The sequence below is a fragment of the Ranitomeya imitator genome, chromosome 4, assembly GCF_032444005.1.
Source record: "Ranitomeya imitator isolate aRanImi1 chromosome 4, aRanImi1.pri, whole genome shotgun sequence".
NCBI classification, from domain to species: domain Eukaryota; kingdom Metazoa; phylum Chordata; class Amphibia; order Anura; family Dendrobatidae; genus Ranitomeya; species Ranitomeya imitator.
In genome coordinates, this window is record NC_091285.1 from 643372045 (window position 1) to 643516223 (window position 144179).

General features: G+C 44.9%; 2 protein-coding genes across 2 annotated transcripts; one reads left to right on the top strand and one right to left on the bottom strand.

The window, feature by feature from the left end:
* The first annotated feature begins 17381 nt into the window (after positions 1-17381).
* PLAT (plasminogen activator, tissue type) lies at positions 17382-64963 on the top strand. Its single transcript, XM_069766910.1, has 15 exons — positions 17382-17531; positions 36904-36984; positions 39733-39816; positions 41278-41320; positions 43276-43407; positions 44637-44747; positions 45072-45246; positions 50754-50845; positions 51965-52136; positions 54777-54862; positions 54944-55139; positions 56344-56480; positions 61763-61903; positions 62461-62609; positions 63661-64963. Exons 2-15 carry the CDS (start codon positions 36976-36978, stop codon positions 63826-63828), a joined length of 1695 nt encoding a protein of 564 aa, XP_069623011.1. The 5' UTR covers positions 17382-17531; positions 36904-36975; the 3' UTR covers positions 63829-64963.
* A 15735-nt stretch (positions 64964-80698) lies between these two features.
* AP3M2 (adaptor related protein complex 3 subunit mu 2) lies at positions 80699-104945 on the bottom strand. Its single transcript, XM_069766911.1, has 9 exons — positions 104687-104945; positions 98839-99159; positions 90849-91020; positions 89884-90021; positions 88686-88771; positions 84173-84306; positions 83224-83431; positions 83000-83144; positions 80699-81568 (listed from the first exon to the last, which is right to left on the bottom strand). The coding sequence occupies exons 2-9, from the start codon at positions 99109-99111 to the stop codon at positions 81468-81470; spliced, it is 1257 nt and encodes a 418-aa protein (XP_069623012.1). The 5' UTR covers positions 99112-99159; positions 104687-104945; the 3' UTR covers positions 80699-81467.
* Between the last annotated feature and the right edge of the window lie 39234 nt (positions 104946-144179).

The following is a 144179-nucleotide window of genomic DNA, read 5'->3' on the forward strand; positions in this document are numbered from 1 at the left end:
ACCAATGTCCTTAATTCCCCAATGGAGCTCAGGATGAACTGATAACTTGTGCCTGAAAGCTTCATCGTAATTCAGCCAGGCGCCAGGCGAACCCGCCAAAGTTACGATAAGCTTCCAGTATTATATCTAAGTGCTGAAATAACTTACTGCAGAGATGGGGAGATTTTTCACCCAAAACTGCAGCAAAAATGGAAAACGCTTGTACCCAATTGTTGAAGGATTTAGCATTGGTGCGTTTAAAATCGTCCGAATCAGCTTTATCATCTTTCTTCTCTGATTTTGAAAGCTGATCCTTTCTAGGTAGTAGTGAAAAAATATCAACGTAGTGATTATTCCAAATAAGCTCTTTAACAGAAGGGCTTAAGTAGAATTCCAAGGGAGACAGCTCGCATGTCAGAGCTTCTTTAAATGTGTTAATAGGAATAGTGTTAGCTAGCGGAGTGTCAGCAATTGCAGCATTGTGCGCAGCTGATGAGAACGCAGGGGGAGGAATAACCTCCATCAGTGTTTCAGCTAACACTTTCCTGATTATGTCAGTTAAGTGTGAGTGTGGGACAGACATAGGCACATTGACAGTCTCACCCCTTGATGAATGCTGGTCGATCCTCTGGTCTCTACAGTGGCTGGAGCTCAAGCCCTCCGTGTTGGGCAAGCTCGTATTGGAAGCTGCTGCGAGCGGCGATTCCTCCTCCTCCTCTGACAGCGACGTCACAGGGTCCTCCCGGACCGAAGCGCTGGCTTGGACCACAGATGAGGAAGCCGCTGCTGCTGCAGGAGCCACTGACACCGCAGCGCTTTTACGGCCGCGGTGTGCTGTGGGCCTCCCGTCCGGAACAGCTGAGGCGGACGGCGCTCTGTTCTGACGTTGGCGGCGGAAGTCTCGCGAGACTTCTGAGGAGGGCGACGCCGCGACCTCCCTCTCACTTCCTGGACACCGCGGCTGGAGGCAGGCGGCGACGCTGAAGGGGAGTATGGGGTCCGCTGTCTCCTGCGCCTCACTGCCGCAGGGGATGTCGGCAGGACCGGGGGAGCTTGACACGGCGGCTGGAGGGAAACTTCTGGAGGAGGAGGGACCGCATCAGCTGCTACCGAAGGAGGTTCTATAGCGAGGCAGCGCTGAAGCCAGTCCACTCCGTCCTCGGCGCCGGCTCTAGTCAGGAGCTGTTGAAGGAGATTCTCCATCCTCAGGTGCCTATTCTTCTTTTCTTCTTTCTCCGGCAGAATGACCAAAACCCCAGAAACAAGGGTTTATATATTCAAAAATTGGGCGCCAAACCTCCTAACAGCCAATGAAAAACCGTTATAATAGGCGCCAAACATACCAGAACAAACTGGTTAAAACCACTTTCAAAGATTCACAGCTGACTGACTTGACCTTTAGTTGACCTTTCTTTCACAGAAAGCCATATAAATAATACAGGGTCTATGAGGCCATGAGACCCCCGCTATATTATTTCATATATTTACACGGGGGAGGGGGGGGGGCTAACATTATACTTCCTACATAATTGTGTCTTACATTAGTCCATAAATACCATCACACTGTGACACAAAAATGCAGCAAACATAGGCCCCAAATCATCAAAACACTTTTTTGGAAACCAATTTTGATGAAAAGTGTGTAAGGAGGAGAGCCAGCCTCGGCGTGCCTTAACGGGACGATTCTGAAACCATTGGTGCTGTCAACCAAGTTGCAGGAGGGAGAGTTTAGTGCCCCGGACAGACCTTTGAACTTGAGATCCGGGGGCGTGAAGGGCTTAAGAGTGGGACAGTGTATGGGAACAGGGACTCTTTTGGTGGGAATCTGCAGTGTGCGGAGGCAGAGAGGGAGCCTTCCCACGCTGCACAGTCGGGACAAAGTAGGCTTAAGTCAGAGAGGCCTACGGAGAGTTACCAGAGACCGTGAGGAGAGACGTCTCTTGAGCTCCCTGACATCCACTCCCGCAGTGTCACTGAGCGTGAGTGAGCCCTCCCCATGACCCGCCCATAGGGGGCGCAGTACGAGACTTGACATCCCGGCCGTGAACCAAGTGAGGCCGTTCAATGTACACTCTCCCGCCTGCATTAGCATTGTGCCGACGCTTAAAAAGAAAGGACTGTCCTCTCCGCAGCGTGACCCATCATGGAACCAGGACCCGCAACAGGACATTCCAGGAACCCAACGACACCGGAACCCAGGACCCATCTCACATCAGGATGACACCGGATTCTTTAAGCGTTCACGCAGAAAGCGTTCACTTACAGAAAAGACCAAACTATGAATGAGCAGTGTCTTCATCGCCAGTGAAAAGCTTCAAATTCATTAGGAGGTCAAGCTTTTGATGAATTTGGTGCATCTTCCAGCTGTCGTGCGCTACCGCAATACATGTACATCAGTCAGGTACTGATGTAAGTGATATAAATTATGATAAATTTGTTGGCCGCCTTTGGCCATGTACCCTTCCTGCAAAGCCCCACCCTGCTGTACATAAAGTTTCCAGGACTGATGTAAAAAATTTAAAAAAGTCACTTTTTTTTGTTTCGCAACTGCAAGTTGTGCAAAAGTTTTGTGACATTTCAATCAGTTTTACAGCAGAATTCTGCAGAAAACTGATGAACGAACCCCATAGTGTCCAGATAATATGTCAGCATGATAGCTCTGTACAGATGTGCTCAAACATTTCCTGAAGAACGTGAATGACCCCCTGTAACTGGCTAAAATAAAGAAGGATCATCGTTAACAACTAATGCTTATCAATATTGTATCACACAATTATTAGGTTCTGTAGAAGGACGTAGATCTGGGGATTTATTATAATGGAATATAGGCTGAACTGGATGGACAAATGTCTTTTTTCGGCCTTACTAACTATGTTACTATTTTACTATGTAATTACTCAGCAGGAAATTTGTAGTGAATCCATCATATCTTATGATGAAAAGAAAACAATGCAGATCCCATCAATCGTGACTGGTATTTGTTTGTCTGTACAGTCAAGCTGTGATAATAATGTGAGAAAATGCATAGAACAGCACAACCTTTTAAAACTGTAGCATCCAGCATCTTGAAGTGTAGTTGCTGCCAAAAGTGGATTGCCACCATGTAATACTATATTTCCCCCTGTAGTGGCCGCCGCAGGGAAAATGCACAGCTAACTAGAGCAACAACAGTCGATCAGTTGATCGCTGGCGGTTTGTGAAACTGGAACTGATCACTGGGCTAGCTCAACTATTTTAAGGGTTTAAAAAGGTAAGTTCATAACATTGATAAAATATACCCTCCATATGTTATAAAATACATGAACCAAGGACTAAAGTATCACAAATTCTGAAAACACGTTGATTGAGCTATGTAGCAAGGCAAACCTTTGTCTAAATGGCATAGGGAAATAAATTTTAAAGGAGTGTTACAATTTCAGACATTTAAAGGAGCACTCCCATCAAAGTTTTTATCCTGTTAATATATTGCACTTAGCATTTTATAAAGCACTGTGTACTTACAATTGCTCATTTTGGCTTTCTACTCAGTTTATTTTTCTTTTCTCTGCTTGTCTGTATGTAGCAACAGGAAGTATTTTGTCCCTGCATTTATCATTCCCCTCTTCAACTCCTGACTCAGCTGCTCCACTCCCCCCACCTCCCTGCCAGGAATTTTGCAGTGACTCATGACTCATACAGGGAAAATTGACCTCCTGTTCCTACATAGAGCTTAGAAGAATTCAGCTAGTCAGTTATCAATCACGTGATGCCATAGACCTAATGGAAAATAGAAGAATTTACTGGATAGAAAGGCAAAATGAGCAATTGTAAGTACACAGTGCTATATAATATGATGACTGCAATATATTAAGAGGATAAAAACTTTGTTGGGAGTGTTAGGGGTCGAGTTCCTGCCTCTGCACAGGGGGAATCTCGGGCCATCTCCGCTGCGGTCTCCCATTCTTCTCCTGCCGCAGTGGAGCTTGCTCAGCGGAGACGTCGATCCCAGCGTCTCGCTCAGTCTGACTCTGTGCTTAGAGTTACTGCTGTGTTTCCTGCTTCTCCCATTGAAGTCAGTGCTGGGCAGCGGCGAGCGGACGCTTCTGGGGCTAAGTCCTGCTTTTCACATTCTGAGCATGCCCAGAGTAAGATCTCTCAGTGGAGATCGAGGGTCACATGATCAGATACTGCAGCTAAGGTCCTTGTAGCTGCTAGGACTAAATCCTGCTTTGCACTCTGAGCATGCCCAGTGCGAGATCTCTCAGTGGAGATCCAGGGTCACATGCTCAGGTGCTGCAGCACTCCATTAGTCCTTCTTTGGAAGGTCCTAAACATGCTACAGCTATTTAAGCCGTGCGGCCATGCGCTAGTATTGTCTTTTGTAAATGTGTGTTGTGAGTGAAAGTTGTTCTTTAAAATCCCCTCCCTATTGTATGACTGCTCGTGGAAGGTGGGTGATTGCTACCTAGCGCCCGACTTAGCCATCAGCACGGTACACACATTACAGCGTCTTATTGCTGTGACCGCCAGTGCGGTGCCATGCGCTTTCTCTGCGCTTTCCTAACCCAAGCCTGGGTGGTTAGTGGCGTCCGCCAGTGCGGCACCACACGCACTCTCGTGCCTCTAAAATATATTCTCTTGGTGCGGTATCGCGGCCCTGTGACTCAACAGGGTTCGCTTCCTTCACACTGGGTGAAGTTAACCCAAGTGTGTATTCATATTGTACCGCCATCTCGTCCGTCTCTACTAGCAGCAGGGTTTTCACCTGCACGGTGGACCTCGGACGGCGAACGCACCTAATACCATTACACCTTATACTTGGTGCGTTCCGCCAGTCCTAACATAATACTAGCACCAAGGTCTGGCTAGTAATGACGGACGATCAGCGTTCACAGCGGTACATCCAGCAGCTGGAGGGAAGGTTGGCAGCTCTTGAGCGTTCAACCTCAGCTGTGGATGTTACTGCTGTCGCTGTTCAGGCTGCAAGTATGGCTGCAGCTACCTTGTCCACTGCCGCCCCTGTACCGACGCTATCTCGCCTCCCGCTACCAGAGAAATTTTCTGGTGACAGTAAGTCCTGTAGGGGTTTTGTGAGTCAGTGCTCAATACATCTCGAGCTTCTGGCCTCTCGTTTCCCTACAGAGCGGGCTAAGGTGGGCTTTATCGTATCTTTATTGTCGGACAGGGCGTTGCAGTGGGCTACGCTGCTGTGGGAGCGTGGCGATCATGTGGTGCAGAGTGCTCTGTTATTCCTGAGCACTCTGAAACAGGTCTTTTTAGGACCTCGTGTCACCCATGATACGGCGCTCCAACTGTTGGCATTGACTCAGGGCTCGTCCTTGGTCAGCCATTTTGCCGTCCACTTCCGCACCCTAGCATCTGAGCTGGAGTGGTCGGATAAGGCCCTTATTCCTATATTTTGGAGGGGGCTGGCTGAGCATGTTAAGGACGCCCTGGCCACTAGGGAGATTCCCGCCACACTGGAAGAGTTAATAACAGTGTCTACTCGTATTGACCTCCGTTTTCACGAGCGGAGGTTAGAGCGAGCCCAGTGTAGGCAGAGGTTTCGGCTGGCTCCCACCTTCGCCAAACCTTTAGTCTCCAGTCCAGGCTCCTGAGTCCCATGAGCCTATGGTAGTGTCACGAGCGGGATCTAAGTCCCGGACCGCTCGTGCACTCCAGGTTTGTCATGTTTGCCAACAGTCAGGACATCTTGCCACCAGATGTCTCCAGCGGTCGAGGAAACGTCAGCGTCTAGTGGTAGTAGGTGGAGGTGCACTAGACACGGCGACGTTTGCCTCCAAATTGTCCTTTAAGGCGACAATAACATTAGGCTCATCCTCCCACTCGGTAGAGCTCTGCGTGGATTCTGGGGCGGAGGGCAATTTCATGTCTTCTGCCTTCGCCCAACATCATGCAATACCCCTGGTTATGCTACCTCAACCAGTAACGGTACGAGTGGTGAATGGGTCGACACTGCCCGCACAGATAACACATCAGACCATCCCTTTTACTCTGTCCATGTCACCATCCCATCAGGAGATTATATCTCTGCTCATCATTCCTGAGGGGATTGATGAGGTCCTGTTGGGGATACCTTGGTTACGGTACCACTCTCCTCACATCGAGTGGTCCTCAGGCAGAATTCTGGGATGGGGTGAATCATGTGGGGGTAGGTGTCACCGAGAGTGCGTTCAGGTTGCTACTACGGAGGTATCCGCAGATCTAACCTCTCTCCCCAAGCAATATTGGTCGTATGCAGATGTGTTCTCCAAAAAGGCGGCGGAGACCCTTCCTCCCCATCGCCCCTATGACTGTCTGATTGATCTCTTGCCTGGTGCTGAGCCTCCCCGGAGTCGAGTCTATCCATTATCTCTCCAGGAGACGGAGGCAATGTCTCAGTACATTCAAGAGAATCTGGCAAGAGGGTTCATCAGGAAGTCAGTGTCACCTGCTGGGGCAGGGTTCTTTTTCGTGCAGAAGAAGAATGGGGAACTACGTCCATGCATAGACTACAGGGGTCTTAACGCTATCACCGTTAAGAACAAGTATCCTTTGCCCTTGATATCTGAGCTTTTCGATAGGCTTCGGGGAGCTAGAGTGTTTACTAAATTAGATCTGCGGGGTGCTTACAACCTGATTCGCATCCGTGAGGGGGACGAATGGAAAACGGTGTTTAACACCAGAGATGGGCACTATGAGTATCTGGTGATGCCCTTCGGGCTCTGTAATGCCCCAGCCGTTTTCCAAGACTTTGTCAACGACATCTTCCGGGATATGCTTTCCACCTCGGTTGTAGTCTATCTGGATGATATTCTCATCTTTTCTCCAGATATTGACTCCCACCGGAGAGATGTTGGCAGAGTCTTCAACCTCCTACGGGCAAACTCTCTTTATGCTAAGTTGGAGAAGTGTATGTTTGAACCGGAGTCTTTACCGTTCCTGGGCTATATCATCTCCGCCCAGGGATTGGCTATAGATCCTGCCAAACTACAGGCTGTGATGGACTGGCAAGAGCCCCATTCTCTTAAGGCGGTGCAGCGCTTTATGGGGTTCATTAATTATTACCGCCAGTTCATTCCACACTTCTCAACTCTGGTAGCTCCCTTGGTAACCCTCACCAAGAAGGGAGCAAATCCCAAAGTGTGGTCTGAAGAGGTCTCCAGGGCCTTTTCTTCTACTAAGTCTCATTTTGCTAGCGCTCCCATCCTACATCGTCCCGATGTCGATAAGCCGTTTATAATGGAGGTGGATGCCTCTTCCATTGGTGCTGGAGCAGTCCTCTTCCAAAAGGATGCTCAAGGTCAGAAGCATCCGTGCTTCTTCTTCTCCAAGACCTTTACACCAGCGGAGAGGAATTATTCCATCGGGGACAGGGAGTTGCTAGCAATGAAATTGGCTTTCTCAGAGTGGAGACATCTCTTGGAGGGGGCTCGTTTTCCCTTTCAAGTTTTCACAGACCACAAAAATTTGCTATATTTGCAAACAGCCCAGCGGCTAAATTCTCACCAGGCCAGATGGTCCTTATTCTTCTCCCGATTCCACTTCACCCTCCATTATCTCGCTGGGGAGAAGAACATTCGAGCTGATGCCCTTTCTCGCTCTGTTGTGTCATCTGAGGAGGAGGAAGGAGAGCCTCGGCTTATTGTTCCTTCTGAGAGCTTGAGAACCGTGGCTCCGGTGTCGCTTGAGTCTGTGCCTCCGGGCAAGACTTTTGTGCCCATAAATTTGCGACTGGAGGTTCTCTCTTGGGCTCATTCCTCCAGGGTGGGTGGACACTTTGGGACAAAAAGGACATCTGAGCTGCTGGCGAGGACGTACTGGTGGCCGCATATGCTCCGAGATGTCAGAGATTACGTTCTGGCGTGTGTCTCATGCGCCAAAAATAAGTCTCCTCGACAACGGCCGTCTGGGTTACTCTATCCCTTGCCGGTGGCAGACAGGCCCTGGGAGATGGTCGGGATGGACTTTGTAGTGGGTTTGCCCAAGTCTCGCGGCTGTACCGTCATTTGGGTTATTACCGATCATTTCTCAAAAATGGTGCATTTGGTGCCGCTCCCACGGTTACCTTCTGCACGGGCCTTGGCAGCGTTGTTCATAAGACACATCTTCCGCCTACACGGCATGCCAGACAAAATTGTCAGTGACCGGGGTCCCCAGTTTGCGTCTCGGTTCTGGAGAGAGCTTTGTCGTCTTCTCAGCATTGAGTTAAATCTCTCTTCCGCATATCATCCCGAGACGAATGGGTTGGTAGAGAGGGCCAATCAGACTCTGGTCACATATCTACGACATTTTGTTTCTGCCAGGCAGGATGACTGGGCATCTTTATTACCATGGGCAGAGTTCACCCTTAATAACGCTGTAGCCGACTCCACTGGTCAGACTCCTTTCCTCCTTAATTACGGCCAGCATCCGCGGGTTCCTGTGCCTATGCCCATGTCCTCTGCTGACTCCAGGGTGGCAGACTGGGCAGTGGAAGCACGGGACATTTGGGACCGCACTCAGGATGCCATTCGGGCCTCAAAGGAGAGAATGAGGTCCTCCGCCGATGCACATCGGCGCCCTGCCCCGACCTTTGCTCCTGGCGATTTAGTGTGGCTCTCCGCCCGTAACATCAGGCTGCGTGTAGAGTCCACTAAGTTTGCACCTCGCTACTTGGGTCCCTTCAAGGTCCTCGAACAGGTTAATCCTGTGGTCTACCGTCTGGCCCTTCCTCCACGCCTTGGTATCACCGACACCTTTCATGTGTCCCTCCTTAAGCCCGTATACATGTCCCAGTTTTCTGAGTCATGTGCCGGGACATCGGGTTCATCTACGGATGATTACGAGGTGAACGCTATTTTGGGGTACAAGGTGGTACGTGGTAAAAAATTCTATTTGGTGGATTGGAAGGGTTATGGCCCTGAGGACAGGTCCTGGGAGCCTGCTGAGCACATTCAGGCTCCGCAGCTCATTGCTGCCTTCGAACGTAGCGAGGCACAAGGAGGGGGGGAAATGTTAGTGGTCGAGTTCCTGCCTCTGCACAGGGGGAATCTCGGGCCATCTCCGCTGCGGTCTCCCATTCTTCTCCTGCCACAGTGGAGCTTGCTCAGCGGAGACGTCGATCCCAGCGTCTCGCTCAGTCTGACTCTGTGCTTAGAGTTACTGCTGCGTTTCCTGCTTCTCCCATTGAAGTCAGTGCTGGGCAGCGGCAAGCGGACGCTTCTGGGGCTAAGTCCTGCTTTTCACATTCTGAGCATGCCCAGAGTAAGATCTCTCAGTGGAGATCGAGGGTCACATGATCAGATACTGCAGCTAAGGTCCTTGTAGCTGCTAGGACTAAATCCTGCTTTGCACTCTGAGCATGCCCAGTGCGAGATCTCTCAGTGGAGATCCAGGGTCACATGCTCAGGTGCTGCAGCACTCCATTGGTCCTTCTTTGGAAGGTCCTAAACATGCTGCAGCTATTTAAGCCTCGCATGGCCGCACGGCCATGCGCTAGTATTGTCTTTTGTAAATGTGTGTGTGTTGTGAGTGAAAGTCGTTCTTTAAAATCCCCTCCCTATTGTATGACTGCTCGCGGAAGGTGGGTGATTGCTACCTAGCGCCCGACTTAGCCATCAGCACGGTACACACATTACAGCGTCTTATTGCTGTGACCGCCAGTGCGGCGCCGTGCGCTTTCTCTGCGCTTTCCTAACCCAAGCCTGGGTGGTTAGTGGCGTCCGCCAGTGCGGCACCGCACACACTCTCGTGCCTCTAAAATATATTCTCTTGGTGCGGTACCGCGGCCCTGTGACTCAACAGGGTTCGCTTCCTTCACACTGGGTGAAGTTAACCCAAGTGTGTATTCATATTGTACCGCCATCTCGTCCGTCTCTACTAGCAGCAGGGTTTTCACCTGCACGGTGGACCTCGGACGGCGAACGCATCTAATACCATTACACCTTATACTTGGTGCGTTCCGCCAGTCCTAACAGGGAGTGCTTCTTTAACCCCTTAAAGTCCAATGACGGACACAGTCCGTCACTCGATGCCTCCCCTTGATCTGATCAGCTGAAATGTGTCTGGAACAGCGAAGGTGGAATCACGATAAACCCTCGGCTGTTAACATGTTAAATGCCGCTGTCAAACTCTGACAGCAGCATTTGACATGGATGCGCAGGAAGCACGTCTTTACCTCCTCCCATCAGTGCCCGATGTCAGCAGGAGACCCCTGTGGTCGGCGCTCATAGCAAGTGAGCATTTTTGCTACATAGAGCAGGGCTATGTAGCTGAGTCGATCGGACAAGTGCAGCTTCTAGTCTGCCATGAGGACTATTGAAGCAAGTAAAAAGTAAAAAAAAATGTTTTTAATCAATATACACATATTTGGTATTGCCACATTCAGAATCACCTGGTCTATCAACATGTAAAAAGAATTAATCTAATCGGTAAACGGCGTAGCAAGAAAAAAAATTGAAACACCAGAATTACGTTTTTTTGGTCGCTGCAACATTGCAATAAAATGCAATAATGGGCGATCAAAAAATCATATTTGCAGCAAAATGGTATCAATAAAAATGTGAGTTTGGCGCGCAAAAAATAAGCCCTCACCCAGTCCCTGATCCCGAAAATTGAAGATACTATGGGTCTCGGAAAATGGCAATTTTTTTTGTACAAACTTTGGATCTTTTTTTTCACCACTTAGATAAAAAAAAACCTAGACATGTTTAGTGTCTATGAACTCGTAATGACCTGGAGAATCATAACAGCAGGTCAGTTTTGGCATTTAGTGAACCTAGCAAAAAAGCCAAACAAAAAGCAAGTGTGGGATTGCACTTTTTTTGCAATTTCACCGCACTTGGAATTTTTTTCCCGTTTTCGATTACATGACATGGTAAAACCAATGGTGTCGTTAAAAAGTACAACTCATCCTGCAAAAAAACAAGCTCTCACACGGCCATTTTGACCAAAAAAATAAAAAAGGAAAGGCTCTGGGAAGAAGGGGAGCAAAAAATGAAAATGCAAAACCGAAAATATCCCTGGTCGTTAAGAGGTTAAGGTATATCCATAGGATATGACATCAATGTTTACTATATATGGTTCCCACTGATTGGCTGCAGTGTTCACATGCCATACAAACCAAAAGAAACAATCTCCTTGCGCTCTCGCTTCGTTTTTGAATAGCCAATCAGGGGTCACATGATGTGTCCCACCCTAAGAGTCAGCGAGAAGACCAGTTGGAGACCCAGAATTGAAGAACAGAAGAATTTCAGTAGATGAGTATATGTTTTTGTTTTTAATTTTCAGACCTCTTTGCTCTAATTAAAAAAAAAATGGTAGACAACCCATTTAAGGTACATAAATAAAACTCACCCTGCCTAATAGAGTGTTAGCCACTGTAAGGGTGCACAAAGTCAGCCTCACCTTTTACCCTTAGCCATTAATAACACAATGTAACAACCTCAAACTGAATGAATATGCACCTTTAAATTCTCTTATCCTCTAAGTCCACCCCCGAGGAACCAGGTCCTTCATACTATAGCTATTCTTCACTTATTTTTAGTCCGCAACATAACTGACATGACTACAACTCCCCTTGATATCCCAAATCCTAATTTTGAGGGCAGGTGGGCAGGATAACATTATTACTGATAGGACGTTAGACTAACCTACACTCTGCCCTATTAACCAGGTCACTAAAGGGGCAAGCTTTCATTTTTGAGTTTTTGTTTTTCCTTTACTTCTTCCAAAAGCCATAACTTTTTATATTTCCAACAACACAGATCTTTTTATGGGAAGAGTTTGAGAATGGCAAAATCTAGGTGGCTTTTTGTACATGCTCTTTCTGCCAAATTCAGCTTTATCGATGACTTGTAATCTCTTATGTTTCTCCTTTTAGATCCAATATGTATTTCAAATCCTCTACCAGACTTTGAACATTGACCATAATTCTACTTTAACTCTCTTCTTGTGGTCTCTTTGGCAATTTCCCAAAAATTCATGAGAAACGGTATTTCCAAATCCAATCTTGTAATATTACAGTGTTGTAAAAAATGTTTCCTCTTCCAAGTATCTTCTGTTCTTATAGATTTGTCACACTTGCATGTTTCCAATCATCAAATTACTTTTATTTTATTTTATTTTGAACAGTTGCCAAAGGCGTCTCGAAGACCTATAGATGACGTTGGCTTAGGACAGACTCTTCAACTTTGAAAGGAAAAGTCGAGGAATTATTTAAATCGCGCACCCTACATGGCAGATGCTGACTGTTCTGAATTTTTTTAACCATTAAAATAATCATGAAAAAAATATATACAAGGTACTGACCTGAAGAACCATATTGACTAGTTATTTTTTTTTATGTTCAATAAAACATTGTAAAAAAAAATGGTGAAATTGCATTTTTGTCACTATTTCATCTCGCTTAGAATTTTTTTCCCCATCTTTCAGTGCATTATTTGGTAAAATAAACAGTAACATTCAAAACTACAACTCGTCCCCCCAAAAAAATCAAGCCCTCGTATGGCGATGTGTGGAAAAAAATCTGAAAAAAATTAGAACGTTATTGGTCTTTGAAGAGGGGGAAGAAAAAATTAAAGCGCAAACTTGCCTTGTTCTCCAAGAGTTTAAAACCCACATTTTCTTTTGTTGTCTTTATCGTATGTAATGGATGATCTAAAACTTTAAGGTACGTGGATGTAAATATTTATTGTGATACTGTTTACTGTAGGTTTCTTCAGTTCTGTGGTTTCTGTATGGTTCGCAGTTTGATGATGACTGGCAACAACAACTCCCAGTGTCTATTTACCATTTTTAAAAACATACTGGGAGATGTAACTTCATGCAATACAGTTGTATATGGTTCTGACGTGACATTGCAATTGACCGCTGTATTAAGCTTGGTGATGTATTCATGTACTCAAGGTTCTGGAGGTGATGTAATTCTGTAATGTTAATGGTTCTGGTGATGTATTCCTGTACTAATGGCTGTTCAGTTGATGTAATTCTGTACTATTGGCGGTTCTGGTGTTGTTTTTATGTACTTGCTGTGGTTGTCATGCTATATTTCTGAACTGTTAGTGATTCTAGTGATTATTTCTATACTGTTGGTGGTTCTGGTGATGTATTTATATACTGATGGTGGTTCTGGCATACCTCCCAACTTTTGAAGATAGGAAGGAGGGACAAAGTTTGCGATGCGCAACGCGCATCGCGGCAAATTTTAGGCCACGCCTCTGACCACACCCATTCATGACCAGTGACACCCATATCCACATCCCAACCACACCCATTTAGCACTGCTGATCACACTGTTTCATAAAGAATAATTATAAACAAAAAAATATGGCCACACAGTGCTCCATACTGTATAATGGCCACACATGATGCTCAATACTGTATAATGGCCACACATGATGCTCCATACTGTATAATGACTGCACATGATGCTCCATATTGTATAATGGCCACACATGATGCTCAATACTATATAATGGCCACACATGATGCTCCATACTGAATAATAACCGCACATGATGCTCCATACTGAATAATAACCGCACATGATGCTCCATAATGTATAATGACCACACATGATGCTCCATACTGTATAATGGCCGCACATGATGCTCCATACTGTATAGTGGCCGCACATGATGCTCCATACTGTATAATGGCCGCACATGATGCTCCATACTGTATAATGACCGCACATGATTTTCCATACTGTATAATGGCCACACATGATGCTCCATACTGTATAATGGCCCCACATGATGCTCCACACTGTATAATGACCGCACATGATGCTCCATACTGTATAATGACCGCACATGATGCTCCATACTGTATCATGGCTGCACATGATGCTCCATACTGTATAATGGCCGCACATGATGCTCCATACTGTATAATGGCCGCACATGATGCTCCATACTGTATAATGACTGCACATGATTTTCCATACTGAATAATGGCCACACATGATGCTCCATACTGTATAATGACTGCACATGATGCTCCATATTGTATAATGGCCACACATGATGCTCAATACTATATAATGGCCACACATGATGCTCCATACTGAATAATAACCGCACATGATGCTCCATAATGTATAATGACCACACATGATGCTCCATACTGTATAATGGCCGCACATGATGCTCCATAACATAGTAACATAGTAACATAGTTAGTAAGGCCGAAAAAAGACATTTGTCCATCCAGTTCAGCCTATATTCCATCATAATAAATACCCAGATCTACGTCCATACTGTATAATGGCCACACATGATGCTCCATACTGTATAATGGCCGCACATGATGCTCCATACTGTATAATGACCGCACATGATTTTCCATACTGTATAATGGCCACACATGATGCTCCATACTGTATAATGGCCCCACATGATGCTCCACACTGTATAATGACCGCACATGATGCTCCATACTGTATAATGACCGCACATGATGCTCCATACTGTATCATGGCCGCACATGATGCTCCATACTGTATAATGGCCGCACATGATGCTCCATACTGTATAATGGCCGCACATGATGCTCAATACTGTATAATGACCGCACATGATGCTCCACATTGTATAATGACTGCACATGATGCTCCATACTGTATAATGGCCGCACATGATGCTCCATACTGTATAATGACCGCACATGATGCTCCATACTGTATAATGACTGCACATGATGCTCCATACTGTATAATGACCGCACATGATGCTCCATACTGTATAATGGCCACATATGATACTTCGTACCGTATAATGGCCACACATAGCTACTCCTACACACGCGGCTGCGCTCCGTACACTTTGCACACACAGCTCCGCTCTGTACACACGCGCTCTGCTCCATACACCTTGTACACACACGGCTCCGCTCCGTACACCTCGTACACATTCAGCTCCGCTCCATACACCTCATACACATTCAGCTCCGCTCCATACACCTCGTACACATTTAGCTCCGCTCCATACACCTCGTACACATTCAGCTCCGCTCCATACACCTCGTACACATTCAGCTCCGCTCCATACACCTCGTACACATTCAGCTCCGCTCCATACACCTCGTACACATTCAGCTCCGCTCCATACACCTCGTACACATTCAGCTCCACTCCATACACCTCGTACACATTCAGCTCCGCTCCATACACCTCGTACACATTCAGCTCCGCTCCATACACCTCGTACACATTCAGCTCCGCTCCATACACCTCGTACACATTCAGCTCCACTCCATACACCTCGTACACATTCAGCTCCGCTCCATACACCTCGTACACATTCAGCTCCGCTCCATACACCTCATACACACACGGCTCCGCTCCATACACCTCATACACACATGGCTCCGCTCCATGCACCTCATACACACACGGCTTCGCTCCATACACCTCATACACACATCGCTCCGCTCCATACACCTCGTACACATTCAGCTCCGCTCCATGCACCCCATACACACACCGCTCCGCTCCATACACCTGACCTCGTACACACATAACTCTGCTACATCCTGTAAACACCTCCTGACCCAACACAAGGCAGCTTATTTACCTCATCCAGGAGCACCATGGCAAGTTGGCAACCAGCACAGCCGAGTCCTGCAATCCACGAGGGTCCCGATCATGTGACCCCTGACTCATCCCCACTGTGACCTCATCACAGGTCCTGTGCGCACGGAGCAGCCAATATGTGGTGTGCTGTGCTCAGGCTGCTCTGCGGGTGCAGGGATGAGGCTGACCGCCTGATATTGCAGCACACCTCCCAACCACTGCGGGACAACTAATGTCCTGCCCGGGATCGCGGGGCTGACTGTCAAAATCTGGACAGTCCCGCTGGATCCGGGACGGTTGGGAGGTATGGTTCTGGTGATGTAGTTTTGTATTGTTTGTAATGTAATTTAATTTTGGGGTTTCGGTAATGTATTCAAGTACAGATAGGGGTTCTGGTAATGTATTTATGTGCCCTTGGTGGTTCTGGTGATGTATTCATGTAAAGATAAGAGTCTTGGCAATGTATTTCTGCACAGTTGGTGGTTCTTGTGCTGTATTCTTATACATTTTTTGTTTCTGATCATGTATACATGTTGAAATCATTAACTCGTCAGATAAAGTCATGCATCTGGTCCCTCATAGCATCTGTTTACACACCCTGTGTGAACTTAATAGCCCTTTGTATGTGTATTTATACAGTTGCTGGCTGGTGACCGATTCATGCAGCGTTATTTGAATACCCTATTTAATATATTGATGGCTGGACTGTACACGAAAAGCACTTTTTACCATTATCCTTTCCTGTCTCCCCTATTTCCTCATAATCGTAAGCTCTTGCGAGCAGGGCCTTCACTCTTCTTGGTAGCTGTTGAATTATGTGTATCTTTTGCAATGTAAAGTGCTTTGGTATATGTTAGTCCTATAGAATTAAAATTATTATTATTATACATGGCTATGATAATAAGTTATTCTGACTTGGAATGAGATTTCGCTCTGTAGCACCACCACAGGAGAAAAGAAGCATTACACAGTCCTGTCAAATCAATAAGTGTCTGTGTCCTCCAAAGTGAGACTCTCTCTGTAGTCACTATTCGCTCTGGCCAAGAGATGTGGGTCCTGAAAAGTCGATTCCCTTCTGCAAAAAAATTCACAATTGCCTATTGAGGTATATGAAAGTTGTTTTTTGTAATATCTTGCTTGACACTATATGGTCTTATCTAATATATAATTGCCTAGAATACTACTTCCTGCAATTTGTGCCAACTTCCATGGCTTCGTCCGGAGCTAATGTCTGGAGCTAATGTCCGGAGCTAATGTCCGGAGCTAATGTCCGGAGATAAGTGACGTCAACAGTGTCCAGTGTCTGATTGGTTGCCGCCTGCTGCGAGCGACCAATCAGAAACGTGCCGTACTGTGACACACTCCGCCCGCCATTTTGGTGTGATTTTTGAATTTTTACCTCACAGCAAGTTTCTACTGCGTGGAGGCGGGCCCAGTGACGTTGCTCTTCAAGCTCCTGCCGAATTTCGTCAAAAAAATGATAATACCATTTACCAAAACTATATATATTTAGTTGTGAAGTGGTTCAGTGACATTTTCACACCAATTTTGAACTTTTGTTTGGTGTTTTCTCCATATACTGCATGTTATTTTTGTTCTTTCTTACTATTATTTATTAATTGTATTATTCTTACATTTGAATAAATAAAGTATATATGGATTCTAGACTCCCGATTCTTTAGAATCGGGCTGCCATCTAGTTACATAATAACAGAAAAAGCTGCCAGCCTGCATTCTTCCTTCTCTACAGGTCGCATTGTCTTATCTCCCTCATGACTGTAATGCCAGGTTTCCGGTTATTCTGCTGAAAAGGGAAAGCAGCAAACAGGGGGGAATCACACTAATAATTCCTACACAAAATATACCAGAGCCCAGTCCTGGTCTGGTGAAGTCAGACCAAGCTGAAGGCGGAGAATAGTGACGTGACTGCAAGTTCTCCCACCACAAAGCCCCCAGCAGTAGCTTATAAAGAAGGGACATCAAAGTGTGCTCATACTGAAGCAGAAGACCCACAGAGGTAAGTGTCAGCTCGCTGCTCAGACCGCTACTGCTGACTGCGGAACGCGAGCGCGGAATTATTATACTGCAACTATGAGTATGGGGAGGACGGCAAATTCCTCAATGAGAGATGAAAGAAAGCAGAAGAAGAATGTCATGATAGGAAGTGTATTGTATATCGGTGGATAGGACAGGATGCAGTCTCTTCATATGTATGTATATATATATATATATATATATATATATATATATATACAGTATATACCATTTATAACAGACCGTATAAAATAATATATAATAGGACTGTTCCCAGGTCTGTATATCAGTGTATAGGATATAGTCTCTGGTGTGTATATACAGTGGGTACGGAAAGTATTCAGACCCCTTTAAATTTTTTACTCTTTGTTTCATTGCAGCCATTTGGTAAATTAAAAAAAGTTCATTTTTTTCCTCATTAATGTGCACTCTGCATCCCATCTTGGCTGAAAAAAAAACAGAAATGTAGAAATTTTTGCAAATTTATTAAAAAAGAAAAGCTGAAATATCACATGGTCATAAGTATTCAGACCCTTTGCTCAGTATTGAGTAGAAGCACCTTTTGAGCTAGTACAGCCCTGAGTCTTCTTGGGAATGATGCAACAAGTTTTTCACACCTGGATTTGGGGATCCTCGGCCATTCTTCCTTGCAGATCCTCTCCAGTTCCATCAGGTTGGATGGTGAACATGGTGGACAGCCATATTCAGGTCTCCAGAGATGCTCAATTGTGTTTAGGTCAGGGCTCTGGCTGGGCCAGTCAAGGATGGTCACAGAGTTGTTCTGAAGCCACTCCTTTGTATTTATACATATAGTGGGATATTATTGATATATTTATATAATTTACATAATGGACTGTTCTCTGTATTAGCGATGTATATCAATGTATAAGGCGCAGTCTCCGGTATACATGGTATAATTTCTATCATTTGCATAATAGGACTGTTACGTATCAATGTATACAATGCAGCCTCCAGGGTATATACAGTATGTGTATATATATATATATATATATATATATATATATATATACAGTGGGGCAAAAAAGCATTTAGTCAGTCAGCAATAGTGCAAGTTCCACCACTTAAAAAGATGAGAGGCGTCTGTAATTTACATCATAGGTAGACCTCAACTATGGGAGACAAACTGAGAAAAAAAAAATCCAGAAAATCACATTGTCTGTTTTTTTAACATTTTATTTGCATATTATGGTGGAAAATAAGTATCTGGTCAGAAACAAACAATCAAGATTTCAGGCTCTCACAGACCTGTAACTTCTTCTTTAAGAGTCTCCTCTTTCCTCCACTCATTACCTGTAGTAATGGCACCTGTTTAAACTTGTTATCAGTATAAAAAGACACCTGTGCACACCCTCAAACAGTCTGACTCCAAACTCCACTATGGTGAAGACCAAAGAGCTGTCAAAGGACACCAGAAACAAAATTGTAGCCCTGCACCAGGCTGGGAAAACTGAATCTGCAATAGCCAACCAGCTTGGAGTGAAGAAATCAACAGTGGGAGCAATAATTAGAAAATGGAAGACATACAAGACCACTGATAATCTCCCTCGATCTGGGGCTCCACGCAAAATCCCACCCCGTGGGGTCAGAATGATCACAAGAACGGTGAGCAAAAATCCCAGAACCACGTGGGGGGACCTAGTGAATGAACTGCAGAGAGCTGGGACCAATGTAACAAGGCCTACCATAAGTAACACACTGCGCCACCATGGACTCAGATCCTGCAGTGCCAGACGTGTCCCACTGCTTAAGCCAGTACATGTCTGGGCCCGTCTGAAGTTTGCTAGAGAGCATTTGGATGATCCAGAGGAGTTTTGGGAGAATGTCCTATGGTCTGATGAAACCAAACTGGAACTGTTTGGTAGAAACACAACTTGTCGTGTTTGGAGGAAAAAGAATACTGAGTTGCATCCATCAAACACCATACCTACTGTAAAGCATGGTGGTGGAAACATCATGCTTTGGGGCTGTTTCTCTGCAAAGGGGCCAGGACGACTGATCCGGGTACATGAAAGAATAAATGGGGCCATGTATGAGATTTTGAGTGCAAACCTCCTTCCATCAGCAAGGGCATTGAAGATGAAACGTGGCTGGGTCTTTCAACATGACAATGATCCAAAGCACACCGCCAGGGCAACGAAGGAGTGGCTTTGTAAGAAGCATTTCAAGGTCCTGGAGTGGCCTAGCCAGTCTCCAGATCTCAACCCTATAGAAAACCTTTGGAGGGAGTTGAAAGTCCGTGTTGCCAAGCAAAAAGCCAAAAACATCACTGCTCTAGAGGAGATCTGCATGGAGGAATGGGCCAACATACCAACAACAGTGTGTGGCAATCTTGTGAAGACTTACAGAAAACGTTTGACCTCTGTCATTGCCAACAAAGGATATATTACAAAGTATTGAGATGAAATTTTGTTTCTGACCAAATACTTATTTTCCACCATAATATGCAAATAAAATGTTAAAAAAAACAGACAATGTGATTTTCTGGATTTTTTTTCTCAGTTTGTCTCCCATAGTGGAGGTCTACCTATGATGTAAATTACAGACGCCTCTCATCTTTTTAAGTGGTGGAACTTGCACTATTGCTGACTGACTAAATACTTTTTTGCCCCACTGTATATATACTGGGGTATCCTGGGTTCAAATAACACCGAGGATAAAATCAGTAGTAGTAGTTTGTATGTTCTCCCCGTGTTTGTGTGGGTTTCCTCCGGGTTCTCTGATTTTCTCCCACACTCCAAAGACTGATAGGGAATGCAGATTGTGAGCCCAATCGGGACAGTGATGATGTCTGTAAACTGCTGTGGAATTAATGGGGTTGTAAGGGAATAAAATAAATCAGTATATAATTTAGTCTCCATTAGGGTTGAGCGAAACGGGTCGTTCATTTTCAAAAGTCGCCGACTTTTGGCAAAGTCGGGTTTCATGAAACCCGATCCGACCCCTGTGCGGGGTCGGCCATGCGTTACGCGACTTTCGCGCCAAAGTCGCGTTTCAATGACGCGAAAAGCGCCATTTCTCAGCCAATGAAGGTAAACGCAGAGTGTGGGCAGCGTGATGACATAGGTCCTGGTCCCCACCATCTTAGAGAAGGGCATTGCAGTGATTGGCTTGCTGTCTGCGGCGTCACAGGGGCTATAAAGGGGCGTTCCCGCCGACCGCCATGTTACTGCTGCTGATCTGAGCTTAGGGAGAGGTTGCTGCCGCTTCGTCAGAAGCAGGGATAGCGTTAGGCAGGGTCCATTAACCACCAAACCGCTTGTGCTGTAGCGATTTCCACTGCCCAACACCACCTTCGGTGTGCAGGGACAGTGGAAGCTACATTTTTTTTTTTTTTCCCCCTCAGCGCTGTAGCTCATTGGGCTGCCCTAGAAGGCTCCCTGATAGCTGCATTGCTGTGTGTACGCCGCTGTGCAAACCAACTGCTTTTTTCAAAGCACAAATCCTCTTGTTCCTTCCTTTCTGCACAGCTATCTTTTTGGTTTGTACACACTTTTTATTTAATTTGTGCATCAGTCCACTCCTTATTGCTGCCTGCCATACCTGGCTGAGATTACTGCAGGGAGATAGTAATTGAAGGACACTCCCTGTTTTTTTTTTTTTTCTTTTGTGGGAGATTAAGATTGACATTTCTGCTAGAGTGCCATCCCTGTCTGTGTCATCTCGCACTCAGTGGGCCATAGAAAGCCTATTTATTTTTTTGCTTGATTTGGGTTATAAAATCTACCTGAAAAAATCACTACATCAATCAGTGGGAGATAAATATTGGCCTCTGGGCTTGTGTGCCACTCCTGACTCCTGTGTGCGTCATCTCTCACTCAGTGGGCCATAGAAAGCCTTTTTTTGTTTTATTTGTTTTCTAAATTCTCCCTGAAAAAATCATTTTATTTTATTTGGTTTCTAAATTCTTCCTGAAAAAATCATTTTATTCTATTATTTTTTTTTCCTAAAGTCTCCCTTAAAAAAAAAAAAAAATCAAATCAGTGGGAGATTAATATTTACATTTGTGCTTCAGTGACAGTCCTTGGTGTGTGGCATCTCTCTCATTTGTTGCCACCAACAACAGAGTGTGTAACATTGTGCCTGATTTTCGTTGTGGTCTCACTCACCTGTAAAGGGGTAGCTAAATCATACTGAAGTTATAGCTCACCGTGTAATTTGTGTGACAGCAACAAATACCGTTAGTTTGTTTACGTTTTTAAAACAATGAGGAAGTATGGTGGAAGAGGTCGTGGCCGGGGGCGTTCATTGTCAGCTGGTAATGAGGGTAGTGGTAGTGGTGGAGCATCAGCTGGTCGTGGGAAAAAAAATATTGCACCTAAGTCTGGAGCTGTGGAGCCGGGTTCGTCGTCTGGCTACACAAGGCCTCGAACGCTCCCTTTTCTGGGAGTAGGAAAACCGGTTTTAAAGCCGGAGCAGCAAGAGCAAGTTTTGGCTTATCTTGCTGACTCAGCCTCTAGCTCTTTTGCCTCCTCTCGTGAAACTGGTAAATGTCAAAGCAGCGCGTCGTTAGTGGATGTTCACGGTCAGGGACAAGTCGCTTCCTTGTCCTCTTCAGCAAAAACAACAACAGAGAAGAATGCAGCAGGCGACACAACGGGTTACTCCATGGAGCTCTTTACACATACCGTCCCAGGCTTAGAAAGTGAAACAGTTAACAGTCCATGCCCATTACAAGTTGAATCTGACATGGAGTGCACTGATGCACAGCCACAGCCAGACTACTATGCTGGTCCTTTGACTCAGACCACAACATTGCCCTCGCAGGGTGCTGATCAAGAATCAGACCCTGATGAGACTATGTTGCCCCATCACGAACGCTATACCACCGACCGACACGGTGACACAGACGAAGTTGCACACGAGCTACAAGAAGAGGTAATAGATGACCCAGTTCTTGACCCCGATTGGCAGCCATTGGGGGAACAGGGTGCAGGCGGCAGCAGTTCTGAAGCGGAGGAGGAGGGGCCGCAGCAGGCATCAACATCGCAACAGGTTCCATCTGCCGGGCCCGTATCTTGCCCAAAACGCGTGGCAAAGCCAAAACCTGTTGGAGGACAGCGTGGCCATCCGGTTAAAGCTCAGTCTGCAATGCCTGAAAAGGTATCCGATGCTAGAAAGAGTGCAGTCTGGCATTTTTTTAAACAACATCCAATTGATCAGCGCAAAGTCATCTGTCAAAAATGTTCAACTACCTTAAGCAGAGGACAGAATCTGAAAAGTCTCAATACAAGTTGCATGCATAGACATTTAACCACCATGCATTTGCAAGCCTGGACTAACTACCAAACGTCCCTTAAGGTTGTAGCACCCTCGGCCAATGAAGCTAGTCAGCAACGCAACATCCCTTCCGGCAGTGTAGGGCCACCATTTTCCGCACCACCTGCAGTATCTGTGCAGGTTTCTTTGCCAGGCCAAAGCAGTCAGGGTCAGGGAATCACCAGTTTCGTAGTAGGAAACACTGCATCTAGGGCACCGGTGGCAACAATACCATCTCCCACCGTCTCTCAGTCTGCCATGTCCACCGGCACCCCCCCTCGATCCACGATCTCCAGCTCTCCAGTCCAGCTCACCCTACATGAGACTATGGTTAGAAAAAGGAAGTACTTAGCCTCGCATCCGCGTACACAGGGTTTTAACGCACACATAGCTAGACTAATCTCGTTAGAGATGATGCCCTACCGGTTAGTTGAAAGCGAAGCTTTCAAAGCCCTGATGGACTACGCTGTACCACGCTACGAGCTACCCAGTCGACACTTTTTTTCCAGAAAAGCCATCCCAGCCCTCCACCAGCATGTTAAAGAGCGCATCGTCCATGCACTCAGGCAATCTGTGAGCACAAAGGTGCACCTGACAACAGATGCATGGACCAGTAGGCATGGCCAGGGACGTTACGTGTCCATCACGGCACACTGGGTGAATGTTGTGGATGCAGGGTCCACAGGGGACAGCAAGTTTGGGACAGTTCTGCCTAGCCCACGGTCTAGGAAACAGTTGGCTGTAGCCGTTCGCTCCCCCTCCTCCTCCTCTTCGTCCTCCTGCAGAAGCGAGAGCTCGTCCACAGACCGCAGTTGCACAACCACTCCATCCGCAGCTGCCACTGTTGCACACCAGGTCTCCCATTATGGGGTAGCTACTGGCAAACGTCAGCAGGCTGTATTGGCTATGAAGTGTTTGGGCGACAACAGACACACCGCGGAAGTTCTGTCCGAGTTCTTGCAGAAAGAAACGCAGTCGTGGCTGGGCACTGTAGATCTTGAGGCAGGCAAGGTAGTGAGTGATAACGGAAGGAATTTCATGGCTGCCATCTCCCTTTCCCAACTGAAACACATTCCTTGCCTGGCTCACACCTTAAACCTGGTGGTGCAGTGCTTCCTGAAAAGTTATCCGGGGTTATCCGACCTGCTCCTCAAAGTGCGTGGACTTTGCTCACATATCCGCCGTTCGCCCGTACACTCCAGCCGTATGCAGACCTATCAGCGTTCTTTGAACCTTCCCCAGCATCGCCTAATCATAGACGTTGCAACAAGGTGGAACTCAACACTGCACATGCTTCAGAGACTGTGTGAACAGAGGCGGGCTGTTATGTTTTTGTGGGAGGATACACATACACGGGCAGGCAGTAGGATGGCAGACATGGAGTTGTCAGGTGTGCAGTGGTCGAAGATTCAAGACATGTGTCAAGTCCTTCAGTGTTTTGAGGAATGCACACGGCTGGTTAGTGCAGACAACGCCATAATAAGCATGAGCATCCCCCTAATGCGTCTGCTGATGCAAAGTTTGACGCACATAAAGGATCAGGCGTCTGCAGCTGAGGAAGAGGAAAGCCTTGATGACAGTCAGCCATTGTCTGGCCAGGGCAGTGTACAGGATGAGGTAGCGGGCGAAGAGGAGGAGGAGGACGAGGAGGATGATGGGGATGATTATATTTTTAATGAGGAAGCTTTTCCGGGGCCACTGGAAATTGGTGGCGCGGCAAGGCCGGGTTCTGGTTTTTTGAGGGACACAAGTGACGTGGATTTGCCTGAAACTGCCCCTCAACCAAGCACAACCGCAGATTTGAGAACTGGAACTTTGGCCCACATGGCGGATTATGCCTTACGTATCCTCAAAAGGGACACACGCATAACTAAAATGATGAATGATGACGATTACTGGTTGGCCTGCCTCCTTGATCCTCGCTATAAAGGCAAATTGCAAAATATAATGCCACATGAGAACTTGGAACTAATATTAGCAATCAAACAATCAACTCTTGTTGACCGTTTGCTTCTGGCATTCCCTGCACACAGCGCCCGTGATCGTTCTCACACGAGCTGCAGGGGCCAGCAGACCAGAGGAGTTAGAGGGGCACACATCAGAAGTGGCGTTGGCCAGAGGGGTTTTCTGACCAGGTTGTGGAGTGATTTTGCTATGACCGCAGACAGGACAGGTACTGCAGCATCAATTCAAAGTGACAGGCGACAACATTTGTCCAGTATGGTTACAAACTATTTTTCATCCCTTATCGATGTTCTCCCTCAACCGTCATTCCCATTTGATTACTGGGCATCAAAATTAGACACCTGGCCAGAATTGGCAGAATATGCATTGCAGGAGCTTGCTTGCCCTGCAGCTAGTGTCCTATCAGAAAGAGTATTCAGTGCTGCAGGTTCAATACTAACAGAAAAAAGGACTCGTCTGGCTACCCAAAATGTAGATGATCTAACCTTCATTAAAATGAACCACAACTGGATTTCGAAATCTTTTGCCCCACCTTGCCCGGCTGACACCTAGCTTTCCTATGAAAAGGTCTTGCCTGTGGACTATTCTGAATGCCTTTTCCAATCTCGTAATTTTCTGCACCTGATTGTCCAGCAAACGACATGTTTACACCTCACTAAATGGCCAAACTCCCCACACGGGGCCGTGGTATCGACACTTGGCGACAGCACCCGTGAGAGTGCAGTTTGTCTGAAGAGGTGGGTGAGCCCGCTTTTGGTCGACGGCACTGCCACTGGGTCCCTCCTAGTACAATAAAGTGTCTCTGGCGGTGGTGGTGCGCACCCAACGTCAGACACACCGTTGTAATATGAGGGGCCCTGGGCCTGTACCGCCGGCCACAAGACAGTTTCCCCCCACCCCAGCTCAAACAGTGCTCTACCACTTGCAAAATTATCTCACAGCTCCACCAATGTTTAGTCTATGCGCTGACATCCTTCAATGCCTGCCACTGACAATACCATTGTATTGACATTTTTGTTATGTTAGGCCTTCGATGCCTGTCTGTGGTCACTCCTTCCACTAGGCCTCCACTGACCACACCACTGCTGCCCGTGTACCCCTGTAACCAATTTAAAATTGCCTACAGCCATGTGTTATTATTTTAGGCCTTCGATGCCTGTCTGCGGTCACTCCTTCCACTAGGCCTCCACTGACCACACCACTGCTGCCCGTGTACCCCTGTAACCAATTTAAAATTGCCTACAGCCATGTGTTATTATTTTAGGCCTTCGATGCCTGTCTGCGGTGACTCCTTCCAGTAGGCCTCCACTGACCACACCACTGCTGCCCGTGTACCCCTGGAACCAATTTAAAATTGCCTACAGCCATGTGTTATTATTTTAGACCTTTGATGCCTGTCTGCGGTCACTCCTTCCACTAGGCCTCCACTGACCACACCACTGCTGCCCGTGTACCCCTGGAACCAATTTAAAATTGCCTACAGCCATGTGTTATTATTTTAGGCCTTCGATGCCTGTCTGCGGTGACTCCTTCCACTAGGCCTCCACTGACCACACCACTGCTGCCCGTGTACCCCTGGAACCAATTTAAAATTGCCTACAGCCATGTGTTATTATTTTAGGCCTTCGATGCCTGTCTGCGGTCACTCCTTACAATATGCCTCCACTGACCACACCACTGCTGCCCGTGTACCCCTGGAACCAATTTACAATTGCCTACAGCCAGCCCAATTTTTTTACTTTAGGCCTTCGATGCCTGTCTGCGGTCATTCCTTCCACTAGCCCTCCACTGACCACACCACTGCTGCCCGTGTACCCCTGGAACCAATTTAAAATTGCCTACAGCCATGTGTTATTATTTTAGGCCTTCGATGCCTGTCTGCGGTCACTCCTTCCACTAGGCCTCCACTGACCACACCACTGCTGCCCGTGTACCCCTGGAACCAATTTAAAATTGCCTACAGCCATGTGTTATTATTTTAGGCCTTCGATGCCTGTCTGCGGTCACTCCTTCCACTAGGCCTCCACTGACCACACCACTGCTGCCCGTGTACCCCTGGAACCAATTTAAAATTGCCTACAGCCATGTGTTATTATTTTAGGCCTTCGATGCCTGTCTGCGGTGACTCCTTCCACTAGGCCTCCACTGACCACACCACTGCTGCCCGTGTACCCCTGGAACCAATTTAAAATTGCCTACAGCCATGTGTTATTATTTTAGGCCTTCGATGCCTGTCTGCGGTCACTCCTTCCACTAGGCCTCCACTGACCACACCACTGCTGCCCGTGTACCCCTGGAACCAATTTAAAATTGCCTACAGCCATGTGTTATTATTTTAGGCCTTCGATGCCTGTCTGCGGTCACTCCTTCCACTAGGCCTCCACTGACCACACCACTGCTGCCCGTGTACCCCTGGAACCAATTTAAAATTGCCTACAGCCATGTGTTATTATTTTAGGCCTTCGATGCCTGTCTGCGGTCACTCCTTCCACTAGGCCTCCACTGACCACACCACTGCTGCCCGTGTACCCCTGGAACCAACATCAGAAAATATAAAAATAAGTATTTTGCTTATAAAAAAGAAAATACTGGAGAGATATCAAATGCAGACATTTTAACATTAAAAACAAACACATACAACAAAAATCTGGTACAGTACTAAAAATGGCCACCAGCTACAATAACTTTCTCCTGCAAGTAGTTAACTGAAAGTTTTTTTCAATTTAAAACACAGATATGGCATCCACCGAGTGTTGTCCTGTCGCGTCTTCTTTATATTATTGCCAAGAAGATGCAAAACAATGAACATAATAAAATCATTATTTACCAAAAAAATAGAGTAAGTCAAAACCACATTGCAAATAAACATTCATTACAAATAAAGAAGCAGGGCGCGTCCGAGGGTGAGTATATACCTAATAAGAATATAATCACCCTCGGACGCGCCCTGCTTCTTTCCGACAGCCTTCCTTCCTAAGAATCAGCCCTTACGTGGTGTAGAGAGAGGGTTTGTTACACTCCAAGGTGTTCCCCAGGTTGCCTTTCCTGAGCTTCGATCTTCATGCTCTCGTTTAGTAGTTGTCGGAAAGTAGGCTGCATTAGGCCTACAAATTGGGTATGGGGTGGAGAGAGATGGTGTGTTACACTCCAGGGTGTTCCCCAGGTTTCCTTGCCATTGCTTCGGTCTTCCGACTCTCGTTTAGTAGTTGTAGAAAACTACACTGCATTAGGCCTACAAAATGGGTATCGGGTGGAGAGAGATGGTGTGTTACACTCCAAGGTGTTCTCCAGGTTGCCTTTCCTGAGCTTCGATCTTCCGGCTCTCGTTTAGTAGTTGTTGGAAACTACACTGCATTAGGCCTACAAATTGGGTATGGGGTGTAGAGAGATGGTGTGTTCCACTCCAAGGTGTTCCCCAGGTTTCCTTGCCATTGCTTCGGTCTTCCAACTCTCGTTTAGTAGTTGTAGAAAACTACACTGCATTAGGCCTACAAATTGGCTATGGGGTGTAGAGAGATGGTGTGTTACACTCCAAGGTGTTCTCCAGGTTGCCTTTCCTGAGCTTCGATCTTCCGGCTCTCGTTTAGTAGTTGTTGGAAACTACACTGCATTAGGCCTACAAATTCGGTATGGGGTGTAGAGAGATGGTGTGTTCCACTCCAAGGTGTTCCCCAGGTTTCCTTGCCATTGCTTCGGTCTTCCGACTCTCGTTTAGTAGTTGTAGAAAACTACACTGCATTAGGCCTACAAATTGGGTATGGGGTGTAGAGAGATGGTGTGTTCCACTCCAAGGTGTTCTCCAGGTTGCCTTTCCTGAACTTCTATCTTCAGGCTCTCATTAAATTGTGGTTAAACGGAACAACTGCATTTGGCGTACTAGTTGGTTTGGGGCCTACTATCGGTGTCTGCCACTCCTTGCTGTTCTCCTGGTTTCCTGTCCTGAAATTCCGTTTTCAGACGCTCGTTGAGTAGTTGTTAATGTTAGACTGCATTTGGCCTACTAGTTGGGTTGGGGCCTACTATCGGTGTGTGCCACTCCTTGCTGTTCTCCTCCACTGAACAAAGCTGTGCCGCCTGTTTACTACGGTTGCCAATTTTGAACTGCATTTCGACTACTTACTGATTTGGGCCTACTCTCTGTGTCAGCCTCTCATTCCAGTTGTCCTCCACTGCAATGCCCCCTGGTTATTCCTGTGTTACCAATTTTGAACTGCATTTAGCCAACTTTATTCTTTGGGCCTATATCTGTGTTTCCTCCTCATCCTGCCCATTGCCCAGCCAGTGATAGATGAGTCTGCTGGTACATTGACCCATAACGCAACATTCCCCGTGCACGCTACACAACAACATTGTGACCCTGCTGAAAGTCAGGTTGCTCTTCCCACATACCATACCACCTTACACGGGGACAAAGAGGAAGGTGCAGATGAAAGTGCAGGTTCCTTCATCAGGTGGGGGGAGGAATACTAGTTGGCGACGTCACTGGCACAGGGCCTCTCATAGTACGCAAAAGTGTTGCTGCCGGTGGCAGGCGCCCCCGCCGTGCAAACACACCGCTGTACTTTGAGGGGCCCTGTGCCAGTGCCAATGCCAACGAGTGGGCCCCCCCTGCTTGCTCAGGTTCACAGCACTTGCAAAGTTGAAATACTTACCTCTCCCTGCTCCACTGCCGTGACGTGGTCCAGATTTCCTGGGCCCACTAATTACTTGAACCAGCCCTACCCACCACAACTTTAGCCAAATGACCCCCAATTTCAAATGCCTTCCAATTATTATAAGGTAAATTACGCTTGACAAGCTTCATTAAGAAGAATGGATGGTTTTGACATTAAAATGGGCACTCTAGGTGTTTTCCTGGCCCCCAATCACTGCCGACTATGCTGCCCCATTGACTTGCATTGGGTTTCGTGTTTCGGTCGATCCCGACTTTACGTCATAATCGGCCGATTTCACTCGACCCGACTTTTGAGATAGTCGGGTTTCGCGAAACCTGGCTCGACTCTAAAAAGGTCAAGGTCGCTCAACTCTAGTCTCCATATATCAGTGCACAGAACGTAGTCTCCAATATCTGTTCTCTATATCATGTATAGGATGTAGTCTCCAATATATAATTTATATAATAGGACTGTTCTCTTTATCAGTTCTGTATATCAGGATATAGGCGCAGTCTTCACTAGACAAATGATAAATTATTTCTATCATAGGACTGTTCTTTGGCCTGTATATCAGTGCATAGGACACAGTCTCTGGTATATACCATAATAGGACTGTTCTTTATATATATATATATATATATTAGCATTGTATATCAGTATATAAGATGCAGTCTTGGTTTATACTGTATATATTATTTATATAATAGGACTGTTCTCTGTATATCAGTGTATAAGACCCAGTCTTTGATATCTATACATACAATATATATAAATTATATTATAGGACGGTTCTGTGATCTGCATATCAGTGTATGAGAGGCAATATCCTGGGCATATACAGTGTGTACATATATCTATGATCCATAGACTGCATCCTATACACCAATTTAAAAAATTAATATTGAGAACAGTCCTATCTCTCTCTCTCTCTATATATATATAATCTGTGTAATAGGACTGTTCTCAGTATAAATTTTTATATCAGTGTATAGGATGCAGTCTACAGTACATACAGTTCTTATAATTTGTATAATAGGACTGTTCTGTGGTCTGTATATTAGTGTATAGGATGCAATCTCCTGGTCATATACAATTTATGTGTATATATATATATATATATATATATATATATATATATATATATATATAATTTAAATAATAGGATTGTTTTCTATATCAGCTCTGTATATCAGTGTATAGGATGCAGCATCCTTTATACACAGTACCTGTCATTTACATAATAGGACTGTTCTTTGGTCTTTATATTAGTATATGGGACATAGCGTCTGGTATATATATATATATTTATTTTTTTAATATAAAAGGACATTTCCATCAGATGTGCACATCTCCGTGGTATAACACTCTACTGTACATGTGGGTTGTGCCCGGTGCCCCTCTTGGGGTCAGATATCGGTACAGCGAGGAGCTGGATGTGATTGCTGTGCAGGTCAGATAAGCGTTATCAGCCGCAGGAGGACATCACTGTAAACAAGCCAGAACGGCCATAAGTAGAGTATGATCCTCGGTATTCTACCTAGGTGTTATGCGTATACATAGAAATGATGATTATGTAATCACGGGGGACCCTACTACTGGGAGGCCATGAAGCCTGTTGCTATGGGCTTGTCACGTCGTCACCACAAAGTATGTGCTCTTTTGTCTGGTGCAGCACAATATTACAAGTCACCCGATGAGATCACTGGGCACCTGTATCCCCCAGAGCTGAAAGCTGTTTTTACTGCAGATCTCGACTATTACTAATGGACCAGAGCCGCCTACATGTTCTAGACACCATAATATAGCACAAGGCTGGTAAACCATGAGTGGTCCCGTCATGTGGGCATCTCAGGGCCTCTTCCTTCCTGTAAACCATGAGTGGTCCCATCATGTGGGCATCTCTGGGCCTCTTCCTTCCTGTAAACCATGAGTGGTCCCGTCATGTGGGCATCTCTGGGCCTCTTCCTTCCTGTATGGAGCAGGCCATGACTGTCAACACCTGCCTGGGTGATGTCATGTTCATCAAAAGGAAGGAAATTCTCACTCATGATCCAACGATCCGTCCTCCTTTTGACCATTTTAGTCCCATGCTTAGGCTCAGATCAGGTAGACTGCCTCCCTGTCCCGTCAGGTGCAGGGTTAATAGACTTTCGCTGAAGATGATAGTAACATAGTAACATAGTAACATAGTTAGTAAGGCCGAAAAAAGACATTTGTCCATCCAGTTAAGCCTATATTCCATCATAATAAATCCCCAGATCTACGTCCTTCTACAGAACCTAATAATTGTATGATACAATATTGTTCTGCTCCAGGAAGACATCCAGGCCTCTCTTGAACCCCTCGACTGAGTTCGCCATCACCACCTCCTCAGGCAAGCAATTCCAGATTCTCACTGCCCTAACAGTAAAGAATCCTCTTCTATGTTGGTGGAAAAACCTTCTCTCCTCCAGACGCAAAGAATGCCCCCTTGTGCCCGTCACCTTCCTTGGTATAAACAGATCCTCAGCGAGATATTTGTATTGTCCCCTTATATACTTATACATGGTTATTAGATCGCCCCTCAGTCGTCTTTTTTCTAGACTAAATAATCCTAATTTCGCTAATCTATCTGGGTATTGTAGTTCTCCCATCCCCTTTATTAATTTTGTTGCCCTCCTTTGTACTCTCTCTAGTTCCATTATATCCTTCCTGAGCACCGGTGCCCAAAACTGGACACAGTACTCCATGTGCGGTCTAACTAGGGATTTGTACAGAGGCAGTATAATGCTCTCATCATGTGTATCGAGACCTCTTTTAATGCACCCCATGATCCTGTTTGCCTTGTCAGCTGCTGCCTGGCACTGGCTGCTCCAGGTAAGTTTATCATTAACTAGGATCCCCAAGTCCTTCTCCCTGTCAGATTTACCCAGTGGTTTCCCGTTCAGTGTGTAATGGTGATATTGATTCCTTCTTCCCATGTGTATAACCTTACATTTATCATTGTTAAACCTCATCTGCCACCTTTCAGCCCAAGTTTCCAACTTATCCAGATCCATCTGTAGCAGAATACTATCTTCTCTTGTATTAACTGCTTTACATAGTTTTGTATCATCTGCAAATATCGATATTTTACTGTGTAAACCTTCTACCAGATCATGCATGATGCATCAGTCCATCAGCGGTAATCTGAGGCATGCCTCGCTTCTTGAGGTGGATGATCCAGGTGTAATTTACCTTCTCTGACACTTACACATTCTCTTATTGAACACTTTCCCCGTGAGTCACATCACATGATGATCTCACCAACCACCAATGCCAGCGACACCACCTGTGCCGGAGACAAGGGGATATTGTATCTGAGGACCTGTCCTTTGTATTCTCACCATGTTCTCTGCATTATTTCTGCCTAACATACAGCTCTGATCTATACAGACGCACGCCATAGCAAACACGTCGCCCGTAGGCTACAATGTAATATATATACATATATATATATATATATATATATATATACATATATATATATATATATATATATGATTTCTTGCAGGATGCTTCTGAATTAAAAAGAAAACTTTGCATTTCAATACAGCTAATGAAATATATAGCAGTGCCCATCGGTAAAAATGGCAGAACTTGGGTCTGTTACAGTCTATGCATGCTGTTGAACATATGCACTGGCACCCACAATCTGAGACTGATTTGTACAATGCCTTCTGATAACTCAGTAATATCAACGTTTGGTCCATTGTCAGATCTAGGTCTGGGTTCTGAATATACGTAATTCAGGAAAAATTCTAACCCTGGTCAGATTGGTGGTGACACACGTTGCCCAGCCAAAGATGGCTGTATGCAGCTGCTAACTATTAATATTATTTATTATTATAGCGCCATTTATTCCATGGCGCTTTACATGTGAAAAGGGGTATACGTAATAAAAAAATCAAGTAGAATAATCTTATTTTATTTATATAACGCCAACATATTCCGCAGCACTTTACAATTCACTGATTGTTGCAAATGAATGGGGTTGAATTGCATCCTGCCGGGTCCTGCTACCGTCACATGTAATTTCCAAAAACTCCAAATTTTTGTGACTTGTTTGTTGCCGTCATGGTACCTTGCGGGTCACACTGTGACCCCATTCACTTGCAATATGCTGCAATATAGCAGCGGCATACAGTGATTTTTGGCCTCGCGACCTGTGTTGCAGCCAAAGCTGCCCTGTAGTCCTAGACTTGCTTAGGTCAGACCATGACTTAGTATTGCCATGCACACACTGAGATTAGTCTTAAAAAAGGTCCCCAGAGACCAGAGCCCCCACAGATCATAAAGTCTTAGAATATCCTAATGCCGTTATTTTTTAAGATGAAAATTAATTATCTGGTTCAGAAAATGCTATTAAATGGCATCAGATAATGGCCTATTATTTCAAATGGCTTTTTTTCACATCACTATCTATATTTAAAGTCCTTTATTTGCGATTTATGTCAATTAACCACCTGAGCTGAGAGAGCTACAAAAAGCTTCTCTATCTCTGGAGGAATGGGTATATCCACGCATTACTGGGACTTCCAATTGATTTCTGTTGGAAATGTGTAATGCTTCATTTCTCCTGTGGGGGAGCTGTGGGGAAATTGAACACTACACCATTAGGTACAACAGCTAATGAGTGAGTGAGATAGCAATGAGGGAATACTACGATCATATTATTTTTTAGGGAATCACAAAAAAGGATTGCCTACCATGGATAACCTTGTAATAATTCAGTGTAATTGCTGCAGAGATGAAAACTATTTTCAATTTAAAAGATGTTGCATAATTTTTTTGGTTTGCATGAAAAAAATAACCCTACAGAGCAGAATATATGTGATTTCCATAACCAAGTCTTGAAGTAATTATCTTGACTTCACTGACTTGACTGTGCCATGATTCATAGTAACCAGACTCCTACTTCATCCCTCGCTCTAATCTGTCCACTAGCCCCAGTGATGAAGAAACTACGTGGAGTCTTTCATTCTAAGGAAAGTGGTACACACAAAATGAACATTGATTTATCGGCCATTTTTGGAGCACTTTGTGGATTAATTTAAGCCAGGTCAGAAATCTAATTTGGCTGGGGGTGAGAGGCCTCTGACAGAGAGTTTAAGGGTTAACATGTCTCCTTGTGAAGAGTACCAAATCGGCATAAGGAGACGGAAAGGCCATGCAATGCTCCTCTGGTAATTTAAATATGCAAATTGCCTCTTCAGAAAGAAAGAGTGCTGGAACTCTATTGCCACCTATTGGACTTAGACCCACTGTCAGAGGTCTCTCACCCAATCTACTTAGTTTCCTTGATTTGCACTGATGAGGGGCAAATACCCTGAAACAGTGGAGTTTCTGGTTTGGCTTTTCATCCTAAATCATGTGGCATGTTTCGTTAAAGGGTTGTTATTGACTTTTAGCATTGCTATATCCGGTAGATGGCTCTAGATTTACAGTCCTCTTCCTCTCTGAAGAGGTGATTTCTTCTGTGTCTTGCTTGGCAAATGATTAAGCGTAAACGTAGGCACTACTAACGGGGTGGTGCTCAAGTAGGGGCCCTATAGATATTTGCTTGGCAAATGGGCAGGCTAAACAGCCAACATATCTTATAATATATGGAGAATGTTTTACCCTACCCTACATCAAGCTCTTATTTTTTTTTCTGAGGTTTCCTAATAGTAATAATGGTTTCCTATTGCAGAGGATGCTGTTTACCGTAATAGGGTACTGTCATACACCCGTTGGGTATCAGTTCTGAGGCTAAAAGATAAGACTAGCTAAAATTTGCAAAACATTAGATTAGTGCCAGAGTTCATTTAACCATTCATGCCCTAGATGTGTAGTTTCAGCCCTTAACAGATGAAAAATTTCAACCTGGCAGATCAAAATTTTGTCAGGCAACAGTTTACAGTCGGCCATTGTGAAAATTCATTTCTTCGCAACGATCTCTAACTGGAGATTACTTCATTGATTTGTAGGATACTGGTCAATATTTTGTGGCTACTGGATGGGAGCCCTACAAACTGATTCTTACCTGCTGGCATCGCCGGCGTGTCTTCCGACAAATCAGAAGACACGCTGGAGAAGAGAGTCCCCCACCTCAAATTTATGGTCTCAAATACTTTGCCCCCACTACAAGGAGCTAGATATAAGTGTCCTGCCAAGTCACATGTTTCCAGCTCACGTCAAATTCATCTTTATATAGGCGGAACCTATTTAGAAGTCTATTTTAGGTGTTCTATTTTTTGTTGTGGTTTTATGTTTTTAGTTCACCATTGTGGACGAGGTTTAGATCTTCCATATGTTTTCGCCCAATTCACCATTTGTGAATTTTTAAAAAGTTGCCAAATCTGTTGAAAATCTACTTCAGTCCTACCCTGGGGTGATGTCTACATATGGAGTCTATGTACGGAAGAAATGTTTGCAAAACACGTGACTTTTTGCGCTGGAAAGTCACACAAACTGTTAGAAAAAGAGACCATTTTTTTTCACTTTGTGATGCGAAACAAAAACACTAGTGAATGCCAGAAGATAAAATTAGAAAAGTGATAAAGAATCCTAAAGTGATGAATTGGGGACAAAATCACTCCAGGAGGGGAACTGGAGCATATTTGCTAAAGAATTTGGGTACTTTCCGAAAAGTTGATGAATCAGCTGAAAATATCTGGAAAGCCTAAACACCAATCACAATTGTGAAAAAAACAAAACATATAGACAAATGCATAAAAAAGTGGCTTTTTCGAAAGGCTCAAACTAAAAAATGAAGTTGGCGCAAACAAAAAACAAGCTCTAAACTAGATTAAAACAGGTGAACTAGCAATAATGGATCGAATTCAAAGAGTATTGTTCAATTTATTTTCTATTGAATGGGAACAGAAATTATAATTTTCACATCTTATTCGCCATCAATGTGATCTTTCTACATGATGGACCAAAAGATGGGCAGATGTTTTGTGTTGATTGATATTTTAGAGGTTATATTCCTGGTGATGACAACCTATTAAGAGACCTGGAGGGGGGCAATTTTCCAGCCAATCAATGTAGTCAGCATGAGTAAATACATAGTGATAGATGTAAAACCGATGGATTAGATTTAGCAAGAGCCATAAACAGATCTTAGGCTGGCGTCCACTCATTCTCTGCTCATGTAAAGTACTTAAAATTCCACTTAATACCCAGTTAACTCCTTAAGTTTCCACAGATCTCGTTTATATATGTTGACTACGTGACGTATTACTTGTCTAACATTTGAAGTCCGCACACTCATCCTCTGGTCTTTATGTCTCTATAACTTCCTTTATATGATCCCTCTTCCTCTCTGTGACTTGTTGTGGTCCTCTATTAGGACTCTCCTCCTCCTCCTACACATGTCCCTCCGCCTGCCTATCTCCTTTCTTTCTCCCCGATGACTAACCCTAAAGTAATGCTGTCCTCTGTCTTTTCTCTTAGCAGCTGCTCACAGACTTCTAGGAGGACACATAGCTTACAGACTACAGAAGGTCTAGCAAGGAGTCTCCAACCATGGAGAAGGTAAGTGGACAAGCAATGGCTGTGAATTTTAAGGGATCGAAATGGGATACTTCTAGCATCTGATGACCTGTGCTTGCCAATTTTCTGATTTAAAATGGTGAAAAAATGTATATTTGTGAGAGGCAGTAGAAAAACCAGGTTGCATGTGAAGGAGACCAAGTTCTGAAGAAGCAAAACCCTCAACAAGGGTTGAAACCTCTTCCTTCCTTATGTCCTAAGAGCAGAGGCTAATGTGAAGTTCCTTGGCCCCAATACATAATTTGTAGCACCCACCATCCCCACACCTACCATGTACCATTTATAATGTTGATGTCTTGATATACCACCAAGACCCTATTAGCCATCTGGACCCATGTATATCTAACAGAGAAAATGGATGTAATCTGGATTCTTCCTACTAGGAAAGGTCAGTTCTTTCTCTGAAGGACCACTTACGTTTTTTCTCTGAAGGACCACTTACGTTTTTTCTCTGAAGGACCACTTACGTTTATGCATTACATAGGTGCCCCATGATTGCAATGGGCTATTTACTAAGTGGCAATAACTTTTGGTTCAGTTATGAGTTAAAATAAAAAAAACATTGATAGAGTGCTTGTGTTTGGGGAGTAGGGTAAGTATGATCCATCAGAAATGCAGAGAATACCGCCAAGAACCCAGCCAAGAGTAGGCCAAAGAAAACATAGGAATCTCTAAAAATACTTGCTGCTCGGATTCATCATTGTGTATTCCCAGAAAACCCATTCGATTGATTACAAGAACCCGCCTCCTCCCCCCAACCATCCCCACTGCTAAATTTTATTTTTCTAGATATGGGGCATCGCCTTTGACCCTACAGAAACAAACTGTTAAAAAGAGAAGAAAAAAAACCCACAAAACTATTTCCCGTAAAGCCAAAATGTGTCTGATGACAATCTTGCTCCATTGAGGTCATCTGGATGTATTCCAATAAGGAGACAACTACATGAATTAATAATACTGTATTTAACATTTTTAATGACTAATCGCTGCCTCCGTTATACAGAAACTGAAGTTTAATCAAATATGCTAATTAGGGTGTTTGGTGCTCCCTGGGTGTGGCCAAGAGGCTCAGTGCACCTTTCCACACACTGGTTTTATTTGACACGCCTCCATAACTGGTGATTGACAGGCTTTCCCGAGCTTCCTCTGCTGACAAAGCTCACTCCAGGCAAAACTATGCTGTCAATCACCAGGGAATGAGGCAGAGACATGCAAAAGCAGTGGGTGGAACGAGGCACTGTGCCTCTTGGTCACACCCTGGGTGCACCAAGCATATGTGATTAAACTTCACTTTCTTCAGACTGGAGACAGCGATTAGAAGTGCAGTTTTTATAGGGGCTGTATCCCTTTTAAGGTTTTCTGCTTACTTTATACTGTCAGTTCAGGCTGACAGACTCTGTTTAAAACCTGAAGAAGAAAATACACAACACTTCATTTTCATTCCAAGTAGTTCAGGCTCTGAGCCAATTGGGAGATGCTCTACTAATTTGGAAGGTCAGACTAGGCCTGGAGCAATGTTTTCCTTCACTTTAAGATATAAACTCATGAGTCATGTGGTGACCCATAAAAATTCATGGTTTCAGACATATGTAGAGTTGCTTTTGGATGCAGCCCAACCACACTACTCAGATCTAACACAATAGGCCTAATTAAACAAGCTTCATGTGGAAAGTACAAAGATTTTCCCTTTTTTTCTGTGGTAAAAACACTGAGAAATTAAAGTTACATTTTATGATTGAATATTATTTTATTTATTGTTTTTCAGTAATGAGCTAAAAAAGTCATTAGTAAATATAAGCTCCAAAGTTTTTTCACTTCTGTGCTCTTAAGTTATTAGTATGACTTACTGCTAAGTGGACTAAGAGTATTTAGGATTAAATTACACCTGAATAAATTTAGTATTAGCAGTAGTAGTCTTATCCTGATATTATAGTTAATTTGCCAAATAATACCAGAACAGATATTTGTAGGGGAAGATATCGGTATGATGATAATGTAATTTAGCACACAGCTTTTTGTATCATTGACATGTATTTTAAATTAATTTTGAGACTAGCATGAGCCTGTGTTAGCTTTTTTAGCTTTGATCTCTCAAGATATTTTGGTAAATATATGACCAATCATGTAATCATAGAACATTAACACATGGCAATGTTCATGACTAGACAATCTGTATTTACTTTTGGGTGCAGATAGTCTTAAAACCGCATCCGGCATTTCCATAAATCCAAACACTTGTTGTCACATCCAGTAATGAAAACTTCAATGTAATAGTATGTGGTGGGCAAACAGAAGGTCTTTGTTACGGGAACTGTAGGCTTCACAGAACTGATATCGGGAATTCTTTTTTGCGTCATCTGATAAAATCACTAATGGCTATTTCCAGACCACACATAGTGATGACCATAAATTACACTGCAGTCATTCCTGGCCAGGAATCAAGGGATGAGATAGGAATGATATAGCGAACGTTGATAGGATACGATCAAAGCTGATAGGTTTGTAAGTACAGAGGCTTACGGACAGTCCTGGTTTATATCTTTCTAGAAAAACCTGTCTTGACGTTGTAAAGAAAAGAATGCTGTAGATATTTCTGCTCAATGTTATTTTTTAATAGTATCTCCAAATGCAGCTCCCGCATCCAAAAATATAGACTCTTTACATTACTTATTTGTCTTCTTTAATTATGGGTTAGACTTTCTTCACTATGCTTGTGTGTCCTTATTGCAGGTTCAAATAGGTCTTCTTGGACACCAAGCAATGACAATCTTATTGATCTTTCTCCTTGGTCAGATTGTATCATCCACTAAAGATGTAAGTAAATTCTTTAATTAATATTACATGACAATCCTACACTAGACAATATTTGATAACCTAGATAAGAAGAGCAACTATTTATAGTCCAAGAATCAGATTTTGTATTTCTATATAACTAAGATAGCATACCAGAGAGGCAGACCATGGTATTGCTGTAAAGTCCTTAAAGGAGTTCTCTAAGAATGTGATAAAGTGCTTTGTGTCATGTAATTTAAACACCAGCCCGTTCTAGTCACTTGTTGGAATAGACTTCAGTCTGAAAAAACCCTGCTCCTGAGACCTGTGTCTCAACTGACAGAGGAGCTGTATCATAAGCACACATAACGGCGCTGTGGGAGAAGGGCTGTGACAGAAGAAAAAATAAGTCTTTTTCTCAAGCCTCAGTCACCATGCTCAATCAGCTGAGAAGACTAATTCTTATATCATGGCCCTTCTCCGAGCTCACAGAGATATATGTGCTTACAATACAGCTCCTCTGTCATTGAGACACAGGTATCAGGAGCTGTGTTTTTTCAGACTGCAACACAATCTGACAGGTGTTACAAATCTGACATGCGTCACTTTTTGTGGTGATAGATCAGCAATGTTTCAACATATTGCCAAGATTCTGAGAGTGTTTATGGTGACACATTGTATTTTGTAGACAAAATATAAAAACAAAATGAGCAAATAATCCGCAGTAAATAAATAGCAATAGTGCATGAAAATATCATAGGATACTTAGTTAACATCATTTTGATATATAAAAAAAACATAAAAGCCATCCCACCACATCAAGGTGACCCTATTTGGAACGGTTCTAACGTCTAGAATGAAAACTTTATTATATATCAAATGACGTAAATATGAACAAGGGCTGAGCAGGATCGAGACCATGACTTATAGTCACCCAGCCATGGGGAGCTATATAAACGTAATGTCCAGTTATGTCATTATTTGCACAGAGTACAAAAACCTGAAACACAAACCTAAAGAGATGAACTGGAATATGCATGCAAATAAACAGACAAAACGTAAGATAAATACAGAATGAGCAACTATCCTGTAGTAAATAAATAGCAATAGTGCATGAAAATAACTTGGGGTACTTGGTGAACATAATTTTGAACAACAGCAATCCCACCACGACACAGTAACCCTAATAGGGTTGTTTTATAAAGACAACCACTGTCCATATACTCTATTGGGGCTTATGGATATCAGAGAAGAGGTTTGGTCCCACGGATGGGCTCATCCCTCTAGGAGCCAAATTAATGCATCACTATGTAGCGGTTGCTCGTACTTGGGACCCCAGTGTATTCACATATCTAGAAGACCACCAACAAATAGGTAGTTGTATATGATGATTAAAGTTTAAAGTTTTATCCAAAAATGACTTTTACCCCTTTGGGTACATCAGAATATTTTTACACCTTTATATCATCGTGCCTTTTAACACCTCTATTATTTATTTTCCAGGCCCTTCATCATCGAGAGAAGAGAGGAACCAGGGGATATAAATGTGATTATTTTGATTTTTTGTCTTGGGTGGGGTTTTATTGGTGAGGAACTAGATAAATGGAAACATTTGGTGGCCTATTAGCATGTTATAATATATAGGGGAGTTAAAGGTTAGCTTCAAGTCTAACTCTGACCAACCTCATTAATAGCTATAAATTTAGGGGTCATTGATGCAATTCGCAAAATCCAATGGGATACTCATGCAAGGGTCTAGGAAGCTCAAATATGAGACGATAGTTGGTGAAGACCTCTCATTTCACGGTAGTGTTTATCCCTGGCTAAGACATAAGTAACTCATCAGCCGCAGAGTCCAAAATAGTTTTATTTTGAGCCTTCAGAACTTTGACAAGGACGAAGAAAAATGTCCACAAGGACAACTAAAGCAGATCTACAGAGTGAGAGCTTCATCAAACATCTCCCAATATCTCAGTTTTTTTGCATTCCTGAAAGGGAAAGTCTCAATTGAACTATGAGTTCTAGAGGTGAGACCTGTCATGCAGCTGCAGTGCAGTACAGCGCAACCTCCACCAGGGGGAGCCTGGTAGGGAAGCCAGACTGCACACACAGAGCAACTGAACAGACGCCCCCTAGTGGCTAGAGCGAGGTCAGGAAAACCAAGCTCAACAGTACAAAAGGATTTAGACAGAATGGATAGTCAGGACATAGCAAGGGATCAGTAAACCAGGACGGGCAAAATACGGTACAATAGGGACAAACTGAAACGGAGTCAAAAAGCCAAGCCAAGAGATCAGAACCAGGGAGTCAAGCAGATATACACACAAACAAAGAGACACTGGGAAAGGGCAGGTAGGGGGAGATAACAGACACAGGACAAGTCAGGGTTCACAGTAGGACAAATCAAGGGCTTCCAGAGTCAGGTTCACACGCCAAAGACAGAGCCATAGCTGACACCACCCTCTGGATACCTGGAAGCTAAATAGCAAACCCGAGCCCAGAATGAAGCAGATCAAAGTTAACCCTTGACACGATCCACCCAGAGAAAGAGCAGACAAGACTAAACTCCGGAATGGATCATGACAAGACCTGATTCTATCAGGCTTGTATGACATACCCTACAGAGATGCCCCTTTGTTTTAGTGATTGGTAGAGTTTTTAACACTAGGACCACCATCAATCCGACACGTCAAAAGTTTTTTACATTTCTTCTTTTAAAAGAGGATTAACCGTTCAGACTTGTTGTGTAGCCCGAATGGCTGTCAAGATCTCAAAGAACCATGGGATTGAACTAAAGACCTAGAAACATAACAAATTAGTAAATAGTGTAAAAAATGGGTGTCATAAATGAAGAAGTATAAAAGAGGGTTTCACAGATGAAAAGCGGAAAAAAAATTGATGTAGTAAAAACTTAAAAAAATTAACATAATTCTACTACTAAGTAGTGCAAAAAAATGAATGTCTCAAATGAAGTAAAATAGTTGTCACAGATAAAAAAAAATGGTTGCACTAAAGACTTAAAATGATTATATTAGTAAATAATGGAAAAAATATGGGTGCTATAAATAAAAAAGTAAAAAAAAAGGAGTGTCGCAAATTAAAAAGTAGAAAAAATTGGTGTCACAGATGAAAAAAAGTAGAAAAAATGGGTAAACGAAAGACTCCCAAAAATAAACACAATTAGTAAATAGTGGCAAAAAATGGTGTCACAAATGAAAAAGTAGAAATAATGTGTGTCAAAGATGAAAAAGTATTACTGGCTAGTTAGCACAGTGGACGTTATATGTTCCAGCACCTATAAGCCTTGTTAAAGTTCTTTTGGTGGAACTACCACTGACAGAAAAAAAAACAACTTCTATTATTGGAATCCCTCTAAAATCATTAATGAACTGCTAATAGAACAAAACAGTGGTAAGGAAATCTTAAAGGGACCACATGGATTAATCCTTCAAGAGTGGCAGCAAGGTAATGGTTAATTAGTTAACTTTTCTTTCTCTACAGCTCTGTGCATGGAGAGACCCTCAGGAAGACTGTACACTGCTGGAGACACCTGGCTACGTCCTGCCGGTCGGAGGGTTGAGATCTGTCGCTGTGAGGAGGGAAGGAGCAGGTGTCACAGTGTGCCATTCAAGGGTAAGATGCTACCTGGGTCGTGGGTTCAAACATCTACATGGTGTTTCTATGTTGGATAAACCTTTCTGATACCTTGACATTTAAAAAATGAGTGCCACACAGTAAAAAGTTGATAGATGGGTGTCACAGATAAAGAAAGTATAAAAAATGGGTGTCACAGATGAAAAAGTTAAAAAAAAAAAGTACACTAATGAGCTAAAAAGATTAAGTGTATGCCCTCAACATCTCCCACCTTGACTACTTCAACCTCCTGCTTTGTGTCCCCCTAATAACACTCTCGCACCCCTCCAATCTATCCTAAACTCTTCTGTCCAACTAAACCACCTCTCCCCCCGCTATTCCCCGGCCTCTCCCCTCTGTCAATCCCTCCACTGGCTCCCCGTTGCTCAGACTCCACTACAAAACCCTAACCATGACGTACAAAGCCATCCACAACCTGTCTCCTCCATACATCAGTGACCTCATCTCCCGGTACTTACCTACACGCAACCTCCTCTTCCCACAATCGCATACAAGATTTTTTTCCGTTCATTGCCCTACTCTGGAACTATCTATCCCAACACATCAGACTCTCGCCTACCATGGAAACCTTCAAAAGGAACCTGAAAACCCACCTCTTCCGTCAAGCCTACAACCTGCCATGACCACCAACCCACCTTACTGCTGCACGACCAGCTCTGCCCTCACCTTCTGTATCCTCACCCATCCCTTGTAGATTGTGAGCCCTCGTGGGTATTGTCCTTTCACCTCCTGTACCAGTCGGTGATTCGTTTGTTCCCGATTATTGTACTTGTTTTTTTATTACCCATAGCCCTTTTCACATGTAAAGCACCATGGAATAAATGGCGCTATAATAATAAGTAATATTTTTTTTTACAAAAGGGGTGCTGCAAATGAAAAAGTTGACAAAATGGATGTCACAGATGAAAAAGTACAAAAAATAGGTGTACTAAAAAAACATCCAATTGAGGTTGTCTCCATTGCACAAGGGCAATGTCATGGCCCGAAAAGCGTGTGATTAATGCAAACTCCTCCCAAAAGTAACAAGTTTTTAGTTTTTTCTTTGGTGGACATTCTCTATGAATCTAGTGGGTGCGGCTTAAATGCCGATCTTGGTTGGTATGAACACCGTCAAAGAGATGAGTGGGGAGGTTTTGTCCATGATTGCGTCTGGGGATGGCTCGGGACAGACCAGAAAAGTTTATTCTCTCTCATGCTGTTTTCAACAGATTGTACAGAGACCAGGTGTTACAACGGAGGACGATGTCTGCAGGCGCTGTACTCCCCAAATTACCTGTGTAACTGCCTTGGCGGATTCACCGGAGAGCACTGTGAGATAGGTATGTGGGGGGCGCCAGGTTGTACTGTATATAGTGAGGCTATAATATGGACAGGGTGCACTGTATATGGGCCCTTAGAGAGAAGGGGACAACTTAGTGGCTACTTAGTAGGGAAATTGGTTCAGGACCCCCCAACTATAGGGAAACCGCTAACAAGGGTGTGGACACTTGTTCCAATGGTGCGAAAAAACACTGGGGAGGTCAAACCTGGCAGTTATGGGGGGTATATTGGCCCTCAACCCTTTGACATATATAATTGAGGCAGAGTACCTCTTTATATTATTTATGTCCGGTCATATTTAGTATCTGATTATCACTGTGCAGATAATTTGGCTTCCTGCTACGAGGGTTCAGGACAGTCCTACCGAGGAAACCACAGCCGGACATACAGCGGACAGGTCTGCGTGAACTGGAACTCGCAGGGGCTTAATCAGAAGCCATACAACGCCCAACACCGTGACGCGCAACAGCTCGGCCTAGGAAACCACAACCATTGCAGGTACCAGCAGCACTGCGGCATGAGCTATGTGTATACTGCCCCCTACTGGTATAGAAACACTGGTTCAGAAACTTTGAACTTTAACCTTAAAGAAGACCTGTCATTTGCCCCCCCCCCCCAAAAAAAAAACACAAACAAACAAAACAAAAACAAAACCTCCGCCCTCTGATTTCCTTCAAAGACTCCAGTTTTCTCCTGCATGCTAGTAGGTCCCTGGCTCGTGGGTGCATTTGCAGAAGCATTAGATTGCAAGCTCTTCCGTTCCAGGTAGCAGAGTGAATTAATTTTTTTGCTGTTCAGATCTTCACGAGATGTCTGCACGACAGGAACATGTCTGACGGCATTGCCATTCTATGACAGCAAGCAGAGTTCTTGTTAAATTGTGGGGAACGGAAAGTGCCAGAAATGTTTAATAATTACAGTGATAATGTGTTTTTAACATTAACTGGAAAATTGCTGTAGGGAACTCAAAGTGGCAGTTACTTCTCCTGCCCCTGCCAAGATAATATGGCGACAAGTCATAAAACTTGTGAGTGTCCTATTACAAGGTTCTCAGTTATGAGGCCATTATTATGTTATAAGCCCTGTGTGTATGGGGATCCATAAACAGCACAGGGTAGAATAAATTAGCTGCTTCTGATCAAGCCACAGCGCCACTTTTGTCCATAGGTTGTTTCTGGTACGGCAACTTCTTAGAAAAAGATTGCAGAAGTAACAATCCCTCTTCCTTTCTCCCTTCCTCTTTTATTCCCTCCTATTTCTTTTTTCCCTTTCTCTTTTCTTCCTTCTTCTTGCTTATTATTTTATTCCTTTCTCTCCTTCCTTTTCTTCCTTCCTCTTCCATTCTCTCTTTTCTTCTTTCCTCCTCCTTCCTCTTTTCTTCTTTCCTTTTCCTTCCTCTTTTCTTCTTCCCTCTTCCTTCCTCTCCTTCCTATCTTTTATTTCTTCTACTCTCTTCCTTCCTTTCCCTTCCTTCTTCTTCTTGTTCCTTCTCCATTCCTTCATCTTCTTCCCCTTTTATATCTTCCTCTCCCTTACTTCTTTACCATCCTTAATTCATCTCCTACCCCTTTTATTTCTTCTTTTCCTTCGTTCCTTCATCTTATTCCCCTCTTTTACTCAATCCTCTCCCTTCCTTTTTCTCTCTTCCTGCCTCTTCTCTTCCTCCCTCTTCCATTCTCTTTTCTTCTTTCTTCTTCCTTCTTCTCCTTCCTTCCTCTCCTACCCCTCTTTGATTTCTTCTTCTCCCTTCTTCTCCTTCATTCCTTCATCCACTCTTTTATTCCATCCTCTCCCTTACTTCTTTAACATCCTTCCTTCTCTCTTTGTTCCTCTGCTTCCCCTTGTTTCTTCCTTTCTTCTTTTGTGTCCTTTCCCACCTTTCTTCCGTTTTCCTCTTTCTTATTTCTACAATAATTCTCTGCAGCATCATGATTTGCTGTCAATCAATAGGAATTTTTTTATCTATTTCAAATGGATGATAACCTATGTTGGCCATGAGATGACGCATCGGTGTATGGCTCGCTCTTGGCCGTGAGATGGACACTCCGGTGTATGGCTCGCTCTTGGCCATGAGATGGACACACCGGTGTATGGCTCACTCTTGGCCATGAGATGGACACTCCAATGTATGGCTCGCTCTTGGCCATGAGATGGACACTCCGGTGTATGGCTCGCTCTTGGCCATGAGATGGACACTCCGATGTATGGCTCACTCTTGGCCGTGAGATGGACACTCCGGTGTATGGCTCGCTCTTGGCCATGAGATGGACACACTGGTGTATGGCTCGCTCTTGGCCATGAGATGGACACTCCAATGTATGGCTCGCTCTTGGCCATGAGATGGACACTCCGGTGTATGGCTCGCTCTTGGCCATGAGATGAACACTCCGATGTATGGCTCACTCTTGGCCGTGAGATGTACACTCCGGTGTATGGCTCGCTCTTGGCCGTGAGATGGACACTCCGGTGTATGGCTCGCTCTTGGCCATGAGATGGATACACCGGTGTATGGCTCGCTCTTGGCCATGAGATGGACACTCCAATGTATGGCTCGCTCTTGGCCATGAGATGGACACTCCGGTGTATGCCTCGCTCTTGGCCATAAGATGGACACTCCGGTGTATGGCTCGCTCTTGGCCATGAGATGGACACTCCCGTATATGGCTCGCTCTTGGCCATGAGATGGACACTCCGATGTATGGCTCGCTCTTGGCCGTGAGATGGACACTCCGGTGTATGGCTCGCTCTTGGCCATGAGATGGACACTCTGATGTATGGTTCGCTCTTGGCCATGAGATGTACACACCGGTCTATGGCTCGCTCTTGGCCGTGAGATGGACACTCCGGTGTATGGCTCGCTCTTGGCCTTGAGATGGACACACCGGTGTATGGCTCGCTCTTCGCTGTGAGATGGACACACAGATGTATGGCTCGCTCTTGGCCATGAGATGGACACACCCACACCGGTGTATGGCTCGCTCTTGGCCATGAGATGGACACATCGATGTATGGCTTGCTCTTGGCCATGAGATGAACACTCCGGTGTATGGTTCGCTCTTGCCCATGAGATGTACACTCCGGTGTATGGCTCGCTCTTGGCCATGAGATGGACACTCCGGTGTATGGCTCGCTCTTGGCCATGAGATGGATACACCGGTGTATGGCTCGCTCTTGGCCATGAGATGGACACTCCAATGTATGGCTCGCTCTTGGCCATGAGATGGACACTCCGGTGTATGGCTCGCTCTTGGCCATGAGATGGACACTCCGGTGTATGACTCGCTCTTGGCCATGAGATGGACACTCCGATGTATAGCTCACTCTTGGCCGTGAGATGTACACTCCGGTGTATGGCTCGCTCTTGGCCGTGAGATGGACACTCCGGTGTATGGCTCGCTCTTGGCCATGAGATGGATACACTGGTGTATGGCTCGCTCTTGGCCATGAGATGGACACTCCAATGTATGGATCGCTCTTGGCCATGAGATGGACACTCCGGTGTATGGCTCGCTCTTGGCCATGAGATGGACACTCCGGTGTATGGCTCGCTCTTGGCCATGAGATGGACACTCCTGTATATGGCTCGCTCTTGGCCATGAGATGGACACTCCGATGTATGGCTTGCTCTTGGCCGTGAGATGGACACTCCGGTGTATGGCTCGCTCTTGGCCATGAGATGGACACTCCGGTGTATGGCTCGCTCTTGGCCATGAGATGGACACTCCCGTATATGGCTCGCTCTTGGCCATGAGATGGACACTCCGGTGTATGGCTCGCTCTTGGCCATGAGATGGACACTCCCGTATATGGGTCGCTCTTGGCCATGAGATGGACACTCCGGTGTATGGCTCGCTCTTGGCCATGAGATGGACACTCCCGTATATGGCTTGCTCTTGGCCGTGAGATGGACACTCCGGTGTATGGCTCGCTCTTGGCCATGAGATGGACACTCTGGTGTATGGTTCGCTCTTGGCCATGAGATGTACACACCGGTCTATGGCTCGCTCTTGGCCGTGAGATGGACACTCCGGTGTATGGCTCGCTCTTGGCCTTGAGATGGACACACAGGTGTATGGCTCGCTCTTCGCTGTGAGATGGACACACAGATGTATGGCTCACTCTTGGCCATGAGATGGACACACCGGTGTATGGCTCGCTCTTGGCCATGAGATGGACACACTGGTGTAAGGCTCGCTCTTGGCCATGAGATGGACACTCCGGTGTATGGCTCGCTCTAGGCCATGAGATGGACACTCCGGTGTATGGCTCACTCTTGGCCGTGAGATGTACACACTGGTGTGTGGCTTGCTCTTGGCCATGATATGGACACTCCAATGTATGGCTCGCTCTTGGCCATGAGATGGACACACTGGTGTATGGCTCGCTCTAGGCCATGAGATGGACACTGGTCTATGGCTCGCTCTTGGCCATGAGATGGACACTCCGGTGTATGGCTCACTCTTGGCCATGAGATGGACACTCCCTTGTATGGCTCACTCTTTGGCCATGAGATGGACACTCCGGTGTGTGGCTCGTTCTTGGCCATGAGATGGACACTCCGGTGTATGACTCACTCTTGGCCATGAGATGGACACTCCCGTATATGGCTCGCTCTTGGCCATGAGATGGACTCTCCGATGTATGGCTCGCTCTTGGCCGTGAGATGGACACTCCGGTGTATGGCTCGCTCTTGGCCATGAGATGGACACTCTGGTGTATGGTTCGCTCTTGGCCATGAGATGTACACACCGGTCTATGGCTCGCTCTTCGCTGTGAGATGGACACACAGATGTATGGCTCGCTCTTGGCCATGAGATGGACACACCGGTGTATGGCTCGCTCTTGGCCATGAGATGGACACATCGATGTATGGCTTGCTCTTGGCCATGAGATGAACACTCCGGTGTATGGTTCGCTCCTGCCCATGAGATGTACACTCCGGTGTATGGCTCGCTCTTGGCCGTGAGATGGACACTCCGGTGTATGGCTCGCTCTTGGCCATGAGATGGATACACCGGTGTATGGCTCGCTCTTGGCCATGAGATGGACACTCCAATGTATGGCTTGCTCTTGGCCATGAGATGGACACTCCGGTGTATGGCTCGCTCTTGGCCATGAGATGGACACTCCGGTGTATGGCTCGCTCTTGGCCATGAGATGGACACTCCGATGTATAGCTCACTCTTGGCCGTGAGATGTACACTCCGGTGTATGGCTCGCTCTTGGCCATGAGATGGATACACCGGTGTATAGCTCGCTCTTGGCCATGAGATGGACACTCCAATGTATGGATCGCTCTTGGCCATGAGATGGACACTCCGGTGTATGGCTCGCTCTTGGCCATGAGATGGACACTCCGGTGTATGGCTCGCTCTTGGCCATGAGATGGACACTCCCGTATATGGCTCGCTCTTGGCCATGAGATGGACACACCGGTGTATGGCTCGCTCTTGGCCATGAGATGGACACTCCCGTGTATGGCTTGCTCTTGGCCATGAGATGGACACTCCGGTGTATGGCTCGCTCTTGGCCATGAGATGGACACTCCCGTGTATGGCTCGCTCTTGGCCATGAGATGGACACACCGGTGTATGGCTCGCTCTTGGCCATGAGATGGACATTCCCGTGTATGGCTCACTGCTTTCTATAGCAATCTCTTACCATACTGTATACAAGATCTCTGCTTGCTGTCATTTCATAAGAACTTTTATATGTGAAGTGGATAATAATCTGTATTAGACCAGTGATGGACATCCAGGACATCTAGGCCGGGTTCAGACGCTCGTACTTCATGGTCCGTATTTGGACCTCAGTAACTGTACTGACCGTCAGTCTCCTGACCTGAGCTGACAACCTAAAATATGTTTATGAGGCTGTAAATTCGGGTTGTCAGTTCCGAGGCAGGAAACCATTTTGGTGGAGGTCCAGCAATGAGATATTTCTATGATCTGTAGAGTGAATGAACTCCTGCGTGAGGGAGATTACAGCCATATATTATCTTACAGGAATCCGGATGGTGATAAAAATCCCTGGTGTTATATATTTAAGAATGGGAAGTACATCTGGGATTACTGCAGCGTGCCCGCCTGCCGAAAAAGTGAGTGCCAGCAGCACACCCTGGAGAACGGCCATTGTCAGACCGCAGGAAGCCGCTCACAGGAGAACAATGACATCCTCCAGCCATTATGGGCATAAGTCACACGTAGTGATGGAATTATTACCGCCATCTAATTACTGCATACACCGTTATTACATACAGGAATACACACAGGCGTCGCTTAAAGGGGTCGTCCAGCTTTGTGGACATTTTTTTTTTACTTAAGAAATAGCTAAAAAATATATTTTTTGCAATTGGATTGCATTACAAATCTTGCCCCATTTGATTATTACACTCATTGTTTCCCTTCACATTCTGTTTTGATGTGATAAATCAGCTGAGAACAGAAACAAGAGAGTTACAAACTCCCCATCAGAATAAGCTCACTGATGGATCCTTAGTTATCTCATTCTGCAGCCAGCAATAAAGGGCTATAGAATACAAATGGTGCAACGATTTAAATACAAGCCAGTTGCAAAACATTTTGGCCCCAAATACCTGCAATGAAGTAAAAAAAAAAAATTCACAAAAGGTGGACGAGTCCTCATGGGGCCCAATGCAAAATTTTAACAGTGCCCCTGCCAACTGTGTGCCCTTTATACTATCCCCATCAGGCCATCATAGTGAGCTAACAGTCAGAAAAAATGCAATACAAACTCCCCACCAGACAGTCAAAATAAGCTCACTGATGGATTCTCAGTTAACTCATTCTGCAGTAACACTGAGGCTATAGAAGGCAAATGGTGCAACAATTTTTATTTTAACTCAACTGCAAAAATGATTTTTAGCCCCTATTACTGACATTTAAATAAAAAAAATTGTCCCCAAAGTCGAAAGCCAAGAAGTGTTGGGAATTGTTCTTGCCATGTATGCTGCACCTATAATGATCGTTCTTGAAGAGTCTTACATGGAAGTCATCTGAAGGTCACAAAATTCTTTTATTTTGTCTCCACCTAGTGGTCATAAGTGGTACTTTTTAAAAAAAGATAAAATATATATATTTTCCATCTGGTCTTTCTGCGCCATGATGTGACGACTGCGCAGACAGATAAATGACTAATGACTGATTGAGTATCGGTGAAACGTCTGATGTCTAATAATGACATTCCTCCTGACCAGACGCGACAGACTGTTACTCTGAGCGAGGGACCACCTATGGGGGATCGTGGAGTACCACCCTATCTGGTGCCAGCTGCCTACGATGGGACTCACCTGAACTGAAGAATAAGCAGTTTAGTGCCTGGAAAGGCAGCGCCCGCAGACTGCGGCTGGGGAGCCACAACTACTGCAGGTGAGATTTATTGCTTGAAAATCTGGTATTTTATGGCCAGGGGGTACTACCTTATGTCACACTGAGGGTCCCTATTGACTGCGTTTTCCCCATAAAACAGATTCTAGAATGTTGTTTCTACAAACACTGCGTTGTGTCGTTCCTCAGTTATTCCGCCCGGAAATGTAGAGCTAAATTGACAATGGCGTTCCCGTTCTTCATTTATGTCTGTAGCTGTAGCGCTCACATACTCGGCAGCGCTGTAGACATACTGGCATCGTTCACACTGGTCAATAGCACGTTTACCAACTTTCACAGTGGGTGGTATTTGTCGCCCAAACTACTCTCCCTTTACCATGCCATGCACCCTTCACGCCTCTTTTCCTGCCCCCTAACTGTGAGGTTGGACCCCGATCATCTCTAGACGGAGGCTTTAGAGCACCCAGGCGATTTGCTAAATCTTCCGTGAGTCTGGGAGGTCTTTTGTAGATGTCCGGGCGAGGGGGGCAAATGTGGAGCTTTTATATGTTGGAACAGTGACGCCCAGTTGTCAATTTAGTAATTCATTTCCAGGAGGAATACAGAGGAATCATGCAATATCGACAGACTTAAAAATGGTATTCCCATCTCCGAGATCCTATCCTAATACGTAGTTGGTGAAATAATAATAATAGTATTAGCATATACAGTTAGGGCCAGAAATATTTGGACAGTGACACAATTTTCGCGAGTTGGGCTCTGCATGCCACCACATTGGATTTGAAATGAAACCTCTACAACAGAATTCAAGTGCAGATTGTAACGTTTAATTTGAAGGGTTGAACAAATATATCTGATAGAAAATGTAGGAATTGTACACATTTCTTTACAAACACTCCACATTTTAGGAGGTCAAAAGTAATTGGACAAATAAACATAACCCAAACAAAATATTTTTATTTTCAATATTTTGTTGCAAATCCTTTGGAGGCAATCACTGCCTTAAGTCTGGAACCCATGGACATCACCAAACGCTGGGTTTCCTCCTTCTTAATGCTTTGCCAGGCCTTTACAGCCGCAGCCTTCAGGTCTTCCTTGTTTGTGGGTCTTTCCGTCTTAAGTCTGGATTTGAGCAAGTGAAATGCATGCTCAATTGGGTTTAGATCTGGAGATTGACTTGGCCATTGCAGAATGTTCCACTTTTTGGCACTCATGAACTCCTGGGTAGCTTTGGCTGTATGCTTGGGGTCATTGTCCATCTGTACTATGAAGCGCCGTCCAATCAACTTTGCAGCGTTTGGCTGAATCTGGGCTGAAAGTATATCCCGGTACACTTCAGAATTCATCCGGCTACTCTTGTCTGCTCTTATGTCATCAATAAACACAAGTCACCCAGTGCCATTGAAAGCCATGCATGCCCATGCCATCACGTTGCCTCCACCATGTTTTACAGAGGATGTGGTGTGCCTTGGATCATGTGCCGTTCCCTTTCTTCTCCAAACTTTTTTCTTCCCATCATTCTGGTACAGGTTGATCTTTGTCTCATCTGTCCATAGAATACTTCTCCAGAACTGAGCTGGCTTCTTGAGGTGTTTTTCTGCAATTTAACTCTGGCCTGTCTATTTTTGGTATTGATGAATGGTTTGCATCTAGATGTGAACCCTTTGTATTTACTGTCATGGAGTCTTCTCTTTACTGTTGACTTAGAGACAGATACACCTACTTCACTGAGAGTGTTCTGGACTTCAGTTGATGTTGTGAACGGGTTCTTCTTCACCAAATTAAGTATGCGGCGATCATCCACCACTGTTGTCATCCGTGGACGCCCAGGCCATTTTGAGTTCCCAAGCTCACCAGTCAATTCCTTTTTTCTCAGAATGTACCCAACTGTTGATTTTGCTACTCCAAGCATGTCTGCTATCTCTCTGATGGATTTTTTCTTTTTTTTTCAGCCTCAGGATGTTCTGCTTCACCTCAATTGAGAGTTCCTTTGACCGCATGTTGTCTGCTCACAGCAACAGCTTCCAAATGCAAAAACACACACCTGGAATCCACCCCTGACCTTTTAACTACTTCATTGATTACAGGTTAACGAGGGAGACGCCTTCAGAGTTAATTGCAGCCCTTAGAGTCCATTGTCCAATTACTTTTGGTCCCTTGAAAAAGAGGACGCTATGCATTACAGAGCTATGATTCCTAAACCCTTTCTCCGATTTGGATGTGGAAACTATCATATTGCAGCTGGGAGTGTGCACTTTCAGCCCATATTATATATATAATTGTATTTCTGAACATGTTTTTGTAAACAGCTAAAATAACAAAACTTGTGTCACTGTCCAAATATTTCTGGCCCTAACTGTACCTCCAATTAGAAATGTAATATAGTTCTTCTGATTCACTGTGCCTCTTTTCTCATGTGCAGAGCATTAGAGTAGCTTAGGTATCCATGGTTACAACCACTAACAGCTAACTGTCACTATATGAGAGGTCATAACCATGGATACTAAGCTACTGCAATGCCCTGCACATGGTGCAGGCCACATAGCTTATCAGAAGAACTATCCTACATTTCTAATTTGAGATATTTTCGATTAATATTACACCTAGTACATATTGGGATAGGATCATGGAGATGGGAATACCCCTTTAATATATAGATTTCTAAAGCCGTTTACTTTGCAGGAATCCGGACAATGACATCCGTCCTTGGTGTCATGTGATGAACGGCACCGAAACGTCCTGGGAGTTCTGCGACGTCCCCCGATGCCGTAAGTGACAGCAAATGATTTCTCAACCAGGAACGCAGGAATGAATTAGTCGTCTAAAGTGTTTTTTTTCTTTTCTAATAGAAACTTGTGGAATTCGACGACCTCAGCTAATGCCTCGCTTTAAGATCGCCGGGGGTAGATCCACACATATAAGCTCTCACCCATGGACGGCGGCCATCTTTCGCACCTCCAGGGGTACAGCAGAGTATTTTCGTTGCGGAGGAACACTCATAAATTCCTGCTGGGTGGTGACGGCCGCCCATTGCCTCCATGAAGAGTGAGTCATTTGTTTGTCTGACCATGGATGATGCCGAGTAGATGTTGGGGCTGACTATGGATGATGCCGAGTAGATGTCAGGGCTGACCATGGATGATGTTGAGTAGATGTCGGGTCTGACCATGGATGATGCCGAGTAGATGTCGGGTCTGACCATGGATGATGCTGAGCAGATGTTGGGGCTTACCATGGATGATGTCGAGTAGATGTCGGGTCTGACCATGGAGGATGCCGAGTAGATGTCGGGTCTGACCATGGAGGATGCCGAGTAGATGTCGGGTCTGACCATGGATGATGCCAAGTAGATGATGCATCTCCAGGGGTACAGCAGAGTATTTTGGTTGCGGAGGAACACTCAAATTCCTGCTGGGTGGTGACGGCCACCCATTGCCTCCATGAAGAGTGAGTCATTTGTTTGTCTGACCATGGATGATGCCGAGTAGATGTTGGGGCTGACTATGGATGATGCCGAGTAGATGTCGGGGCTGACCATGGATGATGTTGAGTAGATGTCGGGGCTGACCATGGATGATGCCGAGTAGATGTCGGGTCTGACCATGGATGATGCCGAGTAGATGTCGGGTCTGACCATGGATGATGCCGAGTAGATGTCGGGTCTGACCATGGATGATGCCGATTAGATGTCGGGTCTGACCATGGATGATGCCGAGTAGATGTCGGGTCTGACCATGGATGATGCCGAGTAGCCGTCGGGTCTGACCATGGATGATGCCGAGTAGATGTTGGGTCTGACCATGGATGATGCCGAGTAGATGTCGGGTCTGACCATGGATGATGCCGAGTAGATGCTGGGGCTGACCATGGATGATGTTGAGTAGATGTCGGGTCTGACCATGGATGATGCCGAGTAGATGTCAGGTCTGACCATGGATGATACCAAGTAGATGTCAGGTCTGACCATGGATGATGCTGAGTAGATGTTGGGTCTGACCATGGATGATGCCGAGTAGATGTCGGGTCTGACCATGGATGATGCAGAGTAGATGTTGGGGCTGACCATGGATGATGCAGAGTAGATGTTGGGGCTGACCATGGATGATGCCGAGTAGATGTTGGGTCTGACCATGGATGATGCCGAGTAGATGTCGGGTCTGACCATGGATGATGCAGAGTAGATGTTGGGGCTGACCATGGATGATGTTGAGTAGATGTCGGGTCACTCACTGACAGCTTTTCTTTACAGGGTCTCCCCAAATAGGTTACGGGTAAAACTGGGGCGGACAATGCAGGTTGTGCCGGGCGAGCAAGAGCAAAGTTTCAGAGTGGAACGAATGCACATACACCCTCACTTCGATGATTTCACCTTTGACAATGATATTGGTGAGTGTGCACTCTCAGAATTTTTACTTTCATGCCCAATATTTAAAAAAGACCCGTCACTTCCCGTAATTTTTTTTTTCATCTGGTGTAAATTCCGCTGTTCTCCTGAATCCGGCAATGTTTTCTTTTTTTCCTGCTCCTCTCCATTCCTGAGATATGTCCTCCTGTCCACCATTTATAAACCTTGTCATGTTAGAAAACTGGGAGTGGTTCTGAAGAACACGCCCCACAGAGAAGAGCCGAGAACCATGCAGGGACGGACTGGAACTGAAACTCAGCCCTGGCATTAGAAAGCACACAGGCCCCCTGAACCTAACATATAACCCTGTCTGGAGCAAATCAACATTTATTACAATATTTCTAATAATACCGCCATATAAGATAGAACAATAATAATACCGCCATACTGACCATTAACCAAAACCTCTGTATGAGGACTGATATCACCGCCATACAGTGACCGTATAATGCTATTATGTTATTATCCGCTTTACTCTTCCTTGACCCCTTATAACACTGACCCTGCACCTCCTTATAATAATACAAACACCCTCTGTGCTTTCTTATAACAATAATAATGCCTCCTTGCTTCCCCTAGAATGATATTGACCCCCAGTGTGCCACCATAAGACCTCATTCACACTGCCGTATAACATGGCCGAATACGATCTGAAGTTTTATGGGAGAACACTCAGCCCAATGTTATACTATGGGGCACTGCAGAGCTCCAATTATTTTCTCATGCCGATTGCGCCACAAACTGTACTCAAAGTATGATACCACACACAGTAGGAATGTCAACACAGTATGATGTCTACCAAAGCCTCCCATACAGTATGATGGCCCCACAGCTTCCATATAGTATGAAGGTCAACACAGCCCCCTACATAGTATAATGTACCCCATAGACCTCTGCATAGTATAATATTCATCATAACCACCCTACACAGTATGAAAATTCCCCACAGCCCCAAAACAGTATGATGGTCCAACCACAGACCCTTTACAGTATGATGCTTCCCCCCAACAGCCCCTATTATTATATGATGTCCGCCCAACAGTACTCTATATAGTATGATGATCCACTCCACAGCCCCCCATATAGTATGATGGGCCTCCCAAACAGCACCCTACATAGTATGATGGTCCTCCCAAACAGCACCCTACATAGTATGATGGTCCTCCCAAACAGCACCCTACATAGTATGATGGTCCTCCCAAACAGCACCCTACATAGTATGATGGTCCTCCCAAACAGCACCCTACATAGTATGATGGTCCTCCCAAACAGCACCCTACATAGTATGATGGTCCTCCCAAACAGCACCCTACATAGTATGATGGTCTCCCATAGCCTCCTCAAAGCAAAATAAATCCTTATACTCACCTAATCTAGACACCTCACCCACCGCAACCTCCTTCTCCTCATATATCCATGCTCACAGTGGCACGATGCAGTGACATCATCACACCGTCGACGTCTCCTGTGTGCACCAGCCACCAGCAGACCACAGATAGCATGGATGCCCTTGACCTTCTTGGGTAAGTGATGGAGTCTGTGGCTCTGTGCTCCTTCACAATTGTCAATACTGTCAACAGTGTAGCAGGTAATGCGGTCCACGGCTGGGCCAGCCCTTCAGGCATTTGCCAAAATTACCAGATGGCCAGTCCACCCCTGGAACCACACCCACTTGGCTAACAAGACTAGATTTATACACTGAGAACAAGAGTCGATCTCTCAGGAACGGAGAGGCGCAGGATCAAAAGAAAAACAGCGCCGGATTCAGGAAGGCAAGCGTCAGGTCCTTTTTAAAGGGATTTATTATGTATGTATAACATGGTTGCCTTATTCCAGAAACGGCACCAGTCTTGTCCAGTACGTGTGCCTGATATTTCATCTCACTTGAACTCAAATTTTCAGTAATTTTTGAAAAATATTTAGAATTGAGAGTCCTCAGTGGTTGATACCTTTTAATGGCTAACTGAAAAGATGGTAACAAATTGCAAGCTTTCGAGACTACTCGGGCCTCTTCATCAGGCAAAGACTAAAATAAATTCTGGAGAATCACATATTTATACACAAAACATCACAGAAAAAAAAAACATGGATAAGACAGGTGACATGAAGCACCATGGGTGATAAACAGTTATGTCCATAAATATTGGACGAGTTCTTAGATAAGGAATGTTTTATTGTCCTCAGATTGGGGTCTGGTTCTTTTGTGATGACCCCACATGGTCTGAATGGCAAATTCCTTAGTTCCTTAGTTGATGTAAAAAGACATAAATCCATGTGACACATTCATTCCTGCACTAAGACTGTCAAAGGTCATCATCAGTTTATATTCCCATAGTCTTCTGTCTCTTTGAGATTTGAAGTTACCTTTTAAAACAAATAATTTCATGTCCATAATGTTATGATTGGGGAGACAAAAATGTTTGGCCACAGGTAGATCCATTCTTTTTTCTCTTATTGTGTGGTGGTGAGAATCAATTCTTGTTCTAAGCTTTTGCCCTGTCTCCCCCACACACAGACCCCCAGTTGGACATTTAGTACAAATAATTAGGTACACAACATTAGAAGTGACACAGCTGAAAGTACCTGGTATCTTGTAATCCTGATGTGAATTGGGGATCTTTATTTTGTCAGATCAGGACTACAAGATACCAGATACTTTCAGCTGCATCACATCTAATGTGGTGTACCTAATTATTTGTACTAAATGTCCAACTGGGGGTCTGTATGTGGGGGAGCCAGGGCAGAAACTGAGAACAAGAATGAATTCTCACCGCCATACAATAAGAGAAAAAAGAATGGATCTACCTGTGGCAATACATTTTTGTGTCCCCAATCATAGCATTATGGACATGAAATTACTTGTTTTAAAAGGTAACTTTTTTGTGCGACACGTCCACCCCCTCCTCCCCGGAACTCATAATGGGCAGCGGATGCGTCTGAAAACTGCATCCGCTGCCCACGTTGTGCACTATTTTGCACAACGTCCGTCAGTACGTCGGGCCAACGGTTTGCGACGGCCCCGTACCGACGGAAATGTGAAAGAGGCCCTAGTCTTTTCCTGATGAAGAGGCCTGAATAGTCTTGAAAGCTTGCAATTTGTTACCATCTTTTCAGTTAGCCATTAAAAGGTATCCACCACTGAGGACTCTCACTTCTAAATATTTTTCTATCTACTGGCTAACACGGTACCTATATATATATCTTTCCTGTATCAGTAATTTTTGAAAATTCAGATTTTTGTTTTAAAACCTATCACCGTATTCGTACTGACGTTACCGGGATCACGTTATCAGGTAATTTTTCCCTCGAAATGAAGGACGTAAAACAGAAACGCACCGTGTCACCACGCTTGGATTTTTTTTTTCCTATTTTTCAGTCAAATTATATGCTAAACTGAATTACATTGTTAAAAACCACAACCCATAACACAAAAAAAAACTTCCACAAGCCCTCAAATGGCAATATTAATGAGAAAATAAAAAAATGATGCCTGTTTGGAAGATGAAGAAGTAAAAAATGAAAGAATATGAACGAAAATTTTAAAAGTTTATATCGACCCTTTAATGAGCCTTGCTACATGACTTGGGATAAAACTTGAAATGTACTAAAGAAGTTGCAATCTATTGTGCTAAAGCATGTAGACAGGGAATATATGAAATAAGAATAGCAATACTGCTCTGGATAATAAGAAAAAATTGAGATGCTTAGCACACAATTTGGCCAATTCATGCATGCACAGCAACCAACAACAAGGTCGTCTCACGCTGCTGGGACCCTACTGATCTAGTGTGAATACCTCTCTTTGGCTGGGTGAAAGGCCTCTGACAGGGAAATCTAAGGGGTAAAGTCTCTTTTTGAGCAGAGTAGCATGCCTGACATGCCAATGTCAGGAGACTTAAATTAAATGTATTTAATTTTCTAGAGGAGCATTGCATGGCCTATAAGTCTCCTTACCTTGTCATATCATTTTTTTCTTGCATGCAAAAAATAATTATAGAGGTTTCTCATGCCTCTCCTAAAAAGATATATGTACATGGCATCTTTTTCAGGAGCAAAAAAAAACCATACAAAAAAAAATTAACATAATGCACAGCAAGGTCAAAACGACTTACTGTGAATGTGTTCTGTTAAAAACGATCCAAAAGAAGACTATTCGGGAAAAGCAGTGTATCAAAAAGACATGTGCACATAAACTAAAACAGTAAGTGAAATTGGAGAACACTAGGATGTTTCTTAGGGTATGTGAACACGATTGTAGACGCCCGCGAACCTGCAGAAGACGCTTCGGGAAAATGCTGGCGGTGTATTATGTGAATTTTTTTATTTTGATTGCCACATGACTTGGGATAAAATCCAAACCAAAATCTCAATTTGCAGACACATGTTTGGGGAGCTGTTGCCCCTCATCAGTGCAAGTCAAGAAATCTGATTTGGCTAGGTTGATGCCTCTTTGGCTGTCTTTTGCGATGGCTTTGCTGTCGGCATTTTTGAAAAATGTTTTTATTCCATATATAACATATAAAAATTGACCGGCGGTCACTTGTTTTAGCCTCTTCACGGCTTTCGAAAAAAAACACAACATGTGCACAGGGAGTCGTATTCATTCTTTTCAGCGTTTATTAGGCCCCAGAATCCGCCAGAAGAAGACATTGTGGGCACATAGTCTAAGTTGCCAGTAGCGTGCTAACCAAGTTTTTCACTGACCCTCCGACTTGACCCAACCATGGACATAGGTTCTTTTTCTCTTTTTTTTTTTGGTGTGGACACTTGGTCTGCAAAAAAGTAGAGATGTGAACAGCACCATAGACTAGTTTGGGTGTGGGTTCTATTTCTAAAAAAACACGGGTAGAGCAAGTGCGAGAAAATTGGATGTGTGAAAGACGTCTATGTCATGACATATTGATAGGTTTTTTCGGCACATATTGATCCTGGGGATCTTCTGATACCACCACTGACTCTTCTTTCCAAGCACATCATCTATCGGGAAAAGGTCAGGAGACCACCACGCACATCAGACATGGCCAGCGCTGCTGAAATTGGTGGGTTTGGTCAACTACAACAGCTGTTTCGGTCCCGATGACTGGACATGACTTCTGCTCGTTTTTCCACCTCTTAGCATTCGTCAAGGATCACCTTGCTTGGCAGAAGACCCTAACAATGGTGTCCTCTGCGTACACTCATGGTTATGACTGTCTGCTCCTCAGTATATTAATATATGATTGCATAGTTTGGTAACACATTTGTTATATATCTTCTGGTACAGCTCTTCTAAAGCTCAAGTCTTCATCTGGATCCTGCTCTATGGAGACCGACAGCGCCCGGCCAGCATGTATGCCTGTCAAGGACCAGACGCTGTCAGACTGGACAGAATGTGAAATCTCAGGATTTGGGAAACATGCACATAGTAAGGAAAAATCAATGAGAGGAAACAGTCCACAACCTCTGTAGGACTCACAATTGTCTCGCTCTATGTATGGAACGGTTGCTATTAAAGCATTAAAAGGAAATGTATGAAGATTGATCAAACATATGATAGATTATAAAGTCTAATGAGACATGATACAAAATAAAATAATGTAACCACATAAAATAATATAAAAATATATAAGGCTGACCTCACAATCTTCAATATTGGTTATTGCAGTACCACTTTTCACCATAGTGGGTGGAGACTATTTTCTATACATTTCAATGAAACAGCGCCCCCATTTCCTGCTTAAGAATCACATTTGGCATTTAGAAAAAAAAATTGTATTTTTCATATTCAACCAACCATTTCCAACTGTATTTAGTATAATTTGTATTGCAATAACTGATTGAATGCAAATTAATATGATAAATATGGGAATCTGAGGATTAAAAGGTATTACTAGATATCACATAAGCTCTCAGGGGTCTTTGTATTCCATGTCTTCTATGACCTTTACCAATTATCTTATCTCTTCACACATCTCCCTTCAGATTCTCCACTCATGTCTGACCAACTTAAAGAAGGTCGTGTGAGGCTGTATCCTGACAAGCTCTGCACCCCTGAACAACTGGCGGACAGGACGGTGACTGCAAACATGTTGTGCGCCGGTGACACGATGAACCAGGACGATGCCTGCCAGGTGACTGCGCTTTGAATGGTCAAAGCATTCAGTAATACTTACACTCCAAAAATGGAAGAAAATTCCATAATGTTTGTAGAAATCCTCACGGTGGCCATATGTCCCCTTACAATATCCTTAAAAGCCTGGGATATATTTGCTATTGACATTTTCAGTATTCAAGTATCTCAGCCGTGAAACATGGAAAAAGTTAAGCTGCTTACATCAAAGTTTAGACCGTTGTACACGGTGCCTGGCATCCAACTGAACAGGACATTTGGGAGGAGCATTGAGATCCCTCCTCCTCACAATCCACTCCAGTTGGATACAAGCCATTGTACACAGCTCCCTAAACACTGGATCTGGCAGCTGTATAGTAAGAGGTTTCATGATTAATTTATTTAAATACAGGCATCTTATAAATGTCCATAAATGTGAGACATCTGTTAATAGTAATGTTTAATCTGAAAATGAAATATTGTTTAATTTTTATATTAAATATATATTTTACATATTTTTGATAATATGTTTTTATATCACTATCTATATAAAAAAAATAACTTGCAATTTTCACACTGGTCACTAGGCGTAATATTAGAACCCTACTTCCAAAGTGTGAGAATGGCTTAGACCCTATTTGTGTAGAAGTCTATTCTGAACATGCCGTAATCTGGGTACAGAAAGGAAGAGGAGGAAAGATGTAACATCTCCTCTGTTATCTGCCATTGTAATCCTGTCTCTCACCTGTACAGAACAGGAAGTATCAGCCTAATATTAGGCCTCGTTGAAAATGTCAAGATTTCAGATTTTTTTTTATATAGAAAGTGATATCAAAAATTGAAAAATCAGAATTTTAAAGAATGGCTGCTTTCTTCTAGAAACAGAGCCACATCTGACCGTGGGTTGTGTCTGGAACTGCATCTTTGTTTCATTATTGTAAATGGGTCTGAGCTGCAATACCGCATACATCCTGTGGACAAGAGTGGCGCTGTTTTAGAAAGAAAGCAGCCAGAATTCATCCTAAAGTAGTCCATGATTTCTGGCATATTCATTTTGTTTTCCTTCCCTGCAGGGTGATTCTGGGGGGCCACTTGTGTGCCCGATAAACGGCCGTATGCACCTTATCGGCGTCATCAGCTGGGGTGAAGGGTGCGGGATAAAGGACAAGCCCGGAGTTTACACCCGAGTGACCCGCTATATTGACTGGATACAGCAAAAAACAGGAATTCGGCTGAACTGAGCCCAGCCAGACACTACCAATAAGACCACTAGAGACACTAATGGAAATGCCAGAGCCAAAGACCCCCGCCACTGATACCCGGGGTCACATGCTGCTGTGCAATAGGTAGAATGAATATTTATATTATTCTATATTTAATCATATGAAGGCCAAGGACGAAGCTCAGAGCAGGACTTGGATGAGCTTTAATCTGGAGGTCGATCCAAACTCCGGAGGTTCAAAATTACCAAAATCTCCAAGGTGAACACCGATCTGTTTGGATCTACATTACGGAAGATACCTTGTAGTCTGCTATTAAAATATCTGGTTTTATTTTCTATACCGATGGGTAAATTCAGCCATAAACCTGAATTCTATCCATAAAAAACAATAACAATCCCATGTATCTCCATTATTCCCTATGGGAACGTTTAGGTGTTGAGAATGCCAACATGCCCGTAAGTAAAACATAACGTTGGCTCTAGAGTCCGAAAATATCAATCTATGGCCTGAGGGTCTCTTGGAAGTGAGGCAAAATCAAAAGCGAAGACGGGTCCATCGAGAACCTCTTACCAAGGATTCATGGAGCCGATCCTGGAAGCAGCGATGAGTCTACTTGTTGATTGTTTCCACATTTCTTTTTTTAAAATATAAATCTGCAAACACCAAAAGTAGAAACAGAGGGAACTTTACAGAGATTCAGGAGGGAAGAGCGGTGAATTCCACCTTCGTCTGTCGGTTGGACAGAATAATGGAAAGACTTTTAATAGCACTTCCAATAATGATGGAAGTCGAGAAGATTAACCCTTTAGGAACGCAGCTACTTTGGGCATTGAGGCAACAGCAATTTTTTTATTTGATTTCATTTTCTTTTTTAATTACGGTGTTTTTTAAAACCACTTTTGTGCTTTTTTGAGGGACAACCTCATTTTTGGGCCAGAATGGTATTGAAAAAAAAAATACGTTTTTTGGGGAGAGGAATGGAAAAAAAAAAAAAAAAACAGCAATTCAGAAATTTTAGTTTTGTTTTCATGGCTTTCAGAGCAGGTATAAATGCAATATTGATTGTAATATTCGGTAGAATTATGTCAATGCCCAATTTATATCTTTTCTGTATGGTTTTTCGACTTTGCACAATAAAACTTTTTTTTTATTATTTGCTTTGGTGTCGCTATATATTTTTTTTCGATGACTGACTGTACAGGATGAATAATGAGTTAGACCTTGTATAGACATCAGTCCAGTTCTCATCAATGTGCTGGATCAGATCCATTTTTGGTCCATGTATTAGTGTTAACCTTCAGCGCAGCATCAGATTTTCTCATTTGCAGAAATAAAAATCCAAGCTTCTCTCCCCCCCATTATACAGTAAAAAATATGGACAGCTCCAGAATGACACAGATATGACAGCCATTTGCTATCCTTTTTTTTATTTTGCAGGTCCATTGGGTACCTGGATAAAAACACGCATCTCAGTTTATTTTTTGTGGACCCTCGACTGTCAAAAAACTTTGCGTAAATGAGAGCCTAAGTAGTTTGTTGACTTTTGGCCAAATCTTCCCATTCATTTTATGAAAACGTTCCTCCCTTGAGTCATTGCAATTTAGAAGTCGCCACAAGCCCCCTCTACCTGTGTCACAAGCCCACCGTTAGCAATAATTTCAAAGGCAGTTTCCTACCATTGTTTGAGATCAGGCAGACATAAGGCCGGCGTCACACACAGCGTAAAACAATACGGTCCGTATATTACGGCCGTAATACGCTGAAAAGTCCCCAAAAAAATGGTCCGTTGCTCCTCCGTAGGCAGGCTGTGTCAGCGTTTTTTGCGCATGGCATCCTCCGTATGTAATCCGTATGGCATCCGTACTGCGTGGTTTTCTCGCAGGCTTGCAAAACCAACATACCGCTATAGAAGTGATCCATGTGTCCCAAAAAGAAAAGAATATATATATATATATATATATATATATATATATATGTCAGTAGACACATATATGTATATATATTAATACTTATTCCAGCGCTATACAGCTTGAAAGCCGGTAATTCAATTACCGGCTTTTTCTTTCTCCTTCATAAAACCCGACATGATTTGAGACATGGTTTACATACAGTAAACCATGTCTTCTCTCCATTTTTTTTGCAGATTCCACACTACTAATGTCAGTAGTGTGTATCTGCAAAATTTGGCCGTTCTAGCTCTTAAAATAAAGGGTTAACTGGCGGAAAAAATTGGCGTGGGCTCCCGCGCAATTTTCTCCGCCAGAGTAGTAAAGCCAGTGACTGAGGGCAGATATTAATAGCCTGGAGAGGGTCCACGGTTATTGGCCCCCCCCTGGCTAAAAATATCTGCCCCCAGCCACCCCAGAACAGGCACATCTGGAAGATGCGCCTATTCTGGCACTTGGCCACTCTCTTCCCATTCCCGGTGGGATATGGGGTAATGAAGGGTTAATGCCACCTTGCTATTGTAAGGTGACATTAAGCCTAATTAATAATGGAGAGGCGTCAATTATGACACCTATCCATTATTAATCCAATTGTAGTGAAGGGTTAAATAAAACACAAACACATTCTTTAAAATTATTTTAATGAAATAAAAACAATGGTTGTTGTAGTATTTTATTCAACACCCAATCCAGTCACTGAAGACCCTCGTTCTGTGAGTAAAGAAACATAATAAACCAACAATATACTTACCCTCCGCAGATCTGTAACGTCCAACGATGTAAATCCTTCTGAAGGGGTTAAAACATTTTGCAGCAAGGAGCTGTGCTAATGCAGGCTGCTCCTCGCTGCAAAACCCCAGGGAATGAGGCTAAAAATAGATCAATGATCTATATTTAGCATCATTTGCGGTGAGGCGCCCTCTGCTGGCTGTTCATAGATCGTGGGAAATTACCTAGAAAGCCAGGGAGCTTTCTAGGTAATTTCCCACGATCTATGAACAGCCAGCAGAGGGCGCCTCACCGCAAATGATGCTAAATATAGATCATTGATCTATTTTTAGCCTCATTCCCTGGGGTTTTGCAGCGAGGAGGAGCAGCCTGCATTAGCACAGCTCCTTGCTGCAAAATGTTTTAACCCCTTCAGAAGGATTTACATCGTTGGACGTTACAGATCTGCGGAGGGTAAGTATATTGTTGGTTTATTATGTTTCTTTACTCACAGAACGAGGGTCTTCAGTGACTGGATTGGGCGTTGAATAAAATACTACAACAACCATTGTTTTTATTTCATTAAAATAATTTTAAAGAATGTGTTTGTGTTTTATTTAACCCTTCACTACAATTGGATTAATAATGGATAGGTGTCATAATTGACGCCTCTCCATTATTAATTAGGCTTAATGTCACCTTACAATAGCAAGGTGGCATTAACCCTTCATTACCCCATATCCCACCGCTACACGGGAATGGGAAGAGAGTGGCCAAGTGCCAGAATAGGCGCATCTTCCAGATGTGCCTTTTCTGGGGTGGCTGGGGGCAGATATTTGTAGCCAGGGGGGGGCCAATAACCGTGGACCCTCTCCAGGCTATTAATATCTGCCCTCAGTCACTGGCTTTACTACTCTGGCGGAGAAAATTGCGCCGGAGCCCACGCCAATTTTTTCCGCCATTTAACCCTTTATTTTAAGAGCTAGAACGGCCAAATTTTGCAGATACACACTACTGACATTAGTAGTGTGGAATCTGCAAAAAAAATGGAGAGAAGACATGGTTTACTGTATGTAAACCATGTCTCAAATCATGTCGGGTTTTATGAAGGAGAAAGAAAAAGCCGGTAATTGAATTACCGGCTTTCAAGCTGTATAGCGCTGGAATAAATATTAATATATATACATATATGTGTCTCACTGACATATATATATATATATATACCTATTCTATGTGTACACATTTATTATATCTATTGGACTGGAAGCTGTCAGTGTGATTTTACTGTACACCGCACTGAATTACCGGCTTTTCTCTCTAACAGCGCTGCGTATTTCTCGCAAGTCACACTGCTTGTCCGTGTGTAATCCGTATTTTTCACGCTTCCATAGACTTTCATTGGCGTATTTCTTGCGCAGTACGGTGACAAACGCAGCATGCTGCGATTTTGTACGGCCGTAGAAAGCCGTATAATACTGATCAGTAAAATACGGCAAATAGGAGCAGGGGCATAGAGAATAATTGTGCCGTATTTTTTGCGAGTTTTACGGACGTAGATTCTGCGCTCTTACGTCCGTAAAACTCGCATGTGTGACGGCGGCCTTAGGCATCTCTGGACCATGTCTGATGAAGGCTGTCAGATCAGGTGACAGTCATCTATTATGTATGGGGACACAATGGCCACACTGTAAGGGGACACAATGGCCAGGCTGTGAGCACCATATTACATTACTGCAGGGGAAGGGCACCTACAATAGGACATAATAGCTAGATCCAAGCACATATGTTAGATTAGTAAATTCCTATTCAATTGCCACTTTTAAGCTTTATCTGATTATCAATTAAAGGGAATGTATCAGCAGGTTTTTGCTACCTCATCTGATGTCGGGGCCTAGACCGCAATTCCAGTGATGTGCCACTAAGTTTACTGGGTGCAGGAGTTATGATAGGGCTCATTTCCACTTGCGATGAAATAATCAGATAAAAAAAAAAAAATCAGACTGCGTTTGGACCAATGTTGTTCTATCATCCTGTGTTCATCTGCGTTTTTTTTTTCCTGCTCGGATCGGATCACGATCGTTGTGCAATTGTAATCGGAAATCGGATCGCATCGTGCAATAGAAGTCAATGGGTGTGAAAAAAAAATCGTACACCACACGGACCATACGAGTGCTGTCTGATTTTTACGCACCGGTGTCCTTTGAAAAGCGGCAATTCATGTGCTGCATACAGTAAAATCACACTGACAGGTTAGAATATAATAGATAGAATAGAAATATACACATAGAATACATAGATATATTCAGCACTGGCAAAAATTAAGAGACCACTGCAAAATTTTCAGTTTGTCTGATTTTTCTTTTTATAAGTACACTAGATGGTGGCCCGATTCTAACGCATCGGGTATTCTAGAATATGCATGTCCACGTAGTATATTGCCCAGCCACGTAGTATATTGCCCAGCCACGTACTATATTGCCCAGCCACGTAGTATATTGCCCAGCATAGAGCCACGTAGTATAGAGCAATAAAAAAAAATAAACATATACTCACCTTCCGAAGGCCCGTTGGAAGTCCTGCTATACTCACCATCCGCCGCCTTTGCCGCTCCTCGCCATGCTCCCGGGACCGCTCCATTGCAAGCGGCAAGGTCCTTGTCGTGCAGGCGCACAGGACTTGTGATGACGTTGCGGTCACATGACCGTAACGTCATGGCAGGTCCTTCTGCCAGACCATCCGTGCGACTGGAATGTGCCGGTTGCATCGCGAGGAGGGGGAAAGGCTGCGTAGGTGAGTATATAATCATTTTTTAATTTTTTTATTATTTTTAACATTCGATGTTTTTACTATTGATGCTGCATAGGCTGCGTCAATACTAAAAAACTTGGTCACACAGGGTTAATAGCAGCAGTAACGGACTGCATTACACCGCGGTCCGTTACTGCTGCCATTAACCCTGTGTGAGGGCAGACTGGAGGGGTGTATGCGGGCGCCGGGCAGGGAGTGCGGGGAGTAAGGAGCGGCCATTTTCTTCCGGACTGTGCGCGTCGCTGATTGGTCATGGCAGCCATGACAGGTAGCTGCAGAGACCAATCAGCGAACGAATAACCGTTACAGAAGGACAGACAGACGGAAGTGACCCTTAGACAATTATGTATATGTATATATATATATACACACACACACACACACACACACAGTGGGGCAAAAAAGTATTTAGTCAGTCAGCAATAGTGCAAGTTCCACCACTTAAAAAGATGAGAGGCGTCTGTAATTTACATCATAGGTAGAACTCAACTATGGGAGACAAACTGAGAAAAAAAAAATCCAGAAAATCACATTGTCTGTTTTTTTTTAACATTTTATTTGCATATTATGGTGGAAAATAAGTATTTGGTCAGAAACAAACAATCAAGATTTCTGGCTCTCACAGACCTGTAACTTCTTCTTTAAGAGTCTCCTCTTTCCTCCACTCATTACCTGTAGTAATGGCACCTGTTTAAACTTGTTATCAGTATAAAAAGACACCTGTGCACACCCTCAAACAGTCTGACTCCAAACTCCACTATGGTGAAGACCAAAGAGCTGTCAAAGGACACCAGAAACAAAATTGTAGCCCTGCACCAGGCTGGGAAGACTGAATCTGCAATAGCCAACCAGCTTGGAGTGAAGAAATCAACAGTGGGAGCAATAATTAGAAAATGGAAGACATACAAGACCACTGATAATCTCCATCGATCTGGGGCTCCACGCAAAATCCCACCCCGTGGGGTCAGAATGATCACAAGAACGGTGAGCAAAAATCCCAGAACCACGCGGGGGGACCTAGTGAATGAACTGCAGAGAGCTGGGACCAATGTAACAAGGCCTACCATAAGTAACACACTACGCCACCATGGACTCAGATCCTGCAGTGCCAGACGTGTCCCACTGCTTAAGCCAGTACATGTCCGGGCCCATCTGAAGTTTGCTAGAGAGCATTTGGATGATCCAGAGGAGTTTTGGGAGAATGTCCTATGGTCTGATGAAACCAAACTGGAACTGTTTGGTAGAAACACAACTTGTCGTGTTTGGAGGAAAAAGAATACTGAGTTGCATCCATCAAACACCATACCTACTGTAAAGCATGGTGGTGGAAACATCATGCTTTGGGACTGTTTCTCTGCAAAGGGGCCAGGACGACTGATCCGGGTACATGAAAGAATGAATGGGGCCATGTATCGTGAGATTTTGAGTGCAAACCTCCTTCCATCAGCAAGGGCATTGAAGATGAAACGTGGCTGGGTCTTTCAACATGACAATGATCCAAAGCACACCGCCAGGGCAACAAAGGAGTGGCTTCGTAAGAAGCATTTCAAGGTCCTGGAGTGGCCTAGCCAGTCTCCAGATCTCAACCCTATAGAAAACCTTTGGAGGGAGTTGAAAGTCCGTGTTGCCAAGCGAAAAGCCAAAAACATCACTGCTCTAGAGGAGATCTGCATGGAGGAATGGGCCAACATACCAACAACAGTGTGTGGCAACCTTGTGAAGACTTACAGAAAACGTTTGACCTCTGTCATTGCCAACAAAGGATATATTACAAAGTATTGAGATGAAATTTTGTTTCTGACCAAATACTTATTTTTCACCATAATATGCAAATAAAATGTTAACAAAACAGAAAATGTGATTTTCTGGATTTTTTTTTCTCAGTTTGTCTCCCATAGTTTAGTTCTACCTATGATGTAAATTACAGACGCCTCTCATCTTTTTAAGTGGTGGAACTTGCACTATTGCTGACTGACTAAATACTTTTTTGCCCCACTGTGTGTATATATATATATATATATATATATATATATATACACACACGCACTGTATATATTACATTACATACATAGATAAAAGAAAAGCCGGCAATTCATGTGCCGTGTACTGTAAAATCAATGCAGGAGTGGACAGGATAGAACAGATGGATTACATACAGTAAATACATATAGAATCGGTAGATATATAGATGTCAGTGACAAATACAATTAGTACAGTGTGTGTGCAAATTACTGGACATGTATTTAATTATTAAAAGATTATTTTTCTTAACAAAATGGCGTGGGCTCCCGAATAATTTTGTTAACCATCAGAGGGAAAGCCGACACCTGGGGGCAGATGTTTATAGCCTGGAAAGGGGGTAACATGTCTACATTAACATTTCTACTGATCCTTCCATTTCCATAATTCCACAACTTTTCTTTCTTGCAGTTATTTCAGTGTTGTGTAACAAATATATTAGACCACTTATGGACCATGCTAAAATGGTTGTAGATATGGGAGTCATTTGTATATTGTAGTTCGGTCGCCCCTAAGCATTTGTTTTACCAAATTTAATCCTACATTTGGGAACCTGTCTTCCTATTCCCTTTATATTATAAATGACTTATTATATTCCCTTTATAATCTTGGTTGCTCTTCTCTGCGCACACAGGTGCTACTTACAAAATTAGAATATCAACAAAAAGTTAATTCATTTTAGTTCTTTAATACAAAATTGAAAATCATATTAGATGCAACACTTGTAGCCCATGTCCTGGATACGTCTGTGTGTGGCGGCTCTTGAAGCAATGACTCCAGCAGCAGTCCACTCCTTGTGAATCTCCCCTAAATTTTTGAATGGCCTTTTCTTAAAGGGACACTGTCACCTGAATTTGGAGGGAACAATCTTCAGCCATGGAGGCGGGGTTTTGGGGTTTTTGATTCACCCTTTCCTTACCCGCTGGCTGCATGGTGGCTGCAATATTGGATTGAAGTTCATTCTCTGTCCTCCATAGTACACACCTGCGCAAGGCAAGATTACCTTGTGCAGGCGTGTACTATGGAGGACAGAGAATGAACTTCAATCCAATATTGCAGCCAGCATGCAGCCAGCGGGTAAGGAAAGGGTGAATCAAAAACCCCCAAACCCCGCCTCCATGGCTGAAGATTGTTCCCTCCAAATTCAGGTGACAGTGTCCCTTTAACAATCCTTTCAAGGCTGCGGTTATCCCGGTTGCTTGTGCACCTTTTTCTACCGCACTTTTTCCTTCCACTAATTTGCTTAGATACAGCAATCTGTGAACAGCCGGCTTCTTTAGCAATGCCCTTTTGTGTCTTGCCATCCTTGTGGAGTGTGTCAGTGACTGCCTTCTGGACATCTGTCAAGTCAGCAGTCTTCCCCATGATTGTGGAGCTACTGAAACATACTAAGGGACTGTAATGCTGCTGCAGTGTAGTATAGCGCAATTTCCAGCATGGGATGCTGGTGAGGGAAGAGAGGCTGCACACAAGCATAACACCACTGAGCAGAAGCACAAGCGCCACCAAGTGGAGAAAGAGTGGTCAGACGAGCAGAGTCAGAAACCGTCAGGACAAGAAGTACCAGAGATCACAGCAATACACGTGGTCAAATACAAGCCAGAAGTTAGAGCCAGACGGGAGTAGATATAAGCGAGACGAGAGACAGTAAAACAGGTCAGAAGCCAAGCCAGGTCACATACCAAGAGGTCTGAGAACAGGGAGCGAATACTAAAACAAAGCGGGAAGGCAGGAAAGGGAAGTCACGGGAACAGAGTACACTGGTAGAGGACAAACACGGTATCAAGGGGTCAGCTGCTCTAGCCTGGAAGCATGAACTATCACTGACATTGCTCTGCAGGCCACAGCAGACTGAAATAGCTACACAGCACCCAAAACGAGGCAGAGGTTAACCCCTGCATGACCTTACCAGGGAGAAATAAGAAGCAAACCCTCGGCCTGGATCATGACAGGGACATTTTTAAACACTTAGGAAGCCTTTGCAGGTGTTTTGTTAATTATTCAAATTTATTGAGATAATGACTTTTGGGCTGTCATTGGCTGTAAGCCATAATCATCAACATTAACAGAAATAAACACGTGAAATAGATCACTCTTTGTAATGACTCTATATAATATATGAGTTTCACTTTTTGTATTGAAGAACTGAAATAAATTAACTTTTGATGATATTCTAATTTTCCGAGAAGCACCTGTATGTTCTTCGTATACACCGGAGACCAAAGTTGTACACAGTATCTAAGTGTGGCCGCACTAGTGACTTGAACGGAGGCAAAACAATGTCCTTGTCATGAGCATCGGTCCTATTTTATTGCATCCCAGGATTTTATTTGCCTTGGCCGCAGCTGCCTGGCATTGGTCACTTTGTTATCTACCAATATCCCCAAGTCTTTTACGTTGCCATTTTTACTCAAGGTTTTATTATAAAGTACATAGTTGTACTTTTTTTTTTTAACTCGGCCCAAGTGCACGGTCTTACATTTATAGATATAACCATCAAAGAACTAACGCACAAGAAAGATACCATGGTGCACAAAGTTAACTCTTAACACTTAACTCCTGTCCCTCCGGCTGCAATTTGTTTTTGAAGAATAAACTGTTCTTTACTCGCCCTCCGCAGGGCAACTACGCTGCGAACAAGCATTTACCTTAGGGAAAAAAAAAGTTCCATGATAGAAGATCCATCTCATAGAAGATTGTGATTAGAGTTGAGTGAATATGTTCGGAATCGGACGCCGAATGTGAATTTGCCATACTGGTACCCTATTTGTGTCGAATTTATGTTTGATGATCGGTTTCGAACATATTCATTCATTTCTACTCCCATTGACTCCAATGACGCTTGGCAAACATTTCAAAAACAATATTCGGGGGGGGCGTGGCTATGTAGCCGGAGAAGAAGGACGCACTGAGTAAGAGCTCCATACATCCTGATTCAATCCTGCCACATATATCTCATCCCCGCAAACAGAACCGACAGGGGCTGAGACCCCACACTTAGAGGAACCTTGTGAGCCCTCCGGACGGCTGCCGTAGTGATCTGAGGCGGCGGGAGCTGCAGGGACAGAGAGGCCGGGAGGATCCACGTGCAGTGGCGGCCATCTTCGGTGCGCGCGCTCCAGGACACAGGACGCGGCGCCGTCTCCTGCTGAAGCCGGGCTCTCTTCTCGTCGGGGCGAACGGAAGCAGGATCGCAGCGGTGAGAGCTGTGCTTGTGCACGGAGGTTGGGAGACCTGAGGGGGACAGCGGTGCCCACGGGAGTGGCGGACATTAGCATAGCACGCTCCCTAACAGCAAAGGGAGCAGTGCCTCATATACCTGCGGTGCTGCTTGGAAGGAGAACACGCAAATAAGGAACTGGGGGGGTGGTGCGGTGTGTGCCCTGAAATATTGGGCCCTGTGCCTCCCCTGTCATACAGCCGCTTCGTTTAGCAGCACCATAAAACTGGGAATTAACCCCCTTCCTGCTGACCTCCCTGTGTGTGGACTGAGAGCCCGTTCAGTTATATAGAGCCTGAGTAAACATCTGAACAACCACCCTGTGACCCTCATTATTACTGTCTGCCAGCCCTGTGACCCCCTTTGACGTACAGTATAATATTATACAGGACCTGAAGCTAGAGCTTGGTTTATCTGCAATCACAATCAGGATTACTTTGTGGAGTTCCTCTGCTTGCCCACCATGCAACACCCTAGGGGAGCAGGGGCGGCTGATAAGCTGAGGAAATTTGCCAGAGATGATTCCTCGGACAATGTGCGCACTCTCAGAAATAATCCTGCACTTACCCAGCGTAAGAGCCGTCCTTCTGATAGTAACGAGGAGGGAGAACAAGACGAACTGACTCTTAAACAAGCATCCGAGCAGTTAATGCAGGCTATCTCCCTCACTAGATCATCTCTTACGGAAAAAATAGAGGATGTGCATACTGAGGTGGGTCGTTTGCGACATGACATGCAAGCTATGAGAGGGCGTATTTCGGAGGTGGAAACAAGAGTGTCACATATAGAAGATACTATTACTCCCATGGAAGCTAAACTGACAAAAGCTGCTGGCTCCGTAAACGCATGGAAACAAAAGGCGGATGATTTGGAAAACAGACTGCGTCGCAATAATATTCGAATTATTGGTCTCCCGGAGCGATCGGAGGGTCAGCAGCCTGAGCAATTCCTGGAAGACTGGCTTAAGTCCACCCTGGGAGATGGATTCTCCTCAACATTCTCAGTGGAAAGAGCCCATAGGGTCCCAACGAGACCTCTGCCCCCTGGAACTCCACCTCGACCGTTTCTGGCACGCCTCCTTAATTGCAGAGATAGAGATGCTATTCTTCGCTTGGCAAGGCAGAAGGGCCCCATTAAACTCAACAATACCATCATATCGATTTTTCCGGATTTCTCCATGGAGCTCCAGAAACAGCGGGCACGATTTATGGAAGTCAAAAAGCTACTTCGAGACAAGAATATAATTTATTCCATGCTCTATCCAGCCCGGCTCCGCATTGTCCATGATGGATCCTCTTTATTTTTTACAGACCCAGCAGAAGTGGCCGAATGGTTGCGGTCTCACGGAGGGTCCAAAGCCCAAAAAAACTCCTAATTTGGGTTCTTTATCAAATGGCAATATAAATAGAGCTCTTTACATAGGTGCGAAAGAAGTCAACAATACCGGACACTGAATTCAGTGAGGGTATCCCCGTTTCTATTTGACTGTGGGAGTATGGAAACATGCTCCTCTATTGTTCAAGTTATGTTGGGTTTGAGTTTATGCACTAGTTCTGACTGTTTGATGTATATGGTTGCCGCCAATATTGATTTTTTTTTGCTCTGTGGGGTGTCTCTGGATCACGCCCGTATAATATTGTTGACATATATTATTTTTCTCTTTTTATATAAATATGGGATCTGAAATCATATATATGACCTGGAACATACGGGGTATTAAGACTCCTCGGAAGAAAGTTAAAGTATTTTCACAGATCAAAAAACACAATCCTCATGTCGTGGCATTGATGGAGACACACCTGACTAGGGATACGGTTCGATGTATACAAAAGCCATGGGTACAGTGGTCGCTCCATGCATTCCATACTAGCTACTCAAGAGGGGTCTCCTTATTGATACACAGGGGGGTTAGGTGGGAGGCGAGGGAGGCACGGCGGGATCCGGAGGGCCGCTTTGTTTTTGTACATGCAATTCTCAATTCATGTGAATATGTGATACTTTGTGTTTATAACCCTCCCCCTGCTAATATGTCAGTTCTCCGTATGGCATTGGGTTTCTCCTTAAAATATCCAGATGCCAATGTTATCTGCATGGGTGACTTCAACCTAGTAATGGACCATTCTAAGGACAGAGTGAGGTTGGATAACACAGTATCCGGGGAGTCTTTGCCTCAGTCGCCCTCCCAGCTGGCGCTGTTTATGGATGGCAGCGGTTGGTTGGACTTGTGGAGAATGAGTCATCCAGAGGATAGAGGGTATACCTGCCACTCATCCACTAAACAATCTTTATCTCGTATAGATTATATATTTGGATCTAGTGGCGTGGCACTGCAGGTGGATAATATTGAACATGGTAACAGGGGGATCTCGGACCACAGTCCAGTAATTCTTAAACTTAAATATGGTCAATCCAATAACAATAGATCCTGGAAATTAAACCCTTTCTGGCTGAAATTGATAGATTCAAGTGACAGGACAGTCGAACAATTAAATAGTTTTATTTTAGCACATCCAGAACCCCAGAATCTTGGTTTATTTTGGGACACTCTGAAGGCATATTTAAGGGGATGCTTGTCCTCTACAATCTCTTACATTAAAAGGGTGACGGCGGGGGAGGATGACGAGATGGAGCAACGATTAAAGGATTCAGAGGCTACATATATAGCAAATCAGACCAGCAGTAACAGGGCTGAGTGGCTCACCTCCCAGAGATTATATGCCCAACATATAGACGTTAAATCGAAACGTAAATTATTCTTTACCCGCCAGTCCTATTTTGAGCTGGGGAACCAGGCCAGTACGCTCTTGGCTTTCTTAGTGCGCCAACACAATACATCCAACACAATATTACAAATCCGTATGCCTGATGGTACATTAGTATCCTCTACTGATGAGGTACTTCAAGGTTTTCACGATTATTATAATTTGTTATATAAATCTGGTAGCGGTTTTGATACTAATGAATGTTTGGATTATTTATCGGATATAACGTTTCCCTCGTTGAGCCCATCCCAACAGGCCTTTATGGATGCGGAGTTTACTTTGGAGGAAGTGGAGCAGGCTATAGCGGACATGGCTACAGGGAAGGCCCCGGGTCCTGATGGGTTCCCCATTGAGCTATATAGGAAATACAGGGACAAGTTGGCACCACTTCTATTGAAGGTACTCGGGGGAATATGGAGGGGAGAGTCTGTCCCTGAAACGTTTTATGATGCCAATATTATAGTACACAGGAAAGAGGGGAAGGATCCTCTCGATTGTGGATCGTACCGACCTATATCCCTGGTGAACGTAGATTACAAGATTTTTACTAAAATTCTGGCTACCAGACTGAATACGATTATATTAGATCTCATACACCCAGATCAAACAGGCTTTATGCCTGGGAAAAGTACTTCCATCAATATTAGACGGGTCCAATCGGTTATTCAATATAGCTCTTTGGAGCCAGATAATAAGTGGGCATTGGCATCGCTGGATGCAGCCAAAGCTTTTGACTCCCTCGAGTGGTCCTTTCTGTTTGCATGTTTGCGGAAGTATGGTTTTGGGGACAGATTTCTGAAAGGGATAGGAACATTATATACGAAACCTAGGGCGCGTATGATAGTGAATGGCTCAATATCCGAGCCTTTTTCTTTACATAGAGGGACTCGCCAGGGGTGCCCTCTCTCCCCTGCTCTATTTGCATTGGCAATAGAGGCTCTGGCAATACAGATGAGATCCTCCAGCGACATCAAGGGGATACGCATTGCAGATCGGGTAGATATTATTGGCCTCTATGCTGATGATATGGTGGTATTTATGGATCAAACAGAGGATACGCTACCAAAAGTAATAACAATTATAGACAAATTTAGCAAATTCTCTGGTCTTTATATAAATTGGGATAAGTCTGCCCTGATGCCTCTTTCTCATGTCCCAATGTTGCGTCTCGGGACTCTCTCGGCGTTACCCATTGTCTCTAATTTCAAATATCTAGGAATACATATGTCTCAACATAGTAGATTTGATTTACAATTTAACATTTACCCATTAATTGATCTGGTAAAATCTAAATTTAATACTTGGGATAAACTCCCTCTCTCTGTGGCTGGCCGCATTAATTTGATCAAAATGATACTGCTTCCCAAGTTAAACTACTGCCTTCAACATAGTGCTGTCCCAATACCTAAATCCCTCTTTGCGACTCTAAATTCCCTAACCACGTCCTTTATATGGGGGAAAAGTAGGCCTAAACTTAGGTTATCTACTCTACAGAGACCGAGACGGGGGGGGAGGAGCGGCTTTGCCAGACTTCTACTTATATTATCTAGCCGGGCAGGTTAAAATGATAAATAAGTGGATGCCCAATAATTCTAATCCTCTTCCTAATTCAGAGAGTCATCTGCTTTACTCTGCTAGGATCGATTGTCCACTGGGGTTTTTGGAGATGGAGAGGGTCGGTGTTCCCCGTTTGCTTCCTTTGCTTCGGTTGGCAAGATCAATATGGAGTCAAATAAAAAAAATAACCAAATTTGTTGATATAGTGGCTGAAATGCCACTGTGGAATAACAGTTATCTCCCGGGATTATTAGGCCACCCATCCACGGAATTTTGGATATCACACGGTGTTCTCTCAGTAGGAAATGTACACAACCAGGGTTTTTTTACCTCCTTTGAACAATTACAAAATACTTATAACATCCCAAGATCCCAGTTTTTCCGCTATCTGCAGTTGAGATCAGCCTTTCAATCACACATGCGAAATGTGGGTACGGGTCGAGCCATTTCATCTCTTCCACTGATAGGTATTCTCAATTCACAAGGCCCTCAAGGACTTATCTCCTCTTTATACACTTATCTATTATCCATAGGAGAGGGGTCTACTATAGATTCTATTAAGAAAAGGTGGGAGGGGCTTCTTCCGGATACGCTGGGGGAAGAATGGGAAGACATTTTGGAATCTCCAACTAAGGTTTCCCCATCAATTAACAATAGGATGACTCAGCTGTACATAATATATCAATCCTATCTGACCCCGACTCGTCTTTTCAAGATGGGACGTCTCCATTCGTCAGATTGTCTGAGATGTCACTTAAGTGATGCGGATTTTATTCATATGATATGGAGATGTCCCATTATCTCTCATTATTGGAAAGAGGTGACAACATTGTTGACATCCTTGCTGTTGATCCCTGTCCCACTTGAGCCATTGACCTGCTTATTTGGGGTGTGGGATGCAGGAGTTTGGGACCACCACACTGGGATTTTTTTGCGAGAGACACTGTTCCTGGCGCGAAAAGTACTGGCGCTGAGATGGATGGGTGGTTCTTGCCCATCTCTTAGAGCTTGGGTGGATTTAGTGAACTCAATTATCCCGTATGAACGGACACTATATCAGAATAGAGGATGTCCAGATAAATTTGAGAAAATATGGGGTAAATGGAACTCCTCTCATCTTACTCTATAACCTATAATACTCTAATATATACATAGGAAGTGAGGCCTGTGGTTTTGGAGACATTACTTACAGGGTGAAATCTATACGGAACTTTCTTTTGGCGGCGTTTTTTTTTTAGTTCTTTTCGTTCTTTTAGTAGTTGAGGTAGTTAAGGTTTTACAATAAGATACTTGTGATTGACATGCACTGTTTATTACTTTTGTAATACTATGCATTGTAACGATTCACATTGTATGTCATAATGGATAATGATAGAATCAAATGCAAATGTGTGTATTGTATGATTTATTCTGCAATTAATAAACGAATTTAAAAAAAAAAAACAATATTCGGCTCATAATCAAATTTTTTAAAAATTGCTCAACTCTAATCATGATAAATAAGAGTCACTGAATGGCTTCGCACATCCCAGTCCATTGGCCACGACTGTGGTCCGTGGCTGCTGCATGGGATCGGGAGGTCCTCACCTACTGATGCCTGACAGTCGTCTTTTCATTAACGACGTCATTGTTGCGGCGTGATGCACATGCGAGATCGTGCAAGGCTGGCTAATCAAAAGAAGAGCAGCGGACGCCGGCAGATAGGATGTAAGACGCGCCCATGCAGCAGCCGTAGACCCTGTTGTGGCCGACGTGCCAATAAACTGGAACCATCTCTAGTGACACATCATCACATCAAAGGGTCTTGATACCTGAAGGATAATAAACAAATAATAACATCAATTTACTACTATACACACAGAACTAAATCCTGGCAAGAATAGGTTTATTACAGAAAGGAACATACGAGTCCTCCATCTCGAGTCCCTTCATACATGTATCCTAGGGCTGGCCTTACAAGTCACCATCAGCTCCTCGTCCGTTATCAGTAGTCTTAATTATTAGCTGCTTTGCCATATTTCACATTCAGTTCTGGGTAATACTAGTGCAAGCCTGGTCCTGTACTGCCATATAAACCCTTCAAGCAGTGCAGGCTACTTCAGTAGACAAAGCAGAACCACACGCATAGGACCCCAACATACAGCCCACTATAAACTAGTCAGCGACTCTAGATATGGCCCCATGAAGTGCTAAGATGCATGAATATTGGTAAATTATATCCCAGTACACACATCAACTCACAAAGAAGAAAAAGCTCCATATCACTTCCTCATGGGTGGACCAACAAGCTAGGCTCCTCCCCTTGAGCCTTGCCCTCGAGGTTCCCAGCTCTGGATATGGTGGTTGTAATTGTGTGATCCAGCACCAGAAGGAGGGTCCAGTTTTATATATTTCAGTAAAGTCCCCACTTTTCTATGTATAACTGTTACAGTAGGTGGTGGTGGAGCATGGATTTATAGGTGTACCTCTCTCAAATGTCTGATGACCTATATGCAAGACACAGCCGCCTACTTGTGATCTACATACACGCACTGCAATCACATCTCCTCTTTATATACACGAGTAGAATGTTGTAGGTGATTTGGAAACTTCACAGGTGTTGATAGAAATTCGGAGTTCATAGAATGTCATCTTGCTTTATGTTCTGACTTGGAACTTTCCAGCCTTGGTCATGTATTTAATTCCTTTGAAGGGTTTGTACTTCTCACCATACATGTCCAACCTGTTCACCTTCAAGCCTACAGGGGGGGCGACATACAAAAAGATGAATTAAAGGAATGAAGTTCGCTTTAGATAACGATCGATTAACGAATATCGATAATAAATAAGAACATGAGTGACTCATTTTGCAATGCAGGACAACCAACAGCCTCAAACAGGAGGAGGGGAGCTTGCCATGCTTAAACCCCTTAAGGACCAGGAAATTTTAATTTTTTGTGCTTTCTTTTTTTCCTCCCCTTATTCAAAGAGCCATAACACTTTTTTTTTAAAAGGCCAATATAGCCACGTGAGGACTTGATTTATGCGTGACGAGTTGCACTTTTGAATGATACCAGTTGTTTGATCAATTGAACTTGCTGGGGTCACTGCCGTTTCACTATGGTCCTACCACTGCATTACACAGTACAATTATGTTGATACGAAACATGAAAAGTTTTTGCTTTATTTAAGTGGTGAAAAAAAATTCAGAAATTTTTAATAACACAAAAATTTTGCTTGTGTTGTCATTTTCAGACAGACGCAACTTTTTTTTTGGGATATGGGACTGTTTGAGGATTTATTTTTTGCACTCTGAGGTGAGATTTTTCTTGATATCATTTTAGGATAGATACAATGTTTTGATCACCTGTTATTACATTTTTTTTCTGTTTTTGCATTGGCCAAAAAACTGCAATTCTGGCAGTTTGATTTTTGTTTTCCTTTTTACGCAGTTTACTGATCATATTAATTTATTTTATATTTTGATAGAACGGATGTTTATGAACGTGACGATACCAAATATGTGTATTTTTTAATAGGGGGAATAGTGGGGTGAATTAACTTTTATACATTTTTCAATATATATTTTTTTTACTGTATTTTTTTAAGTACCCTTTGGGGACTTGAACCTGTAATCATTTGAAAGATACAGGCTCGGCTTGCCAGCCCGCACCAAAGACAGGAAGTCTGTCATAAGTCGCTAAGGGGTTAAGCTTCCCACAAAGTTCAGCTGTTTTTGGAACTTACGGTAATTCTCCCCACTTTCTCCTCCCATTTGCGATGGTCGTCCTAAATTGCTAACTTGGAGGTCATTGGATTAATATCATAAATGTTGTTATTCAAAATACCCAACTTTTATTATATATAAAAAACTAATTTAAAAAAAGCTGTTTTTTTTCAATATGGAACAACTTTAAGATGTCTTAGTGTCCTTTAACGGAATATTTCACGTCTTAAAACAGGATTCAATCAGAAAAAAATACTTGTCTTTTGAGATAAAGGTCATTGACCCTTAAAAAAAAAAAAAAAGTCACAAACCAAAACACATTGGCGGACATTTATTACTGCGGGTACCGAAAAGAACTGGATTGGGCTTTGTAATTTAACATGCCCAATCTTATTTTTTTCTTCTCCCGAGAGGGGAGTCAGGAAGCCCCCATACACATAAGATGGCCAAGAGATTTGTGTACCTGAGATGGCGAGCTGCTGGATCTTGAAGTTAAGGTTAAGTGTTGGGTTCTCATCAGGTTTCGAGCAGCCGGCTTGGAGGATCATGGTTCCCTTCAGGCTTGGCAACTTCTGAGGATTAATCTTTCCCACCTCCCATGACAATAACTAGGAGACCAGACGTAATAATGAGATCACTACATGTAAAACATGACATCTCGATATTCAGGAATATTGCACAACTCACCTTGGTGACGGGATCAAATACGTATGTGCCTTGGGATGGGGTCAATGTCATGTTCAGGACACCCTTCGGCATCTGACCGGTTACAGTCACACCCTCCACGGTCTTGCCCATACTCTGCTTGGGTCCTAGGGTGACTTCAAAACGTCCAGAGCTGCTTCCTTCCCGAAAACTGATCCCATGCTTCACGTAGACTGGAATGGCCACCAGGCTGCAACGCAAGACCAATCAAATGCCGCACAATGAAACGACCCGGCAGAATGCAGAAGCACCAAACAAGTCGTGAGTGCACGTCTGACCAACAATTTATGGCCGGGAGAGTCATTTTATAAAAGAGGTTATCCAGGATTACAAGACAGCTGCTTTCTTCCCAAAACAGCGCCACAATTGTTTATAGGTGGCGCCTGGTATTGTAGCTCAGTCTCAAAGATAAATGGGGCTACGATGCAATACCATACATCACCGGTAGGCAGGGGTCACACAGTTTTCGGAAGAAAGCAGCTATGTTTTCTTTTTAAACCCTGGACTGTACCTTTAAAAATCCAGTTTAGATCTCTAGGACCAGTATTGATCTAGAGAATGAAGGCTCAGCAGATCTGGTGTAGCACTGTATCCCCTGCACAGTGCGGCTCCTGGCGACCATTGTGTGCAGGGAACTGCAACCAGTCACCATTCACAGCTGTTCCACTGCACAGCTGAATGGCTGGGATGCCGCCACTGTGAAGGCAATGCCGCCACCGCGAAGTTAATTCCTGGTGAAAAGCATGCAAAGCGACACAAGTGATACGTCCCCTTAATTCTCAGGATCAGCGGAGGTCCAGAGGTCTGCCAACCACCAATGGCACATCCTAGCTAGATACTTTAGAAGATGGGAATACCCCTTTAATGTACATCTTTTATATTATAGCTGGGGGGAGCCTTTCTGAGAATAAACCATTTTTACGCTTCTTACTTCTGGGCGCTGACATGATAAGACAGCAGTCGGAAGTTCCCATCTGGAGGAATAAAGGACAAGATTCGTTCCGATTCCCAGCGCTTAAAGCGCACACAGGGGTGGAAGCTCACGTCGTCTAAAAGACGAGGATTCTGCAAAATCATAAAAACAAGATATATAAGTAAAGTAAATAATTGCATTATGTTAGGTTTCCTCCTTTACATGCGCGATACATCCATGGCCTAAATATTACACGGGTTATCCACCCTCTCAGAATTTTTTTCTTCTTACATACATGCATGTAACTGGGGCTAAGAATCATTTTTTGCAATTGGATTTGTGTTCTCCATTACTGGCTGCAGAATGAGTTAACTGAGAATCCATCAGTAAACTCAGTATGTTGTCTGATGAAGAGTTTGTAACTCTTCTGTCTTTTTTTTAGCTGCTCTCCGCTGATTTATGACCATGGACCATAAAAAGTTGGCCACTTCTCTTTTGCAGACCAGGAACACAAATAATGGGTGAGCGCTGTAATGAAACATCTTTGGTATAACCTATCAACTATCTGGAGACTAAAGAACGGTACATCACCCAGTCCCAGTCCCGGTGGAGACCGCCAGATGGGCCCGAGCTTAAAATATAGATGTATAAAGTCAGAGACCCCCTAATCAGTTCAAGACCAGCCCATTTTCTCCTGTTTCAGATAAGGCACAATTTCGGTTTTTTTCATACATGCGATTTAAACAGCTAAAGTAAATTTCTCATTCAGATATTCAAGTATTTTTTGCATCGTTTTCTATGTGAGATATAGCGCTACATTTTTATGCCACGATATAGATACACAAAAGGCCTATCGACTATATAAATCAGGCCACAGAATGTTAGAGTTCAAAATAGAAATTTATTATTAACAAACAGAATAAAATATTACTTTCACTGATTGTAAAAAATGCCTCCAATCCAATGACCGACTTTACATGAAATGCAGGTATGCAGCAATAGAAGGTTTAATGTTTGTACAAAATAACACGTTTTATAGTTAATTAACCTATATCTATTGGCTGAAAATTATATATTGATATGCTGGAGGGCTACTGGTAAGCACAAGGGGATCTGTTACACCACGATGTATCATATGTCCATATACCTGACAAAAACTCCTAAAATATGTCTGATAGCCAATAAGGCTTATTTCAAAACATAAGGAGACCTATCCTCATCCAGATCACATAACCCTATATAACACCTAAGTGGTACATAAGTCAGATTGTGCAAAAGCAGGCAACTAAAGCTAAACTCCCAAGGTGTGTCCTATGGCCAATAAGGCCTAAATCAAATCATAAAAAGGTCCATCACAACGTGACTGCAAACCCTAATTTGTATGGCACCCAGGAGGTAAGATGTATGTAGTTGCATAAACACAAAAAAAGGCCGTCAGTAACCCTAATCCAAAGTCATAATTACCTCTGTACGTACTTCACAGAAAGCCGGTGTAATACCCCTACGCGCGTTTCGATGTATCTCTTCCGCCCCCGGAAGAGCCTGCTTTTGCACAATCTGACTTATGTCAGCATATCAATATATAAAATTTCTATTTTGAACTCTAACATTCTGTGGCCTGATTTATATAGTCGATAGGCCTTTTGTGTATCTATATAGTGGAATGTGTTCTTGATTTTTTGGACTAATATGTATAAATTTTTATGCTACTGTCATATTGTCTTTTTTTTTTGCTGATGTTGGTGGAAAAATGAAGGAAATAATTGTTTGTATTTCCCATTTTCTATGACCATGCAGGGCCACTAACATACATGACCCCATCCCTTCCCACCTGCTCCCCAACCTCACTAACATGCTCATTCCAGACCTAACCCATCTCTTCAACCTATCGCTCTCTTCTGGTACCTTCCCCTCTGCCTTCAAACATGCCACCATCAAACCAATCCTCAAAAAAGCTAACCTTGACCAAACTGCTATGCCCAGCTATCGCCCCATATCACTGCTCCCGTTTGCTTCAAAACTCCTTGAGCAGCATGTCCATGCTCAAATTTCCTCCCACCTCTCATCTAACTCTCTCCTTGACAACCTCCAATCTGGCTTCCGCCCTCACCACTCCACCGAAACTGCTCTGACCAAAATTACTAATGACTTACAGACAAAGCTAACAGACAGTTCTCCATCCTCCTCCTTCTCGACCTGTCCTCTGCTTTCGACACAGTCGACCACTGCCTACTGCTACAGATTCTTTCTTCCCTCGACATCAAAGACGTCACCCTATCCTGGATCTCCTCATACCTTTCCAACAGCACATTCAGCATCTCCCACTCCCACACTACCTCCTCACCCCACCCTCTCTCTGTTGGAGTCCCTCATGACTCTGTCCTAGGGCCCCTACTTTTTTCCATTTATACCTTTGGCCTAGGACAACTCAAAGTCCCATGGCTTCCAGTACGATCTATATGCAGACGACACTCAGATCTACCTCTCTGGCCCAGATGTCACCTCTCTGCTGTCCAGAATCCCGGAGTGTCTCTCAGCTATATCCTCCTTCAACTCTCGCTTCCTAAAACTCAATGTAGACAAAACCAAACTGATCATCTTTCTCCCCCCATCTCGCATATCCCCCCTACCTGATCTATCTGTTATGGTAAACGGCATCACGCTCTCCCACACCTGAAATACGCTGCCTCGGGGTAACTTTCGACTCTGCCCTGTCCTTCAAACCGCACGTCCAAACTCTTACCACCTCCTGTCGCCTCCAACTCAAATATTGCCAGAATCCGTTCCTTCCTCAGCCCACAATCTACTGAAATTCTTGTGCATGCCCTCATCATCTCCCGCCTCAACTACTGCAACACCCTACTCTGTGGCCTCCCCGCTAACTCTTGCACCGCTCCAGTCTGTTCTCAACTCTACTGCCCGGCTAATCCACCTCTCTCCTCGCTACTTCCTTTTTTCTCCCCTCTGCAAATCCCACCACTGGCTCCCAATTCCCCAACGAATCCAGTTCAAACTACTAACACTGATCTACAAAGCCATCCACAACCTGTCCCCTCCCTATATCTCTGAACTAATCTCCCACTATCTTCCCTCACATAATCTCTGATCCTCCCAAGACCTCCTACTCTCCTCCACACTTATTCATTCCTCACACAACCGCCTCCAAGATTTCTCCCGAATATCCCCCATCCTCTGGAATCCCACTCCTCAACATGTCCGATTATCCACCACCCTCGGATTCTTCAGACGGAACCTGAAAACCCATCTCTTCAGGAAAGCTTACAGCCTGTAATAACCATTCTGCCGCCTCACCAACACCAGAGCTGCTGCGTCACCACCACCAGAGCAGCTGCCTCACCAACAACCCGAGCTGCCGCCACGTCACCAACCACCCGATCTGCCGCCTCACCACCACCAGAGCTGCAGCACCCCGACCTCCTGTCTCTTCACCACTATCCCATGGAATGTAAGTCCGCAAGGACAGGGTCCTCTCCCCTCTGTACCAGTCTGTCATTGTAAATATGTTTACTGTTAACGATATCTAAAACCCTGTATTATAACCCCTTTCTCATGTACAGCACCATGGAATTAATGGTGCTATATAAATAAATAATAATGTAAAAATCTGTTCTCCATACAGTAAAAATATTTATATTGGACATTTTTTTTTTAACAGCAATTTGGATTGACAGGGGTACTTTCTTTTACCTGTTATTTTACATTTTTTTTTTCATTCATTTTATACATTGTACCCCTCATAAGATCACAAAAAGATCTTTGTGTTGCGGAGGCACTTAAATATTTTTTTTTTATGTGAATTTCCCTGTAACTGAGGCTGGTATATTAGTCCCAGTTACAGGGGACTGCATAGCACAGCTGTCTGGGTATCCACTGACCCGCAGCTGCTGCTCCATGACTGCTGTGTATGGAGGATGGGCCGTCAGCGCTTCCTATTACTGTGTACATACGACTTCTTCAGTGCTGTGTATACTGCGATGGAGAAGGCATAGACGGTAATAAACCGCCTCTGCCTTCTCTGTGGAGACTCCGGCTGTCTCTGACAGCCAGATCTCCCCTTCCGCCTCTACCACCCAATCTTATATGGCTTCTGTGCAGTGATGTTTTAGAACATACCTGCAGAGTAAGAGCCGGACCACCCGAACGTTACAAATCTATGGGTGGTCCGGAAGCAGTTAAGGAGATCGGAGAGTATGAAGAAAACAACAAACAAATTAGCTCCCTCCAGGAAGGAGAGAAACCTCTCCCTGGGGCCACATAGCAGCTGTATCAAGTGCTTCTCACTCAGCCAACCGGATGAAGGGCAAGTACCCCAAAACTGCTGTCTGTAGATGGGTGCCTGGCTTGGCTAAAATCTCATGTTGCGTATCCGGTTAAAAGGCTCAGACGTTGCCTTAACAGGACATCTTTAATAGATGGCGCTAGCGAGATTAAGCATTCTCTTTGGCCCTATAAAAGAGATAATCTGTAAATCGGGGGGCTCTAAATTTGTGTCCCTTACAAACTACCCTACCATAAAAGACAACGTTAAATCCGGCATCCCACTCAGCTTTACGCAGGCGTCTATCACACCCTGAATCTCTGCAGCCACCGTGCAACCTGTAGAGAAGAAGGAAAAAAAACTATTAAATATCAGCCTTGAGAGGTGTACAGCTTTCCTGATAACATTGGTGAAAATGGCGTGCTCGCAAATCCCCGATCCTCTGAAGAAGCGTTCAAACCCCTTTGGCATGGCGCTTAGAATCTTCTGTCAGTTTTTTGGGTTTTTTTTTATTTTAATGCCAGAAAATACATTTTTGGAAATTTGTAAAAAAAAAAAAAAAAAAAAGAAATTAAAAGAATTTGTTTTAGTAGCCATTTTCCCGAGAACCGTAATGCTTTAATTTTTCGGGATATGTGGCTGTGTGAGGGTTTTATTGTTTTATTTTGAATAGGGCAAAAATGTCGGGTGTTTTAAACTTTGTTTTTATATATATATATATATATATATATATATATATATATATATATATATATATATATATATATATTTTTTTTTTTTTAACGGTATTTAAAATTCTCCTTAGGGGACTTTAAGCTGCAACTGTATGATCACTTGTACGACGGGTTGGCTTTTACAGGACAATCGCCATGACAAGCATGGGCGCACAAATCAACGTGACCCTCTGCGGTCACGTTAAATGCTGCTGTCAGAGATCGAAAGTGGCATTTAACTGGTTGATGGGCTCCACTCGTGGCTGTTAGAGGCACATTATGGCCGAATAAACCAGCCATCATCTGCCGGGAAAAATGGAGGCTCGGTGTGTCCCTGTCACAGTCAGGGACATGACAGATGATGTACATGTACGTCATATGTTGTGAAGGGGGTAAAGAGAACCTGTCACCCCCAAAATCAAAGGTGAGCTAAGCCCACCGGCATCAGGGGCTTATCTACAGCAATCTGGACTGCGGGGAGGAAGGAGCGGCCATTTTCTTCCGGACTGTGCCCGTCGCTGTTTTGCCACGACCAATCAGCGACTTGGATTTCCATGACAGACAGAGAGGCTGTGACCAATGAATATCCGTGACAGACAGACAGACAGACAGAAAGACAGACATACAGACGGAAGTGACCCTTAGACAATTATATAGTAGATTTTTGTTTCTGTATTTTTTCTATATTTCTCTTCCGTTTAATAGACTCATACTAGTTTATCAGAGGATTTGTTTACCTGATTTATCAATGATGGCGTCTATCTCTTCTATTACATCAAAGTAGGCCTCATTGTTGGTATATTTCACCCCTGTTCTTCTCCATGGAACCACTGAGAGTTGTCCTGTCGGGAGCTGGTCGCCCACATTTGAGCTGCCTGAAAGCAAAGGCAGGTTCAATTCAAGAATCACTGGCATAATGGCTTCCTGTTAAAGGGATTGTCCACTTTTTTGGTAACTGCACAAGAAACCCTAACAGATGCTGAGAATTGGGCTGACATAATTCTCCCACCAAAACCATTATACACAGGCATGCTCGGTTAGTCTGAGTGTGCATGTGTTTTCAATAATAAATTAGAAAAAGCTGCTACCAGACATCTCTGGCAGCAGCTCATTTCCCGAGACAAAAGGATAGGACATTATTAAAGACCAACATGCCAATCCTTTTTTGACCTGATATTATCTGTAGAGAAAAAGTCTCAGAAAGAGTCTGAAATCCTCCATAAACATAAGACAGGCTGCCGGTCCCTCCAAAATCAACAGAGTCGCCCAACTTGCTCGAATGTGTATGACGGTCATCTAGTCAAAACAAGTCACCTGCGGATGTTGTTCGGTGGGGGGCCGACTGCTAGGATCTGATTGTTAGAAGGGGATTTTTTTTTTTTATCCGCTATGTGGCACTTTTTTTTCTCTGTTACAAAAAGAAGCGGCAGGTCCCACTGCTCTATTCATTGACTATGGGTCTGTCGGAAAAAGCCGAGCATAGGTTTCGACAGCCCTATAGGTAATGAATGGAGCAGCAGTCAAGCATTCTAGGGGGAATAACAATGTTCCGTTGTGTCGATCGGTGCGGATCTCAGTGGTCGGACCCCCACAGGTCAATAAGTTATGACCTTTTCTGTGGATAGGTGACAACTTGCTTTCACCGGACAACCCCTTTAAGTATGTGTCAGGCCCCATGTATTGATATAGATCTGATTGTTACCTGTAATGGTGTTCACCACACTTCGTAGGATGGTTGGAGGTTTGATCAGCTCCTTTAGGATGTTTGATTCAGTGGCAAGTGGGAATCCATTATCCAACATCTCCTCGAGGACCTCGTAGACCACCACAACATTTTCCTTAATGACGGCTTCCGAGCAAGACCCAAAGTAATCCTAATGGGAAGAATAGGACATCAATATATGGGGGATAACCTAACGCCTTCTGGATTTTCTTGACTAATTTTACCATTGTTGCCCAAGATAAATAGCATTAAAGGGTTCTCGCTACTTTCCATAACCTTCTTACGTTTTTAAAGGTAATTTGTGACACTGAATGCTACATCAGTATGTTATAAAGCAGGAAGGGTCGATCAGTTTGATATATGGGCTTATGGGAAAAATGGTAGTTACCTGCCGATAACGGTATTTCTCTGATCCCATGATGGCACCACGGAGAGAGGGGTCCGCCCCCAGGGACAGGAAACCTACAGATGAAAAAGGGCGTACCTCTCTCCCACATCAGTTGGATTACAGAGCCTTATACCGAACTTCAGCTGCAACTCAATATTTGTACAAATTAAACTTAACCTATTTAACTTAACAGAGGCACCGTGACTAAAACTAATTAGTAGTACATTATCAAGTGCACACCTGTGTGTGAAAAGGGAGGGAATATACGGGTGCCATCATGGGATCAGAGAAATACTGTTATCGGCAGGTAACTACCATTTTCTCTATCCCCATGATGGCACCACGGAGAGATTTGAATAGATAGAGCTATTAGGGAGGGACCACTGCCTCTAGAACCCTTCGCCCAAAGGTAGTATCAGAGGAGGTCAAGTCTAAGCGGTAATGCTTGAAAAATGTAGACTGGGAAGACCAAGTGGCCGCTCTACATATCTGTTGTATTGAAGCGCCAGCTCTCTCCGCCCAGGATGATGCCACTGCTCTGGTCGAGTGAGCTTTTATGTTCTCTGGGATAGCTGTCCCACAGGATGAGTAGGATAGGGCGATGGCGTCTCTTATCCATCTTGCTAACGTGGCTTTCGATGCTTTTTGTCCTTTGCGTGGACCCTGGAAGCAGACAAACAGAGCCCTATCCTTCCTGCACTCCCTAGTGGCTGATAGATATTGGACCAGACATCTTTTTACGTCCAGGGTATGCAGTGTTTTTTCCCCCTCATTTTTAGGGTTGGGACAAAAGGAGGGTAAAGAAATTTCTTGCGTTCTGTGAAACTGTGACGCTATTTTAGGGAGATAAGCCGGGTCAGTTTTTAGAATGACTCTGTCATCAAGTATCTGAGTAAAGGGCGGGCATGAAGATAACGCTTGTATATCGCTGACACGACGAGCTGAGGTTAGGGCCACTAGGAGTGTGGTTTTTAGAGATAAGATCTTTAAAGGAACTTCTGTCAGGGGCTCAAAGGGAGGTTTGGTTAGAGCGTTTAGTACGAGGTTTAGATCCCATGGGGGAGAGTTGTGGAGAGGAATAGGTCTGGACCTAGATGAGGCTTTAATAAATCGCATGACCCAACGATTTCTGGCCAGATCATAATTATACAGTGCTGCCAAGGCTGCTACCTGAACCTTCAGAGTGCTTGTAGCCAACCCTCTTTCCAGACCTTTCTGTAAAAATTCAAGGACTTTCCTTATGGGAACTTCCCCATACGGGTCTGCCCCTGATACTGACATGAATTTTTTCCACACTTTCCCATATATTCTAGTGGTTACGGGTTTTCTACTTTGTAATAGAGTGGACACCAAGTTAGGAGAGAACCCTTTGTCCCTCAGCAACCTCCTTTCAAAAGCCACGCTGTTATGTGTAAATTTTTTACATTGGGGTAAAATACTGGACCCTGGGACAGAAGTTTCGGCGTGTCTGGTAGAACCCATGGACTTGATATGGACATTTTTCTTAGCCAAGAAAACCATATTCTGCGGGGCCAGAATGGCGCTATTAGTATCACTGTAGTCCCCTCCTCCCGAATTTTCCTCAGCACTAAGGGGATGAGTGACATTGGGGGGAACGCATAGGCAAGGTGATAGTTCCAAGGAATTGTCAATGCGTCTAGAGCTACAGGGTTCCCCCGGGGATCGATTGAGCAGAATGTTTTTACTTTGCGGTTTTGACTGTTCGCGAATAGGTCTATTACTGGTAGGCCCCAGAGATTCACGATCTGATCGAAGACCGATTGGTTTAGCTCCCACTCTCCCTGCTTTAAGCATGTTCTGCTCAGGAAGTCTGCAGTTTGGTTTTCGGAGCCTTTTAAGTGGAGAGCTGTCAAGGACTTTAGACTGTGTTCCGCTATGTGGAAGATGGATTGGGTTACCTCCATCAGAGCTCGACACCTGGTTCCCCCTTGGTGATTTAGATATGCAACCACTACCTGGTTGTCCGAAAAGACTTTTACATGATAACCGTGAAGGAGATATAGAAAGTGTGTTAGGGCCAGTTTTACCGCTAGCAGTTCTTTCATGTTGGAAGAGTCTAGCTCTTGACTTTTGTTCCAACTCCCCTGTGCCACTTGATCGCCTATATGTGCTCCCCAGCCCCAGGGGCTTGCATCCGTCGTTAGAATCTTCTCCGTCGGTAGCGCCCAAGGAACCCCTTTGGTTAGATTCCCTGGGTCTGCCCACCATGCTAGGGAGTGTATCGTGTTTGGAGAAATACTTAACTGCCAGTCTAAATTTCCGTGCAGAGATAGGCCTAAATTTAAAGTCTCCCATTGTAGATCCCGGGAATGAAGTTGTGCCCATTGAACTGCCGGAATGCAGGCAGTCATAGAGCCCAGGAGGGACATTGCTCTCCTCGGAGTGGTGACTGGGGATACCATCAGCTGTAACACTGCCTGTGTCATTTTTTGTACTTTCTCCTGAGGAAGATAGCATGTCTGCGTGATCGAGTCTAGGACTATCCCCAAGTACTCCTGTACCTGGGATGGCACCATTTTGGACTTGGGTATGTTTAGCAGCCACCCTAGACTCGACAGAGAGGCTATGACCAGATTCAACTGTTGTTCGCAGTGTTGAAATGAGTTCCCTACCACGAGTAGGTCGTCTAAATAGGGAACTATTAAGATATTCTGTTCCCGTATGTGAGCCATTACCTCTGACATTTTTGTAAATACCCGAGGAGCGATAGCTATCCCGAAGGGGAGAGCCCGGAATTGGAAGTGTTTTACTTCCCCCTGGATATTTACTGCCAGTCTGAGATATTTTTGGTAATCTCTGTGGATGGGCACATGGTAATATGCGTCTCGTAAATCTAGAACAGTCATGAAACACAAAGGAAAGAGTATTCTCACGCAAGATTTTATTGTCTCCATTTTGAAATGTTGTATCTCCAGGAAACTGTTTAGTTTTTTGAGATTTATGATCGTTCTGTATGATCCGTCCGGTTTTTTTCGGAGGAAGAGAGGAGAATAGAACCCTGTGCCTCTTTCCTGGTATGGAACTTCTTGCAATACATCTTTCTGGACTAGGCTCAGAATCTCCTTCTGGAGAGCTGACTGTTCGAGTGATTGTTTTTGAGGCGTTACCATGAAGGAGTTGCCGGGAGGAACACGAAATTTGAATTTGAGGCCTTCTCGTATAATACCTAGAATCCAAGGACTGTCTGAAATTCTCTCCCAGGCTGGAAGAAACTTGGCTAGTCTCCCTCCGACCCGGGGAGTACCTTCATTGGGATTTTTTATTATCTGGAGGGGGGGGTTTGTTGAACAAGAAGCCCCTGTTTTTGTTTCTTCTGTCTTCCCATCCGTCTTTATTTCCTTTTGGAGGTCTTCTGCGCATGAACTTTCTGTTCCGAAAGGAGCGCCTATATGACTGGTTGGGGAACCCGGGAAAAGATTTCTTTTTATCTCCTGCTTTGTCGAGGATGTCGTCCAACGTTGACCCAAACAGGAATTCACCTTCGCAAGGTATTGAGCAAAGCTTGGTCTTTGTCTGCAGGTCCCCCGGCCAGCACTTTAGCCACAGGGCGCGTCTTGCGGCGTTTGAGAAAGAAGCCGACCTGGCTGATAATCTTGCTGAGTCCACCGAAGCGTCCGCCAGAAAAGCTGCTGCCCCTTTCATCATGGACACTGACTTTTGTATTGTTTCTCTTGGGACTTTCTCTTTTAGTTGCGAATCCAAATGTTCAAGCCATACCATTAGAGCACGGGCCGTGCAGGTGGCTGCGATGGCTGGCTTTAGTCCTCCTCCTGCCGCTTCCCAGGAGTTTTTTAAGAAGGTGTCTGCTTTTTTGTCCATTGGATCCTTTAGAGCAGAGGTCCCCAACCTTTTTTGCACCAGGGACCGGCTTTAAGCAAGACCAGTTTTCCATGGCCCGGTGGGGTGGGGGTGGGGCTCTGGTCATATGGGGGTGGGGTTATGGAGGGGTGGAGCTTAGTGCATACTTATCATGTAATTATGACATTTATAATGAGAATGTGATTCACACATTCACATTCTCACACACACATTCACACACACACATTCACACACACACACACATTCACACACACATACACACACACATTCACACACACATTCTCACACACACACACATTCTCACACATTCTCACACACACACACACACACACATTCTCACACACACATTCACACACACACTCTCACACACACACATTCACACACACACACACACATTCACACACACATTCTCACACACACACACATTCTCACACACACACATTCTCACACACACACATTCTCACACACACATTCACACACACACTCTCACACACACACATTCTCACACACACACACACACACACATTCACACACACACATTCTCACACACACACATTCACACACACATTCTCACACACACACATTCTCGCACACACATTCTCACACACACATTCACACACCCCTCTCACCTCTCCTCGCACTCTACCACAGCATCTCATTGCCTTCCTCTGACACAGCCGGCCGCTGAATGATGACGTCATCCAGCGGCGCGTCTGTGTGAGAGGAAGCAGGAAGACAGATCGCTGGGCAACGGAGCTGCGGGGATTTCTCCCTGCCCGTCGCAGCCACCCTGCAGGGGCTCCCCTCCACCTCTGCACACGTTGGGAGCCGGTGCTCTGCAGCTTCTCTGTGCCGGCTGTCAGCTTGACAGTCGGCACAGAGAACAGCTGACTCCCTGACCGGGGGCGGCAGAATGCAGCCGCCGAGGGAGACACTGCGGACCGCCGAATGAGGCGGCCCGACTGCGCCCCTCCCTGCCGGCTGCGCCCGGGGCAAATGCCCCGGCTGCCCCCCCCCTTAGATACGCCACTGGGCGTGTCAGTGAGGAGAGCCTGCCGCCCCACCCCATCAGGAACACACCATGCTGCGCAGGAGGGCTGCGTCACTAAGACCCGCCTGACGCCCCGCCCCGTCCTGCATAATGTTCTCTGCTGGGAGCTGCGAGCTGTCACAGAGCGTGCTCTGACCAGGCCCAGGGCCGCGAAGCTAGCTGTAAGCGGCGCCGCGGACCGGCTGAAAAACCTCAACGGCCCGGTCCTGGTCCGCGGACCGGTGGTTGGGGACCTCTGCTTTAGAGTGCCCATGTCCTCGAAGGGCAGAGCGAACTTTTTAGAGGCCTTTGCTATGGCCACATCAAGTTTGGGTGCCTTGCTCCAGGATGAGCAGGCTGGGTCATCGAACGGGTACTTTCTCTTGGGGGTCAAGAGAACTTTTTTATCCGGTTTCTTCCATTCTTTCTTAATCAAAGAATGAATTTTCTCATTTATTGGAAATACTCTTCTTTTCTTTTGTTCTAGTCCGCTGAACATTATGTCCTGTGCTGTTCTTTTAGGGCGTTCGTCTATCAGACCCATAGTTGTTCTGATGGCCTTTACCAATGCGTCTGTCTCCTCGATGGGGAAGCAACTGCGTCCCCCCTCCGATGATAGTGAGGAGGTCTCGGATGTCGATGAATCATTAGATTCAGATGTCTCGTTTTCTGATTCGTCTATACTGGACTCGGGAGACTTATGACCTGATCTATGTTTTTTCCTCGGAATTTTAATGCCTTTGAGGGCACTTTCCACTTGATTTTTTATTAGAGTTTTCAGGTCTGACGCGAACGCCGGAGATTCCTCCTGGATGGTTTTTTCTATGCAGGGCCCGCATAGCTTTTTTTCCCATGAGGAAGGAAGTTCTTCCGAACATATCGCACACACTTTGTGCTTTGATTTGCCTGTACATTTCCTTCCCTAGGAGAAAAAAGTAATCTCGTATTACATTATTACTTTCACGTAGATCACTCACCCCTTACGACTAAGATATACCGTCTCTGGCCTCGGGACTGTATCCACTGGATTCGTCGCCGGCCGTGTATTTCCCCCAGAGACTCGGCTGCGTTGTGACCCTGAGCGTCCGCTGCTGCTGCATTGCTGGGATGAAGCGTTCCCCTTGCGCTGATGTTGTGAGCGCGGACGCAGTACTTCCTCAGGTGATGATTGTGCACATTCCTGTGCCTCTTGTGGTTCTTTACCGCTCATAATGGCTCCGCACTGCGTTTGCCAAAAGAGAGGGTTTTCCACGTTTCTTCTACCGAGGACGCTGCTTTTTAAACTTGCCGCCGGCAGAAGTGGTCATCTGCGCATGCGCGAGCGTCATTTCCGGTTCGCGGCACAGGCGTCCTATAGGGAAGATATTATTGGGGACGCCTGTGCGCGCGTTCTAACGTTCCGCCCGAGCCCGTACTTCCGGTTTGGGCGGCGGTTCAGCGGTGTGTGCGGCGCTTTGCCTCTAGCCTCCAGGCTCCTGATAATGGTAGCGTAGCCGCCGCTACCCCCACGCACCTATTAGCAGTGCAGAGGCTGTAATGGTGACCGCCGTCACCTGCCTCTTTCCTCCCCCTTTTTTTTTTTTTTTCTTGGGGAAGGCAGGCTCGATCCTCTTCACTGCCTTCCCCTGCAACACTCACCCGTAGGGCCCGCCGACCCCCGTGGTGGTGCCTCAGGGTCGGAGAAAAGGGGGGAGAAAACCGGCTGGACACAGCCGTGACAGGGCGCCCCCTTTCAGGAACCGACCGGCCAGCACCCTGGAATCCCACGAAGAATCTTCAGGTACGTCGCTGTAGGTTCCCCGTCAGGGACAGGAAACCAACTGATGTGGGAGAGAGGTACGCCCTTTTTCATCTGTAGGTTTCCTGTCCCTGGGGGCGGACCCCTCTCTCCGTGGTGCCATCATGGGGATAGAGAAATAGTCAGTATAACTTTTTTTAATAACATACCCATTTCTACGCTTAAGAGTCCAATGGGCGGTCCTAATCAGTGACTGACAGCCTTCCCTCTTATCAGTGTGCAGAGATATCCATCACTCACTGATTAGGTCTGCCCACTGGACTCCTAAGCGTGGTAATAGCAGAGATGGAAATCAATAAAATACAAAATATGCTGAATCTTTGTTAGGTTGAGAAAGTCAAGACTGGATTATACTGAGATTTTTTTGGTCCCCACAGAATAATTCACAAAAGGGGGTCACAATTAAAACCTGGGCCCTCTCAACTGAGCCGTGTCAGGTGATATTATTAGGGCACTGTTTGATAAAAATTACTTTGGAATTGTATAAACTTTGTTATATGAGCATTTCGGTGGAACTATCTGTGCACTGTATGGCGGTAATATTGCAAATTTTGTACAAGTATATTTTTTTGGTATGTTACCTCTAGTCTGAGCTAGTCTTCTATCATTCTCCTTCCTTACAAAATAAGAAAAAAATCCCAGCACAATGTATTTCCACAGAGCCTCAACTTTTTTTCAGTCATGGGGAAAAAAAAATAATTATATATATATATATATATATATATATATATATATATATATATATATATATATATATATATATATATATATATATATCGCAACCTCGTTTGACGACAAACTCCACATGACACAATACTTTTGCAATCGAGTCCGCAGAACGTAAATTCCTAGTATCTGTATAACGATATTACACTAACAGGAATAACAGAAGTCACCCAGAATAAAGTCATACCTGAAATGTGTCGACCACGCGGTGAAGGAACTCGATCGCAAAAAGCGGCGGCACCTCAGTTTGGATGACGGCCACAAAAAAGATGGCGTGCCTATAAACACTGAGTAAGTAGTGGTGAGGTGTCGGGATGATGGGGGGAACATTTTCCGCCTCGGAAGCCCTTTCTTGTGCCTCAAAAAAGTAGTCACAGACGGAACGGGATACGACGCTCTTCCAGTGTTTCTCTAAGAAAATGTCACCCGAAGGGTTAATGAGGAACAAGCTGTGAATCATGGTTGGCGCGATGGACAACTTTAGAAGAGGAATGATATTTTTGGGTCCCTGCAGAGGAAATACAAAAATACTTTTAATATCAATTAGTCAATTAATTTAGGGCGAAGTCACAAAGAAAAAAATCCATTTAGTTTTAAAAGGTTATTCCATATACATCAAACCCCGATTGCGTGAGCTAGACACTTACCCCAAGTGAATGGAAAGGAAGAATGCTTGACTGCATCAGTAGGTGAGAACATCTTTGGCTACTGAAATGCACCTTTACAGAGGTGAAATTTACCATAAATTTGTCATTTAAATTTGTATTTTTAATACCTGGTGTAAATGCTGCTGTTCTCTGGAATCTGGTACTGTTTTTCTTTTGTTCCTGCGCCTGTCTGTTCCTGAGATATGGCCTCTTCTTCTTGTACATAAATCTAGTTTTGTTAGACAATGGGGAGTGGTCCTTAACTCTTCTCCGTGGGTATGTTTTTGAGGACCACACCCTTTTGGCTAACATAGCTTGATGTATGTACAAGAAAGAGGAGGACATATCTCAGGAATGAAGAAACATAGGAACAAGAGAAAAACAGAACCAGATTTAGGAGAACAGCAGCATTTACACCAGGTTTTAAAAACACAAATTTATACACTAACAAGAACAGATTTGTACACAGTGAAGAAGGGGCCATATCTCAGGAACGGAATGGAGCGGGAACAAAGAAAAACAATGCTGTATTGAGGAGAATAGCAGCATTTACAACAGGTATAAAAACTTACATATTTATGGTCACTGACAGGTCCTCTGTAATTAAGAGATGAATGATTCACTGTTCCCTATAGGCAGTCTCAAAATATCCAAAATGGAACAAGGGGTCAGACCAACTTTCTTTACTTCCAGAGGCTGAGAAGATGGAGGAGGACTTAGGCTATTTTCACACTTGCGTTTTTCACCTTCCTTCACAATCCGTCATTTTTTGAGAATGCAGGATCCTGAATTTTCCCATAGACTTGTATTAGCGACAGATTGTGACTGATGGCCACCCGTCTCGTCCGTCGTGCACTGGATGCGTCGTGTTTTGGCGGACCGTCGGCACGAAAAAACGTTCAATGTAACATTTTTTCGTACGTCGGATCTGCCATTTCCTACCACGCATGCGCGGCTGGAACTCCACCCACTCCTCCCCGGGACTTTACATTGGGCAGCGGATGCGTTGAAAAACTGCATCCGCTGCCCACGTTGTGCCAAATTTTTTCACAACCGACGCAAGTGTGAAAGTAGCCTAAGTCCATCTGTGTCAGGACGGCTTTTCTTTGCTTGTAACCAATAAATAGTAATATGCATTAGCTATGTGCAGGCAAAAGTTTTTGAGGAGTTTTTTGGAGCGGGTGTGTTTCAAAAAACACCTGAAAAATCGCTTGCAAAACAGTTGGAAGAATCTTCCAATTCATTTCTATTGTTCATACGTTCACCTGGTGGGAAAGACAAAACAAAGTGCGTGTCACTTAGGCTACTTTCACACTAGCGTTGTTTCCTGTGCTTGCAGTATGCGTTTTTTCTCCATAGACTTGCATTAGCGACGCATTGCGACGTATGGCCACACGTTGCATCTGTCATGAGACGGATGCGTCGTGTTTTGGCGCACCGTCGGCACAAAATTACGTTATATGTAAAGGTTTTTTGTGCATTGAGTCCGCCATTTCCGACCGCGCATGCGCGGCTGGAACTCAGCCCCCTCCTCCCCGGTCCTTACAATGGGGCAGCGAATGCGTTGTAAAACTGCATCTGCTGCCCCCGTTGTTCATTATTTTCGCAGTTTGTGTCGGTACGTCGGGCCGACGCATGGCGACGGCCCCGTACCAACGCTAGTGTGAAAGTAGCCTTATTTTAAAAGGGAATCTGCTCCGAAAAAGGCACTGTCCAAAAGGCTACAAAAAAAAGTGTCAGAAAAAAAACCTTCCAAAAGGATTTATGTTCCCAGTTTTTTTTTTTTTTACATGGATTTGTCAGCCAGAAAAATCCATTTGTAATCACCGCTTTTAAAAGGCATGTTTTTTTTTTTTTTAATATGGTTTTGTAAAGACAACACTTTTTTTATCCCATTTTCATGCTTTCTTTTGGGACATTTTTCCTGCTTGATTTCAGATGGGTTTTTAATTTCAATACTGTGTGGTTTTTTTTGGTACATTTCCTCTTTAAAAAGCGCATAAAAAACAATAAGAATTTTTTTTTCCTTTTTTTTTTTTACACTTGATAAAAGATGTGGCGTGCACCATTTACTCTTTCGAATGAATGGGAAGAAAGCAGTATTTTAAAATGCAGAATCCACACACAAAACTTTGCCAATTAACTCTGTGAACATATCCAAACTCTTCCGAATCACTTCAGGAAAAGAAAAACTTCTCTGAAAACCTTCTCAAAGAAGTGGTTTCCATTTGAAAAACTCAGTTTTTAAATAACTCCGTCTTCACATATCCTTTGGGATCATGGCAGAACACCATTTGGTAACAAACAATATGGCTACCATTATAGTTCCTATGGTTACCCACCTTTCTCATGGACTCTTAAATAAACGATGCAAGACCACAATAATATGCACACATGCCATTCAATCCTGGAGGAAAGCTAGGAGATATGCACCTGATATTTACAACAAACACATGCGAATGGAGCCTGGGAGTAGTAATGGCAGCCATTTTTGTTGTCACCAGCAGCCATGTTGTGTAATTTTCTGCATCCCACGGTATTTGTGTATCGTGACTTTACACAAAAGCCATAGGTTTCTGCATTTAGTTGCTCTCGGCTGTCCGGCAGCTCTCCCTGCGCTTACTCTAGTCCTAAACTGCTCTGTTAATATCAAATTACCTCAGAGATCAGACTCCATTTTGTGCCTGTAAAATTTAACAGATTGCTCTACCTTTTAGTAACTGAATGAAGGCAACGAAGCAAAAAAAAAGCTATAAAAATTGCACAACACTAGGGAAAAACTAGGAATATTTTAACGCAAATTTTATTAATTTTTCTTAAAATGTAAGCCAGGTAAAAGATTTGTGGAGAACTAAATTCATTACAAAAATTGTATGCTCTGTAACCATGTCCTTTTAAGCCCTATGTGATCGGGCAATATATTATTTGTTTGCCCCCTTCTTTCACTTTTCCGTAGATAGTCATATGAGGGCTTATAAACCCCATTCAATGTACTGGAAAAATAAAAAAATAAAAATTCCAATTACAGTGAAATTGCTAATAAAAAAACAAAACGCAATTACAATATACGGTAGTTTTTTTGGACTTTGTTTTTACGACCTTCATTGAGCTATAAAGCTTGCTAAATGATTCTTGAGATCAATACGATCCTTTTGATATACCAAACATGTATATATTTTTATTCAAGTGGTAAAAAAAAAAACTTTCTAAAAACTTAAAAATATTTACTTGCGTCACCAATTTCCGAGACCATAACGTTTTCATTTTTACGTCGACGGAGCTGTAAGAGGGATTAGCTAGCTCACATTTCTGTGGGTACCATTTTGGGGTAGATGAGACGATTGATCGCTTCTTATCGCGTCTTTTGCAGTGTTTTGGCGACAAAAAAAAAAATTAAATTCTGGCATTTCAATTTTTTTTTCCTTTTTCCTACATTTAACAATCGTTTCCAATAATTTTATACTTTCATAGGTTGGACATTTATGGACACAGCAATAAAAATATTTCAAATTTTATTTTATTTTTTTATTTGTTTGTAATGGGGGTGGATTTGATTTTTTTTTTTTTTTTTTTTTTACTTTATTTTTTGGGGGACTTGCACCTGATCATCTGCTACCTTATAGCATATATTGCGGTACCACAGTATTGCAGTATATTGTAGAAAAAAAAAAAAAAACATTCTCCTCTGAAGTCTACCCACAAAAAGACCAAAATTGCAGTGACGGGAGGCCACGGCTGTTATGACAACACATCGGTTTCCCATGATAGCGCCGCACATATACGGTAAATGTTATATATTTTCTGCACCAAATACATAAGAATTCATTTTGCGTAAGTGATTTTTTTTTTTTGCATTCAATTGCCCGTAACAATGCACGAAATCGATATCTCTACAATTAAAAGTTATTCCCTACTTACTGATCGATGGTGGCCCTACCTCTATGGCCATCACTGATTATGAGAAGAGTTCTGCAGAAGTGGGGCAGAGGTGAGCATGCTCAGCAGCCTGCAGTCCTATAGACAAATGGAGCGGAGATGGAGCATACGCACCATCGCTCCATTCAAGATAGGGGATAGAGCGGAGAAGACTCAATTTTGAGAACCTTTAAAAAGGGATGGCCATAGTAAAAATACCCCATTAAAACGTAATCAAAGGAAATATTGCCATATATTATGATCAAATGCCAGATTACAGGAATTATACAGTATATCGATCCATCCCCATAAATTCTAACAAAACCTCTTTTTTATAGACATAGGATCTGTTTTCATATGCAAACATCCTGGAGAGGAGTCTATGTACGAAGGCGTCCAACTCAGTTATATCTAGAGATGCTTCGGTCATGAGACTTCCTATAAGAAGTACTCCGAAGAATGTCGGCGACTGTAGCACAACAGGAAATGTGGATCATTATAACGTTTTAATACATTGGTCTAGTCCAGGGATGTCACACAGAGGGCCAAAATGAAAAACTCGCGAACCAACCAGTATATAGTATATTGGGTCCCACATAGTCCTCCATACAGAATAATAGACCCCACATAGTGTTCCATACAGTATAATGGCCCTACATAGTGCGCCATACAGTATAATGACCCCAAAAGTCCTCCATAGAGTATAATGACCCCAAAAGTCCTCCATACAGTATAATGGCCCTACATAGTGCGCCATACAGTATAATGGCCCCACACAGTGCTCCATAGTGTATAATGGCCCCACATAGTCCTCCATACAGTATAATGGCCCCACATAGTCCTCCATACAGTATAATGGCCCCACAAAGGATTTGGAGTTCTTTTGTCTGGACAAATAGAACCACCATGCGGGCCAGATTTGGCCCACGGGCAAGAGTTTGACATCTATGATCTAGTCGGATATCAGTCGGGGAAATTGAGGCTTATATGTATGCGGTCAGAATCAACTGAATAAAATTAATACCGCCAGATAATGCACTAAATTAAAAGCCACATCAGCAAGTGAAAAGATTATGAATGCATACATCAACCCCTTTAAATAATTGTACGTATTTTACATACTTTCCACATGCCTCTTTGAGGCCTTATAACACTTCCATGCATTATTTAAGGCCTCTGTATTGCTACATAATATCCAAACAGTAATAAGAGGCCATGAAGTCAAGCGGTTGACCATCGTGCCCAATCCACACATGCTACAAGGGTGGATACATATATGTGCGCCCAAAACAGTATGTACGTGGGCTATGCACAAGATATAATCAGGATTCCAAGCGATCAGTATTGTGTAGGTAGTATGTAGCAGCATATGGCCACCCAAACCCCTTCCTGAATTTTGGGACTCCGCAAGGTGCCATTATAATAATGCAGTAAGTAAGGCCGGTTTGTATGGAGAGATATGGGTGATCCTACCTTACACAGGACTCCGGTACATTGGATATAATGTCAGCCTCATTCAGTGCAGCTCCTTCCTCTGTATCATATGATGCTTCCTCCCATCAGGCAGCTCAGCTGACCTCCTCCTCCTCGTCCTCCTCCCACAGTAGCAGCAGCATTGTGTGTACAGGGGAGGAGACTGCTTCACTCAGCTGTGTCATTATCACTTTACTACTGTTCCAAAATGTCTGCACATTGGCAATGCATCTACAACCTCCCTTGTCATGGATGCTATGAGATAGCTATAAGCGCCTAGTCCAGGGCCCAGAGGACAGACTGCATTGCAGCAATACAAGAGGTTTCTATAGGCATAACTTAATTCCCTATACCCTGGCTGCAAGACACCTTGTGTGCTAGTCCGTTTACAAACCCCCCCAAGTTCGAAAGTTAGGAAAGGGGAACACATACTGCGGCGCTAGTAACATCACTGCTATTTTTATTTTACGCTAAGCCATTTCCCTAAACATTTTTTTGTATGTATCAACACAGAAATATTGCTAATGTAGGCAGCCCATTAGTGTTCCCGCACAGTACCACTTTCATGGCTCCAACAGTGCCCCCATACAGTATGATGCCCTGACAGTACATTCCCGCTCACACAGTATGGTATGCCGAATTCCCCCACATACAGTATGCGAAGCGCCCGCTAGGATCATGGGGTACTTGGAACCGGGCCGGTTCTTAAAGGGATGTGTCACAGTGGCAGTGACCCGGTCCGTGGCCTTGGGCGTCCAATAAAAGTGGATAAAGTGGAGTGGGAAAATAAAGTCTAAAGAGTAATGTTTGTGACGCCACCTGTGGTACTCGACCAGGGATGGCCGATGCTGCTTAAAGGGGTCCACTGGGGATGATGGTATTGCAGCAGAGGTGGTATAGCTCCCCATAGGTAGAGCTTAGTCCCCAGGGCTTCCGGTGCAGTTGGTAAGGATGATAGATGGTGAAGTGCAGGAAAGAATTGGAGGACACAAGGTTGCAGTCTTTTTTACTGATGACGTTCAGGTACAGGATACAAGTGGTCGTTGTAAGCCGGCAGCCTGGAAGCGATTTGGAATCCCCAAGCCAGGTGGGGTTGGAAGCCTTCCTTACTGCACTGTGTTCTCATTCCCTTGCTGCCTGAGGCTTCACACAAGGTCCTCTCTCAATCTGTCCTCTTAGGTGGACATTACCCGCATGGCAGGCAGATCGAGTCTTTTTACAGGTGTCCCTTCTCGTGGTGACTCTGGGCTCTACCTGCTGCTGTGCCTTCAGGTGTAATTGTGGCCAGGAGACTTGGAATCTCCTGCCTGCCGGTTTCTGCTGTGGGGCATACAGTTCCCCCACAACCTCGGACTTCCAGCCTCCGGTTTCTTGCACTTGAACCAGGAGGGAGCCCAGTCGCAGCTCCACTCCAGTTTCTCTCTCCTCCTGTGCTCCTTCTCCCCTCACTGACTCCTACAATGTGACTGCTAACTCCTCCTCCAGCCAGAATATATAGGGAAGCTACCCTGAAACCGGGTCTAGAGCTCCACCTTCTGGCCTAGAGTCAGCACAGTGTTGTATGTATGTGTTACCTGTTAAGGGGATCCTTCTCGCTACCAGGCATGGCATCACCCTCCTCGTGAGGAAGGCAATACCACTGTGACAACCGGATTCCTGGGGTGTCACATATGAAGCGCTCACAAAGTATAATGCCCCCCACACATATGATACCCCGATGGAGAATGATTCTCCCACAAACCACCCGCATACTGTATAATGATACTACAGATCCTTACACGGCGTGTGTGTCCCCCACACAGTATATTTGCCCACACAGCGCCCTCACGTGCAGTACTATGCCCCCAGTTTCTCACACAGTATGATGTCCCCACAGCTCAACAAAAATTGTAATGCCCGCACATCATGATGCACACAAAATAGAATGCCCACAACTCCCAAAGTATAATGGCTCACATTATTATGCACCTTCACTCCTCCATGAAGTATAATGCCCCCACACAGAATTACGTCCCCACACAGTATAAAAAGTATAATGCCCCTGATAACTGTAACACCCATGCCGGCGCCCCTACACGATTCCCTTTCCTTCTCCATGCAGGAATGCGGACATACCACCGCGGGCATGCGGTCGCCTCCTCATCTCTCGGCACATTACCTGCTTCCTGCGTTGTGCATGTCACGCTGCCCGGCGGAGCGCCTATGGTGCGCGTTAACCTGTTCTTAACCCCTTCATGACCGGGGGTATTTTCGTTTTTGCGTTTTCGTTTTTTGCTCCCCTTCTTCCCAGAGCCATAACATTTTTATTTTTTGGTCAAAATGGCCATGTGAGAGCTTGTTTTTTGCATGACAAGTTGTACTTTTGAACAACACTATTGGTTTTAACATTTCATATACTGAAAAACAGAAAACAAGTTCTAAATGCGGTGAAATTACAAAAAAGTGCAATTCCACAGTGTTTTTTCTTTTTTTTTTCTTTTTTCTTACCATGTTCACTAATTGCTAAAACTGACCTGCCATTTATTATGATTCTCCAGGTCTTTACGAGTTCATAGACACCAAACATATTTAGGTTCTTTTTTATGTAAGTGGTGAAAAAAAAATACAAACTTTAGAAGCTGCAGTTGTTTGATCGGCTCTGCTACATACAGGCGATGATCAGATCGCCTGTGTGTAGCAGAAATGCTTACTTGCTATGAGCGCTGTAGGGATTTCACTCACTCAGGTGCGACGTCTGATACTCAGAAAGCACGTTCCCTTAAAAGTTCACAGGGTTTATTGCTTCATAAACCACATGGCAAAAATAACAGAAAACAAATAGCCTTTGGCTCAGGAAAGAAAAGCAAGTGTCCAGTCCTTCAGGCTCAGTCCTGGAGCCTTAACACACTCTGGAGGGTTACACCTCCACACATATCTGTTGTGTAAAGCATTAGCCTGTCTAATATAGAGCTAACCACACCCAGTATCCCATCACATGATTAGACATGTGGTCTGACATCACCACAGGTCCTGAAACACATATATACATGGTTATGTGAAATAAAAAAAACACTCTGGGCTACATCACAGCGACAAGCCACCTATGTGACACATACCTCCCGTCGACTACACACCCTTTAGCCCCCTCTGCCTAAAGCCGTGGAGCTTGGCACTTTCTCCCACTAAACAAGGGATTCTTGATAGGGCATCCGCATTACCGTGCAGCTTTCCGGCCCTATGTTCCACATGGAAACTGAAGTCCTGCATGGCTAAAAACCAACGGGTGACCCTAGCATTTCTACCTTTTATTTCCCTCATCCACTTAAGTGGGGCATGGTTGGATATTAGTCTGAATTTACGTCCCAGCAGATAGTACCGTAACGTGTCCACCGCCCACTTTATGGCCAAACACTCTTTTTCTACGACTGAGTAGTTCTTCTCAGATGAAGACAGCTTTCTACTCAGATAGAGAATAGGATGTTCCTCCCCATGTAGCTCTTGGGAAAGGACTGCTCCTACCCCAACATCTGAGGCATCTGTCTGAAGAATAAATTCTTTCTTGAAATCTGGGGCCATCAGAATGGGTTGCTTACATAGAGCCCCTTTAAATTCTTGGAAGGCTGATTCTGTCTCTTCGGACCATGTAACCATCACTGATTTTGTCCCCTTTAGAAGGTCGGTCAGAGGCGCAGCCACTGTGGCGAAGTTCGAGATGAACCTCCTGTAATATCCCACGATTCCCAGAAAGGCTTTAACTTGCTTTTTGGAGAGTGGTTTTGGCCATGTTTGGATTGCCTCCACTTTCCTGATTTGAGGCTTTATTTCTCCACGACCCAATATATAGCCTAGGTACTTAGCTTCTTCCTTACTCAAGGCACATTTCTTCGGGTTTATTGTAAACCCCGCCTCTCTTAAAGCATCAAACACCACTTGGACTTTTTCCAGATGACTCTCCCAGTCCGGGCGAAAGATGACGATATCATCCAGGTACGCAGCAGCGTATGGCTTATGGGGTGCAAGGACTCTATCCATAGCCCTCTGGAAGGTCGCCGGAGCTCCCTGTAGGCCAAATGGCATCCGGACATACTGGAAGCATCCATCTGGTGTAGAAAACGCCGTCTTCTCCTTGGCTTCCTGTGCCATGGGGATCTGCCAATACTCCTTCGTCAAATCCAAGGTGGTTATATATCTGGCGTGCCCAAGCCTTTCAATGAGCTCATCAACGCGGGGCATGGAATAAGCGTCGAACTTGGAGACCTCATTCAACTTCCGATAATTGTTGCAAAACCTCCACTCTCCATCAGGTTTTGGGACCAGGACAATTGGACTCGACCAACCGCTCTTGGATTCCTCAATGACTCCAAGCTTCAACATACACTCCACCTCCTTGGAGATTACTTCTCAACGAGCCTCAGGAATACGATAGGGCTTCACGTTCACCCGCCCATGTGGCTCTGTTAGGACCTCTGTTATGAATAGGTAATTCAGAACCACAATGGACCTTGAAGTTCAGAGCACACAAAATGACCTGACAATAACCAAAAAACATAGGACGAGCTCTGAGACGTGGGAACTCTGCTGACCGCAATCCCTAATCCTATCACACAACACTAGAGGTAGCCGTGGATTGCGCCTAACGCTCCCTATGCAACTCGGCACAGCCTGAGAAACTAGCTAGCCCTGAAGATAGAAAAATAAGCCTACCTTGCCTCAGAGAAATTCCCCAAAGGAAAAGGCAGCCCCCCACATATAATGACTGTGAGTTAAGATGAAAATACAAACACAGAGATGAAATAGATTTAGCAAAGTGAGGCCCGACTTACTGAATAGACCGAGGATAGGAAAGATAGCTTTGCGGTCAACACAAAAACCTACAAACAACCACGCAGAGGGGCAAAAAGACCCTCCGCACCGACTAACGGTACGGAGGTGGTCCCTCTGCGTCTCAGAGCTTCCAGCAAGCAAGAAAAACCAAAACAGCAAGCTGGACAGAAAAAACAGCAAACAAAAGCAACACAAGCAGAACTCAGCCTATGCTGGGAGACAGGCCACAGGAACGATCCAGGAGGAAGCAAGACCAATACTAGAACATTGACTGGAGGCCAGGATCAAAGCACTAGGTGGAGTTAAATAGAGCAGCACCTAACGACTTAACCTCATCACCTGAGGAAGGAAACTCAGAAGCCGCAGTACCACTCACATCCACCAACGGAAGCCCATAGACAGAATCAGCCGAAGTACCACTTGTGACCACAGGAGGGAGCTCGACCACAGAATTCACAACAGACCTCGTGCTCTATGACCTTCGTGTATCCTGGCAACTCTGAAAACAGGTCCCTGTTTTTCTGGAGTAACTCCCGGCACTGCTGTTTCTGGGTCTTCGATAGCGTCTCCGCTATAGTAACCGCTCCAACCTCCCCTTCTGGGTTGCTTAACAAAGATGGAGTTACTGCCGGCTCTCTATCTTGCCATGGCTTGATGAGGTTGACATGGTAAACTTGGAATGGTTTCCGTCTTTCTGGTTGGTGAATTTTATAATTTACCTCACCAAGTTTCTCAACAACCTCATATGGCCCTTGCCATTTGGCCAAGAACTTGCTTTCCACCGTCGGAACCAACACAAGAACTCGGTCTCCCAGATTGAACTGCCTAACTCTTGCAGACCGGTTGTAGACCCTGGCCTGAGCTTCTTGTGCCTGGAGGAGGTGTTCTTTCACAATAGGCATCACCTTTGCAATCCTCTGCTGCATCAGGGCCACATGCTCAATGACGCTTCTGTGGGGCGTGACTTCGGCCTCCCAGGTTTCCTTGGCTATATCCAGGAGTCCTCGCGGATGTCGGCCATATAGAAGCTCAAACGGTGAGAACCATGTGGAGGCCTGTGGAACTTCACGAATGGAAAACATCAGATATGGTAAGAGACAATCCCAGTCTCTACCGTCTTTCTCTATAGCGTTTCTCAGCATGCTCTTCAGTGTCTTGTTAAATCTCTCAACAAGGCCATCTGACTGGGGATGGTACACCGAAGTCGTCAACTGGGAGATTTTCAGGACTTTGCATAACTCCCTCATCACCTTGCTCATGAAAGGTGTCCCCTGGTCAGTCAGGATCTCCTTCGGCAGACCTGTCCGGGAAAATACATGGACCAACTCGTGGGCTATGCTCTTCGAGGACGAATTTCTCAAGGGAATTGCCTCAGGATAGCATGTGGCATAGTCCAGGATGACTAATATATACTGATGGCCCCGGGCTGATTTAACTAAGGGACCGACCAAGTCCATGGCAATTCTCTCGAACGGCACCTCAATAATGGGCAATGGCACAAGGGGGTTCCGGAAATGAGGAGTGGGATCAGTTAGCGGACTGTTATGCTGTGCTATCAGGCAACACAGTGTGCAGTAATCAGCGCACATACAGTGATATGGCAATAACCCAAAAACAATAGAACAAGCTCTGAGACGTGGAAACTCTGCAGACTGCAATACCTGAACCTATCCTCACACAACTAAAAGCAGCAGTGGATTGCGCCTAACACTACCTATGCAACTCGGCACTGCCTGAGGAGCTGACTAGCCTGAAGATAGAAATACAAGCCTGACTTGCCTCAGAGAAATACCCCAAAGGAATAGGCAGCCCCCCACATATAATGACTGTTAGCAAGATGAAAAGACAAAACGTAGGAATGAAATAGATTCAGCAAAGTGAGGCCCGATATTCTAGACAGAGCGAGGATAGCAAAGAGAACTATGCAGTCTACAAAAAACCCTAAAGCAGAACCACGCAAAGGGAGGCAAAAAGACCCACCGTGCCGAACTAACGGCACGGCGGTGCACCCTTTGCGTCTCAGAGCTTCCAGCAAAAGCGAAAAGCACAGCTGGACAGAAAAAACGGAAACAAAAACAAAGTAACACTTATCTAGCAGAGCAGCAGGCCACAGGAAAGATGCAGTAGCTCAGAACCAACACTGGAACATTGACAAGGAGCAAGGAAGACAGACTCAGGTGGAGTTAAATAGCAAGGCAGCCAACGAGCTCACCAAAACACCTGAGGGAGGAAGCCCAGAGGCTGCAATACCACTTGTGACCACAGGAGTGAATTCAGCCACAGAATTCACAACAGCGGACATGTAGGGCAGGACCTGCAATAGTTCACTATTTCCCGGTGATACCCAGGCCAATAGAATCTCTGCACAACCCGTTCCTGCGTTTTTTCCACCCCTAGGTGTCCACCCAAGATGTGTGAATGGGCCATGTCCAACACCTTCCGTCTATATGGACCCGGCACTACCAACTGCTCTACCAACTCCTCCCATATTTTCGTGACCCGGTACAACAACTCCCCACTCATTAGAAAATGGGGAAATCTTGTGTCTGCCCCCAAACGTGTGAGAATCTCGGCTTTCAATTTGTGATACTCCTTGGCATCCTGCAAGGTCAAGTCATAGTACGCCTTCTGGGGTTCTCCCATCAGGTATGGCGCCAGTACCTCTGCCCACTGCTCTGGCAGACGTTTTTCCCTCTCAGCGACCCTCTCAAACACCGACAGGAAGGCCTCAACATCATCCCCGGGGGTCATTTTCTGCAATGCGCGTCTTACCGTCTTCCGGTTGTGGGTGTCATCAGCCAGACCTGGGGTCGGGGCGCTCGTCTTGCCCTGGATGGCGGTTGCCAGAACCTGCATCTGCTGCTGATGCTCCTGCTGGCTCTGCCATTGCTCCTGCTGGCTCTGTTGTATCTGCTGCATCAACAGCCTGTTGGACTCTTGCTGCATCTGGACCAAGTGTTTCAGCAGGTCCTCCATTTTCCCCGGCTTGCAACAGACTTGACCCAGGACATTCAAAAATAGACTTATGTCTCCGCTGGGAACGCTGCCCGCATTCTCCACCAATTGTAGGGATTTCACTCACTCAGGTGCGACGGCTGATACTCAGAAGGCACGTTCCTTTAAATGTTCACAGGGTTTAATGCTTCATAAACCACATGGCAAAAATAACAGAAAACAAATAGCCTTTGGCTCAGGAAAGAAAAGCAAGTGTCCAGTCCTTCAGGCTCAGTCCTGGAGCCTTAACACACTCTGGAGAGTTTCACCTCCACACATATCTGCTATGTAAAGCATTAGCCTGTCTTATATAGAGCTAACCACACCCAGTATCCCATCACATGTTTAGACATGTGGTCTGACATCACCACAGGTCCTGAAACACATATATTAATGGTTATGTAAAATAAAGAAAACACTCCGGGCTACATCACAGCGACAAGCCACCTATGTGACACATACCTCCCGTCGACTACACACCCTTTAGCCATGCTACAGCGCCGACCAACAGGAGGCGCTAATAGCAATCTGGCTATGACAACCATAGAGGTCTGCTGCAGACCTCTGGTTGTCATGCCAACCCATTGTGACCAGCGATCACGTGACGGGTCACCGATGGGCGGGATTTCCGGCGCACTTACCGAAATTGCAAGTTAAATGCCCCTGTCAAAGATTCATAGCAGCAATTAACAGGTTAACAGACACGGGTGGATCGCGATTCCACCCGCGGATGTTAGAGGCACATGTCAGCTATTCAAAACAGCTGACATGTGCCGAGAAAGATGTGGGCTCAGTGCTGGAGTCCACATCAAAGTGAGCGATTGCGAGGTGAGCGTACTATTACGCCCAACGTTTTAAAGGGGTTAAAGGGGCAACACGCACACTTGCAAAATGCCCCAAGCCGATGGCTGGGAGGCATCTTGTATAAAAGGCACCACTCCCTAATAGGGAGAGGTCTGAGCAATGTGGTCCAATTAGTGTGTATTTGTGCAACTAGTGAGTTGCCAGGTCCCAGTACCGTACCTGAATCCTCTGGTCCTTGTGTGGCCAGAGCCTGAACCCGAGTCCCTGGTCCTAGTACTGCCAGAGACTGAACCCGAAACCCTGGTCTGTGTGTCCCTGAACCTGAAGCCGCACCTGGTGATCCCTGAACCTAATACCACACCTGGCAGTCTCTGAAAGTGAATCTGCACCTGGACAATTAGTGTGGCAATTTTTATAGATCAGGTTGTTCTCAACCTGAGGATACACAGGCATTGGAATGCATTAGCTCTATCAGTTTCACGCAGGGAAAACACCTTTTACACCATGCTTATAGCATACCTGGCATCTTCTCAACAGTTAAGGCTCAGTCCATTAGTCCCAGTCTTTTCATCAACCCAACACCTTTCTCTCAATGGCTTTATAAAATATCAGCAGTCATGTACTCAGTTGGGCAGCACTGTAAGTCCAGAAGTACTTGACCTTGAATAACCCTCAGAAAATAGAACTCCACGACAACTTGTCTGCTACTTAAGTCTATCCATTCCATCCTTGGATGCCATGCATGTACTTCAGTTCTTCCTCTGCAGCTTTTATCCATTCATTAATTTCTCATTTTGAGATCAAAGATGTCATGGCCAAAAGTGTTAGCACGCTTGAAGTTGGTCCACTGTTTCTCCCAGAAAATTATTGCAATTACACGTTTTGTTATAAACACATTTATTTCCTTTGTGTCTATTGGGACAACACAAAATGAAAACAGAGGAAAAAAAGGCAAATTGGACATAATTTCACACAAAACCCAAAAATGGGTGGGACAAAATTGTTAGCACCCTCAACTTAATAATTGGTTTCTCACTAGTAATGGGCGAGCACTAAAATGCTTGGGTGCTCGTTGCTCGGGTCGAGCAAATTGGAAAGCTCTGGTGCTCGACCTGAGCAACGAGCCCAATGTATGTCTTTGGGAATCTCGAGCATTTTTCCAGCGGTCCACCCCCAGTGGTCTGCAGAGGGACTAGAAATTGCGAAAATCGATGGGAACAGTGCTCAAATGACATGGGAACCGCATGGGGAAGACCCCTGGAAGCATGTCTGACTCCCAGGTCACTGCTGTGAACAATGTTGTCAGAGTCTTACGCCACTTTTACAGACTCACAATAAAACATACAAAAACAAATCGATTTTCCTGGGAAATATGTTAAGGAACATCCTTTCCAGGGTACTGACTTGTATATAAGGCAGAATAAATAACCAAAAACAAAAATGCTCCTAGAATCATAGAATGGTAGAGTTGGAAGAGACCTCCTGGCTCATCGTGTCCAACCCCCTGCTCAATGCAGGATTCACTAAATCATCGCAGACAGATGTCTGTCCAGCCTCTGTTTGAAGGCTTCCATGGAAGGAGAACTCACCACCTCTTGTGGCAATCTGCTCCACTCATTGATCACCCTCACTGTCAAAAAGTTTTAATATCTAATGTGCCTCCTCCCATTCAGTTTCATCCCATTGCTTCTAGTCTATCCTTGTGCAAATAAGAATAAAGATGATCCTTCTACAATGTGACAGCCCTTGAGATATTTGTAGACAGCTATTAAGTCTCCTCTCAGTCTTCTTTTTTGCAAGCTAAACATTGCCAGATCCTGTGAACATTCCTCATAGGATACAAAAACAAGAAAAAAAAAACGACTAAAAAAGTCGCAGCCAGCTCACCAACCAGACCATCGAAAGCGGAGCACGGGAGCCCGTCCTGATCCAGACGTCCAGCAGCAGCACTTCCAACAAAGTAGACACTCCAGCAAGATGGATAAAAAGTTGCAAATTTTATTAATCCAAAGTGGCAATAAAAGCAGAAAAATTCCTTACAAAAAGTGGACCAGACAGGTGATTGTAAGAATACGGCTACGCGTTTCGACCTATAGCGGTCTTACTCATGCCCATGCAGCTCCAGGAATGAGCGCGCTATATCTCCCATACAGGCTTAAGACACGCCCCCCACATCACATGACAGGTTCGTAAGGTCCTGGAGCTACAAATGTCTGAACATATTAAAAATAGACTATAACATACACAACATACTAAAACACTAACAATAGTGATACATAATTTCACTTTTCTTATTCATGCCTGCAGGATAACGAGTATTTAGATTGTAGATCCAAAAAGCCTCTCTAGTGAGCAGGCGTCTCCTTGAATCTCCTCCGCGATGTGACATATACACTTTCTCAATACCCTGCACCCTTAGAGCGGTGATATCCCCATTATGTTGTAAATTAAAATGTCTCGATACCATAGAGATATTTTTATTTGTATTTCTTATATTGGGGTTAATAGCGTCTCTAATGTGTTCAGTTATTCGAGTTTTTAATTTGCGTGACGTACACCCTATATAAGAGATCTGGCATAATATGCAATCTACCTTATATACCACATTTTTCGTATGGCAATTTATAAAACTATTTATTTTATACTCTTTGGTATTATCCGAATTTTGGAAAATGTTACCTACTTGTATATGTGCACAGGTGCTACATGCAGAGGTCCCACATCTAAAAAAACCCTTACATTCCAGCCATGTACTGGATCTGGGTTTATTGGAAACAGAGGAAGAATTTGGGGCAATTGAATCACCAATAGTACGTGCCCTTCTTGCTACCACATTTATTCCATCCTTCAAAATATCCGACAATATTTCATCCTCATATAGGATAGATAATCTCCTGTTGATAATACCTTTGATTTGATTGAATTGGGAGGAAAATTGCAAACACACATAATGTTTTTTGTCATACTTCTTCTTTCTTAATAGATTATCACTATTTGAAACTAATAAATCCTCCCTCCGTTTTCTATTGACTACGTTTGCGGCTCTTCTTAAAGTCCAACTAGGGTATTTGCCTATGTAAATGTGGGAACACATTGCTGCACGCGGAGAGTAGCCATCCAGCCCACACAATTAGATCCATACCTGTGGGAGAATTTATTAGGTCTAAACGTAATTGCAGTGGGGAGGAAGATAGACAGAAGGAATTTAATAAATTAAACAACAAATTTTAAAAACCGTAAATACCCTAGTTGGACTTTAAGAAGAGCCGCAAACGTAGTCAATAGAAAACGGAGGGAGGATTTATTAGTTCCAAATAGTGGTAATCTATTAAGAAAGAAGAAGTATGACAAAAAACCTTAGAATTCGGATAATACCAAAGAGTATAAAATAAATAGTTTTATAAATTGCCATACGAAAAATGTGGTATATAAGGTAGATTGCATATTATGCCAGATCTCTTATATAGGGTGTACGTCACGTAAATTAAAAACTCGAATAACTGAACACATTAGAGACGCTATTAACCCCAATATAAGAAATACAAATAAAAATATCTCTATGGTATCGAGACATTTTAATTTACAACATAATGGGGATATCACCGCTCTAAGGGTGCAGGGTATTGAGAAAGTGTATATGTCACATCGCGGAGGAGATTCAAGGAGACGCCTGCTCACTAGAGAGGCTTTTTGGATCTACAATCTAAATACTCGTTATCCTGCAGGCATGAATAAGAAAAGTGAAATTATGTATCACTATTGTTAGTGTTTTAGTATGTTGTGTATGTTATAGTCTATTTTTAATATGTTCAGACATTTGTAGCTCCAGGACCTTACGAACCTGTCATGTGATGTGGGGGGCGTGTCTTAAGCCTGTATGGGAGATATATCGCGCTCATTCCTGGAGCTGCATGGGCATGAGTAAGACCGCTATAGGTCGAAACGCGTAGCCGTATTCTTACAATCACCTGTCTGGTCCACTTTTTGTAAGGAATTTTTCTGCTTTTATTGCCACTTTGGATTAATAAAATTTGCAACTTTTTATCCATCTTGCTGGAGTGTCTACTTTGTTGGAAGTGCTATTCCTCATAGGACATGGTTTGCAGACCGGTTACCATTCTGATCGCTCTTCTCTGAACTTGCTCCAGTTTGTTGTAGTCTTTTTTAAAATGTGGTGTCCAAAACTGGACACAGTATTCCAGATGAGGTCTGACCAAAGAGGAGTAAAGGGCAATAATGACTTAACTGTTATGGACCTGGTGGTTAGGAGCACCCGGAATGACCTGATGGTTAAACTAACACAGGACAAGCTCTGGGAAGAGGGAGCTCTGCTGACCGCAACCCCTAATCCTATCACACACACTAGAAATAGCCGTGGAGCGTACCTAACTCTGCCTAGACGCCTCTTCACAGCCTAAGAGCTAACTAGCCCTAGAGATAGAAAATAAAGCCTACCTTGCCTCAGAGAAATTCCCCAAAGGAAAAGGCAGCCCCCCACATATATTGACTGTGAGTTAAGATGAAAGTCACAAACACAGAAATGAAACAGGTTTCAGCAAAGTAGGCCAGACTTACTAAACATACTGAGGATAGGAAAGGTATCTTTGCGGTCAGCACAAAAAACTACAAAAAGACCACGCAGAGTGTGCAAAAAGACCTCCGCACCGACTCACGGTGCGGAGGTGCCACTCTGCATCCCAGAGCTTCCAGCTAGCACGGCAAAATCATTATAGCAAGCTGGACAAGAAAACAATGAACGAATAATTAACTAGCAGGGACTTAGCTTCTGCTGGAGTAGACAGGTAACCAGAAAGATCCAAGAGCGAACTGAACCAGTACAAGAACATTGACAGCTGGCATGGAGTAACGATCTGAGTGGAGTTAAATAGAGCAGCCAGCCAAAGAATAAACTAAGTCACCTGTGGAAGGAACCTCAGAAGCAGCAGCTCCACTCACAGCCACCAGAGGGAGTCCATGGACAGAAATCACCGAAGTACCATTCATGACCACAGGAGGGAGTTCGATAACAGAATTCACAACAGTACCCCCCCCCCTTGAGGAGGGGTCACCGAACCCTCACCAGAGCCCCCAGGCCGATCAGGACGAGCCAAATGAAAGGCACAAACTAGATCGGCAGCATGAACATCAGAGGCAAAAACCCAGGAATTATCTTCCTGACCATAACCCTTCCACTTGACCAGGTACTGGAGTTTCCGTCTCAAAATACGAGAATCCAAAATCTTCTCCACCACATACTCCAACTCCCCCTCGACCAACACCGGGGCAGGAGGATCAACGGAGGGAACCATAGGCGCCACGTATCTCCGCAATAACGACCTATGGAACACATTATGGATGGCAAAAGAAGCTGGAAGGGCCAAACGAAATGACACAGGATTGAGAACTTCGGAAATCTTATACAGACCAATGAAACGAGGCTTAAACTTAGGAGAGGAAACCTTCATAGGAACATAACGAGACTACAACCAAACCAAATCCCCAACACGAAGTCGGGGACCAACACAGCGCCGGCGGTTAGCGAAACGTTGAGCCTTCTCCTGGGACAATGTCAAATTGTCCACCACATGAGTCCAAATCTGCTGCAACCTGTCCACCACAGTATCCACACCAGGACAGTCCGAAGGCTCAACCTGCCCTGAAGAGAAACGAGGATGGAAACCAGAATTACAGAAAAAAGGCGAAACCAAAGTAGCGGAGCTGGCCCGATTATTAAGGGCGAACTCAGCCAAAGGCAAGAAGGACACCCAATCATCCTGATCAGCAGAAACAAAGCATCTCAGATATGTTTCCAAAGTCTGATTAGTTCGTTCGGTTTGGCCATTTGTCTGAGGATGGAAAGCCGAAGAAAAAGACAAATCAATGCCCATCTTAGCACAAAAGGACCGCCAAAACCTCGAAACAAACTGGGAACCTCTGTCCGAGACGATGTTCTCCGGAATGCCATGCAAACGAACCACATGCTGGAAAAACAATGGCACCAAATCAGAGGAGGAAGGCAATTTAGACAAGGGTACCAAATGGACCATCTTAGAGAAGCGATCACAAACCACCCAAATGACCGACATCCTTTGAGAGACAGGGAGATCTGAAATAAAATCCATGGAAATATGCGTCCAGGGCCGGCAAGGGCAAAAGCAACCCACTGGCATGAGAACAGCAGGGCTTAGCCCGAGCACAAATCCCACAGGACTGCACAAAAGAACGCACATCCCGTGACAAAGAAGGCCACCAAAAGGATCTAGCCACCAAATCTCTGATACCAAAGATTCCAGGATGACCAGCCAACACCGAACAATGAACCTCAGAGATAACTCTACTAGTCCATCTATCAGGGACAAACAGTTTCTCCGCTGGACAACGGTCAGGTCTATCAGCCTGAAATTTCTGCAGCACCCGCCGCAAATCAGGGGAGATGGCAGACAAAATTACCCCCTCTTTGAGAATACCCGCCGGCTCAGGAACACCCGGAGAGTCAGGCACAAAACTCCTTGACAGGGCATCAGCCTTCACATTCTTAGAGCCCGGAAGGTACGAAACCACAAAATCAAAATGGGAGAAAAACAGCGACCATCGAGCCTGTCTAGGATTCAACCGTTTGGCAGACTCGAGATAAGTCAAATTCTTGTGATCCGTCAAGACCACCACGCGATGCTTGGCTCCTTCAAGCCAATGTCGCCACTCCTCGAATGCCCACTTCATGGCCAACATTTCTCGATTGCCAACATCATAATTGCGCTCAGCAGGCGAGAACTTTCTAGAAAAGAAGGCACATGGTTTCATCACCGAGCCATCAGAACTTCTTTGCGACAAAACAGCCCCTGCTCCAATCTCAGAAGCATCAACCTCGACCTGAAACGGGAGCGAAACATCTGGCTGGCACAACACAGGGGCAGAAGAAAAACGACGCTTCAACTCCTGAAAAGCCTCTACAGCCGCAGAGGACCAATTGACCACATCAGCACCTTTCTTGGTCAAATCAGTCAACGGTTTAGCAACACTAGAAAAATTAGCGATAAAGCGACGGTAAAAATTAGCAAAGCCCAGGAACTTCTGCAGGCTCTTCACAGATGTCGGCTGAGTCCAATCATAAATGGCCTGAACTTTAACAGGGTCGAGATGATAGTAGAAGGGGAAAAAATGAAACCCAAAAATGAAACCTTCTGAACTCCAAAGAGACATTTTGACCCCTTCACAAACAAGGAATTTGCACGAAGGACCTGGAACACCATTCTGACCTGCTTCACATGAGACTCCCAATCATCCGAAAAGACCAAAATATCATCCAAATATACAATCATGAATCTATCCAGTGTAAGGATTTCACTCACTCAGCTGCGACGGCTGACACTCAGGAGACGTGTTCCTTTAAAGTTCACTGGGTTTATTGCTTCATAAACCATGTGGCAAATAACAGAAAGCAAAATGGGCCTTTGGTTCAGGCAAAGAAAAGCAAGTGTCCAGTTCATCCGGCTCAGTCCTGAAGCCGTAACACACTCAGGAGGGTTTCACCTCCACACATATCTGCTGTGTAAAGGATTAGCCAGTCTTATAAAGAGCTAACCCCACCCAGTAACCCATCACATGATTAGCCATGTGGTCTGACATTACCACAGGTCCTGAAACACATATACAAGATTATGTGCAAGAAAGGAATACTCCGGGCTACATTACAGCAATCAGGCACTTATGTGGCACATACCTCCCATCGACCACAAACCCTTTAGCCATGCTACATACCTCCCCCCTCTGCCTAAAGCGTGGGGCTTGGCACTTTCCCCCACTAAACAAGGGATTCTCGATAGGGCATCCGCATTACCGTGCAGCTTTCCGGCCCTATGTTCCACATGGAAACTGAAGTCCTGCAGGTCTAAGAACCAACGGGTGACTCTAGCATTTCTTCCTTTCGTTTCTCTCATCCACCTAAGCGGGGCATGGTCAGATACCAGTCTAAATTTACGTCCCAGCAGATAGTACCGCAATGTGTCCACTGCCCATTTTATGGCCAAGCACTCCTTCTCAACGACTGAGTAGTTCTTTTCAGATGAGGACAGCTTCCTACTCAGATAGAGAACAGGATGCTCCTCCCCATGTAGTTCTTGGGAAAGGACTGCTCCCACCCCAACATCTGAGGCATCTGTCTGAAGAATAAACTCTTTCTTGAAGTTTGGGGCCATCAGAACGGGTTGCTTACACAAAGCGTTTTTCATTTCTTGGAAGGCCGACTCTGTTTCTTCGGACCACTTAACCATTACTGATTTTGTCCCTTTTAGCAGGTCAGTCAGAGGCGCAGCCATCGTGGCGAAGTTTGGGATGAACCTCCTGTAATATCCCACGATTCCCAGGAAGGCTTTAACTTGTTTCTTGGAAACTGGTTTTGGCCATGTTTGGATTGCCTCCACTTTATTGATTTGGGGTTTTATTTCTCCATGACCCACTATGTATCCAAGGTACTTAGCTTCTTCTTTACCCAAGGCGCACTTCTTCGGGTTTATAGTAAATCCGGCCTCTCTTATAGCATCCAACACCGCTTGGACTTTCTCCAGATGACTCTCCCAGTCCGGGCTAAAGATGACGATATCATCTAGGTACGCAGCAGCGTAGGCCTTATGGGGTGCAAGGACTCTATCCATAGCCCTCTGGAAGGTCGCCGGAGCTCCCTGTAGGCCAAACGGCATCCGGGCATATTGGAAGCATCCATCAGGTGTCGAAAAGGCCGTCTTCTCCTTGGCTTCCTGTGCCATGGGGATCTGCCAATACCCCTTTGTCAAATCCAAGGTGGATATATATCTGGCGTGCCCAAGCCTTTCGATGAGCTCATCAATACGGGGCATGGGATAAGCGTCGAACTTGGAGACTTCATTCAACTTCCGATAGTTGTTGCAAAACCTCCACTCTCCATCAGGTTTTGGGACCAGGACAATTGGGCTCGACCAACCGCTCTTGGATTCCTCAATGACCCCAAGCCTCAACATACGCTCCACTTCCTTGGAGATAACTTCTCGACGAGCCTCAGGAATACGATAAGGTTTCACATTCACCCGCACATGTGGCTCTGTTAGGACCTCGTGCTCTATGACCTTCGTGTATCTTGGCAATTCTGAAAACAGGTCCCTGTTTTTCTGGAGTAACTCCCGGCACTGCTGTTTCTGGGTCTTTGATAGCGTCTCTGCTATAGTAACCGCTCCAACCTCACCTTCTGGGTTGCTTAACAATGATGGAGTTGCTGTCGGCTCTCTATCTTGCCATGGCTTGATGAGGTTGACATGGTAAACTTGGAATGGTTTCCGTCTTCCTGGTTGGTGAATTTTATAATTTACCTCACCAAGTTTCTCGACAACCTCATATGGCCCTTGCCATTTGGCCAAGAACTTGCTTTCCACCGTTGGAACTAACACAAGAACTCGGTCTCCCGGATTGAACTGCCTCACTCTTGCAGACCGGTTGTAGACCCTGGCTTGAGCTTCTTGTGCTTGGAGAAGGTGTTCTTTCACGATAGGCATCACCTTTGCAATCCTCTGCTGCATCAGGGCCACATGCTCAATGACGCTTCTGTGGGGTGTGACTTCGGCCTCCCAGGTTTCCTTGGCTATATCCAGGAGTCCTCGTGGATGTCGGCCATATAGAAGCTCAAACGGTGAGAACCCTGTGGAGGCCTGTGGAACTTCACGAATGGAAAACATCAGATAGGGTAAGAGACAATCCCAGTCTCTACCGTCTTTCTCTATAGCTTTTCTCAGCATGCTCTTTAGGGTCTTGTTAAACCTCTCAACAAGGCCATCTGACTGGGGATGGTACACCGAGGTCCTCAACTGGGAGATCTTCAGGGCTTTGCATAACTCCCTCATCACCTTGCTCATGAAAGGTGTACCCTGGTCAGTCAGGATCTCCTTTGGCAGACCTGTCCGGGAAAAGACATGGACCAACTCGCGGGCTATGCTTTTTGAGGAAGAATTTCTCAAGGGAATTGCCTCAGGATAGCGTGTGGCATAGTCCAGGATGACTAATATATACTGATGGCCCCGAGCTGATTTAACTAAGGGACCGACCAAGTCCATGGCAATTCTCTCGAACGGTACCTCAATAATGGGCAGTGGCACAAGGGGGTTCCGGAAATGAGGAGTAGGAGCAGTTAGCTGACATGTAGGGCAGGATCTGTAATAGTTCACTATTTCCCGGTGACACCCAGGCCAATAGAACCTCTGCACAACCCGTTCCTGCGTTTTTCCACCCCCAGGTGTCCACCCAAGATGTGTGAATGGGCCATGTCCAACACTTTCCGTCTATACGGACCCGGCACTATCAACTGCTCTACCAACTCCTCCCGTATTTTCGTGACACGGTACAACAACTCCCCCCTCAACAGAAAATGGGGAAATCTTGTGTCTGCCCCCGGCTCCTGTACCACCCCGTCAATAACTGTGACATTATTAAAGGCTTCCCTCAGAGTGGGGTCCCTATGTTGGGCAGTCCCAAAATTTTCACCGGTAACTTCTAACTCCAGAATGTCAGATGTAGGGGATACTTCCTCCTCATCCCCAACCAGAACACAAAAAGGAAAACTGTCTGCCTCTGGGTGTGGCGATACCCTTCCAGGGTTCACTGGTTTCCTGCCAGGGAGCTCAGAACCATTTCCCCACAAATCCCAAAACAAACAGAAATCCCGGCCAATAATTATAGGGTGCAACAAGTCCTGAACCACGCCGACTATGTGGGACTCAGTGCCACATGCCGTTTCAATGTCCACCCTGGCCATAGGGTAGTCCTTTGCATCACCATGTATGCACCGCACTCCGACCTTCTTTCCTGGGAGCAGGTGGAGAGGAAAAGTGGCCCTCACCAGGGTCACTAGGCTCCCCGAGTCTAACAGTGCCGTTACTGCTCGACCGTTCACCTTTACGGGACACGCTTGAGGTCCCTCGTTGGATGGAGAGTTCACACTACAGGCTGGATACGCATAGTATGAACAACGGCGTCCCATGCTGCAGTCCATCTGCTCAGTGGTTTGGGAACAACGGGCAGCTATATGTCCTGGCTTGTGGCACCTCCAACAAATAATATCACCCGTGGGGACCTTGGGCACCACCTCCCCCGCCCTTTGTGACCTTGGACGCACCACCCCTTTTTGGGACTCAGCTGCCTTCTGGGACCCCCAGTACGGCATGGGCTGCCTCCCGAAGGAGCCTTCCAACCCTTGGTATCTCTCAACCAGTCCGATCAGCTCGTCGGCATTCTGGGGATCACCCTGGGCAACCCAAGACTGTATAGGCCTCGGGAGGGAATGGACAAACCGATCCATCATCACCCGTTCTACCATCTGTGCAGGCGCAGAGGATTCTGGCTGCAGCCATTTCTGGACCAGGTGCAACAGATCAAACATTTGGGAACGAGGTGGTTTGTCCCGGTGATAGCCCCAGGAGTGAACTCGCTGTGCCCTGACAGTCAGTGTCACCCCCAAACGTGCGAGAATCTCGGCTTTCAATTTGTGATACTCTTTGGCATCCTGCAAGGTCAAATCATAGTACGCCTTCTGGGGTTCTCCCGTCAGGTATGGCGCAAGTACCTCTGCCCACTGCTCTGGCGGAAGTTTTTCCCTCTCAGCGACCCTCTCAAACACCGTCAGGAAGGCCTCAACATCATCCCCGGGAGTCATTTTCTGCAATGCGCGTCTTACCGTCTTCCGGACGTGGGTGTCATCAGCCAAACCTGGGGTTGGGGCGCTCGCCTTGCCCTGGATGGCGGTTGCCAGAAGCTGCATCTGCTGCTGATGCTCCTGCTGGCTCTGCTGCATCTGCTGCCGTTGCTCCTGCTGACTCTGCCGTTGCTCCTGCTGACTCTGCCGTTGCTCCTGCTGGCTCTGTTGTATCTGCTGCATCAACAGCCTGTTGGTCTCTTGCTGCCTTTTCTCCTGCTGTGACTGCATCTGGACCAAGTGTTTCAGCAGGTCCTCCATTTTCTCCGGCAATGCTTGCTGGCTTGCAACAGCCTTGACCCAGGACATTCAAAAATAAACTCACGTCTCCGCTGGGAACGCTGCTCGCACGTCTCCACCAATTGTAAGGATTTCACTCACTCAGCTGCGACGGCTGACACTCAGGAGACGTGTTCCTTTAAAGTTCACTGGGTTTATTGCTTCATAAACCATGTGGCAAATAACAGAAAGCAAAATGGGCCTTTGGTTCAGGCAAAGAAAAGCAAGTGTCCAGTTCATCCGGCTCAGTCCTGAAGCCGTAACACACTCAGGAGGGTTTCACCTCCACACATATCTGCTGTGTAAAGGATTAGCCAGTCTTATAAAGAGCTAACCCCACCCAGTAACCCATCACATGATTAGCCATGTGGTCTGACATTACCACAGGTCCTGAAACACATATACAAGATTATGTGCAAGAAAGGAATACTCCGGGCTACATTACAGCAATCAGGCACTTATGTGGCACATACCTCCCATCGACCACAAACCCTTTAGCCATGCTACACCAGGTACTCTCGGAAGATGTCATGCATAAAGGACTGAAACACAGATGGAGCATTAGAAAGCCTGAATGGCATCACCAGGTACTCAAAATGGCCCTCGGGCGTATTAAATGCTGTTTTCCATTCATCGCCCTGTTTAATACGCACAAGATTATACGCCCCTCGAAGATCTATCTTGGTGAACCAACTAGCCCCCTTAATCCGAGCAAACAAATCAGACAGCAGCGGCAAAGGGTACTGAAATTTGACTGTGATCTTATTAAGAAGGCGGTAATCAATACAAGGTCTCAAAGAACCATCCTTCTTGGCCACAAAAAAGAACCCTGCTCCCAACGGTGATGACGACGGGCGAATATGACCTTTCTCCAAGGATTCCTTTATATAACTCCGCATAGCGGCGTGCTCTGGCACAGATAAATTGAACAATCGGCCCTTAGGAAACTTACTACCCGGAATCAAATTAATAGCACAATCGCAATCCCTATGAGGAGGTAGGGCACTGGATTTGGGCTCATCAAATACATCCCGGTAATCCGACAAAAACTCAGGGACTTCAGAAGGAGTGGAAGGCGAAATTGACAGCAATGGAACATCACCATGTACCCCATGACAACCCCAGCTGGACACAGACATAGATTTCCAATCCAATACTGGATTATGGACCTGTAGCCATGGCAACCTCAAAACGACCACATCATGCAGATTATGCAACACCAAAAAGCGAATATCCTCCTGATGTGCAGGAGCCATGCACATGGTCAATTGAGTCCAGTACTGAGGCTTATTCTTGGCCAAAGGCGTAGCATCAATTCCTCTCAATGGAATAGGATACTGCAAGGGCTCCAAGAAAAAAACACAGCGCCTGGCAAACTCCAAGTCCATCAAATTCAGGGCAGCGCCTGAATCCACAAATGCCATAACAGAATAGGACGACAAAGAGCAAATCAGAGTAACGGACAAAAAAATTTAGACTGTACCGTACCAATGGTGGCAGACCTAGCGAACCGCTTAGTGCGCTTAGGACAATCGGAGATAGCATGAGTGGAATCACCACAGTAAAAACACAGCCCATTCCGACGTCTGTGTTCTTGCCGTTCAGCTCTGGTCAAAGTCCTATCACATTGCATAGGCTCAGGCCTATGCTCAGAGAATACCGCCAAATGGTGCACAGCTTTGCGCTCACGCAAGCGCCGATCGATCTGAATGGCCAAAGACATAGACTCATTCAGACCAGCAGGCGTGGGAAATCCCACCATGACATCCTTAAGGGCTTCAGAAAGACCCTTTCTGAAAATTGCCGCCAGGGCACATTCATTCCACTGAGTAAGCACGGACCACTTTCTAAACTTCTGACAATATAAATATACCTCCGCTTCATCCTGACCCTGACACAAAGCCAGCAAGATTTTCTCTGCCTGATCCACTGAATTTGGTTCATCATAAAGCAATCCAAGCGCCAGAAAAAACGCATCTACATCACGCAATGCATGATCTCCTGGCGCAAGGGAAAATGCCCAGTCTTGAGGGTCGCCACGCAACAAAGAAATAATGATTTTTACTTGTTGAACGGGGTCACCAGAGGAGCAGGGTTTCAAAGCAAGAAACAGTTTACAATTATTTTTGAAATTCAGGAACTTAGATCTATCCCCAGAAAACAAATCAGGAATTGGAATTCTAGGCTCTAACATCGGATTCTGAACCACAAAATCTTGAATGTTTTGTACCCTTGCAGTGAGATGATCCACACAAGAGGACAGACCTTGAATGTCCATATCTACACCTGTGTCCTGACTACCCAGAGGTTAAGGGGAAAAGAAAGACAAAACACACTGCAGAGAAAAAAAAATGGTCTCAGAACTTCTCTTATCCCTCTATTGAGATGCATTAAAACTTTGGGCCAGCTGTACTGTTATGGACCTGGTGGTTAGGAGCGCCCGGAACGACCTGATGGTTAAACTAACACAGGACAAGCTCTGGGAAGTGGGAGCTCTGCTGACCGCAACCCCTAATCCTATCACACACACTAGAAATAGCCGTGGAGCGTACCTAACTCTGCCTAGACGCCTCTTCACAGCCTAAGAGCTAACTAGCCCTAGAGATAGAAAATAAAGCCTACCTTGCCTCAGAGAAATTCCCCAAAGGAAAAGGCAGCCCCCCACATATATTGACTGTGTGTTAAGATGAAAGTCACAAACACAGAAAGGAAACAGGTTTCAGCAAAGGAGGCCAGACTTACTAAACAGACTGAGGATAGGAAAGGTATCTTTGCGGTCAGCACAAAAAACTACAAAAAGACCACGCAGAGTGTGCAAAAAGACCTCCGCACCGACTCACAGTGCGGAGGTGCCACTCTGCATCCCAGAGCTTCCAGCTAGCACGGCAAAATCATGATAGCAAGCTGGATAAGAATAATAATAATATAATAATAATCTTTATTTATATAGCGCCAACATATTCCGCAGCGCTTTACAGTTTAACAGTTTCAAACACAAAAGTCATAAGTAACAACATTAACCATACAATAATTAAAGCAAAATAAGACGACCCTGCTCGTGAGAGCTTACAATCTACAATGAGGTGGGGGAGATACAAAGTACAGGTGTGTATTTACAATGATGTATTTACAATCATGGTCCAGCCATCTTTAGGGGTTGGGGAATAGATGGGGATAGTGAATGGGCTGCACACACACAAACATAACATAACTTTGATTAGTGAACGTGATAGGCCGCTCTGAACAAATGTGTTTTGAGCGAGCGCCTAAAACTATGCAAATTATGGATGGTCCTAATATCTTGGGGTAGAGCATTCCAGAGGATTGGCGCAGCACGGGAGAAGTCTTGGAGTCGGGAGTGGGAGGTACGGATTAGTGCAGAGGTTAATCGAAAGTCATTTGCAGAGCGCAGTGGTCTGTTAGGCTGATAGACAGAAATGAGGGAGGAGATGTAAGGGGGTGCCGCACTGTGGAGAGCTTTGTGGGTGAGAACAAGTACTTTGAATTGTATCCTGTAATGAATGGGTAGCCAGTGTAACGACTGGCGAAGAGCAGACGCGTCCGAGTAACGATTAGCCAGATGGACGACCCTGGCTGCTGCATTAAGGATGGACTGGAGAGGGGAAAGTCGAGTGAGGGGGAGGCCAATTAATAGAGCGTTACAGTAGTCCAGGCGGGAGTGGATCAGGGCGACAGTGAGGGTTTTTGTTGTTTCCATGGTGAGAAAAGGGCGGATTCTAGAGATGTTCTTTAGGTGTAAGCGGCACGAGCGGGCAAGAGATTGTATATGGGAGGTGAAGGAGAGATCGGAGTCAAACATAACACCCAGACAGCGCGCTTGCTGCCGGGGTGTTATTATGGTGCCACCCACAGAAAGGGAAATGTCAGATTTAGGGAGGTTAGTAGATGGTGGGAGCAGAAGAAGTTCAGTTTTGGAGAGGTTGAGTTTCAGATAGAGAGCGGACATGATGTTGGAGACTGCGGACAGACAGTCAGTGGCGTTCTGTAGTACAGCGGGGGTAAGGTCAGGGGATGACGTATATAGTTGTGTGTCGTCGGCATAAAGATGGTACTGAAAGCCAAATCTGCTGATGGTCTGTCCAATTGGGGCCGTGTAGAGAGAGAACAGAAGGGGGCCAAGGACTGAGCCCTGAGGTACCCCAACAGTGAGAGGAAGAGGAGATGAAGTGGAGCCAGAGAACAGAACACTGAAGGAGCGGTCAGAAAGATAGGAGGAGAACCAGGAGAGAGCAGTGTCATTAATGCCTAGTGACTGGAGCCTAGAGAGAAGGAGAGGGTGGTCAACAGTGTCAAAAGCTGCAGAAAGGTCGAAAAAACAATGAATGAATAATTAACTAGCAGGGACTTAGCTTCTGCTGGCGTAGACAGGTAACCAGAAAGATCCAAGAGCGAACTGAACCAGTACAAGAACATGGACAGCTGGCATGGAGTAACGATCTGAGTGGAGTTAAATAGAGCAGCCAGCCAAAGAATAAACTAAGTCACCTGTGGAAGGAACCTCAGAAGCAGCAGCTCCACTCACAGCCACCAGAGGGAGTCCATGGACAGAACTCGCCGAAGTACCATTCATGACCACAGGAGGGAGTTCGATAACAGAATTCACAACACTTCACGTGATCTAGACTCTATGCTTCTGTAGATACATCCGAGAATTGTATTTGCCCTTTTTGCTGCTGCACCACACTGTTGACTCATGTTCAGTCTGTGATCTATTAGTATACACAAGTCTTTTTCACATGTGCTGTTGCTTAGCCCTATTCCTCCCATTCTCTATATGCCTTTTTCATTTTTATTGCCCAGATGTAGTACTTTGCATTTTTCCCTGTTAAAAATCATTCTGTCAGTTGCTGCCCATTGCTCCAGTTTATTTATATCTTTTTGAATCCTCTCTCTGTCTTCTCTAGTATTAGCTATCCTTCCTAGCTTTTGTGTCATCAGCAAATTTAATCAGTGTACCCTCAATTCCTTTATCTAAATAATTGATAATAAGATGTTGAACAATACAGGGCCCAGGACAGAACCCTGTGGTACCCCAATAGAGATATTCTTCCAACTGATGTGCAGTCCAATTACGACCACTCTTTGGGTCCGATCACTAAGGCCAGTTTCACATTAGCGTTTCCCTGATCTGCGGCGGGCTGCGGACTTCCTCAGTGAAGCCCCGCCCTCGGCCGCACCTCCGCCGCTAGCTCCGCCTACTTCTGCATGCAGCCCGCATGCGGCCTGCGTACCTATCTTTAACATTAGGTACGCAGGTCGTGCGGCTGTATGCGGATGCTGCCACATGCGTCGTTTTGACGATGCGGCGACCAGCGTAGACGCAGCCTGTAGCATTTTTTTTCCGCAACGTCAAAACGACGCATGCGGCACCATCCGCATACAGCCGCATGACCTGCGTATCTAATGTTAAAGATAGATACGCAGGCCGCATGCGGGCAGCATGCAGAAGTAGGCGGAGCTAGCGGCGGAGGTGCGGCGGAGGGCGGGGCTTCACAGAGGAAGTCCGCAGCCCGCCGCAGATCAGGTAAACGCTAGTGTGAAACTAGCCTAAGCCATTTATGAATCCACCTAACATTTGCCTTGTCCATTCCATACTTAGTCATTTTTTCAATAGGGATTGTGTGATATACTTTGTCAAATGCTTTGCTGAAGTCAAGATATACTATATCTACAGCATTTCCCTGATCCACCCAGTCAGTGATTCTGTCAAAGAAGGAAATTAAGTTAGTCTGACATGACTTATTAGTTACATATCCATGCTGACTTTGGTTAATCACTTTATTCTTATCCAGGTACTTACATATATGCTGTTTAATAATTTGTTCAAAGATCTCCTCCACACCTTGAGCTATGTTCACACTTTAGCATTGCTTTCAACCAAGACAAATGCATTCACTGGGAAATGTCATTTTATCATTTTTGCAACCTTATCTGGCCATGTGGTGTGTGACACATCATCAGACACATCCTTCATATTTATGAAGTAGGGACTCTGAAAGTCTCAAAGCCTATTTTTATAGGGACATGAGGCGGCCTTTACTATTCTTAAAGGGCCAGCAGTCCTCACTATTCTTAGAGAGCCATCAGCCAGCTATGCTTTGTTGTTCCCATTATTAAACAGTTGGACTCCTATACTGTTATTGCAGTGAGTGGTAGGGCTGCCCAAAATTTGAACGCACCCCAATACCTCTTTGAAGAGACGAACAAGAGGGCCTCCTGAAAACAATGTTCCCATTATTAGGAAGTGGGTCTCACATACTGTTTGCCTATGCAGTGAATGCAAGAGAGCTGCCCAAAATTTGAACGCACCCCAATACCTCTTTGAAGAGACATACAAGAGGGCCTCCTGAAAACAATGTTCTCATTATTAGGAAGTGGTTCTCCCTGTTATGAACTGGTGGTTTAGGAGCAACATGGGACGAGCTCTGAAGGAGGTGGTACCTGTACTGACCGCAGTCCCTAAGCTCAACACAACGCTAGAAGAAGCCGTGGGATGCTCCTGTCACTCCCTAGGCACCTTGTCACAGCCTGAGAACTAACTACCCCTAAAGATAGAAACAGGAAAACTATCTTGCCTCAGAGAAAATCCCCAAAGGATAGATAGCCCCCCACAAGTAATGACTGTGAGTGGAGAGGGAAAAGACATACGTATAATGAAACCAGGATGTAGCACAGGAGGCCAGTCTAGCTAGATACGACAGGATCGTAGATAGGACAGAAACCTCTGTCAGACACAATATTCTCCGGAATGCCATGCAAACGAACCACATGCTGAAAAAACAATGGAACCAAATCTGAGGAGGAAGGCAACTTAGGCAAAGGTACCAGATGGACCATTTTAGAGAACCGGTCACAAACAACCCAGATAACAGACATCTTCTGGGAAACAGGAAGATCCAAAATAAAATCCATGGAAATATGCGTCCAGGGCCTCCCAGGGACCGGCAAAGGCAAAAGCAACCCACTAGCGCGGGAACAGCAAGGCTTGGCCCGGGCGCAAGTCCCACAGGACTGCACAAAAGCACGCACATCCCGCGACAAAGAAGGCCACCAAAAGGACCTAGCAACCAAATCTCTGGTACCAAAAATCCCAGGATGACCAGCCAACACTGAACAATAGATTAGCGAAATTAGGATTATTTAGTCTAGAAAAAAGACGACTGAGGGGCGATCTAATAACCATGTATAAGTATATAAGGGGACAATACAAATATCTCGCTGAGGATCTGTTTATACCAAGGAAGGTGACGGGCACAAGGGGGCATTCTTTGCGTCTGGAGGAGAGAAGGTTTTTCCACCAACATAGAAGAGGATTCTTTACTGTTAGGGCAGTGAGAATCTGGAATTGCTTGCCTGAGGAGGTGGTGATGGCGAACTCAGTCGAGGGGTTCAAGAGAGGCCTGGATGTCTTCCTGGAGCAGAACAATATTGTATCATACAATTAGGTTCTGTAGAAGGACGTAGATCTGGGGATTTATTATGATGGAATATAGGCTGAACTGGATGGACAAATGTCTTTTTTCGGCATTACTAACTATGTTACTATGTTAATGAACCTCAGAAATTACCCTACTTGTCCATCTATCAGGAACAAACAGCTTCCCCACTGGACAGCGGTCAGGCTTATCAGCCTGAAATTCCCAAAGCACCCGCCGCAAATCAGGGGAGATGGCAGAAAGAATCACCCCTTCCTTAAGAATGCCGACCGGCTCAAGGACTCCAGGAGAATCAGGCAAAAAACTCCTAGAGAGGGCATCAGCCTTAACATTCTTAGATCCCGGAAAATACGAGACCACAAAATCAAAACGGGAGAAAAACAGGGACCATCGAGCCTGTCTAGGATTCAGCCGCTTGGCCGACTCGAGGTAAATCAGATTCTTATGATCAGTCAAGACCACAACGCGGTGCTTAGCTCCCTCAAGCCAATGTCGCCACTCCTCAAACGCCCACTTCATAGCCAACAACTCCCGATTGCCGACATCATAATTGCGTTCCGCAGGCGAAAACTTTCTGGAAAAAAAAAGCACACGGTTTCATCAAAGAACCATCAGAATCCCTCTGAGACAAAACGGCCCCTGCCCCAATCTCAGAAGCGTCAACCTCAACCTGAAAAGGAAGAGAAACATCCGGCTGATGCAACACAGGGGCAGAAGTAAATCGGCGTTTAAGCTCCCGAAAGGCCTCAACAGCCGCAGGGGACCAATTCGTCACATCAGCGCCTTTCTTCGTCAAATCAGTAAGGGGCTTAACCACACTGGAAAAGTTGGCAATGAAACGGCGATAGAAATTAGCAAAGCCCAAAAATTTTTGAAGGCTCTTCACAGATGTGGGTTGAATCCAGTCATGAATAGCTTGGACCTTAACAGGATCCATTTCCATAGACGAGGGAGAAAAAATAAAACCCAAAAAAGAGACCTTCTGAACTCCGAATAGGCACTTAGACCCCTTCACAAATAAAGCATTATCATGAAGGATCTGGAATACCATCCTGACCTGCTTCACACGAGACTCCCAATCCTCGGAAAAAATCAAAATATCATCCAAATATACAACCATGAATTTATCAAGATAATTGCGGAAAATATCATGCATGAAAGATTGGAACACAGATGGAGCATTAGAGAGCCCGAATGGCATCACGAGGTATTCAAAATGGCCTTCGGGCGTATTAAATGCAGTTTTCCATTCGTCGCCCTGTTTAATACGAACAAGATTATATGCCCCTCGAAGGTCAATCTTAGTAAACCAACTAGCCCCCTTAATCTGAGCAAACAAATCAGAAAGCAAAGGTAAGGGGTATTGGAATTTGATCTTATTAAGAAGACGATAATCTATACAGGGTCTCAAGGAGCCATCCTTCTTAGCAACAAAAAAGAAACCCGCTCCCAATGGTGACGAAGACGGCCGAATATGCCCCTTCTCCAAAGATTCCTTAACATAACTCCGCATGGCGGCATGCTCTGGCACAGACAGATTGAAAAGTCGGCCCTTAGGGAACTTACAACCTGGAATCAAGTTAATAGCACAATCACAGTCCCTATGTGGAGGAAGGGAACTGGACTTGGGCTCATCAAATACATCCTGGAAATCTGACAAAAACTCAGGGACCTCAGAAGAGGGGGAAGAGGAAATTGACATCAAAGGAACGTCATTATGTACCCCTTGACAACCCCAACTAGTCACAGACATAGTTTTCCAATCCAGCACCGGATTATGTTCCTGTAACCATGGAAAACCCAGTACAACAACATCATGCAGGTTATGCAACACCAGAAAACGGCAATCTTCCTGATGTGCTGGAGCCATGTACATGGTCATCTGCGTCCAGTACTGAGGTTTATCCTTGGCCAATGGTGTAGCATCAATACCCCTCAAAGGAATAGGGCTCTGCAAAGGCTGCAAGGAAAAACCACAGCGCCTGGCGAATTCTAAGTCCATCAAGTTCAGGGCAGCGCCTGAATCCACAAATGCCATGACAGAAAAGGACGACAATGAGCAAATCAGGGTCACAGATAAAAGAAATTTAGGCTGTACAGTACTGATGCAAAACACACCTAATAATATCCCCAAACAAGGTCATGAAGGAAAATATATCACCAAAACCAAAAAGACACCTTCACAGGAAGACCAGTTAATAAAAAGAGAATATAATCTTTATTGAAAAAAACACATAAAAGCATACAACTACTGGGACAGTAACCACTGGTGCAGGAAAGAAACACAGTGGGACCCACATATGGACCAACCTCACAAAGGCAGTATAACAATAATAGCAGTAGGCTGATTGTAAATAGTACATATATATGCCTCAATAATATACAAGTAAGAAGCGATGGCTCTATAACAAAGTGTTAATAAATATACATGGAGACAAGCACCTAAGGAATAGCGTTATGAAATACAAGCTATAAACATAGAACAGCCTAACAGTGCAAATATACAGTACTGCAAAAGTAGCGGTATAATTACCAGGAGGAGGAACCTGGGGACCCACCACACCCGACGCGCGTTTCGCAATGAAATGCTTCGTCCAGAAGTTGCACACCTGGGATCAAGGTTAGATCTCTATCTATACAGGGATGATTCATTTGGATATACAAAGTACCCAGTATATAGATTTGCCCATACGCGGTAGCTGTGTGATTTGTTGTCCCATGGATTATGCACAATGTGGAGGCCATTTGTGGCTAGCAGTGACCTGAGTTTATTTCAGCTGTGATATGGCTGAGGCATGCGCGATGATGATTATATCTGTGTTGTACCGCAAATCAGAAGTGGATCCCTTGACTTCCGTGCTGTTCAGCCTGGAACGCAAATAACATGGTGATGCGTTCCACACAGAATATGCGCAGTTGAGGTATGCCTGGAGCGCAAATAAAATGGCGGTGTGACCCACAGGGAACATGCGCAGTGGAGATATATCCATCGTAAATCATAAGAAGATCCTTTATCTTCCGTGCGGTGAGGCCTGGAGCGCAGTAAATGGCTGTGCGCTCCATGCAGAGTATGCGCAGTGCAGATTTACCCATGATATGTCAGCACATGCGGATTTGCGGTTCACCATACAGGGAGGGGGGAGGTCCCATGTGTGATATAGGGGGCTATTTAAATGAAGGTCAGTAGATCAGTGCTGACACATCATATCTTATCGAAACGCATGCTAATATATCGGGCCTCCTGATGAGCCAGAGTGTTGAAACGCGTTGAGGCGGAGATTTTGGAAGGCGGGTTTCATCTCTTTAGATGAGTACCATGTTTACTTTTACACTATGATCTTTGGGACGTTTCCCATGAAAATCAGCCTCTATTGGAGGGGGAGTTTGTTGTTTTTTTGTTTATTGGTTGATCATGTATTGTACCCAAGTGCACCTTTGCTGAAATTATTGACATTTTTGGAGATTGATACCCAACTATGTTATTGGGATACATGTGGTACTAGGGTCTATTTAACAGAGTCTTCCTTGTATATGATTACTTTTTCATACAAACTTACTTTTGGCCAAAATTTAGAAGCACCCCAATACCTCTTTAAAGAGACATACAAGAGGGCCTCCTGAAAACAATGTTCCCATTATTAGGAAGTAGTTCTCCCATACTGTTTGCCTATGCAGTGAATGCAAGGTCTGGCCAAAATTTAGACGCACCCCAAAACCCCTTTGAAGAGATTTTGAGGAGGGCCTCCTGAAACAATGTTCTCTTTATTAGGAAGTGGTTCTCCCATACTGTTTGCCTATGCAGTGAATGCAAGACCTGGCCAAAATTTAGATGCAACCCAATACCCCTTTGAAGAGACGTACAGGAGGGCCTTCTGAAACAATGTTCTCATTATTAGGAAGTGGTTCTCCCATATTGTTTGCCTATGCAGTGAATGCAAGACCTGGCCAAAATTTAGACGCAACCCAATACCTCTTTGAAGAGACGTACAGGAGGGCCTTCTGAAACAATGTTCCCATTATTAGGAAGTGTTCTCCCATACTGTTTGCCTATGCAATGAATGCAATGTCTGGCCAAAATTTAGACGCACCCCAAAACCCCTTTGAAGAGATTTTGAGGAGGTCCTCCTGAAAACAATGTTCCCATTATTAGGAAGTATTCTCCCATACTGTTTGCCTATGCAGTGAATGCAATGTCTGGCCAAAATTTAGACGCACCCCAAAACCCCTTTGAAGAGATTTTGAGGAGGTCCTCCTGAAAACAATGTTCCCATTATTAGGAAGTGGTTCTCCCATACTGTTTGCCTATGCAGTGAATGCAAGGCCTGGCCAAAATTTAGATGCACACGCACCCCAATACCCCTTTGAAGAGACGTACAGGAGGGCCTCCTGAAAACAATGTTCCCATTATTAGGAAGTGGGTCTCCCATACTGTTTGCCTATGCAGTGAATGCAAGAGCTGCCAAAAAAGAAAGAGCTGCCTTGGAAAAAAACATGGAGGAGGGCCTCAAAAAAATGTTCCCATTACAGCGGGTCTCCTATACTTGTAATGCCCATGCACTAAGTGTATGGGCTGACAAACATTTACCTCTGGGGGGTATACATGAACATTCTGTATAACCATTTTTTTACGGGCATCATAAACACCTTTTAAAAAAATTATGTGGGTGTTGCATCACAAACCACGGTCACCCTGGTCATATGGTGGTGGAGGATGAGGGGGACAACAGCAAATAGCCAAAATCAGGAAGCGTAAACCCATGTGTGGGTGTGAAGAGGTGCATGGGAATAGACCTCCCAAAAAATACACTGGATTTGAGTTTATGTTACGCTGCTATAATTCGGTGGTGTTGAGAAGTCTGGCCCAATCCAGCCCTCGTTCATTTTTATAAGAGTCAGCCTGTCAGCATTTTCAGTTGACAGGCGGATGCGCTTATCAGTTATAATTCCACCAGCGGCACTAAAAACTCGCTCTGACAAAACGCTAGCGGCAGGGCAGGCTAGAACCTCCAAGGCGTAGAGAGCCAGTTCCTGCTACATGTCCAGCTTGGATACCCAACAATTATAAGGCACAGAGGAATCAAGGAGGACGTTGGTACGGTCAGCAAGGTACTCCCTCGGCATCTTCCAAAACTGCACTCCTTGAGTGAGTATCCTTCGCATCAGTGCCTGTGCGATGGGAGGGTCTGAGAAAACTCTCCCAGAATTTTGCCAGTGTTCCTCTGCCTCTGCTGGATTGGAGTTGTGCCTCTCTCGCCTGTACTCCTTGGTTGTCCAACGAACTGTGACCTCTGCCATCAGTGTTTTCAGATGGGAATGTTTTAAATAATTCTGCAACAAGGGCCCTCTGGTACTACCCCATTTTAGTAGACCTGTCCGCCTCGGGAATAAGAGATTGAAAGTTCTCCTTGTAGCGTGGGTCTAGAAGTATCACCAACCAATAATGGCTGTCACCCAAAATTTGGAGAACGCGAGGGTCACTGGAAAGGCAGAGTAACATAAACTCAGCCATTCGTGCCAGACTGCTAACAGGCAAGACTTCTGTGTCCTCACCAGGTGGACAACTGACCATACGGTATGACAGTTGTGCAGGTAGTACCGTCTATAGCGCATGAAACTAGCTCCTGTTCTTACTCCTCCTCCTCCTCTTCCTCATTGTCACCCAATCCACGCTGGGATGAGATGAGGCTGGGCTGTGTGTAATCACCCTGTATGGTTCCTTGCTCCATCTTATCGTGCTCTGCCTGCAATGTATCCTCTTTGAATGTGAGCAGAGAGCGTTTCAGAACACAGAAAAACGGGAAGGTGACGCTAATCATGGCGTCATCGCCGCTCACCATCTTTGTGGAGTCCTCAAAGTTTTTGAGGATGGTACATATGTCTGACATCCATGTCCACTCCTGAGATCTTATGTGTGGAGTCTGAACTGAATACTGACAGCCTTGTTGATGCTGGTAGTCAACAACTGCCCTCTTCTGCTCACAAATTCTTTCCAACATCTGCAGTGCAGATTTCCAAAGCATGGGGACATCACATACCAGTCGGGGAGCCGGAAGCTGCAAACGCTGCTTAAGCACGGCAAGAGCAGCGAAAGCTGTAGCTGACTTTCTAAAATGGGCACACAGGCAGCGTACTTTGACAAGCATATCCGGCAGCCCCGGATAGGTTTTGAGAAACTGCTAAACCATGAGGTTAAGCACATGGGCCAGGTATGGTATGTGTGTGACCTGGCCTCACCTCAGAGCTGCCACCAGGTTCCAGCCATTGTCACACACGACCATGTCTGGCTGTAGGCTCAGCGGTGTCAGCCACAGATCTGCCTGCTCCTTCAGAGCTGTCCACAACTCTTCAGCAAAGTGCAATTTGTCACCTAAGCATATTAGCTTCAGCACAGCCTGTTGCCGCTTGGCTGAGGCAGTGTTGCAGTGCTTCCAGCTTGTGACTGATGTGGTCATTTTTTAGATGGAGGCTGAAGAGGAGGAGGAGGATGAGGTGCAGGAGCTGTAGACTGTGGGGGCAACCCTGATTGACGTAGGGCCCGCAATCCTTGGCGTCAGGAGTACGTGTTCCATCTCAAGGTCCGACTGGGTCCCAGCTTCCACTATGTTAACCCAGTGTGCTGTCAGAAATATGCACTGTCCCTGCCCACAAGCACTTGTCCACGTGTCTGTAGTTAGGTGGACTTTCCCAGGAACTGCATAGTTGAAGGCACGGTTAATGTTATGGGACACATGCTTGTGTAATGCGGGGACGGCACACCGGGAGAAATAGTGGCGGCTGGGGACCGAGGGACAACTGCCGTCATCAGGTTGCGGAAAGCTTCCATCTCCACAAGTCTAAAAGGCAACATTTCGAGTACAAGCAGTCACGAAATGTGTGGAATTTAGTAGTGTGGTCTGTGGGGCGTTGGCTGCGTATTTGCGCTTGCGTTCCAAGGACTGGGGTATGGACAACTGAATTCTGCGCTGGGACAAGGACATGCACGTGCATGCTGATGGTGCCAGTGGAGTGTGTGCAATGACAGGTGCAGGGCAGGAGGCATCTTTGCATGCACCATGGACAGGGGATTGGCTTGCACGTACAACATCAGAAGAAGCAGTGGTGTCACCCACAGACACTGTTCCTGGACCCTGGGATTCGGCCCACAAAGTCAGGTGCTTTGCTGTCATGTGCCTGATCATGCTGGTGGTGGTCAGGCTGGTAGTTTTGCTACCCTTGCTGATGCTGGCCTGGCAGGTAGTGCAAAAATGGCCTTTTTGGGGTTATCGGAAGAGTCTTTAAAAAATAACCAGACTCTGGAAGCCCTAATAGTTGGACTGGCAACTTCCGTCATGTTGGTGTTACGGGGAACGGTTGCCCGCCTTCTGTCTGTGGCCACCACACTGCTTCTTCCTGCCTGTTGGGGTGCTACGCCTCCCTCCCTATGTGTGCTGCTGTCCTCCCTTTGCATGTCATCCTGCCAGGTTGGGTCAGTTACTATATCATCCACCACCTCGTCTTCCATTTCTGCACCCTGGTCTCCTCCTGACTTTCTGGCAATTGTGTCTCATCATTGTCCACCTCTTGTGATACTTTCCCACCGTCACCTTCGTGTGACCGTGGCTGCTCAGATATTTGGGCATCATTACATGCGATCTCCTCTTGTCCCGCTTCAAGTGGACCGGCCGAGAGGCCCGAATCTATAAATGGAAAAGTGAACAGCTCTTTGGAGTGTCCAAGTGTGGAATCAGTTGTCTCCACTCGGTATGGTGGGAGGAAGGAGGATCAGGGTGAGAAATATGCGGTCCAGAATCATGGCTACTGAGACTTGACAGTGTGGAAGACAGGGTGGTGGTGGCAAAGTGACTGGAAGCATTATCCGCTATCCAACCAACAACCTTTTGACACTGCTCTGGGTTCAATAGTGGTGTGCTGCTGCGGTCCCCTAGTAATTGGGACAGGAAGGTTGGGCGAGAAGATCTGGGTGCTTGTTGTGGCACAATTTCAGCTTGCCCACGGTCTCGGCCTCAGCCTCTTCATGCACTATCACCATCACGTCCAGTTCCCCGTTCCTTGCCACGCCCCTTGCCCATTTTAAATGGAGGACAAGATTTTTCACGTTCCCTTCAAATGGCTGAATTTGGAGTGCACTGATATGTGATCGGTGTGACGGACAAACCCCAGTTTAAAATATCTGGCTTGATTTAAGGAGAAAAATGCAGAGCATCGATGAACATTTCATTAAACAATGTTTATTCCATAAATAGTTCAAAAAGTGTGTAGTTTAATAACAATTAACATTATTTAGTAACAAGAGCAAAAATTAATGCCTAAAATATGCTGAAAAGAACCCCCATCCCCGAAACCCACAAGTAATGCTCCCACTGTGGGAAGCATACAAAAAGCCCCACCCCAAACAAAGATGACACGTAACTGCGCACTCTATGCAGGCAAAAAGGGCCACAGTGAGCCTAGCCTACAAAAAAGCACCTACACTATATACCAAACAAAGATGTCCATAATCGGACTCCACAATATCATCACTAAGTACGGTGGTTGGTATAGGTGCTAAACTTACCAATGACGGGGGCAGGGTGGGCAGACAGCTGGGAGGTGGACCCCGACGCACGTTTCGCGGCCGCACAGTGCCGCTTCCTCAAGGGAATAACCACCATCTGCCAGAAAGGACCTTAAAATAGCCCCTGACCCTGGTCACATGGTACTCGGCGGCCAATCGCGGTGGCGCTGTCGGCGCATGCGCGCTGCGTCCGTCAGGTCCTAGCACTGGAGCTCGGCGTCAGGACTGGTGCGCATGCGCGGGGAGCACCGGCACCCAGAGCGCGCGGTCGAGGCCAAGAGACGCCGATCCACACCAGGACATAGTGGACCACAGCGCGACACGCACGGCCACCAATGAAAAAGTATGAAAAAAGGCACAAATGATTGTTCCACATTATGCAAACCACCCCATAACGAGCTGGGGACCTGATAAATGTATTACTGCATTACACAAACATAAAAAGGGGCACATTTAAATAAATAAATAAAGGGATAATTGTTGTGGATTCTGTTTTTGGGCTCCCTCTGGTGGTTACAGATGGTACTGGGTGACTTGTGTTTTCTGCGGTCTCTGGTGTCCACCTGTTCTATCAGGATATGGGAGTTTCCTATTTAACCTGGCTTTCTTGTCATTTCCTCGCCGGCTATCAATGTAATCAGTGTGTCTTGTTACCTCTGCTTCCCGCTTCTGTAATCTTCAGGACAAGCTAAGTTTTTGATTTTCCTGTTCCACGTTTTGCTTAATTTTTGTCTTAGTCCAGCTTGCAGATATGTGATTCCTTTTTGCTGGTTGCTCTAGTGGGCTGATATTACTCTTCATGTTCCATGAGTTGGCACATGAGTTCAAGTTATTTCAGGATGGTTTTTTGTAGGGTTTTTCGCTGACCGCGCAGTTCACTTTTGTATCCTCTGCTATCTAGCTTTAGCGGGCCTCATTTTGCTGAATCTGTTTTCATAACTACGTATGTGCTTTCCTCTCATTTCACCGTCATTACATGTGGGGGGCTGCTATTTCTGTGGGGAGTTTCTCTGGAGGCAAGAGAGGTCTGTGTTTCTTCTAATAGGGGAAGTTAGTCCTTCGGCTGGCGCGAGACGTCTAGGAATCATCGTAGGCACGTTCCCCGGCTACAGCTAGTTGTGTGTTTAGGTTCAGGATCGCGGTCAGCTCAGTTTCCATCACCCTAGAGCTTGTTTTGTTTTTTGTGCTTGTCCTTTTGTGATCCCCTGCCATTGGGATCATGACAGTATAGCCGGCCCAAAAGTGGTAATCGTATTGGCTGAAGTAGGAGGAAAAGTAGTCTGAGGAAGTTTTTTTTTTTTTTTCCCCCTGAGTTTGCTGCCTAGCCTTAATTGCAGCCTGGCTGCGTCTTACCTCCTCTTAATCCTTGAATGGCTCTGACCTCAGCTGTTTATCATGGACGTCCAGAGTTTGGCTTCCAGCCTGAATAATCTTGCTGCTAAGGTTCAAAATATACAAGATTTTGTTGTACATGCTCCTATGTCTGAACCTAGAATTCCTGTCCCAGAGTTTTTTTCTGGAGATAGATCTAGTTTTCTGAATTTTAGGAACAATTGCAAGTTGTTTCTTTCTTTGAAATCTCGCTCCTCTGGAGACCCTGCTCAGCAAGTCAAAATTGTTATATCTTTCCTGCGGGGTGACCCTCAGAATTGGGCATTTGCATTGGCACCAGGGGATCCTGCGTTGCTCAATGTGGATGCGTTTTTTCTGGCATTGGGTTTGCTCTATGAGGAACCTAACCTAGAGATTCAGGCTGAAAAAGCTTTATTGGCTCTCTCTCAGGGGCAAGATGAAGCAGAAATATATTGTCAGAAATTTCGGAAATGGTCGGTGCTTACTCAGTGGAATGAGTGCGCTCTGGCTGCAAGATTCAGAGATGGCCTTTCTGAGGCCATTAAAGATGTTATGGTGGGGTTCCCTGCGCCTACAGGTCTGAATGAGTCTATGACTATGGCTATTCAGATTGATCGGCGTTTACGGGAGCGCAAACCTGTGCACCATTTGGCGGTGTCTTCTGAACAGGCACCTGAGACAATGCAATGTGATAGAATTCAGTCCAGAAGTGAATGGCAAAACTATAGGCGGAAAAATGGGTTGTGTTTTTATTGTGGTGATTCAGCTCATGTTATATCAGCATGCTCTAAACGCACAAAAAAGGTTGATAAGTCTGTTGCCATTAGTACTTTACAGTCTAAGTTCATTCTGTCTGTGACTCTGATTTGTTCATTATCAGCCATTTCCGTCGATGCTTATGTGGATTCAGGCGCTGCCCTGAGTCTTATGGATTGGTCATTTGCCAACCGCTGTGGGTTTAGTCTGGAGCCTCTGGAAGTCCCTATTCCTTTGAAAGGAATTGACTCTACACCTTTGGCTATGAACAAACCTCAGTACTGGACACAAGTGACCATGCGTATGACTCCCGTTCATCAGGAGGTGATTCGCTTCCTGGTACTGTATAATTTACATGATGTCTTAGTGCTTGGTCTGCCATGGTTACAAACTCATAACCCAGTCTTGGACTGGAAAACGATGTCTGTGTTAAGCTGGGGATGTCAGGGGGTTCATGATGATGCACCTCCGATTTCTATCGCTTCATCTACTCCTTCTGAGGTTCCTGTATTTTTGTCTGATTATCGGGATGTTTTTGAGGAGCCTAAGCTCAATTCGCTTCCTCCTCACAGGGATTGCGATTGTGCTATAGATTTGATTCCTGGCAGTAAATTTCCTAAAGGACGTTTGTTCAATCTGTCAGTGCCAGAGGATACTGCTATGCGGGATTATGTTAAGGAGTCCTTGGAAAAGGGACATATCCGTCCATCTTCGTCCCCTTTGGGAGCAGGTTTTTTTTTCGTGGCCAAAAAAGATGGTTCCTTGAGGCCTTGTATAGATTAC

What these genes read in the sequence shown, in the direction of transcription:
- PLAT (XM_069766910.1), top strand. An exon ending in AGGAACCAGGGGATATAAAT is followed by an intron (nt 41,321 to 43,275) that starts GTGATTATTTTG and finishes CTTTCTCTACAG; the next exon opens with CTCTGTGCATGGAGAGACCC. An exon ending in CACCTTTGACAATGATATTG is followed by an intron (nt 56,481 to 61,762) that starts GTGAGTGTGCAC and finishes CTTCTGGTACAG; the next exon opens with CTCTTCTAAAGCTCAAGTCT.
- AP3M2 (XM_069766911.1), bottom strand. Translation starts at nt 99,111, where the DNA reads ATGATTCACAGCTTGTTCCTCATTAACCCTTCGGGTGACATTTTCTTA. An exon ending in CGCCATCATTGATAAATCAG is followed by an intron (nt 88,772 to 89,883) that starts GTAAACAAATCC and finishes TCTTCTCTACAG; the next exon opens with GTTGCACGGTGGCTGCAGAG. An exon ending in CCAGCAGCTCGCCATCTCAG is followed by an intron (nt 81,569 to 82,999) that starts GTACACAAATCT and finishes CCCCCCCTGTAG; the next exon opens with GCTTGAAGGTGAACAGGTTG.